The 106,229-nt window shown below is 33.7% G+C and overlaps 5 protein-coding genes and 2 pseudogenes across 5 annotated transcripts; 4 read left to right on the forward strand and 3 right to left on the reverse strand.

Moving 5' to 3' along the window:
• The first annotated feature begins 8,116 nt into the window (after positions 1 to 8,116).
• Positions 8,117 to 14,757, forward strand: LOC120137296. Its single transcript, XM_039153083.1, has 25 exons — positions 8,117 to 8,281; positions 8,362 to 8,492; positions 8,685 to 8,769; positions 9,035 to 9,088; positions 9,168 to 9,259; positions 9,380 to 9,483; positions 9,574 to 9,649; positions 10,009 to 10,441; positions 10,654 to 10,992; positions 11,086 to 11,292; positions 11,360 to 11,458; positions 11,563 to 11,632; positions 11,708 to 11,835; positions 11,955 to 12,249; positions 12,338 to 12,555; positions 12,639 to 12,763; positions 12,921 to 13,083; positions 13,173 to 13,185; positions 13,241 to 13,295; positions 13,390 to 13,483; positions 13,554 to 13,728; positions 13,807 to 13,875; positions 13,957 to 14,057; positions 14,147 to 14,209; positions 14,348 to 14,757. Exons 1-25 carry the CDS (start codon positions 8,237 to 8,239, stop codon positions 14,453 to 14,455), a joined length of 3,342 nt encoding a protein of 1,113 aa, XP_039009014.1. The 5' UTR covers positions 8,117 to 8,236; the 3' UTR covers positions 14,456 to 14,757.
• A 4,876-nt stretch (positions 14,758 to 19,633) lies between these two features.
• Positions 19,634 to 30,370, forward strand: LOC120137297 (annotated as a pseudogene).
• Positions 29,737 to 30,889, reverse strand: LOC120137380 (trihelix transcription factor GT-3b-like). Its single transcript, XM_039153140.1, has 3 exons — positions 30,791 to 30,889; positions 30,386 to 30,671; positions 29,737 to 30,308 (listed from the first exon to the last, which is right to left on the reverse strand). Exons 2-3 carry the CDS (start codon positions 30,650 to 30,652, stop codon positions 29,772 to 29,774), a joined length of 804 nt encoding a protein of 267 aa, XP_039009071.1. The 5' UTR covers positions 30,653 to 30,671; positions 30,791 to 30,889; the 3' UTR covers positions 29,737 to 29,771.
• Positions 30,890 to 48,079: 17,190 nt separating this feature from the next.
• Positions 48,080 to 54,077, forward strand: LOC120137298 (annotated as a pseudogene).
• A 7,290-nt stretch (positions 54,078 to 61,367) lies between these two features.
• LOC120137370 (PHD finger protein ALFIN-LIKE 1-like) lies at positions 61,368 to 83,070 on the reverse strand. The gene is made up of 6 exons (XM_039153132.1): positions 83,031 to 83,070; positions 64,730 to 64,823; positions 64,626 to 64,658; positions 63,229 to 63,451; positions 62,669 to 62,789; positions 61,368 to 61,798 (listed from the first exon to the last, which is right to left on the reverse strand). The coding sequence occupies exons 2-6, from the start codon at positions 64,818 to 64,820 to the stop codon at positions 61,565 to 61,567; spliced, it is 702 nt and encodes a 233-aa protein (XP_039009063.1). The 5' UTR covers positions 64,821 to 64,823; positions 83,031 to 83,070; the 3' UTR covers positions 61,368 to 61,564.
• LOC120137368 (probable pyridoxal 5'-phosphate synthase subunit PDX1) lies at positions 66,479 to 67,470 on the reverse strand. Its single transcript, XM_039153131.1, has one exon. It carries the CDS (start codon positions 67,407 to 67,409, stop codon positions 66,480 to 66,482), a length of 930 nt encoding a protein of 309 aa, XP_039009062.1. The 5' UTR covers positions 67,410 to 67,470; the 3' UTR covers position 66,479.
• LOC120137299 (dof zinc finger protein DOF3.7-like) lies at positions 81,424 to 82,478 on the forward strand. The gene is made up of 2 exons (XM_039153084.1): positions 81,424 to 81,434; positions 81,977 to 82,478. Exons 1-2 carry the CDS (start codon positions 81,424 to 81,426, stop codon positions 82,476 to 82,478), a joined length of 513 nt encoding a protein of 170 aa, XP_039009015.1.
• Positions 83,071 to 106,229: the final 23,159 nt, after the last annotated feature.

Raw genomic sequence — 106,229 nt, forward strand, 5'->3', positions numbered from 1 at the left:
TTCGCGATTGCTATAAAATCTATCATTGTGGCCTTCAAAGAACTTGTGTTGGATAAAGATGGTACTCACTCGTTATAATAATGCCATGGCATATTCGTTTGAAAACCCTAGGAGTCATTGAAGTTCTACTTCCTAGTAGGCTGACTAGTATTGTTGGTTCCTTGATTTCCCCAAGAGAAGTTTGGACGCTGACACCATCCAAGATTGTTAGAATAGGGGTTGTTGTTGCTTCGATTACAGTTCTCTTCATAGTTGATGGACTCCAGATTGGTTGGACACTCACTCTCATTGTGATTGCCATGGCATAATAGACATGCTGAGTTGGATGCATTTGTCGAGGCATCTAGCATCATCTTTGACCATTAATAGGAAAATTGGTAATCATGGTTAGTAATTCGATCAAGAATTTTAAAAGCCTCTTCAGGTGATTTGTCGAGCAATGTCCCATTTGTCAATGCATCTAGCATCATCCTCTTGGGTGTATTGACTCCATTGTAGAACATCACAACTTGAGTCCAGATGTGGAATCCATGATTGGGGCACTTGCGAAGCAAACTTTTGTATCGATCCCAGCACTCATACATAGACTCTTCATCACCTTGGTGAAAAGAGCTATGGCATTTCTAAGATTGTTGTTCATATTGGGTTGATTATGTCGTAGCAAAATGTTTTGCACAAGTCAGTCCAAGACCTTATCGAGCCAGAAGGTAATCCATTGAGCCATGCCCTGGCGTGATCTTTCAAAGAATATGGAAATAACTTCAATTTCAGCACATCTTCATGCACACCTTGTTGTTGAAAAGAGTCACAGACCTCTAAAAATGCCCGAACATGTTGCCTTGCATCCTCATGAAGAGCACCACCAAATTATCCAATCAAGTCCAACATGTCGAAAAAACTGGTTTGAGCTCGAATTGGGTTGCCTGAATCTTGGGAGCTACAATAACAGGTTTTAGGTCGTCCAATGTAAGAGCTAAGTGATCTTTAATAGTGTGTGGTCGAGCAACATTCCCAAAATTTGGAATTGTCATGACATTTAGAACTGCAGGATCCTTCACCTGATTTTGAACAACATGAGCCTCAAGTTCAATATGAAATAATGGTTCTTTGGGTCTTTTACGGGTCATGCGACAACGTAACACCTGAGAAAGGTAAACACAAAAACAAGTAACTATGTACAAAGAAAAAAATAAAACGATGCAAAAACTAAACTCAACATCTTCAATTGCCAATCCCCGACAACGGCACCAAAAACTTGTCCGCAAATTGTGAGAACTATATATGGATATGGAAATATGTGCAAGTATACACAATCGAACAAGTAATACAGTGATGAGTGAGTATCGTATCCACAGTGATTGGAGAGATCTTGAGTAAAGTTTATGCACTATTCTAAAGTAACTAAGTATAGCTAATGATATTCACAAATGAGAATGCTGTGGCAAAATGGATGGAGATGTCGTGACAAATTAAATTGTGTTTAGTGCAAACAAATGAAAATGCAAAGGCAATATAAAATGTAAATACTGGATTTGATTATTAGGACTTTAGACTTCCTCACACGACAAGCTACTATGGGAATGGGTGATAGGAGTTACTTAGGAAATTTAAGTCTACTTCTCAGAATAATCTTACTTCTATGCCTAATCTGTCCGACAGAGTCTACTACGGAGCCCTATGCTATCTCTAGTAAGGGACTCGACAGAGTGAAGATATCTTGGCAAAACCAGTTGGCGTAAACCCCTGCAGTGATCCAATTGGTCCAGATAACATGATATGTCTCGGCAATACCTTTTTACGGCAGCATTAACATCTAACCTATCGCTCATGCACAACCCCTTTTAGTCGAATGAAATCCTAGCCTTATCTCTAAGGTGGATTAGGCCTAGTTACTATCTAGAACCCCTTACTTATATGGTTCCTCCCTAGTTTCTCTCGAACACTAAGGATGTGCTACCTAGACATTCTCTCGAACACTAAGTAATCTCTTAAGGAACGATTACTCTCGTAGCTCCTACAACCTTAAGGCACTAAGCTTCATAAAAAATGGAATATAACATAGAAAAATAATCATTCATTAAAGCAAAACTTAAATATCCAAAATAAACTCCCACCAAATAGGATTAGTTCATGGTGGGGGTTCGAAATAAGCAAGCACAAAGCAAGTTAATTCGTTCCTTACAACCCAAACGATAAAATATGAAAGCAAAGAGTAAAGGGAAGGAGGAAAAGCCTTCGACGTGCACTGCCAGAGCTTCCATCAACCACCACGGACAGTCCCAGCGAACTAGCTCCTCTCGGACGCCTAGAACGCTACTCTCTCTAACTTGTCAGCGGAGGAATGACATGGTAAAAATGATTGACGAGAAAAAGAGAGAACTTTTTATTCGAATTTTTAGGCTCTTGGAGGCTGTCTAAAAATCTCTAAGTCTCCTCAAAAAGTCAGGCTTCATCTCTTAATTATAGGGGAGAATGAACCTAGGGTTTTATGTTAAAATTACATTAGTACCCTAAAGTTCATTCATTTTATATGAGAGTCGGTGAAAAGATGGTAATTGGCCCATCCTTTATGGCTGATTGCAAAAATCACGCATAGTCAATGACATCTGGCTCTTACAAAAAATATCTTTTTTGACTTTTTCTACCTAGAAATGTCGTTCGAGTTATCGTGACAATCATATTTTGCTCAGTAGTATCATCATTTCATGGTAATTTCCTTTTGCTTATCCTTGTTCCCAAATCCTGCACATCTTCAAACAAAACACCTTCCCCATAAAGCAGCACAAATTACAAAATAAAATGTCACGGCAAACAAAATTCCACCACATGCAACTATATGCTCCTAAATGCATCTATATGATCTTATATGAGCTTTTAGACAGTCAATAACTTAAGTGAAAATGTCCCAAATATGACCTTTTTACGGAGTTATCAGCCTTCAAGTCAAGTGGAATACATTCAACTACCAGCTTGTTCGACCTAAATATTGACATCATAGAAGAATCCCCATATCTACCAGAAGAACCTCTTCATGAGCCAGGTGCAGATGGCGCTAAGACTGGACTATTTGTTGAGCCAGAATCACCGCAGTTCAACATAAACTCCAAAGATGATGATGATGTAGATGAAGTTCCCACAAATACGATACACACCGAACCTCCATAACACATGTATGAAGTTGACTATGGTGCAATATACGGGCTAAAATTTGCGGATATGCTTAATGTTGGTGACTACGGATTTAACTCATCAGTCAATGATGATGAGTTGTATATTGAAATAGAGTTTCATTCGAAAGAATAAGCGATGATTGCAATTAAGAATTACAACATTTATAATTCTGTTCACTCCAGAGTTGATCGATCAACCACCGATAAGTATGTCTGCTATTGTGTCCAACGTGATAACTGATGCAACTAGATAGTTTGTGTATCGAAGAAGAATATGAAAAATAGCATATGAGAACTAACAGTATACAAAGGCCCTCATACATGATGTACTAGAGGGATCAACTAGGACCATCCTAACTTAGACTCCGGCATTATCTACTAAGACATCATGCCCATGGTCAAAGCAAGCTCTCATATAGATACAACGGTGTTGATTTCAGCTATACAGTCTCAATATGGGTACACCGTCTCCTACAGGAAAGCATAGAAAGCAAAGCATAATGCTATTAAAAAACTTCACGGTGAGTGGCATTCATCTTACAATGAACTACCAAGTTGGTTTAGGGTAGTGCGCATACTAAATCCTTGGATAATAGTTAACTTCGAAACTTGCCATGCATACCACAATGATCGAGTGCATCACGATCGATTCCAATTATACTGACTTTTTTGGACTTACCCATAGTGCATTAATGATGTTAAATACTGCAAGCCTGTGCTCCAATTTGATGGGATGTTCTTGTATGGAAATACAAGCAAGTTATACTATTAGTTGTCCAAGATAGTAATCACAACATTCTTCCAGTTGCTTTTGCCCTTGTTGAATGAGAAGATACAAATTCTTGGGTTTTTTTCCTAAAAAACTTACGCTTACATGTTGTCATGAGGGAAAACATCTGTGTCATTTTAGATTGTGAAGTTGCGATCAAAGCAACAATTGAGTCTTTGGGTCTAATGTGGCAATCACCCTATGTCCAACATCGGTACTGTATTTGACATATTGTCGTGAACTATCATAGACAGTTCAAGAAGAATGATGAACGCCAATTACTTGTGCGCATGGGTATGTCACAATTCCTAATTTTATTTATCCATCATTTTAATTTTTTATGGGAACTTAATAGTAAGTACTACATTTGACACTCAGGTTATGATCTACTTCCTCAAATGTTTGAGTCCATGCTTCAAGATTTGCGAGGAAAAATGAGCAAGGTACAATTACATTAACCTTATCAACAAAGAAATATAGACAAATGCATATGATGATAGCTATCGATATGGACACATGACGACCAACTTGGCTAAGACTATCAATTCGACCTTGAAGGGGGTCATTTACCAATAACAACATTGGTTAAAACAATATATTTTCTTTTGAGAGCATTTTGTTTTCAAGTTTGGGGGATAAATTGAAACTTGGATGCAAAATGGTCATGTTTATCACCCTAAGATTAGTTGCAGATCTACAAAAAAGAATTGTTGCTTCAAATGGAATGTATGTAACAAGATTCTATCGAACCCATGAATTATTTTGTATCAAAAAAATTCTATGACCTCTTCAAAGGATTGAAGCAAACTCATTCAAAGTTAATCTACAAGACATGTGGTGTGACTGCGGGGTTTTTTCAAGCTCTGAAGTATCCATGCTCTCATGTCATAGCATCTTGCTCTTATACCCGTAAAGATTATAACCGTTTTGTGTATCTCTTATATCAACTTTCAGAAGTATTTAAGGTATATGGATTTGAGTTCCCCCCATAGGTAATGAGAAAGATCCATATGAGGTTCATAAATGACTTCCGATTGTACCAGATTCGTCCTTATTAAGGGATGCATGTCATCCAAAATTCACTCAAATTCATTGTGATATGGATATTCGAGAGATGTCCAAAGAAAAAAAAGATGTAGGCAATGTAAAAACCTAAGCCACAATAGGAAAAAATGTCCATCTCTTTTATCATCACGTAACTGTTGATTTTGTGACGATGAAATTGTTGTTTCTAAAATCTCAGTTTGTGTTATTTCATTTTCGTTTACTTTCAATTAATTTCATTTGAGCATCACTAAGTAATGGGCTACTCAAGTGAAAATTAAGTAAAAACGTTACAAACTAAACAATAAAAACAATTAAATAGAAACATTAAATACAAATAATATAATTCAAACAATTAAATAATAAAAACATTAACGAAAATAAATAAATAAAAAGTTCATGATTAAATAAAAACAATACATTTACTGATAAATAAAGAAAATTAAATAAAAACATTACAAACATTACAAGTTTATCGATGTCCGCGTCTTGAATGTGTTCCATAGGGCAGTGACTGGCTATTTCGATGAGGGTTTCTTTGTATAAGTTGTTCTTCCTCCTCATTCTCATTTTCGTCATCATCAATAATAGTAGCTACATTTTGCTGATGTATGACGGATGACGATGTAGCACCACCATAGAATAAGAACCCTGGAGATGTATACTAACCATCTCATCACTCATAAAAAACTATGAAAACTGCGAAAACATCGACATCGATGACTGTGAAAACTAGGCCAGAGGTGTCTGAGTGTGTGGTGAATCATTACCCACCAAATAAACAACATATAAAGCATACGTTGAATCTACAAGCATAAAGCTTTAATATCCGCTATGAGGTATCATAAAACCCTGTAGCGATGGCATCTGAATCGGCTTTGGTAGCATTTGAAATGGTTGCGGTGGCGTCTGACCCAGCTATGGGGGCATCTGAAACATCTGTGGTGCTATCTGAAATGATTGCATCCCCATCTAAAACTGTCGCATAATGTAAACTGATATAGACGATGGCCGATGTGATGGTTCCGGTGTTGGAGCTGAGGATGAACTGGAAGTGTCTACTCTTCGTCCATGAGTCGGGGGACGATGATATTGTGATAGTGGACGCTTTTCTCGACGCTGATGAATGATCCCGCCTCGTGCTTCCTCTGAAAGTAAGAACGATTTCTAGGTCGTGTTGAACCACTGATAATAGTCATCCGCAACTGAATAATGGTCCACATAAATCGGCTCCATACGGGGAATATGTCCACGTCGATCCTTCCAGATCATTACCCACTCGATGTGCTTCATCAGTCAGTTGACTTCTTTTTTCCCCGTCTATTGATGTTATGCAAAATGTCGAGATTCCTAGGTGCTTCAGGAATAGATTGTACTAAACCAAATTGGTGAAGCACGCGATCAGTGGGATGCCACTCGATAATAGCATAACATTTCAGAGAGATCACCGCCATTCATACATTTAATGGGCCACTCAAGTGAGGTAAGATACAATGCCTCATTTCTTCAGTAGTATAAGGAGTTCATTGAAACTAAAACAAATATATATAATTCTTATCAAAATAATATTTTAATTATATAACAATAATTAAATGTAAGTAATAAAATTTAAATAAATACTTGTGTACCAACTGTTTGACCAATGAGTAATCGAATTTCTTCCAATTCGTCCGGTATATCACGATAATCTTTCCTTATACATGACGACCTATTCAATGTAAAAAAATCATTATATACTAAAAAATATTATTTATATACGAACTCAGTATTGAAATTACCTCAACAATAATGAGAAGACTAACAGGTTTTTCACGACCGAACATAAAAAGGACATGTAATACCATACCCATAACTGTAGAAAAAAAAGATATTTGTCGATAACATTTTTTTGATAATCAGTTGCTCGACACATCTCTATATACAGAGATGCCAAAATCGCTAAGCCCCAACTGAATGAGCCATCAACTCAAAAATCTACGATGTGACGCAACCACATATAATGAACTTGATTGTGAGATTTATTGGGCATCAAGATCCCTCTTATGAGTCGTAATATGTAAGACCGGGAAAATATTTTAGCCTGTTTCTCCGAACAGTTGTCGCTCAACTGTCAAAAATTTGGAGCCAACCATGATAACGATATTCGACCACCGTTGAAATTAGGCGGGATACCTCTAAGATACTCCTCGAACAAAGAATGACAATCACCATCTGCCACACCAGAAATGACATCCCCATTTAATGGAAGCCTCAAATATAAAGAAACATCCTCTAACGTAATAGTTTACTCCCTACACGGTAGATGAAAAGTGTGTCTCTGGTATCCACCTCTCAACTAGTGCAGAAATAAGATTGGATTCAAGGTTACAATGAACTTTATATCTAGCTATGTAACCGAATCCAACCTCAGCTAAATATGGCCAGACACAATTCGATGTCTCTAACTTATCGTTATGAATAAATTGATCTAATATATAGTCATTTTCCTAATTAAATAAATAGTATACAAATTAAAATATAAACTAATACTAAAAAATAAATAAACAAAACATTCATAATAATTAACATAACACAATTTAAAATTGTTACCGTATCAATAAAATGACTCGAGATATCTAAACACAATACCATGCCTTCCATTTTATATCTACAAAATATAAAAAAAAATAGTACAATAAAATATAATAAAATAATAAACTATTTAATGATAATAATATAATAAAAAATTTACCTTATAAAAATAATAACAAAACCCACTTGAAGCTTGTTAAAAGGAATGATAAAAAGAAAAATTAAGAGTTTTTTTTTTTTGTAATTTAAGAGTTGTATGAGATGTATTTATAGAGTATTTATAGAAGACGTAGATGATGATTCACGTTTTTGTTGTGTGGCGCTAGTTCAAACGAAACCCAGAAAAAAATATACTTAGTGATCCATATTTTTTATCCATATCAATAAATGAGTGTTAGATCGGTAAATTTTAGTTAATGGACAATTATTGATTTTTTTGGGTGATTTTTAGGTAGAAACACCAGCAAAGCAAACTTTTTGTTTATTTTTACTTATTTTGATAAAACAAGATATGTTGTTTCTTGACTAGAAGTTTGACAAAGTCTCAAATTTTACGTCTTTTCATTGAGTTTATCACTGAAAAAAGGGTCTTTGATCCGAACCAAACATCCCCAGAAAGCTTGAATCGGAAAAGGATCAAAATTTTCCTGCTATTTCGTTTCACCCCAATCTGGTTTTTACCATGTTTGCTAAACGCTTGCTTCAGAAATCGGTTCTCCATCCCCAGGTACAAAATAATGAAATTCCTTGCTTTTAGTTTTAGGTTTTCCCCTTTCTTTTTTAGTAATTCATCTGATGGGATTTCAGCAAAATGTGCTCCGTGAAGAATTGAAATCAGAAGATTTGGATTTGCGAGTTGCTATCCACTATGGGATCCCCTCTACTTCATCTGTTCTTGCTTTTGATCCTATTCAGCGCCTCTTGGCTATCGGGACTTTGTGAGTTTCAAGTTTTAAGCTTTAACTACTTAAATATCTAAGAAAGCATATCCATCCTTCAATTGTCTTATATAAGAATGCTTCAAAATTTGACTATTTATGCATCTTGAAGAATTGCTTCACCTACTACACTTTCCTTTTTGGCCCTAACTGTGTTTCATTACTTGCTATTTTGGTTTCTACTTATTGTAGAGATGGACGGATTAAAGTTATTGGTGGTGATGGAATTGAGGGACTTCTCATATCTCCCAAGCAATTGCCTTACAAATATTTAGAGGTTTGAATTTGTTCAGCTCAAATATTTTCTTAATGCCGGCTTTGATATTTTGGTCTTTCTTTAGTCCGTAGTAAATTCCTTCAAGGAACTTCTAGATGAAGTCTTCTCTATTGAGATACATTTGGTTTTTCATCTTCGGTACTGCATTCGGAATACGTTGCAAAATAGAGAGATATTGAAGATTGTAACTCGTTAGCATTTAACATTCAGCTGAATTTTCTTTTACATATATCCGTGAAACTAAACTTTAGTATTTTCATGGCAGTTCATACAAAACCGAGGCTTTTTAATCGGCATCTCAAATGACAATGATATTCAGGTATTCTTTATAACCTGTGCAATGATTAGGTCATAAAGCATCGTACCTGTATGTTCAATAACTTCCTGATTTTGTGCAGGTTTGGAATCTGGAGGACAGGTGTCTAGCATGTTGTTTACCGTGGGAATCCAACATTACTGCCTTCTGTCTCATTGGTGGCTCACATTTCATGTATATATGATTGCAGAATAATGATCTAATGATATATTTATGAATTCAGATGTGAGTTTGGCAGTTATGGAAGTGGTATTTGGCAGTGCTTACTATATTGTTGTTCATCTTTTCTCACAGGTATATTGGAGACGAGTATGGTTTGCTCTCAGTGGTTAAGTTTGATGGTGAAGATGGAAAACTTTCGCACTTACCCTATAATATATCAGCGAATTCTTTGAGTGGTAGTTTCTTCGTTCTTTTCTAATGGTTGATAAATAATTTCAACTGATTCAGAAAATTCTTTTAATGGACCATTTTATACTGTCTCACAGAAGCATCTGGACTTTCAGTTCCTGATGACCAACCTATTGTTGGGATTCTTCCTCAACCCCATTCTTCTGGAGATAGGTATGGTACAATTGCTCTTGCTAGCTCAGCCTTTGGAATTGATAAAGACTGAGGCTCAATTTAATATCAAGTCAATTTATCCAAAATGTTTGAATTGATCCTTCACCGTTACTTATACACGTATGCAATATGTGAAAGGAACTGGGGTGGTTCGATGAATTACTGTGAAATAACATATTTTATATTAAGGTGTGAATTGGATCTGGTCATTCATTCCACAAGCATCTTGATATGGCTGCAGCATACTAGGATGAACCTATCTTCTAAAGTTAGAACCTGATTACTATAGACAATAAGGAAAAACCAATCAAGATTGGTTTAGCATCTTCTTATTACTTTTGAACCATATTCTTTTGCAGAGTCATAATTGCATACGCAAATGGTTTGATAATTCTTTGGGATGTTTCTAAATCTCAAATTCCCTTCATTGGAGGTGGGAAGGATCTTCGGTTAAAGGATGCAGTGGATTCAGATGTCCAAGATGATACATCCGAGCATCATCTCCAAGAAAAGGAGATAAGTGCTATTTGTTGGGCATCTTCTGATGGATCCATTCTCGCAGTGGGGTACATAGATGGGGATATCTTGTTTTGGAATGCAAGCGTTGCCTCTTCTAAAGGTGAACGGAATGGACAAAACAAAAATGTTGTTAAGCTGCAGCTGTCATCTGCTGAGAGGAGACTTCCGGTCATTGTCTTACAATGGTCCTCAAACAATAGTTCACGCAATGATTATAATGGTCAACTTTTCATCTATGGTGGTGATGAAATAGGATCTGAAGAAGTCTTGACGGTGCGTTATGCGTTTGTTTGCAATTTGGAACTCCAATTTTTGTGATGATAGTAGTAGTCATTACTTGAAGTTTCTATGTCAAATTAATTTTATTCTTTCTTTTTTATGATGGAAAATTAAACGTTGTTGAGCATTGATTTGTATTAAGTTAATTAGGAATATATTGCAAAATTACTGTTAAACATAGTTACAGGTTAATGTGTCTGGTACAGGTTTTGAGTCTTGAATGGTCATCTGGGATGGACACTGTTAGATGTGTTGCTCGTGTGGATCTTACATTGACTGGCTCTTTTGCTGATATGATCTTGTCGCCAACTACTGGGCCAACAGGAGGCAATCAAAAAGCTGACCTTTTTGTGTTGACGAACCCCGGACAATTGCATCTTTACGATGGTACAAACTTGTCTACCTTGCTATCTGAGAAAGAGAGGAAACAATTTGCTTGTCCTGTGGAATTTCCGATGGTAATACCTACAGCTGACCCACCAATGACCGTTGGAAAGTTCAGTGTGCTACCAACTGGTGGAAACTCGTCAAAATCGCTTTCAGAGGTATTGTGTTTCTATCATAAATATGTTCATTATTTGATGTCATTGTGCTCCATTAAGTTTTTCTTGTCTAACATTTTCCTCCTGTTCCACAAGCTTGCATCAATAATGAGACCTGGCTTCACACCAAATACAACTGCTGGCACAAACTGGCCCTTGACAGGGGGTGTACCCACTCAACTATCTGTCTCTAAGGATAACAGTATTGACAGATTTTACATTGCTGGTTACCAAGATGGATCGGTTCGGATTTGGGATGCATCGTATCCTATACTGACACTTCTCTTTGTCCTAGGAGGAGAAGTGAGTTCCAGCAATATTTCTTTCGAAGTAACTTTGTTTGCACCGAATAACTTCTATTTAATGGCAGGTGCAAGGTACGGATGTGTCTGGTTCCGGTGCTCCAGTGACAACTCTGGACTTCTGTTGGCAGACTTTAAATTTGGCTGTTGGAAATGAATGCGGCGTGGTCAGCACTATTTCTTCACATTTTCTCTTCCTCTTTTAATGTTTCAAGGTTGTGTGTTAAGCAAGTACTTTATATATACGTTTTTAACATTCCGTCTTGTATAGGTACGCGTTTATAACCTGGGCAGCTCTAATACAACAAGCTTTCACTACGTCACTGAGACCAAGTGTGAAGGTAAGCTTGCATCTAATGATGCTTTTGTTGGAGCTGTTATTTTATCAAATTAATATCATTCAATTTGCCTTCCAGTTCAGAGTTGTGCACGAGGAAAAGGACCCGAGTGTAAAGCTGTATTTTCCCTTCTTAAATCACCAGTTCAAGCCCTGCAGTTCGGGATTTGTGGAGCCAAGCTTGCTGTTGGATTTGGATTTGGTCGTGTAAATTTCATCTGTCTTCTCTTTGATTGAGACATAATCTTCATTTGTCTAAGAAGCTAGGTCATTTTGCAATTTTAGCTTTCTATTTCTGGACTCATTTCTTTGTGCTTCCACCACAGGTTGCGGTGCTTGATGTGAGTTCACCAGCAACTTTGTTTGTTACTGACTGTGTTTCTAGCTCGTCATCTCCAATCATTTCATTGTCTTGGTTAGAGTTTAAAAATGCTCATAGCCATGTAAAAAGCACAGAGCAATCAGAAACAGAGATTGCAGTCAAACCTGAAGAGGAAATAATATTTATCTTAACCAGGGATGCAAAATTTTTCTCTATTGACGGTACCAATGGTGAGATGATACACCCTCCTCCATGGCACGTGAAAAAAGAAGAAATTGCACTCTCCATGTACATTATAGGCAAGTACCATAAGAAAGAAGGATGCTTATAGCTAGCACTTTTGCGGTTAGTACAATAATGCAATTCTAATATTATTTCGAACTCCAGCCGGCTGTTTTCCAGTACTAAACTGTGAGAAGCATCTGGAGGAATCCACCAAGGATACCACTGTCAAGGGTGAGGCTGAGCTTGATGCTTCTTCAACTGGGACCGAACATCCCTCCTCATCGGAAACTGCTTCCACTCTGGATCGCTCACTTGATATGCTCTTTTTGCTTTGTTGTCAAAATTCATTGTGGTTGTACTCCATGAAGTCCTTGATTCAGGTGCCTTTATTGCCTTTGCTGTGTTTTACTTTCGAACATTGTTGTGCCTCCATTTGTGTGCTAAAGAGATTTGCTTTCTATAGGGGAAGGATAAAGCAATTCATAAGGTAAATCATACGAAGCCTTGCTGTTGGACCACTACTTTTAAGAAAGACGGAAGAGTGTGCGGACTGCTCTTGCTGTTTCAAACAGGGGATCTCGAGATCAGGTAAAATTTTATATATATATTCTGTGTCCTTAAATAAAGTAAGATTCCCTTATCATATCACTTAATTTTTATGTTTTAAAGATTGTGTTCTTTTGAGGGTCATTATCAGTATCAATGTTTATCAAATGACTGAATGTTACTACCTATGTCCATGCAGATCCTTGCCGGACTTGGAATTGGTTAAAGAAAGCTCCATAAAGTCGATCCTAAGGTGGAACTACAAGGCAAACATGGATAAGTTGATGACTTCTGATGATGCTCAACTTACACTGGTACATTCTCTTGGAATCTTTTTTTTTTCTTTGGAAAGCCGTTTCATTGTTTACCGAACTGTTTAAATATCGATTTAAGAACATACACTAACGATGCTATTATGCTAAAAAAATTAAAATTACCACTAATACTAAAGTCCCCTTTGTTTGGTCCGTATATTTTTATTCTCAATAATTCATCTGATGATATTTTTGGCATAAATAGCGAGTGGATGCGAAGTGGCCTTCATTTCTCTCTTGGCTGGTTCAAATGATTTCAGGTACCACCACCATTTAAATAATTGGCGCTGTTGAGAAAATTTTGAATCTAATGAAGAAAATGATTCTGAGAACTTGCTGTATCGTTGTTTCTAGGATCCCTGAAGCGCTGCCTTGTCTCCATGATCGGGTTCTTGCAGCAGCTGCTGATGCTGCCATTAATTTCGCTTCAAATCAGAAGAAGAATCAGGTCCATAGAAATCTCTCTTCTTGGATCAGTTTCCGACAAAACTGTTTATAATTTTACCATATTAACACAGGGTATGGCACCGGGGATTCTTGGTGGTATAGTCAAAGGCTTTAAAGGAGGAAAAGTGAATACATCCGCAGCACCCGAATCTGATTTTACTCATCTAGAGAGCAAATTTTTAAAGACTCCATTCATAGATGCAATGCAGAATGTTAATAAGCACGAAGATATTGAGCTTGACATAGGTTCTGTTCACGGTTACATCGATATTGTTTCTTAATTCTTTGTTTTTCTCTAACGAAACATGTTTCTTTTGGCACCAGATGACATCGACATAGATGAAACTCCACCTGTGACTAGCTCCTCGTCTCATGAAGTTAAATCGAAAGGAGGTAAACCTGACTTTCCAACTTGCTTTTCTTTACTGCTGAATTTCTACAATGAAATTGCCAAATATTCACTTGACCTTGCAGGAAAGGAAACAGACCGTGAAAAATTACTAGGTGCACAAGATGATTCAACACCCAGAGTTCGAACCGCCCAAGAAATTATTGCGAAATATAGAAAAACCGGGGTAATGAATTTAGACACATTATGCTTTTACCGATCCGTCTGTTTCTCAGCAATAGCTTTCTAAGCAGATTCCGTTATTCGATATTGCAGGATGCTTCTTCAGCAGCAGCACATGCAAGAGATAAACTGGCAGAGAGAGGGGAAAAGCTGCAGGTAAAAAGGATCTCCCATTAAATCCCTAAGATGAACATTTTTACTGCAGTTGATAGAATAAAAGCTGTCAATACAACGGATTCTGGCTTATCTACAACTCTAACCGTGCTTCCCTGTGGTTGCCTATGCTTGTATCAGAGAATCAGTCGGCGCACCGAAGAGCTGCAAAGCGGAGCTGAAAACTTTGCATCGTTAGCAGATGAACTTGTCAAGGCAATGGAAAATCGAAAATGGTGGCAGATATAAGGTGAAACAAACGGGGAATTTAATCATGTCTTTTGAGATTATTACTTCAAGCTCCATGTTAGTCGATCACTTCGAGCTTCGACGTGGCCATTACCATTCCACAGCTAAAACTTCCTACAAAACCATATGTATCTGCCTGGAAATTTCTGGGTTGAAGTTTCAACAAACAACAGTGTTGGAGAGTTGTTTTGTATGTGATGTAAATTAACATAAGTCAACATTTCAACTGCTCAAATATGATTCATTCTGATAAAAGAATTCTGGGTTTGAATTTCATATTATTGTTAGTATTCCATGCAGTGCATGGAGAATATAGAATGTAAAAGGATTGATGCTGTAAAATTCTTACTTTGAAACGATCAAACCACCCATATTGCTGATAAAGTATTGATTTTTCTATTCCAAGGGATGAGGCTGTATCTTTGTTGGATTCAGATTATTTTTCTTTGCATTCAAAGTTTTTTTTATTAAGTTGATTACGAAGTAGTATATGTTCTAAATAGTTTTATACTATTATTCAATATTTTTTTGTGATTTAAAAAACAATTCAAAGAAATGACGGTGGCAGCACTTTGTGAGTGCATTTTGTGGGACGCCGGCCTTAAGAAACTTGTGCTATAACAAACGAAAGTCATAAAAGGGAGCTCCGTCCATGAGTAATGAGCTAGAATAAACCCTAAAGGCCTAAACCCTATGCCTCTAATTGAAAGAGATATCATTAAAACAATATTATTTTTCTCCTTTTGTATGAGATTTTCTTAAAATGATTTAAATTAATTATAATGTAGTATTTGTTTAGAATTTTTTTAATTATTGATAATACACATACACTCTGCAAACATAGAACCTCGAACTCAATACCTCCAGAAATAAAAACACTATTTTTAACCATTAAAATCACGAAATGAGTTCTATTAAAATATTTGATTAGCATAATTACTTTATTATTCATGTTATATTCTAATCTAAATCATTAATGTAATTATATGTGTTGAATTATATAGATTAATGGATGGCACATGGGTTGGTATATAGGAACTCATCAAACGACTGCAATAATAAAAAGTAGAGTTTTTTTTCTTTTAATTTTAATTTTTTTTGACACATCTAGGGTGTACACAAGGAGTATTTGTTCAAAAACTCACAATTATTTGACAATGAACGTTCATCATACCTTTGGGATATGAAGTGTTTGAACATGAGACCTAGACGAGACAGATCGTGAGTTGCTTGAGATCGACTGGGTCAAAGCTCGATAAATGCTCGACTCGAGCTCGAGCTCTATTCGAGTTTTTAACAAGCCGAAACAAGCTACTTGTTACTCGACTCGAAAAGATCACGAGCAACTCGAAAATTTAATATATTAGGATTTTATTTTTTAAAATAATCATTAATAATATTAACATTTATGTGTTGATTTTTTTTAAAAATGTAGTATAAAATTTTCATGTATTTAAGGTTCAATTTTGAGTTTGAGCTTCAATTGAGTTAAGTTTAAGATTTTTGTTTCATTTTGAGCTTTTTCAAGTTTCAATTCATGGTTTCAAGTTCGAGTTGAGCTTGAAAACTTTAGGCTCGCGAGTTTTCAAGCTGAGTCAAGCTTCATTTTAGAGTTTTTGAGTCGAATTGAGCTCAACAATACTCGAGCTCGACTAGACTCGTTTACACCCCTGCTGAGACCTCAAAGAATAATAAATCCCTTAAACATTTAGATCATTTGATTCGTTCCCTTTAAAATTTTGAATTTAAACAATTATATATTTTGTAAAATATGTACATCATCAATGATTATTAAAAACAAACTTTGAACAAATAAAACTTTTCACTACTAAAATCATTTAGACTTTTAATTAATAATATTAAATTTAGATGGAAACAAAATAAAAATGAGACAAAACAAACTCCCCAATCACTGAACTCGAAAGGAACCTAGTATTGTACCTATGAAATCCCAAATATCATTAGAAACCGTGAATATGATAGGGCAGCCCGGGAACCATAGCTATACTATAAAACGCCCCTCAATTTGGTCTAAAACCAATCAATCTGCCGAAGGAACCTCTCCCTCTTTCGGCAAATTGGCCAATCCGCCTCTCTTTCTCTCTCTCTATTATATATATATATTAATTAAAAATTCACAAAACTCGCCAACATTTTCTCTTCCCTTGTGTTACTCTTCGAGGAGAGGGAACAAACAATAAGGGAGGATCTTTCCTACACACCTCACATTGCGTCTTGTTTTGAGGTCCGAGTACCTCATTCATTTCATTCTTTTCATGCTTTCGTTGAGCTTTTCATGGGATTTCAATGGCGGGTTTTATAACAATCGAAGAAGCTGCAAATGAGTAATGCTTTCTTGTATTCAAGAAGGATTACAGACTGGTTTATATACAGCTATAAAGTTAACTGACTAACCAAAAACGACTACTAACAAATCAGATAACTAACTGATAACAAACAAACAAACTACAAGCTGATAACTAATCGACTATAAGCTATAAAGATTACAAGCTGAAGTTGATATACTCTAATACCCCCCTCAACCTGGATGTGCGTGTATGTTAAAGAGACCCAGCTTGGCAATGAAAGCTAGATGTACGGGAGGCCGAAGTGTTTTGGTGAAGATGTCAGCCAACTGGTCTGAGGAACGAACATGAAACAACTTCAGAAAGTCTGCTTTCACCTTGTCTCGTACAAAATGACAATCAACTTCTATATGCTTTGTTCTCTCATGAAACACTTGATTAGTTGCAAGATTGATTGCAGCCTGATTATCGCAATATAATCTTGCAAAATCAATATCCATATGAAATGAAGAAAGCAAAGAAACGAGCCAAACTAATTCACATGTAGCCATGGCCATAGCTCGATATTCAGCCTCGCAGGAAGATTGGCTAACGACAACTTGTTTATTTGATTTCCAGGATACCAAACTGTTACCAAGAAAGGCACAAAAACCAGTTGTGGAGCGTCTTGTATCGGGACAGGAACTATAGTCCGAGTCAACAAATATGCTCAAGTGGTTGGTGGATTGAACTGGGAAAAACAAACCAAGACCAGAAGAACTTTTAATATATGCCAAAAGATGTTTTAAGGTAATTATATGAGGCAGGCGAGGTGAGGATACAAACTGGCTCAACAAATGGACAGTATGGACAATATATGGCCTAGTATTGGTCAAGTACAACAAACGGCCTATTAATCGACGATACTCCTGAGGATCAGGAAGTAATTTTCCTTCATTTGCACTCAACTTCGAGGATAAAAGCATTGGTGATTCGGCTAGCTTGGTACCCAAACACCTTGTATCTACTAGTAATTGTAATGCATATTTCCTCTGGGATAGGATGATTCCAGAATTATTCCTAGCAATTTCAAAGTCTATGAAATAACGCAAGGGCCCCAACTCCTTTAGTTTGAAGTGTTTTTGTAAAAGGTTTTGTATTTTATGGAGAGCTAGGAGATCTTCCCCGGCCAAAACGATGTCATCTACATAGACGAGAAGAGCAATGAATCCACTGCCACAACCCCTTGTAAACAAAGAATGTTCAAATGGAGATTTCTAAAAACCAAGTTGAATAACAACGTTCGAGAATGCAGTGAACCATTGTCTGGATGCTTGCTTCAAACCGTAACTAGATTTGTGAAGCTTGTAGACCATGTTAGATCCTTTAAGCTCAGACTTCTATCCGAGAGGTAGTTTCATGTAAACTACCTCATCTAATGTTCCATTTAGAAAGGCATTGTTTACATCTAATTGTAACAAGTGCCAGTTGCATGTTGCTGCAAGGGAAAGAAGGACTTGAAATGAGGTCATTTTTGCAACAGGTGAAAATGTGTCCATGTAGTCAATGCCTTCAACTTGTGTGAAGCCTTTAGCAACCAGTCTGGCTTTATACCGGTCAATTGAGCCATCAGCATTATACTTCACTCGATAGACCCATTTACAATCAACAACACTCTTTCCAGTGGGTAATGGAACAATGGTCCATGTTCCAAGTTCTTCCATGGCTCGAAGTTCATCACTCATAGGATTTCTCCAAGTTGAAGACTTGACAGCTTGATGATAATAAGAGGGCTCAACAACAGTCGAGATATTTGCAACAAAGGCTCCATACTCGGTGGAAAGTTTTGGAGAAGAAACAAAACTTTCGATGTGATATAAACATTTTGAGGAAGCATTATTGCAATAATAATACTGAAGGTAGGAAGGTTTCTGAATGGTACGAGAGGAACGTTGAACTGGTATTGAAATTTCATCAGTCGAGGCAGTAGGTTCTGAAGAAACATCCGCGTGTGATTCGGTATGCTCAAGAGAAGCATTGTTATTTGAATGAGTAGAGCCCAGGAGAGCATCACTAGTTGAACTACTAGAGCCAAGAGAAGCTCCACCATTCAAGTCAACATGTTCAAGAGGAATTTTTTGAATTTCATGCACGTGTGGAGTATTGAACGTGTCATTTACAACCTTTGGTAAACAAAAATCCTGAAAAATGTCAACAGAATTGTCAGACAATCTTGCATTTTGAAAAGGAAATAACCCTTCATGGAATACCACGTTTCTAGAAATAACCATCTTCTGACTTTGCAACATATAAATGCGTTATCCCTTTACACCTGGAGGATATCCAAGAAATAAATGCTTCTGGTGTTGGGATATATTTCTTGGATATCACACATATATGTCCTTGGATATCCAGGCGTTGAACTGGTTTACCATAGAAGGATTAGGAGCTTGAATTGAACCATCAACAAATCCAAGCTTGTTCTTGGCAAATAAGACAAACATCATTGACCTTTTCCAGCTATGAAAATTATCATTGGAAAGCAACTAACTCACCAATATTATGTCAGGATTGTCAGACTGATGCAAGTAATAGGGATTTATCCCATTGTCGAAACTATCATTCAATGACTCAACCATGATGAAGCGTGGGAGAAGAGAAACAAACTTCTGATACCATATAACAATCGAAGAAGCTACAAATGAGTAATGCTTTCTTGTATTCAAGAAGGATTACTGACTGGTTTATATACAGCTATAAAGTTAACTGACTAACCAAAAACTACTACTAACAAATCAGCTAACTGATAACAAACAAACCAACTACAAGCTACAAGCTGATAACTAATCGACTATAAGCTATAAAGATTTCAAACTGAAGTTGATATACTCTAATAGGTTTCGTTCTATCTGGTTTAAAGTATCTCCCTTTTATCCACGACAGACCCGTTGTTTCGAGGAAATCTTCAAAACCCAGATTTTTAGTTAAAAACAAGAATTACCCAGATCTAGAAAGGAAGAATCGAATCGAATTCTCGTCTGGGGTGTCTAGGAACTGGGCTCTGAACGTGAGCGCTCCTCTCAGAGTTGCATCCGTAGAAGAAGATGAAGGAGGAAAAGAGAGAAATCACGATGTTAATGGGTTTGGAGAAGAAAAAATAGAGGCGGGTGTCGACCTCGGGGCGCCGCCGCCGTTTAACCTGGCCGATATAAGAGCTGCCATCCCGAAGCATTGTTGGGTGAAGGATCCATTGAAATCTATGAGCTACGTCGTGCGGGACGTTGCTGTGGTGTTTGGCCTGGCGGCTGCTGCGGTTTATGTTAATAATTGGCTTGTTTGGCCCCTTTACTGGGCTGCTCAAGGGACCATGTTTTGGGCTCTTTTTGTTCTTGACCACATGACTGGTAAATTTCACAAATGCATTCACAAAAGTTTTAGCCTTGTGTTATTAGATCTGTTTTAATGTTCTCTGGATTTTGTTGCTTAATACCCTTTTTCATTTCCATTGTTGCAGCGGCCATGGGAGCTTTTCAAACAATCCCAAGATCAACAGTGTGATGGGGCATCTCTTGCATTCTTCAATCATTGTGCCTTATCATGGATGGTACGCCTAGTGTTTGATAATTTGTCTCTTCTCAACTTGTATATGTAATTAGTTCTAATCAAACTCATTCCATTATGATTAACTTTACAGGAGAATTAGCCATAGGACTCACCATCAAAACCATGGTCATATCGAGAATGATGAATCGTGGCACCCGGTTTGGTTTGTTCTCTGTTTTTATTGTTCTGATTGAGAATGATTCAACCATGGAACCTAGTCTTAAACTGTGAACACTTTTTTCGATTCAATTGCAGTTATCTGAGAAGATATACAGGAGTTTGGATAATGTAACATGAACATTGCGGTTCGTGTTGCCGTTTCCATGCTTGCTGCTTACCCTTGTAAGTTTTGTTGAAAAGCTTTGATGTAAAGCTTTGATTGAATGAATTTGATGATGATGATCACATTCACATATGTTGAGATATTAATGGTTGTTCGACGTTGATCGATCGCAGTGGAACAGAAGTCCGGGGAAGACTGGTTCACACTTTGACCCCAACAGTGATTTGTTTATCCCGAGCGAACGAAAAGATGTGATTACTTCCACCATTTACTGGACGGCCATGGCTGCTATCCTTTTTGGCTTGGGTTTCACGATGGGTCCTATGCAGTTGCTTAAACTACATGGAATCCCATACGTGGTAGGTTTCATCTTCTTAAATGATAAAATCATACTTATCTCTTGTCAATAAAGAAAACCGAAACCGACCCGTTTTTTGCTTGCTTTCGATGTTAGATTTTCGTGATGTGGCTGGACTTAGTTTCGTACTTGCATTACCATGGTAATGAAGAGAAGCTCCCTTGGTACCGGCGGAAGGTACGAAACTCGGTCTAATTCGACCTTGGGGATTCATATAGAATTCAATCTGCAACTAGTGAATAAACTAATATTTCGATAGGAATGGAGTTACTCTAGGGGAGGCCTTATGACGCTCGACCGTGATTACGGATGGATCAATAACATCCACCATGATATCGGAACTCATGTCATACACCATCTATTCTCTCAGATCCCACACTACCATTTAATAGAGGCGGTTAGTACGTCGTACCTATATGGTATATCTCTCTACTTCGATATGACATCTAATTGTTATGTTGTTATAATGTTGTCATAGACGGAGGCGGCAAAACCGGTTCTCGGAAAATACTATCGGGAGCCGGAACGATCAGGTCCTGTACCTTTCCACCTGATTGGAAACTTGATAACAAGCTTGAAGAAAGATCACTTTGTTAGTGACAATGGAGATGTTGTTTACTACCAAACTGACCCTGAACTACATTGAGCTCTCATTGCCATGAATATGTAAAAATCATATTCAAGTTGAAAAGTGGGAGGGCAATTTGGGGGCTTTCATTTTTAACCTTATTTTCTATGGAGGGGATTAGGGTATTATTGGCATTCTACTAGTAAAGGAAAATGTATATTTTTATTCTTTTGAAAGGAAATGAAAATTTATTGCTTTTTTTTTAAAAAAAAAAATGGAAGAAATTAGTGTTTATTGACTTTATTTTTTTGCCCCCCAAACCCATAATTATGGGATAAAGGGGAACCCACTAATCACATCAAATTAACTAAGCACTCATAAATGGCAATATTTTATTTATTAAATTTTAAAAATATTTATCATCATTTTAAATTATTTGTGGAATTATTTGTTCTTCCATTAAAAGTGTACTAAATAATTAGCATATATATAATATCTGTCCAATTACACAATAAATGACAAAAGATGTATGTCCAATGACCAATTACACATAACCAAACCGATTATCACATAGATAGAACATCAAACTCATATATATAATATCTGTTAATTTATAGTTAAATAAATTATATATATATATATATTAAATTGTAATTAATATGACATCTAAAATAAAAAGTAACTTTACATTATATATAGAGAGAGAATTATGATCCACTTACCCGAGTAAAATTGTTAGTTTTATATTATTTTAGAATAGTTGTTTGAGAGAAAAATCAAAGGCTGAGATTGACTCAATGTTCTTTTTTTCCAATGAATATATTTTCATTTCTTAATGTTAATCTCAGCTTCTAATTTCTCCTCATCCAATTACATTGTGTAAAACTAAAATGTTTTACACATCTTTAAGATCGCTTGATGATGGGAAATCAAGGGATGAGATTAACAGTAGGAAAATAAGAATATATATATATATATAATTCATGTAGTAAACTTTAAACTTACAAACATAATTCAAACACAAGATAAATTTATAATTTGAATCTTAAATTTTTATTAGATTAAATTTATTGAATTAAATTATAGCTAAGAAAAACTTCATAAAATATATAATTATACCATTTTATTAATTATCATATTAATTATTTAATTCAATATTAATGATATGTAACTTGATTGATATCATTTAAATAATTAAATAATCTAATCAATAAATTCAAAATTTTGACAATCAAATAATTTTTTTATAATTAAATAATTATGAGTATATAATTTACCCTTATTTTCTCTACTGGTAATGTGAAACACATTATATGGATAACAATTACTCCAAATAAATTAGACCCATCCTGAGTACGTGGCAACATCAGGGAAGTTCTACGGTGTGACACTTTAATATAGAGTTAAAAAAATATGTTATCGGTTTTGTTATTATTTTAAATAATAAAATCAATAAAAGATGATTAAAAAATATTATTTCTACCAGATATGTTATTATTATCAATTACCGATATAGGTAATCATGATAAAAAATTATAATCTAAAAAATAATATTTTCGATCATTTTTTATTAATTTATTATTTAAAATAATAATAAACCGATAACATATTATTTTAATTGTATATTAAGATGTCGAATATTTCCCCTTTTACCGTAACCCAAAACGAACTGTGAACAGAGAAACTTGGTGGAAGGTGTCCCCACAGCAACAACGATCGAAGTCGGTGATTGTCAAATCACGCGCTACCATAAGTCAACACTTTGTCAACATTCTTTGCATTAAAAAACAGCAGTTAGGCCGCTTGGGTGGGTCCCCTGTTAATAATAATAAAAATAATATATTATTACAAATTAACTTATTTAAATAGTTAAAGAAATTATTTTTATTTTTATAAGTTATAAGTTATAAATTCGAATACTAACTATTATAACAAGATGATTAAATATTTATTATTAAATAATTTAAAATATTTAAACATATAATATTTTATAAACATTTTAATTAAAAAATATATTCTTCATAGTGCGTAGGCTACCGTGACCGTAAAGACAGCAAGGACGGTTGTTGACTTGTTGTCCGAATGCACTTTCGCGTTCACTCAATACGCGACTGAGTTGCGCGTAGGTCTTCCATTTTCACGGTTTGGAATGTGAATCTGACGAACCGACGCACCTCTCTATGCTATATAGATTATAGACCGACGACAGATCTCCCCGTCCCTGTGAATCAATAAAAAATGTTCAATATTGAATTTAGTCCCTCCGATTTGATAATTTTATATTTTATATTTGACATAATTTTATTTATTCTTTTGTAATAACATTATTTTGTTTAAATATTCAAATTCTCTTATTAATTAATTAAAAAACGAATTCATATTTCACTTCCTCAAAAAATATAATTAATTTTTTGGTTAAATATATTTTCAAATTTTATTTCATCATTTTGAAATGATTTTTTTTTGAATAGTTTAGAATGATTGCAAAACAATATATGTTTATAATCTTTCTTAATTATTGACAACATACACTCTATAAATGTAATTACTAGAACCCAAAATCTCAAAAAAGAACAATATTTTTTTAACCACTGAAATCACTCAATGAATTCTTAAAATAAATTCTTATTGTGTTAAAAGTATGTTAATTATATATACAAATTAATGTCAAAGAATCAAATTATATCAATTTCTTTTTTTTTTAAAAATGAATCCCCAGCTTGGACATAACAAAGGGACCAAAAACGAAATTTGACCAAGTAGTTACTCTGATTTGTACGATTCAAACGCGGAGCCCTCCCCGGTTTTTTTATTTTCCCAGGGCTAGTTGTTTTCGCTGACTATATTTTGAACCAGTCTCCGTCATCACAACATCTCACTATTCTACGGGCAAATGTGTAACTCGAAGCGTTCCAGTTCTGGCTGTTTCTCCGCCGTCTTCTCTGTTCGGGGACTCCTCAAACACATCCATCGGACAAGATTATGGAGTCAACCGCCGTTGATAACGCGCCTGGGATTCGAGACCAAACATCCGAAAGTGGTCCCGGGATAGTGGCGAGACTAATGGGACTGGACTCATTGCCGGAGAAAAACTGGGTTTCGGATTGTAAAACTCCAGTTCAAGTTACACGCACGTACATCAATAATTTCCCTTCGGTTTCTCGACGAACAAACAGTAAATTATGTAATAATAATTAAGAGAAACGCCTGGATTTGCAATAAATCATTAAACCAATAAGATGAAGAGAAGAACCCTAAAAAGCTACAAAAATGACTGATTTTCTTGCACAGTTTTCTTGATCAAGAGTCAAAAGCTTTCAAAAATAGGGTGCAAAAAGGGTAGAATCGAAACGATTGCAGTTTGGGAATGATTTAAACAGTGAAAAACTTTGGGGGGGGGGGGAATGGCGAAGTAGGAAAACATTGACCCGAGTTTAAAGATCAAATACTAAGAAGTTGAAAAGCGAGGAGTTGTACGTACCGTAACTTGAGGGAGAAGACAAGTGGCTAAATTTATTGAAGATGCTGACGGGGAAGAGAGAAAATGGGGTTTCTTTGAGCTTTAAAAATTAGGAACTGAGAATTTCAGGGCTTTGTTAATGGCAGAAAATATTGTCTTTTGACTATCTCTATCTCCTTTGGGATTTGGTTTGAAATATAATAAATAAAAGCGTAAATTACATATTTAATCACCAAATTATCACTTTTATTCCGTTTTGGTCATCTAACTATTACTTTTTTCCAAAATCATGCCTAGGGTTACATTTTGGGTTTGTTTGTCATCCATCATTAGAAAATTAACAGTGATATTGATGTGTCACCATAAAGTAATATCACGTCACCATTGAAAAAATAAAAAATTGCCAGCTCAATAGTTTTATTTATTTTTTAACAGCAAGCGACCAACACGTAAAGTTAAGTATAATTTTGAAAAAATTAATAGTTGGGTGATAAAAACGGAACTAAAGTGATAGTTAGTTGACTAAATACGAAATTTACCCTAAATATTATGCCACATCATCATAAACTCAGTGAAAAAAAATAAAGATGTATGGTACAATAAAGGTAATACAATTTTAACATAGAAATTTAAAGGGCGAAGAAAATTAATATTAAACATTTTTCTTGATTAAATTATTATATTTAAAAAAAATAGCAATTATCAATAATCTTCATGCGTCTATTAGAACCTAAACACAAATTGATGAAAGACATGGAAACCGAGAAAATAATCTTACATATTGCTCCACGGATAATTTTGAATACATTGAGAAACTATCGTAAAAAGAGATCTAATTATATGAGACAGTCGACTTTTTGTTATCAAGAGATGTGTCGTAATGAATGTAACACGAAACATCAAACTATCATAATGCTTAAACTCAAAAATATCATCAAAATAGACAAAATATTAATATACAGTTAAGAAAATGTCTTATAAAAAATATTAATAATTTTTTATATTTTCGGTAAAATGTTATTTAAAATATTTTTTTACCAGAAATATTAATTCCGCTAACTAATTCCCGATAAAACCCAATATTAATATTTTTTGTAAAAAAATAATATTTTAGGAAATGTTAAACATTTTAGGTAACGTTCAATATTAATATTTTCAATAAAATAATAATATTATAGATAAAGCTATACTAAAAATGTTAAAAAATATTAACATTACCGATATTGTATTTCCTTAGTCTATATTAAAGCTTCCGTATAGGGATAGCAAACGAGTACAATTTCGTGGATTTCGCACCGTACCAACTCATATTGGGGCGGGAATGGGTATAACTTTAGTGGGTAGTGGGCGGGTGTAGATTTAAAAAGTGGTACCCGTCGCGGGTAGTGGACGGGTGATGGGTTTGAGACCTTACCCGCCCCGCATTCGCCCGCCCACTAAATACCTATTAAATTTTAGACCATTATGAATTTATGTATAATTTTAGAAACTAATGTATAAATTTTTAATATTGTATAAGATATAATTTATAATTTAACCAAATATTATTATGTTTCTTAATGGACGTGTTTGTTTTATGTTTCTTGCTTTGTATAACTTAAGGTTGCTGTCAGGCAGGTCTAGTCGAGAACATCTCCAGTTAAGTAGTAGATGTGGGGATGTATTTGAGAATATACTCGCGTAGGTGGGTGTGGATCTGAAAAGTTTTACCCATCATGGGTAATGAGCGGATAGTAGATTTAAAAATATTAAATGAATATGAGGATAAAGGAGGGTATCCACACTCGATCCGCCCATTTACTATCCCTACTTCCGTACGTGATACATCCAAAAATTGGACCAACAAATCTACATTTTCATTTTAAAATTCTCCCTGCATAATATAGTTAATAAATGTTATGTCAAAAAAATAATTAATGAAAATAATTTCATTTTCCATTTTCACAAGGATTTGGGCCCACCACTATCCCATGACCCCATAATTCATCAAATCAACCTGAAATCATAATGCATCTTCCTGGATTGCTAGGGTCACCGACTTTTCAATTATTTAATTTCGGTTAACTAAATTAAGTAATTACATTATGGTAATTTTAATCGATTTATTATTTTTTTATATGAACAAAAAATTATCGATAAAGTGGTCACAAATGGTGACGATGAAAATAAAAAAAATATTTTGAGATCAAAGAAGAAGAACCATATATAAGAAACAATAAAATTTTGAATATTGATATTTTTTATTAAGCTAAGGTGATTACAAAGTAGTATTTATTTTAAATAATTTTAACTATTTGACAATAAACGCTCAATCACCTTGATGCAGTCGTTAGTGCTTGAACTCATGATCTCTAAGAACAATAATTATTCCTTTGACTATTGAGATAAGTCGGTCCGTGTTGAATATTGGTATTTTTTTTAGAGAAATAAATTTTAATCTTTATATATTGTATATTTTTAAGAATACATAACAACCTTTTAGTAAAAGAATAAAGATAGATAGATAGATTTATGCTGATAGACTATAAGAAAGGTGGTGTTTGATTGGGGAGAAACACATAATTTTATGTTACGATGATCGATTTCTAAAATATTAAGGAATCATAACTTTATAAAATTTTAGGTGATAAAAATAAATTATAAATAAAAAATATAAAAATATATTTAAAATATATAATAATTTAATTTTTTTTTTAGAGAAACGACGTCTTCATCCACTTTCCTTGACCCATCCATGTGCATGATAAGGGACAAACGTAGGATTTTATATTGGGGGAGTTGAACTTGAACTTTTAAAATTCTAAATGATGAATTTGAACTTATAAAATTTCATGGGATGAAAACAGATTTTTAATAAAAAATACATAAAAAATTTAAAATATATAATAATTTTAAATTTTCAAAAGATTACTATCCCACCTACCCTTCGGTCCATCTCAGTACATGACATAGGGTGGTTGGTCGCATGGGCAAATTTATTACCAATGTCAATGGTGTACAGACTTAAGTGTCTTTTGACTTTCTAACAAGCAAACATTCCAGGACTCTACAAATAAATTCAATATGCATGTACACGAGAACACCAGTGGCAAAAAACCGATTCATATTTTTACTATGATAATCAGATCTTCATGGACCACATTTTCCCTTAATCTTCAAGTAAAGGAAAAGTATACTATAGTATTTAATATTTATCAATTGGATCATATTTGTTGTCGAAATGTGCAACAATACCATGGACTGCCTTGATTGACATAACAAAATTTCAATTTAGTTTCCTCATCGACTGTGAACGTGTAACAAAATTATTGACATAACAATTAAACAAAATTTAATATGCTAACACATTTGTTCCTCATTGTTTACACATCCTATCAATCGGACCATAATTTTGATCCCTCAATAATTTAATAATTGAAATTCAATAAATTTAATTATGATCAAATCGACGTACTATACACGTAATGAGAATCAAATATGTTATCGTACGAATTTTGCTTAATTGTCACACCATCAATTTCGTTCACAGTTGGTGACTTGATTGAAACTTAATTGACAAAAAAATCTAGTTTGATAACAAAAATATAATCAAACTAAAAGTTTAGTGATCTTAGGGTAGTATACCCTAAATAAATAAAGGGTATAGCATATTAATAAAAGCAATCAATGAAAAAGCATAAAAGAAAGGGTGTAAAAGGAGGAAATCTATGAGTCCCTACTTGTCACAATCACAAGAAACATATGCTCAGAAAGTTCACATGTATATATATATAGCTTTGTAGCGAACTAACCATTGCTTTAACAAGGTATTTATAACAACACTTTTCACTATGAGATCAATCAATCTTTCCCATGGACATCGATCTTGATATATGCATGGTATGGAAAATACATACACACATATGTAACCTCAGAAATCAACCCCACATGGCCATTTGTTATCATGATCTTACCACTAACATAAAATAGATGTGAAGGGATTTGTTCATATCCATACAATCATACATGCACATGCATGTTCATATAGAAAGCTAAACTTAGGTTCACATACAACATATATGAGAAATAATTGTCTTGAATTATTCTCGCAGTGACAAATATGAACACTACAAGCCACCCAAACTCAACTTCTAATAAACACATATAATCAATTTGACAACGATTTGTGTACCCGTATGAACATATAAAAGATATTTTGATATTGGAGTAGTATATATATAATTTTATGTATTTTTAATGGATCAGATGATACACGTATGTAGACATGTATATATGTATAAAACATAGAGATTGATGATGAGATTGATCTATGTAAAGGAAAGGTGCACACTTCAAGAGGAATTAGCAAGAATGGACCATTCCCAATAGTATCCACTAGAAAATAATATTGTTGACATAGAATATTGAACATTTATAACAATCATTTACCTGCAACACTATCGTTGGTGGATCCATTGTATAGTACTAAATTACGGTCACTAAGATAATATTCACATCATAACGATTTTTAAGGTTATTGTAATATAATAGCATTCATAATGAATATTGTAATTATGATTCAGTACTATGCTTTAATCTCTTCAACTATACCACCAAAGATAACCCTAGAGCCTTTTTCTTTTTGGTTCATGGTGCGTCCAAGGTTGTCTCTTGAATGGAAATGAAGAAGAAGAGGAAGAAAAACTAATGAAAACTATCTAGCAAAAGAAGCCCCCCAAATGGGCAAAAAAGGAGAGAAAATTAAACGAAGTGAACCTGGTTACATTTGACCCTCTCTTCTAAGCTTGTTTAAGAGTACGGTGATGAGAGCATCTCTCTTCTCCGCCCTAGCTTCTTCCCTCACCCGCCGTTGCTCTTCCCTTTCCCTCCACCGTCTCTCCATCATCATCCTCTCATTCTCCAACGCTTCCATCGTCTGCCGCCACTCCATCTCCTTCGACCGCCGCTCGTTCTCCCTAGACTCGAAAGCTTCCCTCCATCGCATCTCTATCTGCAACTGCTGCCTCATGAAATCCTCCAACATTTCCTTTATATCATTGTTTCCACCACTTGTGCTAGTACCACCAGTTTTCACTTTCTTCTTCTTCCTAACACTATACTTATTATCCAACTCGTTTTCCTCCATATCTTCTTCCTCATCAGAAGCAGCAGACATTTTCCTTGTGGCTCCTCCTCCGCCGCCGCCTTCGCTTTCCGAACATATAATACTTTGCATCCTAGCCGTGAATATAGCCTGCAAGTCGTCGTAAAAAGGGAACTGCTGCCTCGCAGCTTCCGCTTCAATCGACCCACATCCCTGTGAGTAATATATTAGATCATCAAAGGATTAAAACTTAAAAACTTAAGATGGAATATTAGAGATTATTATATTACCTTGTATCGAGTAACGAGATTTTTCCACTTGCACTTGCACTGTTCGGCGCTTCGATTGTAACCTTTGTCCCTCATCCGAGTAGATATAACTTCCCAGAGCTGCTTGTTCCTCTTCGTCTCCATGAAGCTTTGATCACGCTCTGCTCTGATAGATAAAAACTCCTTTGTCTCTTGAAGACTCCATTGAGGAAACCTATCAGCACCACCAGCAGCCTCAACGTTAGCACTCACAGGATGATTTTGCAGATGATGATGCCGATGCTCCATATTTACTTTTCTTTTACACCTAACAGAAGATCATTAATCCAGAAAAGGGAAAGTTTTAAAAAAGTAAAAAACAGCAAAGATTCACGAGGAAACGGTGTGAACACAAAGCAGAACTGGTCGAGAAAGAAGAAGACTTACCCGGAAAAGGTAACAGGAAGAAGAAGGGAGAAAGATCGATGGGTTTTGTTAATCGTTCATAATCAAGCAAATGAGATCAAAGAAAGCTTTCTTCTTCTTTCTGTCTTACCAACACAACAGATTCTCTCTCTCTCTTTCCATCTCTATCTCTCTACGCGTAAACTATTTCCTTTTCTTTTTTTTTTTCTTTTTTTTTCTTTTAAATTTAATAATTATTTTTTTCTAGACTATTTGGCCCGTTGCGTTTACGTGGCGTCATGCTGACAATCCTAGATTTTATTTTTTTAGATGTATATTTTTTTACTAGATATCTATATTTTATTTTTACCGTAAAAGAAAACATCTTAGTATTTTTTTAATTAATCACTGGTATTCGATATATTGATCGATAAATCCATATCAAATACTGCAGAGATGAGAGCGACCTTCTTAACCCAGTTTGCTCCATTCACAAGCGTCAGGATTCGAACCTCTAACCTTGCTTAAGGGAGTCAATGTCTCGTTCTACTAGACCAACCCGTTGGTGATAACATCTTAGTATTTTAGTATATATAAAAGTTGATTTTAATAAATTGATTGAGAGATTTAGGTGATAGAATAAAATGTTTTTATTTTAAAAGATTTGTATTTGAGTAAGTATATATTATTATAGATTTAAATTTTTTTGAACACAATCTATTATATTATAATCATCACACATTATTAAAAAAATCTATTTTACTCTATATTATAAAAGAAACAATTAAATTTATGTACTTTAAAAAGTGGATATTTTAGATCAAAAATTGTAGAATTATAATATTATAATTATTGGGTTTAAATATTTTTGTTTAAATAGCCTTTAGGTCCTAATCAAATTTTAAATAGAGTCCATTTTAAATTTGAGAGAATAAATTCCTCTTGAAAAATTAGAGTAATTTATTAAATAAAAACGATCTATGATGGTGTTAACCTTTTTATTCGGTGTATTATGCCCTACAATAATTGAATGCCTTTTTAAAATATAAAACCAAAAATTTTATAATATATTCTCATAATCTTAAATTATTTTACAAAATTTTAAATATATTTATGGTTTTTTATTATAAAACTCTTACTCTCACTTTAAATCTAAAAATTCTTAGAATATTCAATATTTTCAATTAAACATTTTAAACATTTTTTATATTTTGACTTGTAATTGTAATATTATAGTAAATGAAGATAACATAGTTTGAAGTTAGAATAAAAATTAGTTTTGTATTTAAATTTTATAAATGTTTAGAATATTTATGTAAAAATTCATATGAGAAAGATTATTTTGTTCGTGATTAAAATTGAGAAAAAAACTAAAAAAAATTAAATATTTTGTTCAGAATCTTTATTAGCAATTGATAATGCACAAAATCCGCAAATGTAAATGTTTAAGCCCGTGATCTTTAGAGGAAACAACGCTTATATAATTTACTGAAATCACTTTATGGATCATAAAAGAAACTTTTTAACATGTTAGTACGAAAATGATACTTTTTTTATGTTAGAGGATTAAAGTAATTTTATAATATAGTACAAGGAATCTAAATAAACTCAAACCCAATCTAATTCAATACTAAATTACTTGAAAATGATTAAAAGAATTTGTTTGATAGAATGATTAAAATAAATTCAAAGTATAATAAACATATAAATGCATATTTATTATATATATATATATATATATATATTCTATCAGTGTATTTACAATTATTTATTTTCAAATGGGAAAGCCTAGTTGAAGATATATATATAGTCAACTTTCTGGTCCATTATGCCTTGAAACCGTGTGAAGGTGACAAAATTGGCTTTCTCTAACTGTTACGTGGAGGCGGTAACGTTTTTTTTTTACTTTTTGCGTGGATTTTTAGGTGTCCTAGGTTAATATAATTAAGGGTAAATTACATTTTTAATACTTATATTATTATTATTATTATTAGTATACTTAAATTTTATTTTTTTTCTAAAGGTATATCCAATATTTAATTTGTCGATTCAATTAGTTTAATTTTTTTTAATTCTACTCAACTATGTTGGATGTTGACATTAATTATAATGAGTCCACGTGGGGCTATGGGATGCAAAAACACATGCCCAACAAATTCAACATATGGATTTCCATTTTCGTCCTCTTGGGCCATCTGTTTTCCAGAATGCCCCAAAACTGATAAAGTAGTCCAATTCTAAATGAAAATAAATAAATAAATAAATAAATTTGTATCATCATGCACAGGAAGAGGTCGAAGGGTACGTTATATTTTAATTTTTTTTATATATTTTTAATTAAAAAACTATCTTTAATTTTTAAAATTTAACAAGTTTAAGTTCGAATCTTAAAATTTTAAAATTCACATTCACCCCGATAAGATCATAATGTGACCGTCTAGCATCACATCACCCTTCTTCCGCGATGAGGGGCTTACGTGCAATTTTATCTGCCCTGGGAATTTTAAAGTGGGCCACTTTGTGTGTTTTAGTTTGCTTCATTGACGTCAATGGGGAGATTTTGTTGGGATTTGCCTTCCCCTGTTCAAATCTAATTTTGCAAACATATGTTGAGATTTTGATTTAGAGTTGTAGATAGATTAGGGTGAAAATTGAAATTCTGGTACTAGGGGTGTAAACGAGCCGAGTCGAGCTCGAGTATTGTTGAGCTCGACTCGACTCGAAAACTCTGAAATGGAATTCAACTCGACTCGAAAACTCGCGAGCTTAAAATTTTTAAGCTCGACTCGAACTCGAAATCCTAAACTGAAGCTCGTGGGCAGCTCGAAAAGGCTCGAAATGAAGAAAAGAAAATCTTAAACTTAACTCGATTGAAGCCTCAAACTCGAACTCGAACCTGAACCTTAAATACATGAAAATATTAATGTATGTTTATAAAAAAATCAACACATAAATGTTGATATTATTAATAATTTATTTTTAAAAAATAAAATCTTAATATATTATATTTTCGAGCTACTCACGAGCTTTTCGAGTCGAATATCAAGTAGTTCGTTTCGGATCGTTAAGAGCTCGAGTTAAGCTCGAGCTCGAGTCGAATCCATTCGATCCGAGTATTTATTGAGCCTTGATCGAGTCTATCTCGAGTAGCTCGCGATCTGTCTCGTCTCATTTACAGCTCTATCTGGTACATTTGAATTGGTCAAATTATGAGTTTGGTCTATATACTAAGCTAAAATATGGTATTTAATCCGTTAATTTAATTTGATAGAACTTAATCTCCACTTTTATGATATAATTAATAGGATTAACTATTTTAATTAAAAGGACACGTTGAAGCTGTTGGCTCATTTTTCTCAACCCTAAAAGTCTCGGTCGTTTTCTCCCTTTCATTCTTTAGTTGGCAAGAGATGACATCAAAGTTAGTGTATGTCGTCGGTGTCTTTTTATTTTTTTCCTTACATTTTTTACATCAAATCTTTGTTTTTTTATTTGTTTTGGTTTTTATGACAATTTTTTATATTTTATGATATATTTTCTTTTGGTACAAATTTTTATTGTTTAATTGTTGTTTTTTTTCAGGGTTAAATTTAACGTCGTCGCGACTAATTAAGTTGCCGTTTAATTGTTTTCATTGTTGATCTTTCATATTTTGGACCGTTAGATTGAATCCAAATACGCAATTTATGTTCGTGGTTAGTTTTGTCATGTCCTCCAACTTTGATCTACGGTTTTTCGATGATTTTTCAATAACTTGATCTACTTTTAAAGTTCTTCTGCTGATGTGGTCAAATATATTTGCATCTATATTTTGTTTGAGTTTTTTAACTATTTTTTAACCTTCTCCTTGTTGGTTCTTGTGTGATCTTAAGTGACTAGTTTTTTTTTATGTCAATGGTTATAGGAAAATGTCTTAATTTTTGTTTAATTTACGATTAAGATTGTAGACTTTTGTTGAAATTCTAATTCATTTTTAATGATATTAACGACTTCTATAAAAATATACGTTGATATGAATTTTTCCCTTCAAATCAAAGGCGAATTGAGAAATATTTTAGGGTCGAATAAGAAATACATAAACTATTAGGGATAAAGTTTTGAATTTATATTAAAATCTCTAAATTGCAAAGAGGGTCTAGAAAGAACGAGTGTTTTTCACATTTATTTGAAGTAATCAATAATAGTATAAAAGGGATCATATCGTATTAATTTAAATCACATGACTAGATTCCAAATTTGAGCATTGTAGAAGGACCAAAATCACAAATTAAACCAACCCAAGCTTTGTTTCAAAATTAAAATCAATAAATAATAAACGCAGTCAAACCCCTTTTGTCATTCATGACCGAATTGCTGTGTTTTGTCTTTGCTGTCGTAAGCGTCTTTACAACGGTTATTGAAATAAGCAAAGACCGATACGATGATGGTGAGATCGATGCCGAATTCTTTGTTGTACGCTTCCGTAATTAATTATGGAAAACGCATATAACGTGTTCGAGAAAATGCCAACACCAAACATATAATTCACAGTTAACTATAAAATAAATAAATATATTCTTTCACATTTTATACATTAATATAAAACGTATGTATATGAAAATTGAAGGTTTGATCATAATTAATCTTCTGGTTATTATTCTGGGATAATCTGTTTTAAGGTCACTGAATTATAGATTCAATTTTATTTTGACCACTGAACTAAAGATTTTATCAATTATTAGTTATATAAAATTTATAATTGAATCGTATGATTTAACCAAAACCCAAACCGTCACAACTGAGATTAAATCCGGACTTGTAGGAGATTTGTTAATTGTGTTTGTTAATTTCCTTAATTCAACCGACAAGATTACATTCCCTTCAACATGTGGGCAGTGTAGGCCTATTCTCTTTTTTACTTTTCGTATAAAATAAAGTTTTGTATTACTTTTATATGTGTATTTTATATGTGTCATAAAATCAATTATTATTATTATTATTATTATTAACTATAAGAGTCTTTGTTAATGTTGACTATGCTTGTTGTTATATTATCAAATTTCATGAAACGTGTTTGGTTAGAGTATAGAAGTCGTATAATATTTTTTTCTAAAAGTTTCGGGTTTGAGCACGTCGTATATCAAGAGTAACGTTCATTATTAAATAAATTGGAAATCTCTCAAACGGATACTATTTTATGACCACCCTTAGACTAATAAAAAAAATCCTATAACGTTATATAGATACTTTAATTGAAAATGGAGATTAAAATTTAAGAGTTCAAAGAGTACATGGGCTAGCAGTGGCGGATGCACATTGATTCTAGGTGGGTATGTGTCCACCTGAAATTTCTTAGAATTCGATTTTTCTTCTTTAAAACTCTAAATTTTCTTTATTAATATATGTGTGTCCATCCTAAAATCCTATAGTGCTCACCCTGAAATTTTATCGTATACAAAATTTTATATTATTAATATATGTGTGTCCACCCTCGAAAACATTTTTAGATCCGCTATTATGGGCTAGGGTGGAGTTAAACTAAAGGGTAAAATACACTGATTATTGGCCGTTGTTTTGTTGAGTCCCTCTACTATTAAAAATTATAAAATGATCCTCCGATTATATGGTTATTAAAAGTTACAAAATGGTCACCTGACTATTCATATGTTTCAAACTCGTCATTTTCCGTTAAAAAAATTGGTAGTCGTCTGAGCTAGACGTTAGCATGTTGACTGAGATATGATAGCCGTTTGAGATTATAGGATCATATTTTATCATATCTCAATCAATAGGTTAACATCTAGCTCAGACTGCTGCCAATTTCTGTAACTAAAAAGGACGACTTTATAACATTTTGTAACTTTTAATAGTCAAAGACTCAATAAAGTAACGCCTGAGGGACTATTTTACAACTTTTAATAGTCGAGGAATTCAATAAAATAATATCATATAATCATATGATGATTTATGTACTTTACCCTAAACTAAAATAATGATAAAGAAGATGAGGTTAAAGTGAATGAAACTAGAGACTATAACGGGAAATGACAAGTGATTTTTTATTTTATTTTGAATTTGATCTAACACGATTATAATAAAATTTAATTACTATTATATCTATGTATGTTTTAAAATAAATAATTACTATAATACTGTCTTTGTATAAATTTTCAAGTATCTTTCTATCTTACGGAAAAGGATAACTTTTTGGGTAAACTACATATTTAGTACTTAAAATATCTATTTTGATCCGTTTTAGTACCTAAACTTTCAATTTTTTTCAAAACTTAACGTTAAATTTTGAATGGGGGTACTAAAATAAAAAAAACTAAACTTTAAGTATGGTTTTGAAAAAATTAAAAGGTTAGATACTAAAATCGACCAAAATTGATAGTTTATGTACTAAATGTGTAATTTACCATGACTTTTTCAACCACTTGAAAAAAAACTACAATTTTCTTCAACCACTCGAAAGGAATTCCTTGTGAAAGCAAAAGGGGTTGATAATGAGATCAGTTCATTCAAATTTAGGGAACGGACCAAGTGACATCAGTGATAAATGGATAGTTGTTATTTTTTCAGGTATCAGATTCGAACATTAAGAATATCAAGAGCGTGAATATGCAATCTTAAATAGTTGAAATTTATCTTTGAATAAAAATTACTTTATACTTATTCCATATTACTAAAAAAAATCTATCATTCTGCCTCTCTTCTAGTTGTTTGTTGAAATGCCCCATAAGTTCCCCGTTCCACGCAAACACTCAATTAAACTTTTTTTTTTAATTTCATGATTAAATCACTTATTTCTTAACTCTTGGGAGAAGTTTGGAGGAAGAACAACATGCCTGTATTCATAAGTATCATCGAAGTCTTTCTTCAATTTTCTTGCCCTTGAGAGGGTGAGTAAAATGAAGAGAGAGTGATTTAAGTATAATTGTATTAGAAGTAAAACTAAATTGTTATAATGGATTAATCACGTAGAAGTTCTTAAAAGTTTTAATATTTTCTTAATAAAAATAATTTATTTAATGATATATTAGTGATAATTTTAACATTAATATATAATGATATATTACAAATGTAAAATGTATGTAAGAAAAATAATATTAATAAATTTAAATATAATTTAAGTTAATATATTCTAAAATTTATGCTAACAAGTGTTGGTACAAGTGGTTGAGATTCATGAATTTGAGTTTGTAAGCCCAAGTTCGAATACTACTACCGTTACTCTTGGTGAACAATCTGCAAATTTTATGCCAACGAGTGTTGATACAAGTAGTCTTAGGTATGTGGCCCTGGATTGAGTGAGCCACCCCTAACCTAAATTTTTGTTTATAAAAAAAAATTATAAATTTTATAATATAATATTTAGAATAAATACTTTATTTATTAAAAATCTTGAAAAAATTTAATTAATTAAATATTAAAATAATATTTTCATAATGTCGCAACCGTCTTTCGGTTGTGCCCCGGAATTGGGCTTCGACTTGAAAAATGTGGATTGGAGTCGCCACCGATCATTTATTTAAAGATAAATGGGTTGATCGGATACCCTATTTCTTACCTGATCTGCGTCTTACCAGAAATATTCGGGCTCGGGAGTCGATTACGGTCAAGGAAGATTAGCACCCTTGAACCGCCCTTTCGGTACTACGTAATTTCCAGTTGTCTTAATTAAGAAAAATAACAAGTTAATTAAAAGATAAATAATGATCCAAATTACTTACCTTTGACGGATTTACAAATATCCATTTAAAAGTCAAATATGGGTTAGAAGAGATGAATAATGATAAATAAAGGATAAAAAAAAAATAAGTAAATAAATGAGTAAATATATAAAAAAGTAAACATATAAATATATATAATAAAATATAAAATAAAAAAAAGAAAACAAATAATATACATATACAAACAAAAGAAATAATAAATATATAATATAATAATATAATAAACACTAGATAAAAAATATAAAAAATAAAAAGTAATAGCATATATAAAAGAATATAAGTAGAAATAAATGATAAAATAAATATAAAAAAAGAACACGCCTCGGGGGTAGATCTAGATTCGAAACTTCGAAATCCCACCCCTTTTGGTCATCGGCGCAACCCACGTTTGGGTTATTCGAACCAAATCTCAAGAAAAATAATGTGCACATGCGAGAATGAACGAACAATGTAAAAAAGATGCTACCTTTTATTTCCTTTTCGAATCATTTACAACAACTTTGCCTTTGTATTTTCCGTGCTTTCCTCTGTGTTTTGTGTGTAAATCCTCCGTTACAATGGTGAGTTACAATGGCTATTTATAGTGTTTGTGGATCCTATCTTTAGGAATTTAAATCTTAGTAGAACTCTATCCTATTTTTAGGAGTTTGAATCCTAGCAAAATGTTATCCTATTTTTAGGAGTTTGAATCCTAAAATTCTATCCTATTTTTAGGAGTTTGAATCCTAATAGGACGAAAAATGTGTGTTGACAGCTGCCCCTCTTTGCCTATAGTCGTGTAACGGGGATAGGGCAAAGATTAAAAGACACACTTTTCGTTCAGTGGAGTTGAAAATTAACTCTGATGTTTCAATAACTCCCTCTCGAATTGAGTTACTCCCTCTCGAATTGAGTTACGGATGACTCCTCCATCGTGAAGTCGAGTTCATCTTGAAATGATATGAAATTAAAGCCGTAGTTTGGAATTTGAATCAGCACGTGGTTTCCCGTTACCCTTCGGTCTTCTTCTCGGTTTAAAGACCTTGGATCGGAATCGAACTCAGAAATCTTCATTGACAGATAGTTTTTTCTTGACTTAAGCTATGCTGTTTGAAAATGGTTGCTTGTCACTAAGGCACGGCTAACCCAGGTCCTCTTCTCGACTTGAAAACCTCGACTACAACCGGAAAGTAGTGCGATTGATGTGTCATCGAGATGAATGGAGTTGAACTCGACAATTTTGATAGCAGATAATCCTTCTTTGAGTTGGATATCCTTCGTCGTGAAGTTGAAATCCAAGTAGGTAGCATTGTTCCAAGTCCAATATCCTCCGTCGTGAAGTTGAAATTGGCTCTGGAACCGGGAAATTGTTTATTGACAACCAACCGTCCATTCGTTGTGAAGTTGAACGTGTGTTGTCTCGAGTCCAATATCCTTCGCTGTGAAGTTGAAATTGGCTCTGAGATTGGGAAGTTGTTGTTGACAAGCAGCGGTCCCTTCGTCGTGAAGTTGAACTTGCGTTGTCTGGAGTCCAATATCCTTCGTTGTGAAGTTGAAATTGGCTCTGAGATTGGGAAGTTGTTGTTGACAAGCAGCGGTCCCTTCGTCGTGAAGTTGAACTTGCATTGTCTGGAGTCCAATATCCTTCGTTGTGAAGTTGAAATTGGCTCTGAGATTGGGAAGTTGTTGTTGACAAGCAGCGGTCCCTTCGTCGTGAAGTTGAACTTGCGTTGTCTGAAGTCCAATATCCTTCGTTGTGAAGTTGAAATTGACTCTGAAATTGAGAAGTTGTTGTTGACAAGCAGCGGTCCCTTCGTCGTGAAGTTGAACTTGCATTGTCTGGAGTCCAATATCCTTCGTTGTGAAGTTGAAATTGGCTCTGAAATTGAGAAGTTGTTGTTGACAAGCAGCGGTCCCTTCGTCGTGAAGTTGAACTTGCGTTGTCTGAAGTCCAATATCCTTCATTGTGAAGTTGAAATTGGCTCTGAAATTGAGAAGTTGTTGTTGACAGGCAGCGGTCCCTTCGTCGTGAAGTTGAACTTGCGTTGTCTGGAGTCCAATATCCTTCGTTGTGAAGTTGAAATTGGCTCTGAAATTGGGAAGTTGTTTGTTGACAACCAGCCGTCCCTTCGTTGTGAAGTTGAACTTGTGTTGCCTCGAGTGCCACGATATCCTCCTTCGTGGAGTTGAAATCGCAGATGGCCCCTTCGTTGTGAAGTTGAGCCTTGACTTGAATATCCTTCGTCGTGAAGTTGAAATCCAAGTATTGTATGTTGCGGGTGGACACAATTCCCTTCGCCGTGAAGTTGAAACCGTGGAGACCCCTTTATTGTGAAGTTTGGCTTCGAGCTAGATATCCTTCGTCATGAAGTTGAAATCCACTCTCGAGCAAATTGTGTCGCTTTGAGTTCAATATCCTTCGCCGCGAAGTTGAAATTGACTCTAGCTAAAACCTGAAAAAGTTATGCATATATGTGATGCTATGGATGCAATGCTCTTAGGTGTGCCTAAAATGCATATGCAACATATGTTATCTTGGGGCTCTTGAGAGACATCTCGATCACCAGTTGCCTGTCTGGAATCTTGATTCTTGAATCTTCAAATTTTGATCCCTGATCTTGAATTCTTCAAATGTTCAAATCTGATGTGCACATTCTATTTTTGATTTGAGAAATGCTTCTCGACCATCTCAAGTATGTGCCTGAGCTGAGTGTAACGGTTCAGATGATGCTTCAAAAGAAGTTGTCTTGAAAGAGATATAATTTGTTTCAAGGGAAACGATCTCAAAGATATCTGTTGTTTCATGAGAAACGGTCTCAAGGGAAACAAAATTATGTTTTAAGGGAAATAAATTTGAAGATTTTGTGTTTCAAGAGTAATTGTCTCAAGGGAGACAAAATTTGTTTTAGGGGAAATAAATTCAAAGATTTTGTTTCAAGGGAAACTGTCTCAAGATAGACGAAATTTGTTTTAAGAGAAACTGTCTCAAGAGAGACAAAACTTAGTTCCAAAAGCAACTGTCTCAAGGGAGACGAAATTTGTTTCAAAGAAAACATATTCAAATATTTTGTTTCAAGGGAAATTGTCTCAAGAGAGACAAAATTTATTTCAAGGGAAACTGTCTCAAGAGAGACAAAATTTTGTTTCAAGGGAAACTATCTCAAGAGAGACGAAATTTATTTCAAGGGAAATGTTTTCAATGTTTATGTTTTAAGAGAAACTGTCTCAAGGGAGACAAAATTTGTTTTAAAAAAGCAATCTCAAGTGAGATAATCATCTGCATTAAATGAGACTGTCTCAAGCGAGACAGAATTTATATTGGAAATGTCGAATCTGAAAATGAATGTCGATCTTTCTATCTGTTGAGTTGGTTGAAGTGTAGCTTCTTGCTGCTGAGCTAAGCACCGACATCAATCTGTAAAGGTGCTTTTGAATCGAGTATCCTTCGTCTTGAAGTCGAACTTGACTCTAAAGCTGTAAAAATTATGTACGTGGAAAGAAAATGATATATATGATGCTCTAAAATGTATGCATAAGATGCATGTAACATGAATTGGTTATATTTTATCTCCTGAAAAAGGTCTGATAATTCGTATTAGGATGTTGAATCCCCAAAGATGCCTCAATATCCAAAAATGCCCCAATATTTGATGTTGAATCTTCAAAGATACCCCAAATGTTCCTCATTTCTTGTTTCATCATTGATTCTAAGCATGAGCTTTGTGTTTGAGAGTCACATGTCATTTACCAAGATCCACTCTAGAGAGACTGTCTTGTTTGAAAAAAAAATGTTTTTCTTTCTCTTTTTATGAAAATATCAATTAAAAGAGTTTCAAAAAATGTTTAATCTCAAGTTTTAAAAATATTGCCCCTATCACGGTTTTACAATTGAGACGAATCATAAAACTAGAGTTCATCGGATATCAAAGAATTAATTACAATGTTAATCCTTCAATAAATTATAGCTATTCGACAACTGCCAAGATCCAAGCTATCTTTGGGAGATAGTCAAGTAAGGAAAGGATAAAATGTCTCAGGTTATTGTGTTTGGTCAAAGGTTTGGCATTTGATGCTCAAAGGTTTGGCATTTGATGCTCAAATGTTTGATGGGATAGCCTGCATGCTCCTCTACTGGGAGTGTTCTTCGACTCCCAGTATTTGTGGTCACACTCGGATTGTGCGATGCCTTATCAAGGAATTTGTGTGATCGCCTCAGTTGCACAATTTTTATATTCGAGCTGCCTTTTCAGGTTTTCAACTCGAACCCTCCTTTGGTTTCAAGACGCTATTAAGGATGTACGTCTTGAACCCCCCTTTGTTATTTTTCTCTACCATGCATTAATTACATTGTTTTTTGCAAACAAAGATTAATCCTGATGGGCGGGATGAAATCTGAAGATAGTCTCTTCTGTTTAAAAATCCATGTATGATTAGAAGGGACTTTTAAGGCACGTAATGTAGGCCAGGGTTCATGGTTATGAAAGAAAATGATAAATAGGACCAAACAAGTGTTTCAGGGTGTTGAACCAAGGATCAATTCATTCTGATGCCTTCAATCCTGTCTTGCTCAATTTGGATCTGCTCATATGTGTTTCTCTGGATTTTCTCTGGATGTTCCATGATCTTCGAGTGAAGTGATTCAGAGATTCGGGAATGATTGTGCTTGATCAATCTCATAGTTTGAAGCTTGATGTGCCATTTGTCTTTATGGAATCTTTGCATGTGCTTTTTGTCCCTTTTTCTTTTTGATTTTTGCTCTTTTTTTCTTTTGTTCTTGTTTCTCTTTTTCTTTGTTTTTTTTTTGCTTTTTTGCTTCTTTTCTTTTTTGTTCTTGATTGGATCTTCGCACTTGCCATTTGGTCCACCTTTTGGTGTCTCCTTTTGATTGATGTCTTCACTCATGTGAGCAGATTTCTTCCACCTTGCCCCCCAATGTGGAGGGTGATCCTTGGTTAGGGTTGAATCAGAAGAAAAATACTACAGGCTCAAAAGGGACACAAGAGATATATTTTCTCTGTTGTAAAGGGATAAAGAAAGAAAGCCGTTCATCATTTCATACATGGAAGTCCTCACAGAAGAGGTATCCCCAGGGGGATAGATTTTCAGGATTAATTTCATTCACATGAAAATAGTGTAGTTAATGCGTGATAGAATTATTTCGAATGAATTGTTTTTTTGCTCCTTGCTCCCAACATATCTCAATGTTCAGGCTCCCGGCGAGATGCCCCAAATTGTGTCTTAGAAGAATGCTCATGTTCAAATGAACAACTCAATGCCTTGGGTATTAAAATGTCAATTTTGAGTCTAATGGTGTGACTTTATTTGACTCAAAGAAAGGTATGGGTGTATCAAAAAGATAAAGACAATGTTCAAGAATTTCAAAGGGAAGTTATGTCAAAATTTGGTCTTTTGGTAATGATCAAGGTATTTCATTTTGGGGTTTGAGACATGATAAGAAAGGTCTAATCTTGTCATATGTCAAAATCTATAATTCTTGAAGAGTTAAAAGAATCCTTAATTCATTTAATATTCGAAGAACTAAAGATTAAAATTTGTTCAATTGCTCCACCTTAGAAAGTAGCATAAATTCAATCGTTTAAAAGATTAAGCAAACATGAAATATCAGTGACGTGTTCAAACAAAACAATCCTCTAAGTGCAAATGGTATATGACATGCCCCCTTCTTCGGCTGTCAATGCCCCTGAATCCATCAGGTTTTGGATCTTGCGCTTCAGTGCCTTATAGTTCTCAGAGGAATGTTTGGAGCATCCTATGTGGCAACTACAAATAGCTTCAACATTGTAGCCCTTAGGATATGTGGACTTTTTTCTCAGATCATCTTGGCAGTTTTAGTCGTACAACCAGCTGATTGGGCTCATTCGTTGTGATAGTTTTTTATGATGTTACAATCTTGCTTCCATGTGGTGTCATGTGGTTAAAACCACTTCATCGAATTCTCCATGAAGAGATTTCATGTTTATGAAAATACTTAAAAAATGAAATGTATATGCAAAATGCAAAAATGCATGAAATGTTCGAGGCATTGATCCAAAAACATGTATGTTATTGTAAATAACCTTTATTGGGACAAAAGTGTTTTATCTTTTAAGAGACAATAAACATATTTAAAGGTACATCCGGACTAAATCCTCTAGGCCCGGAACCGGTTGACTAGTCATTTGCCTTCGTCTTTTACCGGTTGAATAACCTGTTGAACCGCTCCGACCTCTCTGGATGAATCGTGAAAATGTTGAGTTTTTTTGTATTGGTTCCCAAAAAGTGTCGAATGACTTCATCTCTGGCTTTCATCCTTTGCTGAATCGGAAATTCCATTGAAATCCTCCATCAAAGGGATTATTCGAAGTTCATTTGCTTGTTTCTTGAATTTGTCGACAATGACTTGCCATCTTGTTCTTGTTGTCTTTGAATGGACTCTCGAGGTCAGTAACCTTTTTCTCGTCTTGCCCCTGCCACCTTTGTCAACCCATTTTTGAAAAGTTAACTTTTGATGTACTTGATTGTGGGCACCATGAATGTGACACATAGTTGTCTTGCAAATTGTCCTCATTTTCTTTCTGAGACCTTTTCGGACCATAGCCAGACCACTGCGTTCTTATCTCTTGTATTACAACCCCTTTGTCCATTAATGCAGATTATTCATGTTTTAACAAACAAGTTTTTGGTGGATCAACACCTCTTTTAAATAATGCAAATAATGAAAACAAAATAAAAGAGAACAAAAGTAAAAAAGAGTTAGTGAGATAAATCAAAACAATAATAAAAACGAAAAATCCTACCCCACATGATATCTACCCCGCATGCTTTAATTCCTACCCGGACATGATCTCTATCCCGCATGCTAATTTCACACAAATCCTAACCGCATATTTGTCTAGTTCGCATGCTTTGAACAGAAAGTAAAGCAGGAAATAATTCCGGCATCCTAGGGTTTGAAATGAGGTTTTGGGGTGGGCTCTAATTCTCCATCATCTCCCGGTTTAGGTTCTAAAAAAACGGTACCCGAGTTCTCCTTGTTGGTGCCCCCTTGGGCTTACCAGACCCTTAGTCCTAAACCCATCACAGGCTTATATGGACTAAGTTAAACTCGAGAGGAAACATTCCCTTATGCCCACACGGAGAATAAATTCACACGAAGGCATAAGGTATATGTATCCCGAAGGCTACTTGCTAGGCCCACACGGTGAATAAATTCACACGAAGGCGTCGCTTTCACCCCCACTTAAAAGGGTTTGGAGCTCGGGTATAGAGCCTTTGGATGAAAAAGTTTGGAAAGCTGAAATCATTAGAAAATGGTCAGTCCAACTATTTACTCGAAAAAAAATATAACCAAAAGTAAGTAATAAGGATCGAAATGTTGCCTTAAAATTCAAACTTACCCTTTTCGTTAAAAAGACAACTGGAAATTACCTTAGCCTGACTCGCTTACCTGCTTCCCCAGCGGAGTCGCCAAGCTGTCGCAACCGTCTTTCGGTTGTGCCCCGGAATTGGGCTTCGACTTGAAAAATGTGGATTGGAGTCGCCACCGATCATTTATTTAAAGATAAATGGGTTGATCGGATACCCTATTTCTTACCTGATCTGCGTCTTACCAGAAATATGTCGGGCTCGGGAGTCGATTACGGTCAAGAAAGGATTAGCACCCTTGAACCGCCCTTTCGGTACTACGTAATTTCCAGTTGTCTTAATTAAGAAAAATAACAAGTTAAATTAAAAGATAAAATAATGATCCAAAATTACTTACCTTTGACGGATTTACAAATATACCATTTAAAAGTCAAAATATGGGTTAGAAGAGATGAATAAATGATAAATAAAGTAAAACAAATAAAATAAGGAGATTAAGAAAGAAATAAAGTAAATATAAAATGAATAGAATATATAAAATAAAAAAACAATAACACTAATATATACATAACAAACAACTAAAAAATAAAATGATAATGCAAATAAATAAATAAAACAAGTAAAAGAATATAAAAACATTAAATATAGGATAAATATAAAAAGAAAATAGATAAATAAATGAGTAAAATATATAAAAAAGTAAAAGCATATATATATATATATATAAGTAAAATAATAATAATAAAAAAAAGAAAATCAAAAGTAATATACGTATATATACATGCAAAATAGGAAATATATATATATATATATATATATATATATAAATATATATATAATAACACTAATAAAAAAACATATATAATAAAATTAATAGAAAGTAATATGCATATATAACAAGAATAATAAAGTAGGAAAAAAATGATTTAGGGGGGAGAATTAAATATTTTAAAAAAATGAACACGCCTCGGGGGTAGATCTAGATTCGAAACTTCGAAATCCCACCCCTTTTTGGTCATCGGCGCAACCCACGTTTTGGGTTATTCGAACCAAATCTCAAGAAAAATAATGTGCACATGCGAGAAATGAACGAACCAATGTAAAAAAAGATGCTACCTTTTATTTCCTTTTCGAATCATTTACAACAACTTTGCCTTTGTATTTTCCGTGCTTTCCTCTGTGTTTTGTGTGTAAATCCTCCGTTACAATGGTGAGTTACAATGGCTATTTATAGTGTTTGTGGATCCTATCTTTAGGAATTTAAATCTTAGTAGAACTCTATCCTATTTTTAGGAGTTTGAATCCTAGCAAAATGTTATCCTATTTTTAGGAGTTTGAATCCTAAAATTCTATCCTATTTTTAGGAGTTTGAATCCTAATAGGACGAAAAATGTGTGTTGACACATAAATAATGTAAAAAGTATCCCTAATACTATCATAAAATATAGGGTAAACTATATGAATAGTATCCTTTATTTTCAATCTCATCAACTTTGGTCACCGGTTTAAAAATTAAGTGTGTTTTGGTCTCTTACGTTATCAATCTATTCAGTTTAAGTCTCTCAGTCATTAACTCTTGTTTACCCCTCAGTTGGTTTAGAAGTGTTACATGCAGGGACAGAGTCAATATTTAGTTCAAGGGGACAAATATAAATAACACTAGAAAATGAGATGGGGCAAAATCAAAACAAATCAAAATTTAAAGGCCTAAATAGGAAATTATATATATATATATATATATATATTTGGGGGGGATGCAGTGGTTCCCCAAGGGCCTACATGGCTCTGTCCCTGGTTACATGGCAAAATGATAGTATATTATGTATTAGCTTTACCTCTAACATCTCTTACTCAAAACAACCTCTATATTGATTGATGATAAACCTGGCTGAGATCATACCGGTGCCGTGTAGTTTACCCTAAACATATAATTACTACTTTTGGAACCAAACCATAGGATTTAAAGCAGAGAAAGAGCTATCGAGGTTACCATTATTTTCATCTCGACATGTACACATGATGTCACCGGAAAAAAAATGAGGGACGTTAACCCCATCGTTATAGGAAGAGGAAGCGGGAAAACTCAAGGCTTGCTCCACAGTCGCCTCTTTTTTTTTTTTGTGACTTTGCTCAGAAGTGTTTGGAACTGCCTCCCAGGTTGTTGCTATTGCAGGAAGCCTATAAGAACAACAACAACAACAAACTTTGTTCGTTCACCATAGTCTTAGATGGTCCCGACTTGGGTAGTGCTAGGTTTCAGTCTTATTCTTTTAAAATGGTGAAAAGTGAGCGTTATGAATCATTTCGTACGGGTAGCTTTTTCCTTGAGAACACGGTGTCGGAGCGTTGTGATGATGCTATGGTTGTTAGATAGGGAGGAGACAATGAGAAAGGCGGGTTTCTTGGTTCTCGTAGAATAAGCAATGTAGGAGGGAAGAGTTATGTGCTTACATCGCATGGAGCTAAAGCAAAAGAGTACAATATAAGCAAAACAATATGAGCACTGCAACAAGAAGAAGAAGAAGAAGAAGTTTCTGTTAACTCAACTCAAGTTTCTGTTAACTCGTTAACGACCAAGAGCATGGATGGATTGAGTGGGGGCGGACTGGGACATTAGCCCCTAAATTTTAAAATTATTATACATTTTATATTTTTGAAGAAGTTTCTGTTAACTCAACTCAAGTTTCTGTTAACTCGTTAACGACCAAGAGCATGGATGAATTGAGTGGGGGCGGACTGGGACATTAGCCCCTAAATTTTAAAATTATTATACATTTTATATTTTTCCTATATATTTTTTTTATTAAAAATCTATTTTTACAGTTTAAATTCGTCTCTTAATATGAAATCTGGCGTCAAGCAAATCAAGAGACTAAATAAAAAACGTAAGAGACCAAACACATTTATTTAAAAAAAATGATCAAAATCGATCAGATAAAAATTAAAAATACTATCCATATTGTTTAGCCTAAAATACATATATCAAATTATGTGGAATTAAATATTAATCTTGGTATAATAAGTTAGTAAGCCACCCCATCCCCTCCCCCCTGCCCCCTCCTTTCCTCTCTTTCCCCAGTTCACCGTCCCATTTCCATCTCTCTCTTTCTACGATGAGCCGACAAATTCATAAAACGAAAGAACATCCACACTTTACAATATATATATATATATATATATATATATATAATCGTAGTACTAATTTTTATTTTTTTGCTTAAGTTATGGAAATTAAAAAAATTCAAAAAATTAATAATAATAATATTAAAAGACGAAACTCTCACTAAAGTGTTTGGTCCGTTGCCGTCTGTTCTCTCATTCCATAAATCTCTCTTTCCTTTGTTTTTCTTCTCAGTTTCTCTCTTTTCTTCGATTCCTCTCCATAGGAGCAGAAGCTAGGGAGTTTAGGGGTTTTTGTCTAGCTTTTAGGACTATAATGTGAAACCCTAGCTAAGCATTTTTAGTAAGTTTTTTTCCTTTTTTGAATTTTTGGTGGTTCCACGAGATCCAGACGAGGATAAAAACTGCGTTTCCTTTGGTAGAAAGGGGAATTGTTGTAGATCTCCGGCGGCGGTCGCTAGAGAAGACGTGAAATCGAGCTTCACCGGTCACGATCACGGCCGCAAGGATGCCGTTTCCAAGCAGAAGCCGCCGATCACCGTTCTCAGCGGTGTTCCTAAGGAGAACATCGAGGAGAAGTACCTCGTGGATCGCGAGCTCGGCCGGGGTGAGTTCGGTGTTACTTACCTCTGCATCGATCGTGGCACGCGCGAGTTGCTAGCGTGCAAGTCAATCTCGAAGGGGAAGTTCAGGACGGCCGTGGATATCAACGATGTGAGGCGAGAAGTTGCGATTATGAAGCATTTGCCGAAGAATTCGAGCATTGTGAGCTTGAAAGAAGCCTGCGAGGATGGCAATGCGGTTCGTTTGGTGATGGAGCTCTGTGAAGGTGGTGAGCTTTTTGATAGGATCTTCGACAGGGGACATTACACAGAGAGAGCCGCCGCCGCCGTGACGGGGATGATCATGGAAGTGGTTCAGCTTTGCCATAAGCATGGTGTGATTCATAGAGATTTGAAGCCTGAAATTTTTTTGTTCGCTAATAAGAAAGAGAATTCCTCGTTAAAAGCTATCGATTTTGGGTTATCGATATTTTTCAAGCCAGGTAAGTTGTTTAGAAGTTTGAACGTATAAACAAATGGGTTCCTGTTCAAGAATGCCGCATATTAGTCAGAATTATTAGTGATAATGCTAGATTACTAGTTGAAATTATTTAATAATGTAGAAAATGCAGTATTTGGCAACCTGTGTTTTGGTTTCGTCACAAAACATTTGAATACAAGGAAAAGGACATAAAAAATTATCTATGTTTCTCGGATTGGACATGCCTATGTGCTATTGCTATATTCTGCCTACATATTTTTGTGTATGGTGCTTGTAGCGACGAAGCATGCACTTTGATCATTTTATTTACCCATGATTTAAAGGAAGCCTTTATGTGTCAATTGTCATTCCATTGAATCAATGTTCCCAGCTACTTATTTTGCCTGTAATAAACAAACAGAATAAGGAGGTAATGCGTGGTTTGGTCTTTGTCAAAGCAGTTTTGATTATTTCCTCTCATGCTGGAAGTTGGAAGCCTACCTTTTTCCTCGCAATTATCCTATGTTTGTTTTTATTGGTTATTTACTCATGGTCGATTCATTACCTTTACCTGTACGAATTGAAAGTTATTTCGTCTTTCTTTGCATCCTTTTTTATCATTAAAAGTATATATATACTTTACTCTCCTTGGTTTAATTCTACAATATGCAGTACTTTTTACCTACCTCAAACTGAAGCATTAGACTAGACATTGGTGGTCAATATAAGTGTTGGGTTTGAAAATGACTGCACAATGAACTGATTTGACTCGGTTCTAATGTTTTTCTTACACTGTTCCATCCACCATTGGCCATTGAGTTGTCACCATAATGGTTATGGTCGGTCATGTTTGTTCAATTTATACAAAATTTCCCATTTCATATGGTGGGTTGTCATGGGCAAGAATTGGTTAACCTTTCTTGCCAAATTCTCTCAAATTATTTACCTTTCTCTTCCACCATATGTTCTGATTATTGGATGCTGTAGTATGCTATAAACCTATCTGCTTTGGTTTTGTGAAGATTTTCATGTTCTATTGCCAAAGATGTGGCTGAGTTTGATTTATTCTTTACATGCTTCCATTGCTTGCTAATTGGAATGAAAGGCGCAGAAAGTTCCAAGGTTTCTTGTTCAAAAATGTTTTGCTCCAAATTTCAACTATAACCATTTATTTGCGCTTATGGATATTTCTATCTGGTAAATAATTTCTCATTTTTGATTGCAAAAAACTGCATGATTTGGTAGGATGTGGTGTGAGGATACTGGGGGCCGTATGAAAGAGTAAATATTATGCTAAGTTGTATGAGGTTTCTGTACTTGTTGTTTGGCCACTTTTCCTTTATTGTTGTTTGTTGTGGTTTTTATTCTTTAATACTGCGTTCTAATGCTTCAATATGTAAATTTCAGGTGAACGATTCTCTGAGATAGTTGGAAGTCCATATTATATGGCTCCTGAGGTGCTCAAACGGAATTACGGGCCAGAAATTGATATATGGAGTGCAGGAGTCATTCTCTATATATTGTTGTGCGGAGTTCCTCCTTTTTGGGCTGGTAAGTCTATTTCTGTTGAGTTTTGGTTGTCTCGATGCAGATGTGTGCATATCCGGTGGATGTGTGTAATGTATCATGCATCAGAGTGCGTTGAATTGTTATTGAAGAGTGTTTTCCATGCAGAGTCTGAACAAGGTGTTGCGCAGGCAATTATTCGTGGGTTAATAGATTTCAAACGTGACCCGTGGCCAAATGTTTCAGAGAGTGCTAAGAGTCTAGTTCGACAAATGTTGGAACCAGACCCAAAGCTCTGGCTCACTGCAAAGCAAGTTCTTGGTACTAACATTTCCTATTTGATGCTCCTCTTGTGCATATTTAAGGGAAGGGAGGTGGATGGAGGTGCCCAGGCATTTAGGCACATCTTTCATGATTGTATTGATCTTCTAATGAGCCTTTTCTGCAGCTTCAAATATAATATTTAAAACCTTGTTAATGCTTTCTATGATTACTTTAAAATACCAAGATATATGTTCCTCTTTTGCTCTACATCAAATGTCTTTATGATTACCAATAGTTTGCCTAATCTCTGTGTTTACTCTTCTCACAGAGCATCCTTGGCTGCAAAACGCTAAAAAAGCTCCCAATGTGCCTCTTGGTGATGTTGTTAAGTCAAGGCTTAAACAATTTTCTATGATGAACAGATTCAAAAGAAAAGTCTTGCGGGTTGGCTCACTACTAAGAATTCTGCTTGATCATTTATTGTTTTTCTTTCATAGGTAGAAGAATCTTAAAAGGTAATTTGAATCAGGTTATTGCTGAGTTCTTATCTGTTGAAGAAGTTGAAGATATCAAAGTTATGTTCAATAAAATGGACACCAAAAATGATGGCATTGTTTCTATCGAAGAGCCGAAAGCTGGATTTAGAAATTTTGGTTCACAGCTTGCAGTGTCAGAAGTGCAGATGCTTATTGAAGTTGTGAGTATGTTTGGTTTACACGCTGCCATAAATTAGTATTGTGATACTATAATTTTACGAGTTTGTACTAGTTCCTATTTGAAATAGTAGTCGAAGTTTCTTTTTCTCAGCAAAGTGCAGTTATTTTTTTGGTAACAACTAACAAGTATTAGTTGACCAAGACATGCTATGAGTGGAACTTATTTGAGTTAAATTGGAGGCTGCCAATTTGTTAGCTCCTGTTGTATCTCATGCTAACTTTGTTTATTAGTTTCAAAATTGTGGTCTGCATAGTTTTTTCTTCCTTTCCCCCCTCCGTTTCTTCCTTTCCCCCCTCCGAAGTTTATTTTTGAAGAAGCTGGATATCCAATTATGTAACAATTTGGAGTGAATGGCCTTTAAGCACCAATGTCCTCACCTCCTGCAATTTTATGTCCATGCATACAAAAACCATAATAATTGGGAGGCTGAGGGTTCCTAGAAATCAGGTGACTTCGTTTTCCTTGTGGATAAGCCGATAAGCAAGAATTTGGTTTAGATTTTGAAAGAATAGACTAGTCTTTTGGATTGTAGAGTATTCAGCTGTTACTTTGCATGCATACGAGTTTTTCATGATGGATTTCTAGGGTAGCTGATGAGAGATTTTATTTTAGTTGTTTCTGTTTTTGTAATTTTCTGGTGTTAATACTAGAGTGAGTAGAGTCCACTGGTAATGTTACTTCCTTTTATCTCTTTTCCCAAATGCTGGTCAAATTTTAATTTGATAGCCACCTTTAGCAGCTTTCGACTCGTGAAAATGTTTCCTCAGTGTTGCTGTAAAACTGTGGCTGCATTCTGAAATCTCATTTAACTCGGATAGTGGCATCATAGCTTAGGTCATGTTATTTTCAGTTATCAATTCTAAAAATGTGCATATTTGACAACAGGTTGATGCTAATGGGAAAGGAACATTGGACTACGGGGAATTTCTTGCTGTTTCTCTCCATCTGCAAAGAATGGCCAATGATGAGCATCTTCGAAAAGCCTTTTCGTACTTTGATAAAGATGGCAATGGTTTCATTGAGCCTGATGAGCTTCGGGATGCATTATTGGAGGATGGAGATGATGATTGTACAAATGTCGCAAATGACATCTTCCAAGAAGTGGACACAGACAAGGTGACCCGATGTTTCCTCGCTAAAAATTCATATAACCATTTACCTGTTCAACTGCATAATAGTATTTCGGAAATGCAGGACGGACGCATCAGCTAGGAGGAATTCGTGGCCATGATGAAAACCGGTACGGATTGGAGAAAGGCATCTCGACATTACTCGAGAGGGAGGTTCAACAGTCTTAGCATAAAGCTGAAGGATGGTTCTCTGAACTTGGGGAACGAGTAGAATCACGCCAGCTGTACGATTAATTCATCAACGCAAGAAAAAAGTAAGTAGTAGATCTTTTCCTTGTACATCTTAGACTTTGCTTTTCTGTTGTGATTGTGTGGGGAAGGGAGGGAGGGAGAGAGAGAGGACACTGTATAAAATGGGGTTTTGCCGTTAGTGGATCTCTTGCTTCGCTAATGTTAATTTTCTTGTGGCCATAATTAAGTTAGGAAGGCACTACACACATTTTGATGTATTGTTTCAGGTTGGCATTTGACAACATGAACATGTGATTGAATTGAATCGAGTAGTGCTTAGTACTAGCATCAAGAACGGACATAATAAAATTTTATGATATAGGGCGAATTTATACAATTTTAAGGGATGAAAACAAAAAATCGATAGAAAATATCTAAATTATACGAGAATTTAAAATCTTCAAACAGGGGTGACTGTCCATTCCATCCCTGCTTAGTATGTCTTCTCTTGCATTTCATTTCGTGATCCAAATAGGGTATATAGTAACATAAATTCAAGTTTTTTGGTCCCCATTACTATCTTTTTTTTTGCATAATTTGGTCCTACAATTATCATTCATCAATGTAATTCCTTGGTCAACACATCAGTCGGCTAATATAATTTTTGAATGTTGTTTGTGATTTGGAATAAAGCATAGGAAGATCAAATTAAATGATGGCGCTATTAAATCAAGTCGGTAAAATTCAAGCATGATTTTTTTTTTATTTTCCGATTATTTGAACGTTAAAAAACCCAAACTCGTCTCACACCAAAATTTGAATCAATATTCAAATTAATTTGAATAACTCAAGTAACTTAAAAAAATGAAAAAGAACACTTATTTATTTAATTTAATCGAATTTTGTTCACTTATATAGATCACCAAAATTACCATTGTAGGCCAAAAACGTATTAGTTACTCTTAAAAAATAAAATGGGCATTGTTTATCATGTATGTATGTGTGTGTATATGGGATTAATTAAAAAATAGGTGCTCAAATTATACCTTTTCCCCGAATAGGTGTCTAATTTTTTTTTCAATTTATCCAGGTGTAATGTTACAAATGTTACCACTTTAGGTATATCAATTGTAATTTTCGTTAAAAAACTCAGTTAAGTTATATGTATTACTATAATTTTGAGAATTTTATTTTTTAGAAAATTAAAAATATTATTATATTTAAAAAATTACCCTATTTTTTCTTTAACTATTCAAAAACTCTAAATCCCTAACCGTCGACGTCGTCCTTGTCGACCACGGCCACCGCTGCTGATGTCGTCTTTGCCATCTTCCTAGTCAGACGTTGTCATCCTTGCCACCGATTGACCGTTAGGATTGCATAAGGTCATGATTTGCAACGTCGGGTTACACACGTCGATTGACTCTTATTTTGGTGGTTTTTCATGGGGTTATCAATCGTTAGATGGAGGTAAGGTCGAGTGGAGGTTCATCGATGGTAAAATGCATTCGTTGGCGTTGGTTTAGGGGTTGGAATTATGATTTTCAAAGTTTTTGGATTTTTTAAAGTTTTTTTTTGTTTTTTTTTGGATTTTTTAAAATATAATAACATTTTTTTTATTTTTTTTTAAATTATCAGAACATGACACATGCCCTTTAATGGTAGAATTTAACGACCGTTACAGTCGAGGCACCTAAAGTGGTAGCATTTGTAAATTAGACACCTGGATAAATCGAAAAAAAGTACGGACACCTATTTGGGAAAACGATATAGTTTGGGCACCTATTTGGGAAAGGCGGTATAATATGGGTTAGGATCCACTTACACCTAGTATAAAATTTTTAGTTTTACACATTCTTAAGATCGTTCAATGAGAGGAAATCAAATGTTAGGATTAACTCCTTGTTTTTTAGTCAATATTTTCTCATTTCCTACTATTAATCTCAACATTTGATTTTCTTTCATCTAACGATCTTAAAAAGGTGTAAAACTAAAAAGTTTTATGCTATATAATTGGATCCTAGCCCTATATGTATATATACTATGTAAAAATTTTAGTTGTACAGCTTTTATGACTATTGGATGAGAGATATTAAAAAGCTGAGATTAATAATAGAAAAAATAAATATATTTACTGGAAAAAAAACAAAGGGTTAATTTCAATCTTTTCCCTCATCCAACCATCATAAAAATATTTAAAATTAAAAGTTTTACACTAGATGTAAGTGAATCATAACCCTATATATAATGTATATAAAAAGATTTGCAATATTATTTAATAAATTAAATATTTAAAATTGTATAATAAAATTTTATTTTTTAAACAATTTATTTTAAGAACTAAATATTAATGAGAATATAAAAGAGTTAGAACTGGTGCGTAAAAGAATATGCAAAAAGTTGTAATCAAATGATCAAATTAAAAAATACAAAATTGTGAGATTAAATTATAGTTATGGAACATCTGGTTCTGATTATGATTAAATTATAAAAAGAGAAAAATCATAGTTAAAAAGTTGAATTGAAACTATATAGATGTTCAATTATGATTATGGAGTATGTGGTTCAAATTTAATAAAAACAAATTTAAAATAAAAAATTTAAAAAATAAGAAAATTAGGATCTAAATTTCAAAGAGTTAAATTATTTAGTTAAAGATCAATACCACATCATTTTAATTTTAATTTTATTTTTTCGATTATTTGAATTTTAAAATTTTAAACTATAGATAAATTCAAAAAGCAAAACAAAAATTTAAACTGAGTCAAATAACTAAAACAACTCAAATAATTTAAAATTTTAAAAAATAATTTTTAAATCAATTTGAGTTTTGTAATATCACCTGAAATCGTTGTAGGACCCAAAACATGTAATTTTACTGTGTGTCAATTTAATTTAAAGTTAAAAAATGATGAAGAATGAATATAACTAAAAATGTAATAAAAAATAATATTTTTAACTAAACGTAACCTAAAATATTAACAACAACAAAACCCTATTCCCATATGCAATGGGGTATGAGGGAGGTAGGGTAGTAGGCTGCCCCCAACGCATGGTTGAGAGCAGCTTTCGTGGAAGACCTTCGGCAGTCAGAAAATTAAAAATAAAGATAAAATGCAATGCATGTATAAATAAATAAATAAATAAATAAATACATATTTGAACAATCTTCATAAACAGTCTTCATATGCGCTTCTGTAATGGGAAGTAATCCCTGCTAATAAATCCCTGCATATAGACAGAAAAGTAAAACCCGACTAAAATTAAAAAGCGGAAACATGAAGAGAATGATACACAGAAGTCAACGATAACAAGCTACGAGAAGGAATAAAGTCAAATGGGTTAAAACCTAAACTAAAGCCACACTAATCCGCTACCCTAGTTCTAAGCCTTCATTAATTCCAATGACAGAAACGTATAAAAAGTAGAAGTCATAGAAATTACAACAAAGACATTAAAAGAAGACAAAAATATTACACACTATGGAACCCGCACTAATCGGCTACCCTGGTCTTAAGTCTCCATACTTTCATATCAGAGGTCATGTCCTCGGTAAGGGCTAAATCCTTCAAATCAGATCTCAAGCAGTCTTCCCACTTCCACCTTGGTCGTCCTCTCCTTTTGGCACCGTCGACTGTAATCGACTCTACCCTCCTAACCGCATCCGACGGTTGTCGCCTAAGGACATGCCCAAACCACCGTAGTCTTCGCTCCCTCAATTTTTCGGATACAGACACCACCCCCAAGGACATCCTAATAGCAGAGTTTGGTGTCATGTCCCACAGAGTCCTACCACATGCCTATCGAAGCGTTCTCATTTCTACGGCCTCCATCCTCCTTACGTGATCCTTCTTGATTGCCCAACATTCTGATTCATACAGCAGCGCTGGTCTTATTTCCATTTTATAAAATTTTCTCTTAAGTTTTTGAGGCACATTCTTGTCACACAAAACTCCAGTAGCAGCCCTCCACTTTAGCCATCCCGCCTTTATATGGTGTGTAACGTTATCATCTACACCCCCATCCTTATGTATCATAGAACTTAGGTACTTGAAACAATCCTTTGAGGGGAGAACGTGCCCTTCTATGTATACTTCTACATCTTCATCGTTTTGGTTCCCACTGAAGTTTGAACATAAATACTATGTCTTTAGTCTACTATTCAGCTCAGTTTTTGTTTCAGCAACTAGGACAATGTCGTCAGCGAAAAGCATACACCATGGAACACTGTCTGGTGTCGCACAATAGATGTCGTTCATAATCAAGGCGAAGATATAAGGGCTAAGAGCCGACCCCTGGTGGAGTCCGATTTCCATCGGGAATGCCTCGGTGTCGCCAACTATAGTCCTGACGTATGTAGTAGATCTACAGTACATATCACGAATCACCCGGATATAAGCAGTTGAGATCCGTCTCGTTTCCAAGGTCTTCCAGATCGTATCGCGGGGAACACTATCATACGTCTTCTCAAGGTCAATGAACTCCATGTGAAGATCTCTATTTTTCCCTATATTTCTCTATAAGCCGTCGAAGTAGATGAATCCCCTCCGTAGTAGACCTGCCTGGCATAAAGCCAAATTGGTTTTCCGAAACCCTAGTAACTTGTCTCAACCTAGCCTCTATCACCCTTTCCCATAGCTTCATGGTATGGCTGAGTAGTTTAATACCTCTGTAGTTGCCACAACGTTGGGGATCTCCTTTGTTCTTAAAGATTGATATCACCGTAGACTCTCTCCACTCCTCTGGCATCTTGGCATTCTCTAAAATAATATTAAAGATGTTGGTCAACCACTTAACTCCCTCTTCTCCTAGGGCCAACCACATAGTGATAGGAATTTGATCTGTACTGATAACTTTGTCCCTCCCCATCTTTCTAAGAGTCATTTTGACTTCCTCAAACCCAATCCTACTTGTAGGTCAGTCATTAGCCGTAGTATGATGGTCGGCTGACCCATCAACGATACTATCTCTACAAGGAGAGACACCGTCATTAAATAAGCCAAAGAAGTAACTACCCTAAACCCTGTTAATATCATGATCTTTCACTAAAAGAACACCATTATTGTCCTTAATAACCTAATACTACCTAGATCATTTTTCCTATTCTCCTAGGATTTTACAAGTATAAAGTTGCCGTTTTGTCCTTCCTTGGTGTCTAATCTCTTGTACATTTCCTCGTATGCCTTATCCTTTGCTTTAGCCACCGTTTTCTTGGCTTCCCGCTTTGATTCCTTGTATCTTTGTTTAGCTCTCGATCTTTATTTGTTGTCATTGCATTGTAGAAACTCCTTGAAGCAAGTTTGCTTTGTCTTCACCTTAGCTTGGACTTCGTCGTTCCACCACCACGATTCTTTATGCTCCTTGACCTTCCCTGTTGACAACCCAAGGGTGTTTTTGCCCACCTCTCTGATGGAACTTAACATAATTTTCCATAACATATCTGCATTATTTGAGTTTGTAGTTCCAAAATCTGTATTAGACAAAACCTTACTCCTAAAGTCATCAGCTGTCGCTCCATGTAAGTTCTTCCAAAGGATCCTAGGTTTACCAAGTTTAGCCCTCCTATGAGTGCTCCGCCCATGGCGTACGCGAAACACCAAAACCAACAATATATGTTGTGATGCACATGCCTCTTCAGGGAACACCTTACAGTCAATGCAAGCCCATCGATCCCGATTTTGAACCAGGATATAGTCGATTTGGGTACAATGTCCCCCGCTATGGAATGTAATCAAGTTCACATCTCTCTTGTTAAAGAAGGAGTTAGTGATCACCATATAGTGTGCAGTAGCAAATTCAAGCAACGTACGCCCCTCCTCGTTCCTACTGCCAAAACTGAAACCCCCATGAACACGATCATACCCGTCGGTTGCACTACCTATATGGCCATTGAAGTCTCCCCCTATGAAAACTCTTTGGTCCTCCGGAATGCTCCTAAGTACATCATCTAACTGATCCCAGAAGCAACGCTTATCCCCCTCACCTAGGCCAACGTGTGGGGCGTACACTGAAAGGACATTCACCACTTTCTCTTCTATAATAACCTTAATCATCATGATCATATCACAGTATCTACAAACTTCGACTACATTTTCCTTGAGCTTAGAGGATACCAAGATACCCACCCCATTTCTAGCATTATCTACGCCTGAATACCACAACTTGTACCCATTACACTCTCTGGCGCAAGCCCCTTTCCACCTAGTCTCCTGAATACATGCAAAATCTATTTTCCTATTACTCAATATGCCGGTCAGCTCCAGCAGCCTAGCATTTAATGTGCCTACATTCAACGAACAAACTCTAAGTCTAGTCTCCTTGACACCACTCTGTCAAGCCCTCTCCCTATACGCCCTATGGGATCTAAAAGAAGGACACGACCTCAAGTAATCATCTATAGCCGAAGCTATGAGGAACTATGAAAAAGGAATCCAAACGGGTAACCAAACGGATTTAAACAAAGGTAACTGCAAAACTAAGTTTTAAACCACCAACCGTTCGTAAAATTTATAAATTCAGAATCAAAGCAAAATTATAGTTCGTAAAAATAATCTCAAAACTTCATACACTTACAGAAAAAGAATCAGCATTCACGTTTAAAGCGGAAAATGCAAGCTAAAAACTAAAAACAAAAACAACAATATGATTATGAATATTTTAAGTTAATAAAAAGAACAAATAAAACGAGAAAATTAGATGAAAATATATCTGCTGACACTTCAAGTCCCTAAGGAAAAAACACCGACCCAAATGTGATTTATCTAAGCGGATCGTGAACCGAAACGTACAGATTACCAAAAACGATGATACCCAGAAAATCCCCAAAACAGAAGGATGCAAAAGCTACCAAATAACAACAGTAAAACAAGTACTCAAGAAGAACAAGCTCTGTTGCAAAATAAATAAATGAAGTAAAAGAACAAACAAACAAAGAAATAACCAAATAGAACAAGCAGGTAACAAATACAAAAGATTTAAAAGGAAAAATGGAGATCTTACAGTTGAAATGAAGCAGAACTACAAACAGAAACCAGTAAAAGAGGGGATAAGGATCTTACAGTTGAAATGAAACAAAACCGAGAAAGGTAGGTGAAGAAAGAAAGGGAAGAAGAATGATTTATAGTGTTCGATATGTTTACCTAAAATATTAACTTTCTTTTAATATTTTCAGTTCAATTAAAAATATTACTTTCTTCTTAACGAAAAATATTATGTTTTTTATTTAAACTTTCCCACTCAAAACACATCAATTACTCTGAAAATATAAAATGGGCACTGTTTACCTTTTCAGAATATATTGTATTCATTCCTCAAGGATGAAGAAAAGACAAGGAACCATATCTCTGAAAACATATAGTTGTATTATACGATAGTTTTATTATTTTTGATAAAGCCTTACGTAAAATATATTTTTTTTTATCAAAAATGTTATTTTCTTTAAATATTTTTTGATAGAACTCAATATTAATATTTTCAATAAAAAAAATAATGTTTTAGGTAGTTTTTTACTAGAAATGTTAAACATTTTAGGTAGCGCCCAATATTAACATTTTCGGTAGAAAAAAATAATGTTTTAGGTAGCGCTTTACCGAAAAAATGTTAAAATAATAATAATATTTTCGATAACGCATTTTCTTAACCGTATATTAATACTACCACATCCCTATTAAAATGTTATCCACAAATTCAAATACATCAGTTGAATAAGTAAACAATGTTATCAGTAGCAAGGAAGTCATCTCGTTAAAAGCATCTATTATCACACACATTTTGATGATACATATATATATATAATCATGTCCTGTTCTTACTATTTTCACTCACTATCACTACCTGCAAGACGGGCATTTGTACCGCTCAATGTTTTCGGCTTTAGCAGGTGTTATCTTAACACATTTTCCATGGAACCACCTCTCGCAAACGTCGCACCCGATCCAAAACTCATCCGCGCTGTAGTTTCCGCTGCAGCTGCCGCATTGTGTTTCACCGTGCTCGTCTCCATCATCCTCATAATCCCCATCAGCGGTCTTGGGATTGCTCTTCGCTTGTCCATCGTTTGATCTCTACAAAACGAAGAACTCGATTAGATACAAAACACTAAGAGTGCGTTTGGTTCACGGAATGTAAGATTACCAGTGGGAATGTAAGATTACCAGGGAATAAGATTACTGGGAATGTTGTATTTTGTATTTGGTTGGCTTAGCAGGAATGTAAGATTACCGTGTTTGGTTAAATGAATAAAAGATTATTGAAATGTATATTTGACCAAATTGTCTTTATTATATATTTGTATAATATTACAAGTTGAAAAATATTTATATATTTTTCTTTAAAAAATTTAAATTCATAATATTTATATAATTTTTTTACAAAATTAAAAATATAAAAAAAGTTTAATGAAAGGGTAAAATTTTATTTTAATCCCTGAACTTCATATAAAATTTTAATTATAGACTTTTTTTTAAATCTAAAATAATTTAAGGAAAAATTTGTAATTTAACCTTCGTAGAATTTTTATCATTCAACGACAGAAGAATAATATTTTTTTTAAAAAATAAAAATTTAAGGGCATTTTAGTCCAAAACACCGGTAATCCAACAATACATAAGGAAATGAAGGTAATGACATTTCCGGTAATATACCCCAAAAAATCTACTATTGGTAATCTTTCATTACCGGGAATGGAATTCCTGACCTAACCAAACGGGGGAATGTGGATTCCATTCCCATAAGAATCCCACATTCCCCCATCCAAACACCCCCTAAATGATCAGCACCCTGCATCAAGAGAAAATCCCATCTTTCTTGTAGAGAATATTAGGCTTGTAATCATGCTATGAAAAGTTCCGTCATTGTAAATTTGTGCATTAATCATTCACCATACCCCAAATTCCTGGCTCGAACAATGATGATAAAAAAGTTTAGTGATTAACCTTTGCGGTGCCCTGAGATTTGCTCCCACTTTCAATACTTGGTTTGTCTTTAACAGGCTTCCTTTCACTTACTTCCTCAGAAACTGTGGGCAGGTCGTTAATCATGCAAAATAGGCTTTTCCTGTAAAGCAAAATCATGATAAACAAAAATGAATTGTATTCCATAAACACAAAGAACATGGAAAAAAAATAGCATGAGATCCATTCATGCATATCAAGTTTGTAGTCTGCCAAAAACCACAACATACTATTTCTGTAATTGCTTTGCAGTCTTGCCTAATCTAAAGACTGAAATTAGTAAGTCATGATGATAATTGAGAGTGTATTGCATATTTATTGACAGAAAAGTAATCAGCTGAGCAAAAATAGTTAGAGACTGAACCATCATAAAATAGTTAGAGACTGAACCATCATCAGACAAGGAAGCCCTCCCTGATTAAAGTTTATAAATTTCTACCAGAATTCAAAACTTGATGAATCAACTTGAATTTCAATGACATTATAACTGCAAAAGTCAAATCATTTTCCCGACACAATCCTTCCGAAGACGAAGGCGGTACCTTTCATTACGGTTAAGACGAGCAGCAAGATAGAAAGCCACAGAAATCAACCACGAATCACTATGCACTGCAACCAAGGACAACCAGTCTTTTCGGTTCATTCCATCCCTAGCAAAATTGATGCCAAGCGCTGGCTCAGGCAGCTCGGGTGGAACTTCCTCTGCTGGCGGAGTAACTTCCCAGCTTTCATTCGGATGTCCATAAAGGCATAAATTTTCTTTTTCTAAACCAAACCAAGGGCAAAGAGAACGTTATATTATATAAACCGTGGTCTGTTGAGGGAAAATAATTCATTACAGAAACCAGAGGACTTGAATATCCAGTAACTTCACTTGCTCTAGTTATGAATTTTATTCCTCTATTTTACAGAAACCGAGGAATTTTGTTGCTTTAAATGCCAAAATTTGATCTTTTGCTTTACGAAATCTTAGGAGCAAGTCTAATTAGTGATAAATACGTTAATTTGAAGGACTAATTTTTGCTAGCCTGCTGCATATAAATTATAAAGTGCCGATTTTAACTAATACCTTCAAAATAAATTATTGAACTGTTGAAACAACAATTTACTAGTAAGAAGTGCAAGTCAATTGGACCATCTTCTTAGTTTTTTTTTTTAAACACGAACACCAAATTCTAACAAGTAAACAAGGTATCTAACTTTACAGTTACCGTGAGATGAAATACATAGTTATATTTAAGAACGAGCAAAACACGATTTGAAAAGATCAGATTTTTTTTATTTGACTTGGAAAAAATTTCGATTCAATTAAAAAATTAGACTCTCGTAATTTCATAAATTCGACTCGACTCAGAAAAATTTCAAGTTCAAGTCGAATTATAAAATAGAACTCGAATAACTAGAATAACTCAAAAATATTAGTAATTAATTGATTAGTTTTCAAATTTGAATCATGTTGCTCAGCTCTGCATGATATATATGTATCACATATAAAAAAAATATGAAGATAAATATATATATGGTTACAGAAAATTGTTTAAATTGGAATAATATAGTACCATAATATTATAAATATTTACAATTAAATTTAAACCAAAACTCAACTCGATTCGAAAAATTTCAAATAAAGATTAGTTATAAAATAAAACACGTCAACTCATTAATTTGACTCAAATCAATCAAATACTCACATCTAAATAAAATTTGAGTAATAAAATAAGACTCGACTAACTAAATTTTTTTATTTAACTCAATCGAATACTCACTTCTAACTATACAACTTTATTACTACAGTTACATACACATAGTTATTAGTTTATTTCAGGAACTTGAATCAGATTCAACTATAACAGAAATCAAACAGTAAGACTACGGAAAATCGGTAGAGATCAACATACAAAATCGAAACGAGATTGAGATAGAGGAGATATGTAATTACCTGGATCGCAGAGTCCATAAAATTGATCCACATCTGAGAGAAAGGGGGAGAAAAGAGCGTTAAAGAGGCAACACAGAAGAGATGAAAGAATACGAAAGATCTACCAAAAATCAAAGCACGAAGGACGGCGGTTCTTCGAGCCGAGTAATCTTTGAAAATTTCGTCAACGGTTCGAGCAGAGGCTGCCATTTCCATGGCCTCGAAAGCAAGCAGAGGAATTGCTAGTGTCACTCCTCTTTTGTTTTTTTCCACGTTTTGGCGCTCCTTATTGGCTCACTCGAAATAACTGCCAAGTAACGCCCTCCTTTGGATTCTCATTTACGCCTATGGCAAGATAGGTATCTTAAGAGTATATGCCTATTATTGATTAGGGCTAAAACAACTTTTAGTCCTTCAGCTTGTAACTTTTTCCAATTTGGTCTCTGTATATTATTTTTATTTGTGTTAGCACTTAAACTTGGATTTTGACCTATTTTTAACCACTTTAATAATGTACACAACCTTAGAGTATCAATTTATCAAAATGATACTAAAATTCAGAAATTAATGTGGATCAAAAGAAATCTAGGGGCTAAATTGAGAAAAATTGTCAAATTCATGTTAATGCACTAAATATGAACGCTCATGATTAAATTCTAAATTAATCCTAAATTTTTAAAATTTCCAATTATATTATAATTTCTGAAACTAAGGTATTATTTTATTTATCAGAAAACTAAATATGGAGTATTTTATTTCTATCCTTTTGTTAAATCATCAAATTTGATGATAAATGTCAACAATTTGTATTTTAAACATGTACAAATAAATATATTTTTTAAAATACATCAAATTCAAGTTGGCATTTAATATAAAAGCAGAAGGACTTGATTAGATTGATCCTACAGTTTGAATATTCAATTGAAACACTTTGAAGCCGAAGGACCAACTTAAAATTTGATCCATAATTCAAGGAGATGTGGTGCAATTAATCATATTTATTCATGTCAATGTCTGGACCGGTCGAATCATTGTCACCGCTTATAATCATCAGTATTTGATATATTAATCGAGGCTGAGGTATATTTTCGTTGTTTTGGACTGACTTGGTTTTCAATCAGACCTTTTCCAACTGTTGTACAGGATCACCAAGTGGCCAAAGATATGGAACATTTCATGAGAGCATATTCAATGGCATACATGCAACCAAAAAGGCAATACCAAGTGAAACTGCAGGTAAAAGTTTCTATAGAGCCTAATCGATGAGAAAAATACATTAGTATGGTTGCAGAAATTCAGAAACAAGATGTTTTGTTCCTAGCAATCTTAAGAAGATCAAATTCTAGTAACAGCCGGTGATGAACATTACATCCCCACCGTATGAGAGACTGCACTTAAAATATGATAAACCGGAAGAAGAGCACTTGATGAAGATGATGATGGTTGGTCCACCAAAGGATTCCTGCAAAAAGACCATCATTAAACCCTCCACAGTGAGTTCAATGCTCTAAACATTGTTGCAATATGAATAGAACCAACACTAACATAATCAACACCGGTTTCGAAGTTGAAAATGATACGGATCATCCATTAAACGAGACTCGAACTTTAATGTCACACACTCGATTTGAATGATAATGAGTATTCGATCAATCGAATCGATATGAATCCATGAATGCTTGAACAATACTCGAAAACAAAAACAGGGGATCCCATTAAGTCTCAAGAACTCATTTCCAACCTTTTAATAGTTCATGGAGAATCATTCTAAGCTATGGTGAACATCAAATACAATAGATATATTATCAAGATATCATGCTTGAATGCTAAAATAAGAAGAAATATAATTATAGTGAAGTTGCTCGCCTTTGATAACTAATCGGACCGAGCTGCGAACCGCTCGACCTTCTTATCAGTCAAATTAAGACCGACCATAGCCTCACCGAGCCCACAGCTAACATCAGAAAGCACGTTCGGGTCACTGTAATGAGTGACGGCCTGAACAATGGCCCGGGCACGTTTAGCCGGGTCACCGCTCTTGAAAACCCCAGAGCCAACGAACACTCCGTCGCAGCCCAACTGCATCATCAACGCCGCATCAGCTGGCGTCGCCACTCCACCGGCGGCGAACTGCACCACCGGCAACCTCCCAAGCTGTTTCGTCTGCATAACTAAATCGTAGGGAGATTGGATTTTCTTAGCGAAGGTGAAAACCTCATCGTCATCCATGCTCCTAAGAGCTCTAATATCCCCCATCACGGATCTGACGTGCCTAACGGCTTCGACAATATTGCCGGTCCCGGCTTCTCCTTTGGTTCGAATCATGGCGGCTCCTTCACGTATTCTCCGGAGCGCTTCACCCAAATTCCGGCACCCACAAACGAAAGGAATCCGGAAATTATGTTTGTTAATGTGATTCTCTTCGTCAGCCAGGGTCAGAACCTCGCTCTCATCAACATAATCAATCCCGATGGCTTCGAGGATCTGGGCCTCAACGAAATGACCAATACGAGCCTTGGCCATAACGGGGATAGTAACAGCCTGCTTGATTTCCTTAATGAGTTGTGGGTCACTCATCCTCGCCACACCGCCTTGGGCACGGATGTCGGCAGGGACACGCTCGAGAGCCATGACGGCGCAGGCGCCGGCTTCTTCAGCGATACGAGCTTGTTCGGCGTTGACGACGTCCATAATCACGCCGCCACGGAGCATCTGCGCCAGCCCGACCTTAACGGAGTAAGGGGATTTGTGGGTCTCCGTCATTTGGCCGTTCCCATAAACAGCAACCACCCCAGTTCCTGCCATGGCGAAATAAGAATGGGGATGAAAGGAAGAGTGAAAGAAAGGGATATTGAAATGGAAAAGGGATGGTGATGAATGTGGCGAATGATGGGTTTAAATAAGAAGATAAACGGTGACGAACCCATGGATATTGTATATATGGTAAGGGTGAGTAGGGTTGGAGTTGGAGGCCACGAAATTATGGATTAGTTTAACCAAATCAACTGCGGGCTGTGAGAGATAGGCATACGTGGGACTTGCGGTTCCAGTCATTTGTTGACCAGGGTGGCTAAACCAGTGGTGCCGCCAATGTTTTCTATGTTCTGCTAGCACCACCCTTTAGCTCCCTATCGTTTCGATTTTTCTGTTAATAAACTAGTGGGTAAACTATACCATTACTCATCACATTATTATCTACTTTTTACTTTGGTCACTAAAATGTTTTGTTTTGCAAAATCATCAGTAGTATTGTTGATTTGTTTCTTTTTAACATTTTCTACGCCATTTTCTCTCTCCTAATTAGCAGTTTGCGTGTTATTTTCTAACGATTTTATTTATATTTATCAATTGGAGTAAGTTTCTCTCGTTAACTATTGACTGTTCACCCATTTTAATTTGAATAGAGTTGTGGTTGATATGAGAACAATAGTTGATCGATGTTTCTCATGAGAGTGAAGTGGAAGGAGAAGAAGATTGTATCGGGTTCATCGAGATGCTAACCTTTCTCTCGATTATATTGAGAGGTATTCATAATTTTCTTAAGTGGTTATGTTAGGCATAGAGTCATTATAACTATTTGTATGTCAATAGACTAAATGGATCTAGACGTTAGATATTAAATATAGCAGAAATATTGTCTAAACACTATAATTGATTTGAAGACCTTTACTTAAAGAAAACAAACCTTTTGGAGGCTTCGATAAACGATGAATCATTCCGAAGATCTTTGCTGACAGAAATATGACAATTTTAATAAATTACCACCGAAAATATATCAAAACTAATAAATTAATCGTATATGTCACCATTGTATAAAAATAAATGAATGAAGTGAGAAGGAATATGCTATTATCTTATCCAATCACATAACTGATATTATTGATCAGTAGGGTGAGTTTTATCAAAATTTATATTTAAAGTTATATTTTTTGTGTAATCAATTTAAATATAAATTTTAATATAACATTAGTAATTTTTTAGTTTAATTAAGTGGTTAAGTTAAGCGGATTTAGCGTCTCTTTCTATAGTCGCGAATTCATAGATACATTTTAGGATGGACATACACATATGTTAATAACAATAAAATTTAAAGGTGTACATAATCAATCAAATAGGTATTTACTTGAATAAAATTTGAATTTCAAGATATACACGTACCTACCCTCGTACCTTGGTGGATCTATCACTGCTTCCTAACAATTTAATCTTTTTTCTTTAGTCATCATCTTATTGGTTCAAAGAAAATTATAAAAATAAAAATACACATGTTTTACTAATGAGAAGAGAAAAATAACCTGAAAAATAATTAAATAAATGTCAGTATCGCTATTTTTAACAATCAGTGATAATAATAATATATACAATATTAGTGATGATTTTATTAAGAAAATAGTTCAATGACCAAACTATAAAATAAGTAATAATTTGATGACCACTGATTTAGTTGATCCTAAATTAATTTCAATGGCAAGATTCTTTAAAAAAAATAAGTGGGGGCTGCGGCTAGGCCTGTAAATGAATTGAACGCACACGAACGGAGGTATGTTCATGTTTGTTCATTTAATAAATAAACGAATATAAATGAACAAAAAAATTTTTGTTCGTGTTCGTTCATTAAGAAATATAGCTTGTTCATGTTCGTTCATTTAAATAATAAACGAACACGAACGAACAAACATAAACGAACACAATAAACGAACAACACAAACACAAAAATAAAACTTATTCGAACACAACAAACGAATGTAAAAAAAAGTAAACAACAAGAATAACAACTTAAAATTCATTAATATAACCTGCAACTTTAGAGTTAATTTGTTCGAATACGACAAAAACATACATAAATCATAAATAAGCTATATGAACATAATAAAGTCTTAAAGTTAATTTGTTCAACAAAACAATCTTCTTAAAATCCAATCAACTTCAATAATCTTCGTAACATATTCAACTTGTCCTCTGTTCGAACATAAATGAACGAACATAAATGAACATAAATGAACGAACATAAACAAACATATAATCGAACGTTCACGAACGTAAATGAACGAACGAGCTATTTGTTCGTGTTTGTTCATTTAATTAAACGAACACAAAATCTTGTTCATGTTCGTTCATTTAATAAATAAACGAACATAAACGAACTTCCCACCGCACGGTTTATGAACGGTTTGTTGAACGTTCAGTTCATTTATAGGCCTAGCTGTTGTACATGTTTTGTTGATTTTTTTTGGGTATAATACCCTTTTAGCAAAATTTAGATTTTATATGATTTTGATCATTAAATTATTTTATTTAATTTATTTCATTATTAAGTTATTAATGATATAATGATGTAACATGCTATTAATTTTTAAAAAATAAATCTTAAAATATTTTGATTGTCGTGATTTATTTATTATCATTTGTTATTAATTATCACTTTAAAAAAAATTGATATTATTTTTTTTTCTTTTCTTTGATTTGGTTTTCAATAAAAATCATTCAAAATTGATAAAGATTTATTTAAATCATTAACTTTATAATGTTTAAATATACTCTGACTACCCTCCAATGAGACTATTTTCTATAAATATCTCTCGTTTTTACGAAAAGAATGTTTTTCACTGTTCGAATTTTTGAACAAACAATTAAATCCTTCAAACTCTAGCAATGATGATCTTTTGTTGGATTTATGAGTTTTAAAGAGTTTGTGAAGAAATCTAAATTGGTATAGTACTAATAGATGAAAATGATATAAGTTAATGAAAGATTTGGGGAATCTAAAGTTTAATTAAAAAAATATAATAAAAAAGTATAATGTTAAAAGTAAATACAAATATTTTTAATTTCAATTTTAACAGAAAATATCTTAATGTTTTTAAGAGTTGAATGATAAAAAAAAGTTTAAATAAAACAGATTTAAAATTAATTGCACTACACATTTTCAAATTACGACTCTCATTTTAAGTTGATTTTTTCAAATTTTCTAATTTCATCCCAAATTTTGATTTATAAACCTTTCCTTTCTAATTTTATCTCTAAATTATCGATGTTTATCAATTATATTCTTTGTTAATAAAATGGTTAAAAAATATAAGATATCATATAATTATTAATATATAATATATATTAATATGATACGATATACATAATGATATGCTTTTTTTTATTAATCTAGGATTAGTACAATACAATATCTGTTCAATGATAACTGTTGAAGCATGACTGCATGCATATGTGCATATGTGCTTGTGTGCAGTATGGCTTGGAGTGTGAGTACATGTAAGCAATTAATGTGCAATTTGTTAGATTAGTTAGAGTAGTCAGAAGCTGTTATAAGGTTGTTAAGGTTGTAAGCTTGTGTATAAATGTACTGCATATCCTTGGTTAATAATACACTTTTGTATCTTCTTGATAAACTTCAAGATTCTTGTGTATAAACTTCAACATGGTATCAGATGTTGTTGATCCGGTGGTGCAGTGCCAGTTATGTGGCAAGAATGGTCACCTTATTAATTGGTGCTGGTACAGGTTCGATAAATCGTTATCAAGTGTAGACGAGTCTGATGTGAGGAACTCATTTAAGGATCGAATGCCTACGGCTAATGTTTGTCATTACAACTCCAACAACTGTGTGTGTAGAAGCAAGATGAATGTGAGTGCAGCTGGGGTAAATGATCAAGAACGGTTTAAGCCTGTTGTAAATGTGGCTACCACGAGTTCGTCACATTCCTCATGGTTTGTGAATTCAGGAGCCACTCACCATATCACGCCTGATGCCACAAAAGTTATGGATGTCTCAGATTATACATGAGCTGGTAAGCTTACTGTAGGCAATGGTAGTGGTCTGTGCATTAATAAAATTGGTCGAGCTTCTGTTTTTACTATATCTCGTGCTTTAATGTTGAGTGACTTGTTGCATGTACCTTCAATAACTAAGAAATTGGTACCAGATTCCAAGCTTGGTAGGGATAATTGAGTATTCCTGGAATTTCATGCTGATCACTATGTGGTTCGAGATGAAAGGACTGGTGATGTGTTGCTACGAGGTAGAGAAACAGATGGCTTGTATGAGTTCGGTGGTGTACTTGGAGTCAAGCTGCTGAAGCAAACGTAGTCTTTAATTCTAGTAATAACTATGTACTATGGCATGATCGATTAGGTCATCTATCCTATAAAGTTTTGTTGCAAGTTTGCAAACAATGTAATATCATCTTGCCAAGCAGTTTAAATAAACAGTTGATTCCAGTATATGTTTCGTGTCATATGAGAAAAAGCCACAAGCTGCCATTTTATGCGTCTGAAACTCGATATGAACAACCGTTCCAGTTGGTGTTTATCGATCTATGGGGTCCTGGACACATTGTGTCAAACGGATTTAGGTATTATGTATCATTTGTAGATGCCTTTTCAAGGCATAATTGGGTGTATTTGCTGAAAAACAAAGGGCAGACTGTCCAAGCACTTCACTTGTTCTAGAGGCTAGTTTGAACTCAATTCGGTAAGGAGGTGAAAACAGTGCATAGTGATTAGATAGGTGAGTATCAGTCTCTGTCAACCGTGCTTGCACAATGTAGGGTTCATCATCACGTGACGTGTCCTCATACATCCCAACAGAATGGGGTGGTTGAAAGGAAACATAGGCATTTGTTTGAGATGACATTGACTTTACTAGCTTGAGCATCTTTACCCTTGAAGTACTGGTCATTTGCAGTTGTAACGGTAGCTCACTTAATTAATAGGTTGCCAACTAAGGTACTTCAAGGCTATACACCATTTGAGAAACTTTTTGGAAAGCCTCCTACGTATGATCATTTAAGGGTGTTTGGCTATATGTGTTTTCCTCAGCTACGGGTGTTTCAACCTTATAAACTTGCGTACAGGTCACAGCCGTGTGTGTTTTTGGGCTACATTTTTTATATGAATCATCGAGGGTACCAGTGTTTAGCATCTGATGGACGCATGTAGTTTTTGATGAGCAAGTGTTTTCATTTGCTGAGTTTGAAGACAAGAAGAAGAATGAAACAGCTACAGAAAGGCTGTGTACTAGAGCTTCATTGATGGTGGTTGCAGGTGCGCAACGTGTTTGTGGTAATTCCTCACAAGCTGTGGTACACGAGTTTGGATATGCACCAGTGTGCAATGAGGAAATGCCAGAGATTGTTGAAGTTAGAGCTTCTAGCAGTGAGGTGAGCCAACCTGCTAAGAGTGGAAATATTCATGGAGGTCAAAATGATGGTGGTGTGCTTGATGAGATAGTTCTTGTTGAGGTGGCTAGCCAGATCGAGGCTGTTCCAACAAGTTCCTCAATTCCTGTTGAGGTGCCAAAATAGACTGAGGTTGTTCCAGCTTGTTCTTCGGTTCACAATGAACATCCTATGGTCACTCGTAGTAAACGAGGGATCTTTAAACCAAAGGTTCTTGTTGCTCAAGCTCGAGGTAGTGACAGTGAGCCGTTCTCGATTACTCAGGCGCTTCAAGACCACAGTGGAAGAAAGCAGTATTGGCTGAGTATGATGTATTGGTAAGGAATGATACATGGACGCTTGAATCATTACCGAAAGGGCAAGCAACAGTTGACTGTAAAAGATCAAATTCAATGTTGAAGGGTCTGTGTTGAAGCATAAGGCTCGCCTTGTGGCAAGAGTTTACTCACAAGTACATGTCTATGATTTCAATTATACATTTAGCCCTGTGGTGAAGACCACTATAATGAATGTTGTGTTGTCACTAGTTGTGACTCGTGGTTGGAGTTTGAGGTAAGTGAATGTTAATAATGCATTCCTTAATTGAGAACTTGGAGAAGATGTTACATGGTGCAGTCGCCAGAGTTTGAACGTGTGGCTAGTGATGGAACTCGATTGGTTTGTAGGCTGAAGAAGGCTTTGTATGGACTGCGTCAAGCATCGCGTATGTGGTATGCCAAGCTGCGTAACTTCTTGTTGAAACTAGGATTTTGTGGCACAACGACTGATACGTCGTTGTTTGTATGTCGAGTGGGTGGATTTCGTACACTGGTGCTTATGTACGTAGATGACATTATCATCACATGTAAGTTGAATGATATTGTTAATGAAGTGGTTAGTCTACTTGGTAAAAAGTTTTCCTTGAAAGATCTGGGACAGCTTGGATTTTTCCTTGGTGTTGAAGTTCGTAGGTCGCTTGAGCATCTGGTGTTAAGCCAGCGCAAGTTCATTCAAGGGTTGCTGGAGCAAACTGGAATGCTTACTACCAAACCTGCACCTACTTCAATGGTGGTTTCACCAAAACTAACTTGTGATGCTGGGAAACCACTTTCAGACGCATAGATGTATCGAAGCATAGTTGGTTCCTTGTTGTACTTGAGTCATACAAGGTCGGATATTGCATTTAGTGTTAATCGAGTGGCTTAGTACATGCATCATCCTTGTGATGGCCATTCGCTTGCTGTTAAGAGGATATTGCGCTACTTGAGTGGCACAGTTGATTGTGGCTTGGTGTTCAGACGATCGACTACGTCTGAAGGCTGCTGTGTGACTGCGTTTGCTGACGCTGACTGGGTGAGTAACGTCGATGACCGTAGGTCAGTGTCTGGCTCATGCGTGTTTCTTGGCTGCAACTTGGTCTCATGGAGTGCGAAGAGACAGAAGACAGTGGCTCGTTCAACAACAGAATCTGAATACCGGAGTATTGCTAATACAATAGCTGAGGTGATTTGGGTTAAGTCTCTGTTGGCAGACTTGGATGAAGCAGTTAATGCGATTCTGGTTGTGTGGAGTGATAATACGAGTGCTATTGTCATGAGTGCTAATCCAGTATTTCATGCACGATCGAAGCATATAGAGTTAGATATACATTTTGTGCGTGAGAAGGTTGAGTGTGGAGCTGTTCGAATTAATTATGTACCAACAGAGCATCAAGTTGCTGATGGGATGACCAAACCGTTGGCTAAGTTTGTACATGTGTTGTTTACTCATAAAGTGCAGGTAACAGAAAAGAGAACAGCTGCAGAAGACCGGGGAGAATGTTGAAGCATGACTGCATGCATATGTGCGTGTGTGCAATATGGCTTGGAGTGTGTGTGTGTGTGCATGTAAGCAATTAATGTGCAATTTGTTAGATTAGTTAGAGTAGTTAGAAGCTGTTATAAGGTTGTTAAGATTGTAAGCTTGTGTATAAATGTACTGCATATCCTTAGTTAATAATACACTTTTGTATCTTCTTGATAAACTTCAACAATAACTTTCAACATTTTTGACATTGAATGTTTACATCTTTGGCATCTATAGTGATCGAACTTGGGTTCTCAAAGAATAACAACAATCATTTACCACGGAGGTCACATAATTTATATTATTTAAACGACAATAAAATTGAATATTTTTTATTATTGTATTTAAAAACAGAATACGTAATAAAATAATAAAATGAATAACCATTACACCATTCATGCTAATAATTTTATATTATTTTCAAGTTATTTTTTTATTTAGTTAATAAAGTTGAGAAAAGGAGGGGAAGTGTTGTTGAACTTGTGCTCTTCAGTGGTCAGATCCTTGTCAATTATTCAAATATATTGTTGGAAATAATCACGTGCACCAGTCTTAATATACGACTAAAAAATATGTTATCGGTTTTGTTATTATTTAAATAACAAAATTAGTAAAAAAATGATCAGAAACATTATTATTTCTACCGATTTTGTTATTTTTTCTACTGGTTTTGTTATTGTTGGACACTTTTACCGTAAATGTTTAAAAAAAATTGATATTTTAGGTAAAAATAATAATGTTTTAGTAATTTTTTACCGGTTTTATTATTTAAATAATAACAAAATTAGTAACGCTTTATTTTAGTCTTATATTAAGGTGTCGTACTGTAAAACTTCTGATATATTGTTTGTTTATTTTTCAACATGGTTAGGCACAATATTAGAAGCGGTTGTAGAATTTTTTTAGGTGGGCACAAGTATATTAATAATATAAATTTTTTATATTTATAAAGATATGATAAAATTTCAGGGTGAGTACGATAAAATTTTAAGATACACATATATTAAGAGAAGGATACTTCGAGTTAAATAAAAAACTTAAACTTTAAATTCTTAAAAATTTCAAAATAAACACGTTTTAATCATTAAAAAAAATTTGTAAAGTGCCTTGCATGATACTCTCCTCGTTATCTTTTCATTTAATAATCATATTTATTCCGTTTACATTAAGCATCTACCTTTTGACCAAATCATAACCCTTTTTTACATTTGTTCCGTTTTAATCATTCAATTTTTTAACTCATATTTAACGTTTAATTTTGATTTTATTTTAATAATTTATCATTAAAAATTAATGTGTCTCCATAAAAATTAAAATAATACAACATCATCATTAAAAAACAAAAGAAAATCAACGGTGATACGGAGTTTATAATGTTTAATTAAAGGGTAAATGATATGTCGTTCCTTTTATTTTCGATCTGACCGACTTTGATAACCGATTTTTAATTAAGTGCATTTGATCCTTAACATTATCCGTTCGTTCGATTTAAATTCCTTTCCCTTTAACACCTCCGTTAACCCTTAATGGAAATATAACATTGCAATCAAAATTTGTTTAAAAAATCCACGTCAACTCCTCATCTTCTTTCTCCTCCTCCTCCTCTTCTTCTCCGGGTCAACTCTTCTTCTTCTTCTTCTCCACACTATTTCTTCTTCTTCTCCACACTATTTCTTCTTCTTCTCCATTCTGTTTCTTTTATTCTTGATTTCTACCTTTATAATTGATGCCCATATTTTTTATTCTTGATTTCTACCTTTATAATTAAAGCCCGTAATGTTTTTACAATTTCATAAAATTCTCAATTTTTCATCCCTTTCTCCATCTCTCTCGTTAATTTATTTAATTTTGAATTAAATCTAATCATATTCTTCTTTTCTCACAAATATTTTTTTCTTCAATTTACCAAATATTCTTTAATTCTTAGTCTTCTTCAATCTCAATCTAACGATAACATAATATGTTATTCTTTATTTTTTAATTTATTATTCAGAACAAAGCTCCATATCGTAATTTATACCCACGTTCGATTTTTTTGTTCTCTTGGTGTATTTAAGATGTTTTCTTAACAAAACAATGAAATTAATGTTTGAAAAAGTTTAATAAATTTTCTACAATATTAAATTCACTGTTTAAAGTAATTAAATATTTTTTTTTCAATCTCAATTTCTACCTTTATAATTGAGGCCCTTATGATTTATTTAATCTCACTTTCTAATTGAGACTCCTAAATTTTTTCGATCTCAATTATACATTTATAATTGATGCCCATATTTTTTATTCTTGATTTCTACCTTTATAATTAAAGCCCGTAATATTTTTACAATTTCATAAAATTCTCAATTTCTCATCCCTTTCTCCATCTCTCTCGTTAATTTATTTAATTTTGAATTAAATCTAATCATATTCTTCTTTTTTCACAAATATTTTTTTCTTCAATTTACCAAATATTCTTTAATTCTTAGTCCTCTTCAATCTCAATCTAACGATAACATAATATGTTATTCTTTATTTTTTAATTTATTATTCAGAACAAAGCTCCATATCGTAATTTATACGCACGTTCGATTTTTTTGTTCTCTTGGTCGTATTTAAGATGTTTTCTTAAAAAAACAATGAAATTAATGTTTGAAAAAGTTTAATAAATTTTCTACAATATTAAATTAATTGTTTAAAGTAATTAAATATTTTTTTTTCAATCTCAATTTCTACCTTTATAATTGAGGCCCTTATGGTTTATTTAATCTCACTTTCTAATTGAGACCCCTAAATTTTTTCAATCTCAATTATGCATTTATAATTGATGCCCCTATTTTTTATTCTTGTTTTCTACCATTATAATTAAAGCCCATAATTTTTTTTACAATTTCATAAAATTCTCAATTTCTCATCCCTTTCTTCATCTCTCTCGTTAATTTATTTAATTTTGAATTAAATCTAATCATATTCTTCTTTTTTCACAAATATTTTTTTCTTCAATTTACCAAATATTCTTTAATTCTTAGTCTTCTTCAATCTCAATCTAACGATAACCTAATATGTTATTCTTTATTTTTTAATTTATTATTCAGAACAAAGCTCCATATCGTAATTTATACGCACGTTCGATTTTTTTGTTCTCTTGGTCGTATTTAAGATGTTTTCTTAAAAAAACAATGAAATTAATGTTTGAAAAAGTTTAATAAATTTTCTACAATATTAAATTAATTGTTTAAAGTAATTAAATATTTTTTTTCAATCTCAATTTCTACCTTTATAATTGAGGCCCTTATGGTTTATTTAATCTCACTTTCTAATTGAGACCCCTAAATTTTTTCAATCTCAATTATGCATTTATAATTGATGCCCCTATTTTTTATTCTTGTTTTCTACCATTATAATTAAAGCCCATAATTTTTTTTACAATTTCATAAAATTCTCAATTTCTCATCCCTTTCTTCATCTCTCTCGTTAATTTATTTAATTTTGAATTAAATCTAATCATATTCTTCTTTTTTCACAAATATTTTTTTCTTCAATTTGCCAAATATTCTTTAATTCTTAGTCTTCTTCAATCTCAATCTAACGATAACCTAATATGTTATTCTTTAGTTTTTTAATTTATTATTCAGAACAAAGCTCCATATCGTAATTTATACGCACGTTCGATTTTTTTGTTCTCTTGGTCGTATTTAAGATGTTTTCTTAAAAAAACAATGAAATTAATGTTTGAAAAAGTTTAATAAATTTTCTACAATATTAAATTAATTGTTTAAAGTAATTAAATATTTTTTTTCAATCTCAATTTCTACCTTTATAATTGAGGCCCTTATGGTTTATTTAATCTCACTTTCTAATTGAGACCCCTAAATTTTTTCAATCTCAATTATGCATTTATAATTGATGCCCCTATTTTTTATTCTTGTTTTCTACCATTATAATTAAAGCCCATAATTTTTTTTACAATTTCATAAAATTCTCAATTTCTCATCCCTTTCTTCATCTCTCTCGTTAATTTATTTAATTTTGAATTAAATCTAATCATATTCTTCTTTTTTCACAAATATTTTTTTCTTCAATTTGCCAAATATTCTTTAATTCTTAGTCTTCTTCAATCTCAATCTAACGATAACCTAATATGTTATTCTTTAGTTTTTTAATTTATTATTCAGAACAAAGCTCCATATCGTAATTTATACGCACGTTCGATTTTTTTGTTCTCTTGGTCGTATTTAAGATGTTTTCTTAAAAAAACAATGAAATTAATGTTTGAAAAAGTTTAATAAATTTTCTACAATATTAAATTAATTGTTTAAAGTAATTAAATATTTTTTTTGTCAATCAGGGACTATTTTTATTTTAATTCAGGGTGCCGAAATTGTTCGAGAGGGTTCTGGGTGAATAAAGCCGTAAATAGTTGTTCCCGTAACTGGTTACTATTATATGAAAATTACCGTTAATAAAATTCCATTTTCCGTTGAAAGAGAAGTATTGTTTTGTTCCCCGCAAGTATAGAAAATAAGAATAAAAAAACATCTAAAACGGTTGAATAATTCCGTTGAAACTAAATCCCGTTAGCCAAAAGTGGAGGAGGGGACAGCCTCTGCTAAATGAAAATTGGGAAATTGCAACAGGAAGGCAGTAAATTAATTAATATAAATCAATGGGTATTGAGGAAGGTTAAATAAATTAAAAATTGAATTCAAAACGGGATCCGTTTAGGATATCCTATTGGAGTTTCTATTTATCTGTTATTTTCTGGGGAAAATGGATGACATGAAGAGCAAATGCAATGATATTAGGCAAATATTATCCAGACAAGGATGGAAGATCGTTGGACTGTGTAAGAGAGGATGGTACAACGTCAGAATGAAATTCAATTTGTAAAAACTTGTTATTTTCCTTTTGTTGCTCTATTTTGAAGTTTTGAGTTCGAGCAGTTGTATTTACAAGAATCAAATATTGTCAATAATTGAGAAAAATTATGAACATATACTACCTTGTATCTTGTACACAAGTCGGACTATTAAAAGAAGTTGTTGAACTCATTAAATGATCTCAATGATAAAACGGAGTATTATCTTTTTAAATGTTATGAATTCAAGTAATTGCATTTATAGGATGTGTATGTTATCAATAACTAAAAAAATATTATGAGCAAATCAATATTATAATCGGCCAAATCCTTGAAAAACATAAAAATTCTCAATTCAATATTTTTATTTTATAAATTACAGATTTAAAGATTTGTAAAATTTATGAATAATTTAAGTATTTGGTTTAATTAAAATAAATTTTATTAAATTTATTTATAAAATTGAATGAATTAACAAATTACAATAATATTGTATTTTCCCTCATAGCTACCATACGAATGACAAATCCTCAATTGAGTATCTGTTGGAAAAATTCGATAATTCTGGAGCTTTGAATGAGAAATTGATCCAATTTTAATACCCAAATTTGACTAGTGGCTAAAATGTAAATTTTGAAAGTTTTGTAGCCAAAGTATAAATTGGGAAAAATTAGGGACCTAAGTGATAATTTTCCCTAAAAGAATTTTTATTCCATAAATGGATAATTTACTCTTGAAAGTGGGATTTTATAGAAAAACAAATTTTTAATCTGGGATTTGTGTTAAAAGATTTAAAGTGATAAAGTTCGGTGTTGAAATAGGATAATCAGATCGAATCGAAATTTTACAAAAATTTGAAGAATGTTAGAAAATGGTTTGAAATATTATTTCATATTTTAGGTAAGATAAGTTTAGCTCAGATCAGTGTAATTTTGCAGATTTGATTGAATAGTGAAATTTTAGTGACTAAAATACAAGTTTTTAAAATTGCATGACCAAAATAGAAAGTCAAATCCAAGTTGATTCATCTTTGAAAAAGGAATATTTTAATGGAAGATAATGGAATGGCATTTGGTAATTATCAAGGTTCATTAATGGTAAAAATGAAATTTCTTAAGAATTGAATTTTAAATTCAATTTAATTAGTTATATGCCAAGTGTATTAATTAATAAATACTAGAATTATCAAGAGATGAAGCATATTTTTCAGCTATCCTTCTCCTCATGGCCGTAACATACAATTTACCAAGGTAAAAATTCTATTTTTGATTTTTTAAGCTTATATGATAGATTTTTAGATTAAGTTGTAAACTAGAGGATTAATCTGCATGAAATTCTCTATCATTTGGTACCAATATTTCATGGTGAAGATGCTTGTGTGTTGAGATTTGATGATTAGGATTTATGTGAAGTTTGGTGAGTTTGAAGAATTGATGAATAATTTTGATATTTTTGAGGTTGGAGATTAATTCTAAGTTTATCAAGTCGTGTGAAATTTGAAAAGTCTAAGAAAGTTTAGGATGAAATTGCAAGCTTTTGAATGTTTAAGTGTTGATTTGAATATTTTATTGAGATGCTAAAAATTTTATGTGATTAATGTGAAATGATCATAATGGTGAATGACCGTTATGGATTAAATAGGAAAGTTGATATGATTTCTAAAAAGAATTCATAATTAGTGGTAAGATTATGATATTAGTAAAAGTTGAAGAGTAATAGTGAAACTAAATATTCATGGAATTTAATGAATATTTTGAGAAGTTTGAAATTAGGATGGAAGTACGATTTAATTTTATATCGATTTTGTTTTTATCGAATTTTATATTTAAGTTTAAAATATGTTAACATATAGCTTGAATATTTTATGATGTTATATGACGTTGTCAGACTACGGTAAATTTAGTGATCCAAGTAACTCAAAAGGGAAGGAAAAGATGCGGAATTAGAAGATTATCGTGGAGAAGATTCGATAATGAGGCAAAGGTGAGTGCATTTAACTTGTGTTTATGTTATTGAATAAACATTGGTTTGCGATGAGCCAGTGTCGGAGTTACGTTAAGAAGTGACTCCTAATGTATTAGAAGTGTGATTCAAGCTTATATATTCATTTCGTAAGCTAACAAAATTAGTGAATAAATTAGATGCAAGTTGGTGAAATCTCCCTAGAAATTATGTTATGAACAGTAAGTTTAGAAAATTACTAAAAATTCTGCAAAAATAATTTAAGGATGAATACTATACTATTGAATTTGTATATCCGTCTAGTTTAGTTTAGAACAAACAAAAACTGATTTTGAGGTGTAGAAAAAATATATGAATTTTTAATCGATGATAGATCAAAAATAGGGCGGTAGATTCTGCTCAAAACAACTTCACTCAGTCAACTTTGAAAATTCACTATAAATTGTACAAGTGAAACTAGATGGAGTGCCTTACATGATTAGATTTGTATTCGAGTCTAGTTTTCATTGGTGCTGACAAAATAATTTTTCAGTATATAGGTTGCACGCAACCTAAAATTATAGCCTCACTCAGACAAGATACTTCTGCAAGACTTGCCGGAGGTACTGGACAGAGGGTGGATCTTTAAGGAATGTGCCGGTCGGAGGTGGTTCGAGGAAGAACAAAAGATCCACGATGATATTGACACCGTCTTTAGCTTCAACCAAAGTCTCGGATCTAAGTTCGACGAGCTTCCCTCACTTGTTTCCATCTCAAAAACCTAAGGCAACACCACTCCACAATGGCCAGGTTCTTAACCTGGTTTTCTCGGCTAACCAAGAGACTCATCATAGTTTGGGTTTGTCTCGTTATAACGACCAGCAAACCTACCACTCGCCTTCGGCTATGGAGCTCCTTAGGGCTGGGATGATGTCATCAAAGGGGTTGAATTCTTTCGTTCCGGCACCGACCCAAGACTCGACTGCGCTTTACTCGACTGGATTTTCCATGCAAGACTATAAACTGACACTCAATTTTCTGATCGATGGAGCTGAAAATAGGGCTGGTGTGGTCCATGGAGGTTAAGAGAATAATTGTGGAAGGTTTTCTCCCCTTTTGGAGAAATAAAACCGATTTCCAATCATACTGGAGTTGATGATCGGAACGAGTAACTAAGCAATTCAGATGGATATTGGTGTAATAATGGAGTAGTAGGTGGAGGATCACATCTTGAAAGCTAATGGTATGGTCAATTGTTAAGAGTTTTTTGAGTAGTTTGTTTACATTTAGAGTTTGCTGGGAGTTCAATTTCTTGCTGTCATTGGAAACAAAGTTTGTTCGTATTAGTTTCTTGTGGATGTGTTGCACGCTATTGCATTACTGGTTATTTTAGATTGTGTATCATCATGTTTTGTTGCTTCTATCTCAAAGTGTTATGGGACTTGAAAGCTTCATAGCCAAGAGTCCATAAAAAAGATATGTCAAGGAACATTGAAAAAGAGGGTGAAGAAGAAAGAAATGAAGGTGAATAAGAAGAACGAAAGGAAGCATCAGCACTTTCGATTCAAAGTGAACCGAATGAAGCATCGACACTTTCGATTCAAAGTGAACGAAAGGAAGCATCGGCACTTTCGATTCAAGTGAACGGAAGGAAGCATCAGCACTTTCGATTCAATTGTTCATCTTCTCAATTGTTCAGGGCTAAGATGTACGTGTTACCTTGTTGAAGGAGGAGGAGAAAGTAGAGGGAATATTAGAGCTAAGTAGCTAAGGTTTGTTAGAGCTGTTTGTAGTCAGTTAATGTAGTTAAGGGCTTTTGAGAGTTAGTTACTTAGTTCTAATACAATTCAAGTTTTCTCGAGTGAAACAAGATTATACCATAATAAAAGTGATGCCATCAGGAATAGTTTAGGAATGCACGATTGTTTTATAGTTAATCGTGGTGACGATTGTACTGGACTTATGTTATTATGGAATAATAATATCAACGTTGATTTGTTGTCTTACTCTTCGAACCATGTGGACGTTATTTTAACTTTTGCAAATGACCAATTTCATTTTACTGGTGTATATGGTCATCATAATGCAAAATATAAGCACTTTCTTTGGCGACTAATTGATGCTATCAAACAATCATCAAATCTACCATGGTTATTGGGTGGGGACTTAACGAAATAATTACAGATTTTGAAAAGGTAGGGGGTCGACGTAAACCGAGGATTCAACTTGATGAATTTCGAGCAGTCCTGGATCGAAATGAATTGTCCGATTGCCGACCATCTCGAGGATGGTTTACATGGTTTAGGGGTACTACTCAGGCTACAATGATAGCTGAACGTTTGGATAGATGTATAGCACTGACTGATTGGTTGATACAGTTCCCTCAGTTCAGAACATATTCAGAATACGCAGCGCAATCGGATCATTGTTTTATGGTCATGAATACAGAATCTGAACAACGTGAATAGTGGCAAGAACATGTGAGGGATTCATTTCTTTTTGAAGAGTGTTGGTCCAGTGACCGAACTTGTATCGCACAGGTGGAAAATACTTGGAACTATACGATAGGGACAACGTTGGGGAAGTTGAAGGCAGTCGGTGATGCATTGCGCCATTGGCAGAATGATAAATTTGCTAGGAATAAAAACTGAATTACGAAACTTAAAAAGGTAATCGATGATGGGCTAACTCGAAGTAACCGACGTATGAGCTGCAGCAAATTTGTGGGCTATTTGATGCTAATGAGAACTCGACCGAATCAAGAGATGGAGTATCTCGTGTAGTGGTGGAATATTTTACGCATTTGTTTGCAACGGAGAATATTGCACCAAGTGATACTATCATTAATGCAATTGGCAAGGTCATTACAAATGAGACGAACTTAGAATTGACCAAGGAATTTACAACGACTGAAGTCGTTTATGCTTTTCGTGACATCAATCCTGGTAAAGCACCTGGCATTGACGAATTACCCACATGTTTCTTTAGGCTTCATTCGTCATTGATTGGAGAAGATGTGGTACAACTATGTTTAGACCTTCTAAATGGGCGACAGGATATGCCTACGGTTAACAAGACTATCCTAGTTCTTATACCTAAGGTGGAGGAAGTCAAATATATGAGACACATTCGACTGATTAGCTTATGCAAGTAATTTATAAAATAGTGTCCAAAGTGATTGTTAATTGGTTGAAACCGGTCATGGCATTTTGTATAAGTGATAATCAAGTGACATTTTTACCAGAATGACGGATACCAGATAACATTCTCGTGGCACATGAACTATTCCACTACCTGAATTCTTCAAAGAATGGTATTAACAAGGTAGCATCGCTTAAGTTGGATAAGAAGGCATATGATAGAGTGGAATGGGCTTTCTTGCTGAGCATCATGTTAAAATTGGGTTTTCACAAAATTTTGTGGAGCTAATAATGACATGTGTTGTAACATCCCAAATAACGGGCTAGTGACCAAAGAGTAAGATTTTAAAACTTTGTGATTAAATTAGATAAATTAAAAAGTTCAGGTATTTAATTGAGAATTATTTGTGTAGGATTGATTAGCAAAGATTGAAAGATGGAAGGACTTAATGGTCTTTAGAAAAGAAATGAATTTAAAATTTCTTAGTGGTGTATTATAAACACGCAGAGAAGAAGAAAAGAAATCTAGAATTCTCTTCATCATTTCTTCCTTCTCTCCACCGTGAGTCTCTGAGCTAAGGTAAGAAATCCTCAAGTAATTTATTTATTGTAATTTTCGATTAGTTTTGATTCTTGAGGTATTAAGGAAGCTTGAGAAAGCTTAAACAGAAGTAGAAACTAAAAGATGGATAAGTTATTGGTAATTGAGTAAAAAGAGTTTTTAAGAGAATTGGTTAGAAATGGTTAGTAAATAGATTTTGAAGCTATATTTGACTTGTCATAAGCTAGAATGAGAAGATTAAGGTGTTGGAAAAGGATTTGAGATGTGTTGATTAATTGGTATGATTTTTAGTTTCAAGTGATTTAGTGGGATTTTGGATGTTTAGGTGTGTTAAAGTGATATAAGTTGGTTTTAATAAGAGTAGTTGAGTTTAATGGCATGAAAGGAGTTAAAAGTGTGGGGTTTAGTTAAGTTTTGATAAATTTTCGAATTGAAATAGGTAATTTCTGGGCATGGGTACTGGTATTGGATGAACAATACTGATACTCCAAAGCAAAAATAGGTGAAATATGGGTTTGGGTATCGACAATATCAATATCATAAGGTGATATTGTACGAATCAGAAGAACAAAATTGATACCGAATGAGTAGCATCTATACTAAAGGTATCGATACTAATGGACAAGTATCGGTACCATTTTTGGGAGACGAATTCCAGAATGTAGATTGGGTATCGATACTGAAGGATAGTATCGATACCATAGTGAGGAAGTATCGGTACTGGGCATAGAGTATCGGTACTATTCAGTTTGAAATTGTGAATAAGGTGTTTCGTTTAGCTTAAGTTATTGATGATTAATTAATAGTAATACGGACTCTCATATTCATTTCGATCTTATTATTGTGTAGATATTGAACGAATGCAAGTTCCGGACGATTAAATGTTATAAGATCGGCCAAGACTGATAATGATTTTGCTTTGACTAAGTGAGGCAAAAAGGTGAGTGCATACTACTATAATATATTATTATATGGAAAGAAGACTTGCGACGAGTCTATTTCCAATGTTTTGAATAAAACAATATTTTGAAAGTTCATTGAATGATTTGATTACATGTTTACATGAATAAAAATATAGTTTTGATTTTGATGCTACGCGTACATGTACTGTTTATATTTCACACTATGTGTTATTGATCTATGTGATTATATGAATATGTGATATAAGCTATGAGAAACATATATAAATGATAAAGCCCAAAGTATGTGATATGATAGCTAGAGATATAATTGACATGCCAAGAGTCGAGGGTTCTACGCGGTCATTCGGGACAATTCTACGTGGTCATTCGGGACATTTCTACGTGGTCCTTCGGGATATATCTATGTGGTCCTTCCAGATATTTCTACGTGGAACTTCGGTGCAATTCTATGTGGCAGATTCGACTGCAACCCAATGCACAACCTCAATGCACTCACATACCTTGAGTTCTCAGTAATATACCATGAGCTATTAAAAGAAATTGTATGAATGAACAGTGCATGATAATGTATGTTTTTGTTTTATGAAATGTACTACGATTTCTTTATACTATGATTTTATTTAAAAGACTAAGAATAAGATATAATGTTTTATTATGTACATTATGTCTCACTAAGTCAAAGACTTAGCGTGTGAGTGTTTCACACCTAGGTTCAAAGAAGTCAGGAGAACAAAGTTAGGACAAGTCAAGACAACATATCTCTACCGAAGATCAGATCTGAAACGATTTAAGTAGTATGTTCTTTTGTTACATTGAATTTTGTTGACATATAATTAAATGTTTAAATCATATATACTCTGATCAGTGTTGTAAACATACTCTATTGTATTTATGTAAATTATTGAGTTTTTATTTTCAAATTGAATTTGAATTTTCTCTATTTACTTTTGATTAAGGGTTCTACCATTGTGGTACAAATAAAGTTTAAATGTTTAACTATTTTTTTAAAAAGTAAATGATTTGAAAAGTCAATGTGACACATCGGATTTATATTCGAGTCGAGTAAATGACTCTTTGATCGAGAAATTCACACCGAGTAGAGGCATTTGGCAAGGGGACCCTTTAGCCCCTTCTTATTCCTCTTCGTAACACAAGCTTTATCAACTTTATTTCATCTAGCTCAGAGCTCTGGCCTTACAAAAGGTATACGAGCTTCCCAGAATAGACCGCGGGTATCTCATTTATAGTTTGCATATGATAGCTTTGTCTTCCTTAAAAATTCGACTTCGGAGGAACAACACATCAAGGATATTTTGTATCTGTATGCCATGTCATCTGGCCAACAGATAATTTATCAAAATCAGTCATTTATTTCAGTCCGCAATCGACAATGGAGCATCATGCTTTAATCAAGAACATATTTGGAAAACACGAAGTAAATACACTTGGACATTATTTAGGTTGACCGTTACATATAAGGAAGAATAAAACCCGTAAATTTGGATATCTACGGGATAAAGTTCTGACAAGGGTAACGGGATGGACAAAGAGATTGTTGTCATATGGAGGGCGTGAGGTTTTTCTTAAGGCCATAGCCCAAGCTTTGCCACAATATGCTATGTCTTGTTATTTACTTCTGGAACATCTTTTGAAAGAAATCACTGGGATTATGAGACGTTGGGATGGCCTCTTCTGGCTTGGACAAAAATTTGTAAACCTAAAAGAGTAGATGGTTTAGGTTTTTGGGACCTTAGATCCTTTAACCTAGCAAAGTTGGGGAAACAATTGTGGCGGCTAATCAAAGAACCCGATTCTTTGTTTACGAGTGTGTACCGGGCTAAATACTACCCAAATGGTGATATCCTACATGATAAATTAAAAGACATGAGCTCGTATGCTTGGAAAGAGATACATAAGACTTTACAAGAACTTTCACTAGCATTATTTTGGAGAGTGGGATGCAACAACAATACTAGACTGCTGTCAGACTCGTGAGGAGGTACGAAACGAGTGACACTTACAGGTACCTACAACATTTCGCAACTAAGGAATGTGCGATGCGGAGAGCTCATGCACAGGGACGAACCGCAGTGGGACCAGAGCAAGGTACGTTCTATTCTGGCAGGATATGATATTGATACAGTGTTGCAAACCCCAATAGCACCATCCATGGGTGATAGGATAGTCTGGGGAAACCATGACTCCGGTGTTTATTCAGTTCGATATGCTTTCAACTCACACAACAGATGCATTTTCGGTTGGAAGCAAAGTGCTAGCAATCGGGTTAGGCGATGGTATCTGTCCATTATGCAAGGTAGAAATTGAGACAACGATGCATGTATTTCGGGAGTGTTCCTTTGTGCAGGATGTTATACGAGAGGCTGGTATATTAGGTTCGTTTCTTACTTCAGTTTATCCATCTCCAATATTGTGGTTAGAATCCGCATGTGATACTCTTAGGTGACGTTTGGTTGGATGGAATCCCTTGGAATTGGGGGAATTGGAATTCAATTCCACCACTTTTCCATGTTTGGTTCAAGTTTTCCAAGGGAATTGGAATCCATCATGGCTTCAGCTTTCCATCAAATGAGGAAAAGTGAATTACATCCAAGAATAGATGGAATTCAATTCCATTGTTGGAGGGAATTGAAATTTGACCATACTACTCTCATCAATCTTTCGGTAACTTATTCATATATTGAATAAAAATATTTTTTTATTATTTCGGGTCGGGTTTCTAATTCATATATTCGGGTTAGGTCGGGTGAAACTTTATTTTGGTCTGGTCGGTTGGTTTTTTTAAGCGTGATATTCGGGTCGGGTCGAGTTCGGGTTTAGGGTGAAAAATACCCGACCCTAAAATATATATAATTTTACCTTATATATTTAGGAATAATTACAATAATACCCTCTAAATATAATTTTTTCAATTAAGTCATTGTTTTTATTGAATAAAAGTAATTTTTATTATTATTTCGGGTCGGGTCGAGTCGGATTTCTAATTCATATATTTAGGTCGGGTCCGGTGAAACTTTATTTTGGTCGGGTCGGGTCGGTTTTTTTAAGTGTGATATTCGGGTCGGGTTTGGGTTTAGGGTGAAAAATATCCGACCCGACCTAAAAATATATAATTTTACCTTATATATTTAGGAATAATTACAATAATACCCCTCTATATATATATTTTTTCAATTAAGTCACTGTTTTTATTGAATAAGAAAAAAAAATTTATTATTTCGGGCCGGGTTTCTAATTCATATATTCGGGTCGGGTCGGGTGAAACTTTATTTTGATCGGATCGGGTCTCGGATGGAGGTTCCCTTGTTCTCGGGTCGGGTGGACCAAAAATCCGACCCATGGCCATCCCTAATTGGGATGATTTTAACTTATGATGTTTATTAGCATGATTTTTATAATTTATTAAAATGAATAATCAATCAATAAAATTAAAATTTAGTTTTTTTTTTAAATTTTTATAATGTATTTCTACATGTAATTTATAAAACTAACAAAAATTAAGCAAAAAAAAAAAACAATTTAGGGCAATCATGTCATTTTATATTTCTGAAATCAAATTCATTTGACATGTCTGCGAATCAAACATAATATGAAATTTGATTTCAATTCAATTTCCTGCCAACCAAACATAATATGGAATTGGATACCAATTCCTGACGGATTCCAATTCCTTCACAGATTCCAATTCTCTCAGAAACATTCCAACGAACCAAACGCCACCTTAGGGTTGATTCTTTTGCAGGATTTGTGGTCATCCCTTGAAATGTGTGGAACAGTAGAAATTCAATGGTGCATGATGGTCGCGTTCAACCTCCTTGGGTGATTGCAGCAAATGCCAAAGCTTTACCTCATGAATTCCTTACTGTTATAAGACAACAATCCCCTAACAGGCATGATGATGGAGAGCCCACCCGTTGGAGGCCGCCGGATCTACAGGTTGTTAAACTAAATACCGATGGAGCTTATAACCCAACTATTAAAATGGTTGCAGTAGGTGTTGTGGTTCGTGATGAGTTTGGACCGGTTCTTGGCGGATTCACTACTACCTCTAATGGTATTTATGAACCCATTTTGGCTGAGTTGCATAGTCTTGCTGCTGCTGTCAATCTTTCTATTACAGAGGAATGGCGAAACATTGTTATTGAGTTGGATTCTACAACAACAATAATTCTATACAATGATGTAACTGGAGATGGTTCCACAATCGGTGTTCTCATGACGAATATAAGAGCGAAATGTGATGTGTTTGATGGTTGTATTGTAACTTATGTCCGTAGGAAATCAAATAGGATAGCACATAGGCTAGCTCAGAGAGCCTTTGCTTGTAATGCTTTTTACTTATTTGGGTCAGATGTTCCAGAGTTCATTGCTCATGATGTAAGATAGTATTGTTTAATGGTTGATTAATGGATTTTGGGCACTCTTTTCCTCTTATAGGACTCAACCTAGTGTTGGTAGAGGGTTTTAATGAGACTTTTTTTTTTTAAATAGTTTAACAAAAGAAAAAATGTCTATTTATGTTACCAATCCTGTAATATTTAAACTTTTGATTCCTTTACTTTTATTTTAAAAACATTATCCCCCTGTATTAATTTTGGTTGAACCAAACCTCATGTTTGACTTAAAGTTCAAAATTCAACTGATAATATTATTAATTTACTTTTTAAAATATAAATGTTTAATCGATTGAATTTTAATGTTTAAATTAAACAGCTTAATATTAAAATGATAAAGACAAAAAATATGATAATAATATCATCGAGCTTTAATTTTCAAATAAGAGAAAAAGAGAGACTTAAGTATGGAGACTTAAGATCAGGGTAGTCGAGTAATGCGGGTCACATCCATAGGGTGTATCATATCTGTCTTCTTTTAATGCCTTTGTAAAAATTCTCATGACTTCTACTTTTTATACGTTTCTGTCATTGAAATTTATGAAGGCTTAGAACTAGGGTAGCGGAGAAATGTTGCCATAGTTTAGGTTTTAACCCATTTGCCCTTATTTCCTTCTCGTTGCTTGTTATCGTTGACTTCTGTGTATCTTTCTTTTCTTGTTTCCTCTTTTTAATTTTAGTCGGATCTTACGTTTCTGTCAATATGCAGAGCTTTTTACGTAGAGATTTATTTGTAGAGATTACTTCTGTTGAAAACATTTTAATATTTCGATATAACAAATTAAGTTAAATGAATTTTAAGATTTTCCAAATGAATTTCTAAGTATATTCGATATATCTATTCGAATATCAAAACATTACTCCAAATCTTTCAAAAATCATTTTTAATCCTTACTCAAGTGTAAAATTAAGTTTTAATCTTAAAACAATTTCAAAATAATTTTACAAAGTATTTTGAACCATTTCAAAGCCAAAAATTTTAGATTGCTCAAAGGGAACCGATTCCCCCCCAAGGGGGTACCGATTCCCCCCTGAATGGTTTGGCTCCGAGAATTCCAGTATGCTCGGAGGGAATCAATTCCCCCAGGGGGTACCGATTCCCCCCTTGTGTAACGGTCGAAATATTTGAATTTTACACTTAGGGAACCAATTCCCCATAGGGGGTACTGATGCCCCCCACGCTCCAAGCTGTTTTATTAATTGTTTTCATACTAAAACGACTATATTATCTTCTCTAATTATCTCCAACGTCCAGAAGTGATTCAAGGTGCATTTAAGCAAGCTTAGAAGCCATTGATCAATAACAAGAAACATCAAGCAACTAGAATCAAGAGAGAATCAAAGAGAAAGCATCAAACCTCAAGTATCAAACCTCAAGTTTGAGCATTTCAAGCATATTTTTCATTCAATATTCATTTTGCTTTCAAGAACACTTATTGTGCTCAATTGTATTTATTCTTGAATGTTATTTCTTTGTTCTAGAATTGTGCAAACATATTTGCCTTGTGAGGTTTTTCTTGTAAGTTTGCAAATTTGTATTTCTCTTTGAGAAAAGAGTGTTATCAAGAATTTGAGTATATTCTTGAGGGAGTTGTAAGGTTATCTCTGTGGCCTCAAAAGAAAGAACAAATTAGTGAATTTATTGGAAAATCCTTAGTGTGGATAGCTAAGGTAGTGGACGTAGACTTTGGTTGATAAAGTCGAACCACTCTAAATCGCTGTGCAATTTCTTTCAATTTTCTGCAAAAGCTTCCACCAAAATTTTTATTGCCAATTCACCCCCCTCTTGGCCGATTTCGTCAATCGATTAACTCAACAATTGGCATAAGAGCCTAACTCATTTGAAGGTTTAATCGCCTCTTGAGTCGATTCGAGAAGATTTATATCGATAATCAAAGTCATCAATGGCCTCCGCTTCAAACTTCGACTCCAGTCTCGATTCGATGCCCGTCAACAAGCTTCATTTCTTCAATGGAGCTAACTATGCCTATTGGAAGAATAGAATGATGTACTTCATTCAAGAAAGTGAAATGGGAGCATGGAATGTCGTAGTAGAAGGATACATCAAGCCTCTCACTCATCCAAGATTGTGGAGTGAAGGAGAGACAAAAATGTTCCAGCTCAACTCCAAAGCCATCCATATCATTTTTTATGCTCTTGGACCAGATGAATACGGAAGAGTTTCATCATGTACAACCGCCAAAGAAATATGGGACAAACTTCAAGTCACTCATGAAGGTATCGATGAGGTAAAGAAATCTAAAATTAGTATTCTAACGCATAGCTATGAGAATTTCAGGATGAAACCAAATTAAGATATCAAAGCTATGACGGATAGATTTTCAACGATTGTCAATGATCTCAAATCATATGGAGAGATCATTTCAAATGAAAAGCTTGTGAGGAAGTTAGTCTACTCCCTCCCAAAATCGTGGCAATCAAAGAAGACGGCAATCATCGAGTATAAGGACTTAACGTCCTTAACTCTTGAAGAGCTAATTGGGTCACTCCTCACTCATGAAATGATGCTTGAAGATGAGGTGGACCTTGATAAGATTGAAGAGACACCAAAGGAGAAGGAGAAGAAGAAAAACATTGGAGTTGCTCTCAAATCCACAAAATATGAGAGTGATTCGGATGAAGATGACGATGACGATGACGAGGAAATGGCATTGTTTGCCAAACGGTTCAGAAAAATGATGAGACCTTACCGAGGAAGAAAATTCAAACGAAAAGAAGGCCTCAAAAATGAACCAAAAGAAAAGGACCCGATTATTTTCTATGAATGCAAAAAGCCAGGGCATGTCAAATATGATTGCCCACAATTAAAAAGGAAGAGTCAATCAAAGAATAAACATAAGGCTCATGTGGCTACTTGGAGCGATGAAGAAGGTTCTTATGAAGAGGAACAAGAAGTAGCAAACTTGTGCTTGATGGCATCCGGGGAAGATTCTAAGGTAACCTCTAACTCATCTGATTTTAATGATTTATCCTATGATGAGTTATTAGAGGAATATAATGGGTTGGCTTCGGATTATGAGAAATTATTTTTAAAATATAAAAATGATGTTTCAAAATTGAAAAATGAAAATAAACTCATATCCAAAACGAACAACGATCTTGAAAGTAAAATCAAAGATTTGCAAATCAAACTCGAAGAGTTTGAAAAGAAAAATTTAGATTTGCAAAATTTACTTTCAAAGGTTAATGATGATCAACAAAAGAAAATTGATGATCTTAAAGCTTCTTTTGATAAAGTTGGAACAAAACGTTTTGAAAGTGGAGAAAATTCAAAATCCAACTTTGTTAGAAAAAGTTTTAAAAACTACAATCATAGAGGTCCCCAAAGAACCTCAAATGGAAAAATCATTAGAAGTATATGGGTTTCTAAGGAGCTCATTATAACACCCGTAACCCGTATATTTATACCTATATAGATTACGGATGTCACCCGTATTTTCTAAAACTATTTCAAAATTCAAAAGCGATTTAAAATTTATTTTCTTAAAATAGTAAATGATATTATAAAATTATCATATATCATAAAAATTACGTTTCATTGTAACCAACTTAATTCAAAATATTTTTATTTATGAATAGTGAATAGTACCCGAACAGTGAACAGTGAACAGTGGGGGAATCGATTCCTGTAGCAGGGGAATCGGTACCCCTTTTATAATCTGGAAATTTTGGTTTAAAACGGGGTTACTGTTCATGCTACAGTAACTTTCGAAAATTTACATATAAAACTCATAAAAATTAACCTTTCATAACTATAAAAAATCCCAAAAATTTACTCAATAATTAAATTAAACATTTCCAAATTACATGCCACTATCTAAAATCAAATTTCACAATAGGATGTCTTACTGATATTGAAATATACCTCTCGATGCTTGATGTCGTTCTGAACTCTTTATTCTTATACTTTGCTTTTTACCTACGCGTGAAAATCATCACACGCTAAGTATAAACTTAGTGAGGCAATTAAAACAATATATAGTGCAATACAATTCATGCATGAATTTAGATTTCAAATCCAATGCCATAAAACCATGCTAATAGCATCTTCAATATTTTACCATGATCAATATAATATAAATTTCTTACCTTTTATCCCATAAGCTCATAAGCTTATTTTTACCAAAATACTTACCATTTAAAATTCCATAAGCTCGTAAGCTTATTTTTTTTTTTCAATATACTTGCCATTATTCCGTAAGCTCATAAGCTTATTTGCATGGTTACCATTATTAACCAATAAAACATAATCCATAGTCAATAAACCGTAGACAATAGCCCAATATAACACCCTGAGGACCCTGGGTATACGAGTAAAATACCTGCACCGTAGTGCTAAACCTGCACTAAGCTTACGCCATAGTGCTAATCCGGACAATACACATAAGGTCGTGCCCACCACCTACACTAAGCTTACGATATAGTGCTAATCCGGATATAAACCTGCACTTAGTGTCCTTACACACTATAATGCTAATATAAACCTGCAGCTGCTATACTCTATGGCATGCCAACTATACCCTGTCCCTCAATGACTTACTTGGGCATATAGTCTATTTTATTCAATTCATCTATGGCAAAATATATTATCAATATTTAATATTGGGCAGTTCATACCCGAAAACATTCATGGTAAAATATCACATTTTTCATAATCAATGCATTTTGATTTCATACTCTGACATATCAATGTCAATTTATAAAAATGATATAAAATCATGTCGATATAAACAAGGTCGACTTATCGCAAGTCTTCCTTATGATGTATAAAACATCCATGTATAATTTCATGCATGTATTGCACTCACCTTGATACTTTATGTCTTTCAAAATATTTGTGCCTCACTATTGTCCACAATATACCCTTTTTATACTTGACTTGCTTCAATTGCAAATCAACCATGATCTGTATAAATCATCAATTCATAATAATCCATATGTTAGTATTTTACTAACATAAATACATTCCACCATATCTCCATACTATATTTGAAATTCATCATCTATCAACATATTTAACTCTTAATAATTTCTTATAACATTGGAACCAACTTTTCCCATTTACTCAAAATGGTCTTCACCATTTTACCACTTAAATTCTTAATACCAATAATTCCAACATTGAAAATATTTCCATTCAAATGCTTTTACAAAAGCATAAATACATTTACGTATCCCAACTATGCAATTGTTGTACTTAAATCACCAATCATTTCAATCTTCCCAAAATAATCAATTTCACATTTAACTCTCATTTAAATTCTCAAACAACAATTCCAGCATAGTACATCAATTATACAACACTTACACAACAACCCATTAATTTTCCAGAATTCAGACAACTCACACTACCCTTAAAGAATCATTAAACTGTATTGATACACGCACTGGAATTCAATTCCGTTTCTTCCGTTAAAACTAGACTCGAATACGAATCTATCCATATAAAGAAATCCTTCTAATTCATTCTGTACACTTTATGGCGAATTTTCAAAGTTCACCAACAGAATCTGTTTTGTACAGAATTTTGCTGTCCGACTTTTCTGACCTTTCCTCAGTTAAAAATTCATATCTATTTGTATACAACTTGAAATTGATTCCCGATTGTTTAAAAAAAAAACTAGATCCATATATGAACACAATATATAAAAATAATCTCCAAATTATTTTTATATATTTTCTGGTGAATTTTCGAACCTACTGAAATTCCCAAAATCTAAACTGTTTTTCTTTAACCTCATCCTTATGTTCTTCATCAATTCATACAACCTCAAAATCATCAATAATCATCATCAATTTCAACAACCATAGTATAAACCCAAATTTCCAGATTTGGAGATTTTGAAATCAAGCAAGATAATCATGCAATATTGGTACCAAATGATAGCGTTTTTCTCTTATATCACTTTCCTATCTCACAATATAACTCCAATTCCAAAGGAATTAGCTCAAAATTGAAAATGAAATATTTTCTTACCTTCAAGCTTTCTCACGTTCTTGTGCTGGAGAAGAAGAACACTTTGGCATTATATGTTTGATTGATATCATGCTTATATCCTTTAGTTAATTATTTAATGAATATTAAATTCATTAAATTGGTTAAATACCAATCTAAACTTAATGAAACTTTATAATTACCAAAGAACCTAAATACTTATTCTTATCTCCTTCCAAATCAGAGAAATATCAGTTTTATCATCTTATAATAGTCAAAGATGAACAATTAGTCTTGCACTCTACAGTTTTGCCCATGAATTTTCAAAACTTGCATTTTAGTCACTAAATTTCACAGTTTCGGTTTAATCTGAAAAATTGCACAATTCCAAACCAAATTTCTCTGATCCAAAATATTACAATAATATTTCCAACCATTTTATAACATCCTTCAAATTTTTGTAATATTCCGATTCGATCAAAATTTACCGATTCCTTACCGGCTTTAACTCTTTCTAATTTTTCTTTACTAAAACTCCAAATCCAAAAAAAAAATATGATTTCTATAAAACTCCACTCTCAAGAGTAAACCATCTATTTATGGAATAAAATTATTTTTAGGAAATTATCACTTAATTCCCTAAACTTTTTCCCAAATTTCTACTTTAACCATCAAACTTTCAAAATTTTCATTTTGGTCATTGTTTAAATTTTTGGGGCATTACAATTCTCCCCTCCTTAAGAAAATTCGTCCTCGAATTTTAAAACTTTCTATGAAAACCATAACTTCTCTTTTATGAGGATTGCACTTTCTATTGTAGATTCATAACCCTAATTTAGGGTTGTACGAACTGGTAAGACATAATCTCGTCTCATACAAAAACCTCTTCTGTCAACTTCTTGAATTTCAAAAAAAAATTCCTCTTTACTTTGAGAATTTTGTAAAGATCATGCACATCATTATATTTTGAACTTGTTTAATCAAATTCTTCAATCTGATTTAAAAATATCTACACATTTTCATATCATCCTCTCTATCCCAAGTAAGGTCCTCTACATTCTGATTTTTCTGAATCACTTTAACTAGAGAAATCATCTTGTTACGTATTTTTTTTAATTTCTCAAGCTAATATCCGAATTGGTTCTTCTTCATAAGTCAAATCTGTTTGTATCTTAATTTCCTCTGATGAAAACATATGAAATATCCAATCGATACTTTCTAAGCATCAACACATGAAAAATATTGTATACTTTGTCCAACTCTGGTTCCCAAATACCTCCAGAGTTAATGTTAACTGATAATCCATCAGTCCAACTCTTTTTAATACCTCATAAATTCCAATGAATCTTAGACTTAGATTTTTTTTCTTTGCATTTTAGGCGCAACATCTTTTTCCAAGGTGATACTTTAAGAAAACTTTATCACCTTAATGAAATTTCAATCTCTTTTAATTTGAACCTATTCAATGGTGTTCGACATTTTCTCCCATATAAAACTTCACACGGAGTTATCTTGATGCCTAATTTAATAATGTCATTGTAGAAAAATTCTACTAAAATCAAATACTTTTCCTTTCCCATGATTCCTTGGAATCAATCTCACATGCACTCAGCATATCTTCAAATCTATGAATAATACTTTCTGACTTACCATCCGTCTGTGGATGAAAAATCGTACTGAAATTTAAATCGAGTACCCAAAACTTTACGCAATTATTTCCAAAATCTTAAATTAAATCTTTGATCCATGTCCAATATGATGGATACTGGCACTCTATGTAGCCGAACCATCTCTTTGATATATAACTTTGAATATTTATCCAATGCATAATCCATTCACATCGGAATGAAATGTGCCAAATTAATTAACCAGTCACCATCACCCAAATGTAATCCTTTTTATTTGATGTCAAAGGTTGTCCAATAACAAAATCCATAGTGACTCTTTGCTATTTCCACTTTGGAATAAAAATCAGTTGCAACAATTACGAAAGCACTTTATGCTAAACTTTTATTTGTTGACATGTCAAATATGTAGCAACAAACTCCGTAATGTTTCTTTTCAAACCTGGCCACCAAAATGACTCTTTACATCCTGATATATTTTGTTCCCACTTGAATGCATAGTCAGTGAACAATAATATACATGAGAAAGAACATCTTTCTTCACTTCATCATTATGAGGGAAACAAATTCTTCCTCGATAAAATAGACACCCATCAGAGTTGACTTCAAAGTCGTTAGTCTCATTTTTTTTCATTTTGTTTTCTCTATTATCCGATATAAAAACATCGGTTTTATTTTCAATTCATCCAATAATGCACCATTTTCTTTCGACAATAATCTCACATCCATAGCTCGCAAAGTTGCAAAAGTTTTCCGACTAGGTGCATTTGCTACAACATTTGTCTTACCTGAATGATAATCAATGATCAAATCATAGTCCTTTAAAAATTATATCCAAATTCGAAGTCTCAAATCGAGCTCTTTTTGAGTCAACCCATATTTCAAACTCTTATGATCCATGTTGATGTGGCATCTCTCACCATACAAATAATGACACCAAATCTTTAGAGCAAAAACAACCGATGCTAACTCAAGATCATGAGTAGGATAATTCATCTCATGCATCTCTAATTGTCTAGAAGCATAGGCTACCACCTTACCTTCTTGCATATGTACGCACCCCAAATCATTATGAGATGTATCACTGTACACCACATGCTCTTTGTCTGATTCCGGTTGTACCAACACTGGTGCTTCCGTTAAAATATTATTTAGAGCTTTGAAACTCTCTTGACATTTCGCAGTCCAAGCAAATGAAACATCCTTTCTCAAGAGCTTGGTCAAAGGAGAAGCAACCATCGAAAAGTTTTTCACAAACCTTTGATAATAACCAACAAATCCCAAAAACTTCAGATCTTTGAACCTCCTTTGGAGGTTTCCTTTTAAGCTGATAAAACAAGTCATCAATCATCAAAATAGGATATTTGATCTTGATAGTTACTCTATTTAACTATCGATAGTCTATGCGTAATTGCATATATCCATTTTTTTTAAACAATACCGATTTACCCCAAGGTAAAATATTCGATCTAAAGCATCCTCAATCTATCAATTCTTGCAATTGGTTTTTTATTCTCTTAACTCAATTGCAACCATTCAATATGAACTCATAGATACAAGATTAATGTCTTGATAACCATCAATATTGAATTCCACCTCTCAATCTGGAGGTAACCCATAATAATAAATCTAAAAAGACTTATGGAAATTCCCAAGTTATGGAAATATCATATGATCTTACTTCAGATAATTAAGTATCTATCAACTTATCTAGAAAAGCTATTCATCCTTTTACATCATCTTAATCATAACCATTGTTGATATCACATTAGTGACAATTTCACTTTTTTATCAATCATTAAATTTTTTAATTTCTCTGCATTTTTTTCACTTCTTGCGACCATTAACCCAACCTTATTGCAGAGACAACCAACTCATTATCAAAATGATCATAAACTCGCTAATGATAATCCCATCGAATTCATCAATAACACTCCTGAATCCCATAAGATTCATCGGTAACATAAGCCTGAATCTTTATCAAACATTTACTATTTGTCAAACTAACACTTGTATCATGACCGTGACCATGACCATGACCATGACCCATAGGTCTTCCACAATAATATCACTCGATATCAAGTAGAATTGAATATCTCTACTTTGGAATTCCTTATTTCTTCTTAAGGAAACTTGTATAACCTATCCAGATCCATAGAAATTATTCTCGAACATTTAAAACATTTTCCATCTCCAAGGAAAGTCTTAATGTTCACATCGTTCAATAAGAAAACTTGATAAATTTGTAGCAATAACTTCATAGCAGTTAATGCTAAAATCACACTAGTAAACAAATTTACTCCTTTTCTTATCATTACGAACTTGACACTTTTAAAGTTCTTGAGAATACATCTCAATCTAAACAATAATTCATTGTAGCATGGAAAGTTGGACAATCCATTTTCACATATTTACCTTCACAAGGTAACTCTATCCAATTTTATGGACTTGATATCCATTTTCAAACCAACTCATAACCATTTGATTTACTAATAATTCAACTTTCTTTAAACGTTTAGCGGAAAATCATATTACCACTTATGTATTTCCTCTTGCTCAAATCAACAATGCTTTTAACAATTTATTGCCTAGCTTAAATATTTCTCACTTATTTAAGCTTACCTGGAGAACCTCAGAATCATCACTAGATTCAGAATCTCCTCTGAATCCTTATCCGATTCGACTTTTCTTATAAGCCATTCAAACTTTTTAATCGATTCTTTCCATTTAAAAACTTCGTTGAAACTGAAGCATTTATTCCAAAAAATGGAGAAAAATCCTTTATAACATCCACCCTTCTAAGGTGTTTTATATAAGTCAAGTCGGTTCTTTTTTTTCTGATTTCATTCTCAACCTTCTTTTCAACAATTTCGATTTTCTTACTTTTGTCTTTAATTCTAATATCTGAACATAGTCAGAATCATCATACTTTAGTATAGAGTGACTTTTACTCCCTATAAACATCATCACAATATATATACAAATATCAGTAACTCTTGACATCCTAGTGGCATGTATACACTTTTTAACTCAAAATAACCTCGGTTTAGTCCTAGAATCGGCTAAACCTGTAGCTCTGATGCCAATAAATGTAACACCCGTAACCCATATATTTATACCTATACAGATTACAGATGTCACCCGTATTTTCTAAAACTATTTCAAAATTCAAAAGCGATTTAAAATTTATTTTCTTAAAATAGTAAATGATATTATAAAATTATCATATCAAAAAAATTATGTTTCATTGTAACCAATTTAATTCAAAATATTTTTATTTATGAATAGTGAATAGTACCCGAACAGTGGGGGAATCGATTCCCTGTAGCAGGGGAATCGGTACCCCTTTTACAATCTGGAAAATTTGGTTTAAAACGGGGTTACTGTTCATGCTACAGTAAATTTCAAAAATTTACATATAAAACTCATAAAAATTAACCTTTCATCACTATAAAAATTCCCAAAAATTTACTCAATAATTAAATTAAACATTTCCAAATTACATGCCACTATCTAAAATCAAATTTCACAATAGAATGTCTTACTGATATTGAAATATACCTCTCGATGCTTGATGTCGTTCTGAACTCTATATTCTTATTCTTTGCTTTTTACCTACACGTGAAAATCATCACACGCTAAGTATAAACTTAGTGAGGCAATTAAAATAATATATAGTGCAATACAATTCATGCATGAATTTAGATTTCAAATCCAATGCCATAAAACCATGCTAATAGCATCTTCAATATTTTACCATGATCAATATAATATAAATTTCTTACCTTTTATCCCATAAGCTCATAAGCTTATTTTTACCAAAATACTTACCATTTAAAATTCCATAAGCTCGTAAGCTTATTTATTTTTCAATATACTTGCCATTATTCCGTAAGCTCATAAGCTTATTTGCATGGTTACCATTATTAACCAATAAAACATAATCGATAGTCAATAAACCGTAGACAATAGCCCAATATAACACCCTGAGGACCCTGGGTATACGAGTAAAATACCTGCACCGTAGTGCTAAACCTGCACTAAGCTTACGCCATAGTGCTAATCCGGACAATACACATAAGGTCGTGCCCACCACCTACACTAAGCTTACGCTATAGTGCTAATCCGGATATAAACCTGCACTTAGTGTCCTTACACACTATAATGCTAATATAAACCTGCAGCTGCTATACTCTATGGCATGCCAACTATACCCTATCCCTCAATGACTTACTTGGGCATATAGTCTATTTTATTCAATTCATCCATGGCAAAATATATTATCAATATTTAACATTGGGCAGTTCATACCCGAAAACATTCATGGTAAAATATCACATTTTTCATAATCAATGCATTTTGATTTCATACTCTGACATATCAATGTCAATTTATAAAAATGATATAAAATCATGCCGATATAAACAAGGTCGACTTATCGCAAGTCTTCCTTATGATGTATAAAATATCCATGTATAATTTCATGCATGTATTGCACTCACCTTGACACTTTATGTCTTTCAAAATATTTGTGCCTCACTATTGTCCACAATATACCCTTTTTATACTTGACTTGCTTCAATTGTAAATCAACCATGATCTGTATAAATCATCAATTCATAATAATCCATATGTTAGTATTTTACTAACATAAATACATTCCACCATATCTCCATACTATATTTGAAATTCATCATCTATCAACATATTTAACTCTTAATAATTTATTATAACATTGGAACCAACTTTTCCCATTTACTCAAAATGGTCTTCACCATTTTACCACTTAAATTCTTAATACCAATAATTCCAACATTGAAATTATTTCCATTCAAATGCTTTTACAAAAGCATAAATACATTTACGTATCCCAACTATGCAATTGTTGTACTTAAATCACCAATCATTTTAATCTTCCCAAAATAATCAATTTCACATTTAACACTCATTTAAATTCTCAAACAACAATTCCAGCATAGTACATCAATTATACAACACTTACACAACAACCCATTAATTTTCCAGAATTCAGACAACTCACACTACCCTTAAAGAATCATTAAACTGTATTGATACACGCACTGGAATTAAATTCCGTTTCTTCCGTTAAAAACTAGACTCGAATACGAATCTATCCATATAAAGAAATCCTTCTAATTCATTATGTACACTTTATGGTGAATTTTCAAAGTTCACCAACAGAATCTGTTTTGTACAGAATTCTGCTGTCCGACTTTTCTGACCTTTCCTCAGTTAAAAATTCATATGTATTTGTATACAACTTGAAATTGATCCCAGCTTGTTTTAAACAAAACTAGATCCATATAAGAACATAATATATAAAAATAATCTCCAAATTATGTTTATATATTTTCTGGTGAATTTTCGAACCTATTGAAATTCCCAAAATCTAAACTGTTTTTCTTTAACCTCATCCTTATGTTCTTCATCAATTCATACAACCTCAAAATCATCAATAATCATCATCAATTTCAACAACCATAATATAAACCCAAATTTCCAGATTTGGGGATTTTGAAATCAAGCAAGATAATCATGCAATATTGGTACCAAATGATAGTGTTTTTCTCTTATATCACTTTCCTATCTCACAACATAACTCCAATTCCAAAGGAATTAGCTCAAAATTGAAAATGAAATATTTTCTTACCTTCAAGCTTTCTCACGTTCTTGTGCTGGAGAAGAAGAACACTTTGGCATGATATGTTTGATTGATATCATGCTTATATCCTTTAGTTAATTATTTAATGAATATTAAATTCATTAAATTGGTTAAATACCAATCTAACCTTAATGAAACTTTATAATTACCAAAGAACCTAAATACTTATTCTTATCTCCTTCCAAATCAGAGAAATATCAGTTTTATCATCTTATAATAGTCAAAGATGAACAATTAGTCTTGCACTCTACCTTTTTGCCCATGAAATTTCAAAACTTGCATTTTAGTCACTAAATTTCACAGTTTCGGTTTAATCTGAAAAATTGCACAATTCTAAACCAAATTTCTCTGATCCAAAATATTACAATAATATTTCCAACCATTTTATAACATCCTTCAAATTTTTGTAATATTCCGATTCGATCAGAATTTACCGATTCCTTACCGGCTTTAACTCTTTCTAATTTTTCTTTACTAAAACTCCAAATCCAAAAAAAAAAAATATGATTTCTATAAAACTCCACTCTCAAGAGTAAACCATCTATTTATGGAATAATTTTTTTTTAGGAAATTATCACTTAATTCCCTAAACTTTTTCCCAAATTTCTACTTTAATCATCAAACTTTCAAAATTTTCATTTTGGTCATCATTTAAATTTTTGGGGTATTACACTCATTACTACTAAAGATAAGGATATCCTACACAAATGGATATCTAAGGGGGCTAGAATTTTGGAAACTAATGAATATGGACCCAAAAGAATTTGGGTACCAAAAATAAAAAAATTAATCTATGTTTGTAGGGAAAGGAGCATTGCTACAAGGCACGGGAAACAAATTCAAATTCATGGTACCTTGATAGTGGATGCTCAAGACACTTGACCGGAGACAAAAGCCGGTTCATTGAGCTTAACGCCAAAAATGGAGGAGAAGTGACTTTTGGAGACAATTCAAAAGGTCACATTGAAGGTATTGGTACAATAGGTAATACCTCTTCCATACAAATTAAAAATGTTTTATATGTGAATGGATTAAAGCATAATCTATTGAGTATTAGTCAATTATGCGATAAATGATTTAATGTCTTATTTGAAATTAATAGTTGTAAAGTCATTGAGATTGCATCTAATCAGATTATGCTTGTTGGTCATAGAATAGGAAACATATACATGGTGCATTTAGATTCTTTTGATATGACTAATTTATGCCTAGTTGCTAAGGATGAGCATGATAGTTGGTTATGGCATAGGAGACTAGGACATGCTAGTATGAGTGTTTTGCAACGGTTAATTCAAGGAGACCTAGTAAGAGGGTTGCCTAAGCTTAAATTTGATAATGATAAAATCTGTGATGCTTGTGCTAAAGGAAAACAAAAGCGAGTTTCTTTTAAATCCATTAATGATGTATCAACTAGTAGAGTTTTACAATTGATCCATTTAGATCTTTTTGGGCCAACTAGAACTACTAGCTTGGGTGGAAAACAATATGCATTTGTCTTGGTAGATGACTGTTCTAGATATACTTGTGTTCTATTCTTAAGTACAAAAGATGAAGCATTAGAACATTTCATCACATTTTCAAAAATTATCCAAAACGAAAAAGGTTACTCTATCACTAGTGTTAGAAGTGATCATGGAACTTAATTTGAAAATCTTGGATTTATTGAATTTTATAATTCTAATGGTATTAGCCATAATTTTTCAGCACCTAGAACCCCTCAACAAAATGGAGTTGTTGAGAGGAAAAATCGAACTTTAGAAGAAATGGCTAGAACCATGCTTTATGAAAATAATTTGCCAAAATATTTTTGGGCGGAAGCCACAAATACCGCTTGTTATGTTGTAAATCGAGTATTGATTAGGCCAATTTTAAAGAAAACTCCATATGAAATTTTCAAAAATAAAAAGCCTAACATTAGTTATTTTCATCATTTTGGATGTAAATGTTTTGTTTTAAACAACGGTAAAGAGAACCTTGGCAAATTTGATGCTAAAAGTGATGAAGGAATTTTTCTGGGTTATTCCTTAAATTCTAAAGCTTATCGTGTATTTAATAAAAGAACTTTAGTTGTAGAAGAGTCTATACATGTTGTTTTCGATGATAATCTCCTTCCGAGGAAGGATTCTTGTGTTAATGATGATGTAGGCATTGTAAATACAAATGACGTTAGACATGTCGTTGGAGAATCATCATCAAAGGAAGAAACGAAAGATGAGGAAACTCATGATCCTCTCGAGAACCCAACCATTGAAGAATGGGAAGTATCTTATCCAAGAGAGTACAACTATGTCAAGGATGGTGAAATTATAGGTGATCCATCTAAAGGGGTAACTACTCGATCTTCTCTTAGAAATATTTGTAATTATGTTGCATTTATTTCATGCATAGAGCCTAAGAACATCAAAGAAGCATTAAAAGATGAACATTGGATTATGGCTATGCAAAAAGAATTAAATCAATTTGAGAGAAGTAAAGTATGGACATTAGTTGAAAGGCCTAGTAATAAAACTACTGTAGGTACTAGATGGGTATTTAG

The sequence above is a fragment of the Hibiscus syriacus genome, unplaced genomic scaffold (assembly GCF_006381635.1).
Source record: "Hibiscus syriacus cultivar Baekdansim isolate YM2019G1 unplaced genomic scaffold, ASM638163v2 tig00110656_pilon, whole genome shotgun sequence".
NCBI lineage: Eukaryota > Viridiplantae > Streptophyta > Magnoliopsida > Malvales > Malvaceae > Hibiscus > Hibiscus syriacus.

Coding starts and splice junctions, on each gene's coding strand:
- LOC120137296 (XM_039153083.1), top strand. CDS start 8,237: ATGTTTGCTAAACGCTTGCTTCAGAAATCGGTTCTCCATCCCCAG. Junction 14,058..14,146: donor CGAAATATAGAAAAACCGGG/GTAATGAATTTA, acceptor TCGATATTGCAG/GATGCTTCTTCAGCAGCAGC. Junction 14,210..14,347: donor AGAGAGGGGAAAAGCTGCAG/GTAAAAAGGATC, acceptor TGCTTGTATCAG/AGAATCAGTCGGCGCACCGA.
- LOC120137380 (XM_039153140.1), bottom strand. CDS start 30,652: ATGGAGCATCGGCATCATCATCTGCAAAATCATCCTGTGAGTGCTAAC. Junction 30,309..30,385: donor ATCTCGTTACTCGATACAAG/GTAATATAATAA, acceptor TATTACTCACAG/GGATGTGGGTCGATTGAAGC.
- LOC120137370 (XM_039153132.1), bottom strand. CDS start 64,820: ATGGAAATGGCAGCCTCTGCTCGAACCGTTGACGAAATTTTCAAAGAT. Junction 62,790..63,228: donor CGTCTTAACCGTAATGAAAG/GTACCGCCTTCG, acceptor TTTGCTTTACAG/GAAAAGCCTATTTTGCATGA. Junction 61,799..62,668: donor AATCTCAGGGCACCGCAAAG/GTTAATCACTAA, acceptor TTCGTTTTGTAG/AGATCAAACGATGGACAAGC.
- LOC120137368 (XM_039153131.1), bottom strand. CDS start 67,409: ATGGCAGGAACTGGGGTGGTTGCTGTTTATGGGAACGGCCAAATGACG.